A 140,239-nucleotide genomic window follows, 5' to 3' on the forward strand; every position below is an offset into this window, starting at 1 on the left:
TGAAAAGGCAGAGAGGAACTGTGCCTCAGTCTGCAGCTGTACAAGGAGTGCTTTGCCCCTCTAAGAATCAGATTATTTACTACCAAAAGTAATTTTATAGTGAATTGGTGTGAAGTTATTTTACAGCCATGTGCCTGTATATTGTATTTTGGTAAGAACAGATATTTTACTTAAAATAGAGAGAAAGATATATAAATACACTTTTTTTTGTGGAGCAAACTGACTTTTGCAAGGGATCTATAAATCGCCAAAGCAATGTACTACCACAACTCTTCTGCCATTGTTTGTGGTGTCTGTGGGAGGAAAGAAATAAGTTTGGATTACTGCTGAGTATTTTGGAGAAAAGAAAAAGCGAAGCTCAACGTGAGAACTGCTCTTACTCCATTTCAGAAGCGAACACCTTCCTTTTCCACCGTGGTTTGTACTGGTACCAAACCCGGAACGCAAGGCCTGCCTCCTGCTGCCCTTCATCACGTCCTCAGCCGTTTTCAGTGACTTTCGAGCAGATTTCTGTACGCTTGTTTCTGTCAGCGGCCACTCGCTGTCCGGGTGTTTCACGGGCTGTGCTGTGTACGAACCGTTTTGTTGTTCCTCTCTCTGTGTATGTGGGAGCGGGGTTAGGGCTTTCCACCCGCCCCGTCGCGGGAGGGCTGGGCCGGGCCGTTCGCGTTCCCTCACATGTATTCTTGGCTGTTGTCAGAACTCTCTTCGCCTCTCCGGCCGTGTCCAAGGCGTTTACTATCAATAAACTGTGCAAATGCTTGTAACTAAGCGGCTGCTGCGGGGCAGGGCTGGGGGGAAGCGCGGGGCCGGACGGGGCTCCAGGCCGGCCCACGGCGCCTGCGCGCCGGCTCGTGCCGCTTCCGGCCCGCGCGGCACTTCCGGGTCAGCGACGCCAGGGGAAGCGGCGGCGGCGGCCCCGGGCCAAGCCAGGCCATGGGCGGTGAGAGCCGGTGTGGGACTGGGGGGCTCTGAAGCCGGCGGTGAGCTGGCTGGGGAATTGAGGGGTGGTGGGGCTGGGCCGCAGTGCTCGGCTGGGGGCTCCGGGAGAGGGGCTGCCGGTCCTCGGCAGCCTCGGATCTGGGCAGCAGCTGCCGGGGACGAACCGGCCTACAGTGGATAGGTGGACTCTCGGCATCCTTCGCCTTTGGGTGGAGGCACCTCTGCGGAGAGCTGCCGGTCTGCGGGGAGCCGTCCGCCCATACACCGCTCCCTCAACAGCGACCGGCCCCGACCGTTGCGTCCCGGCGAGGCCCACCACACTGTCACGGCTTAGGTTAGGGGTTGTGTTTTAAAGGGCTCTGCTCTGATTAGCTTTTTTCCTTTGGGTATTATAGCAGATGTGATGTTTAGTTATCTTTAAATGCTTAAGATGAGCAGCAATTTTTAGCGTGGAAACCATATGTCTTCGATTTGCAGGTACTGCTAGGCTATGAAGGCTTTAATGGAACTTGAAACGCAATAAAACGGTGGATGAGGCACAACATTAAATCTTGACATCTGGAAGCTTTAAACAAAGTGTCAGTATATTAACCATATCGGAGGTAGTGGCTTTTCAAAGTACCTGGATATTTCAGTGCTGCAGAGCAGTAAAATGTTTGCAAAGCTGAAGAAGAAGATCGCAGAAGAGGCAGCGATTGCTCCCCGACCCGGAGGAGCTGCCAGGATCCCCAGGTCTGTTAGTAAGGAGTCGATTACATCCGTGGGAGCGGACTCCGGAGATGACTTTGTAAGTTACACCTGGCTTTTTCAGTTTGATTTGTCTTGGGGTATTTATCTTGTGGCTTTAGAGCCAGCTATACAAAATCAGGTGGATGAGTTGAACGTGTGTGGTGGTGCATTTGCAGGTGTATTTCTTAATGTGTAAATGACTCATTAACTTGAATAAATTTAAATACTGAAGAGAGCGTGTTTGTATGCCAGCTGTAGTAGTTACCAGGAGGCACGTATTCCCACGTCAGCCTGAGTTACAAAGCTGCCTCAATACAGAACCTTGTCAAACAGACCTTAAGTACTGAATACAGCTGTAGTAATGTGTAACATCCCTATTTATAAAGCATCCCCATTACTAAAGCTGTAGCAAAGCAAGATCAGTACTGGTTAACTGTCCTCCTTCTGTGTTTGCCTCTTGGTTCTCTTCCCACTCCAGCATATTATGTCACTGCCAGGATCCCGTGTGCAGTTCTGTGACACTCAAAACACTTTGACTTGCTCCAACACCTAATTGGGACTCTCTTTCATTATGATGTGTTAAGGAAATGATGTCATTCCAGGATCCAGTGGCTTAACTGAAACCCTGTAATGCTCTGGCACCTCTGGCTATCACATTCTTGAAAACGTGGATCAAAACTCAGGGCTTCCCTGCTGCTGGAGCCAGCAGTACTTGCTGTACCGCAGCAAGTGGCTGTGTCTTTCTGTTTTGTTGTCTGCAAAATGGAGAAGTTATTTCCATGGTGGAGTTCTAACTCCTTTTTTCTGAAGCTAAGCCGAAATTCCAGTTCTGTTAATCAGAAGGTTGGAGCTCCCAAAGTTTAAACACATTTTACAATAGAAATATATTAGCCTTGTGTTTTTCTGCCCTCTTTAATTTTGTTTTTGCACTTAAATTCTCATGTAGCATTTTCACTTCACTTTCTTGAAAGATTGAAGAGTATAAAGGAAATAGCAACAATAGCTGAAGTCAAGTGATTTTCAGAAGACCTCTAAGAATTAGTTGTTTCAGCAAATTCACTGAACTGCTAATACTGATTTTTATGAAGAAAAACAAAACAAACCCCAACCAACCAAAACAAAAGAGAATGTTAAGTTAGTTTTGCAGTGGGTTTTGCACAGTGAGACCATTGATTGGGAGGAAAACTGCATCTGTGCTTGCATGAGCTTATCCCACTTGAAGAGCACTGATGTTTCTTTTCTGCCTGCTCAGTTTTTCAAAAGATTTTTGCTATGAGCTGTTTTGAAGCCTCTGCTGTAGAGCTTCTGTTCCCTTCTTTAGTTGTTCTATTGTGCCAGCTCCTCAGTGGTCAATTTGAACAAAGAGTTTTCAGCTCTGGCTTGGTTTGAAAGCTTTGTATCTCATGAAGCAGGCTAGCATTGCAGAACTGCCTAGTTAAGCCCTTGCTGTTTTTCTTCTTCAGCATTTTTTCACATGTTCTGCTGTGCTAGGTGCAACTCCCCTCTACATGAAAAATGGGAGCATTATTCCTAGATGGGAGAGGGTTTGGTATCATACAGTTGGCATATGGCAGGATCCATTTATGTAAACTCCCTAAGTTATACAAGTGTGGTGTTTTTTTCTACCAAGGCTTCTGATGGAAGCAGCTCTAGAGAGGATCTTTCATCCCAGTTGTTCAGAAGAAATGAACAAATAAGAAAACTGGAGGTCAAGCTGTCTGGTATGTGTCTTGAATACATATAAACCCCTATTACTCCAGGAAATGTTTGCATTTGAACATAAGTGTTTTAATTAAAAATACATGGGGTTAGGTGGTTTTAAAAATGACTTTGTAACAACCCTGTTTATTGTCACCTAGGTAGCATCCAGTGTAACTTTTCTGTTGATTTCTTGGCATGTTTACGTGATTATTTTGAACAGCTGGGACAGCTTTCTGTCCCCATGCTTCAAGTAGTGTCTTTCCCACTTTTATTTTACTTTGTGTATGTATTAGTTTGTTTCTCTTAGGATCTAAGCTCTCTGATGATGACAAAGTGCTCTCCTTAGAGAAGTGAACTTGGAAATTAAGAAAAAGCAAAGGACTTAAACAGTCTTGATGCTACTTTTCTTTCTGGGATAATACCTTGTTCTGTAAAGCTGTAGTAAGGGTTCTGCTCTGACACCAGTTTCCACCCCTGTTGTTGGGAGTGGATCAGAAACTTGGCTATACTGTGTTATGCTGCTGCTTCCCAAAGGTCACAGGCAGCCTTGGAAAATAAAGGTTATAGCTACCTCAGAATTGTTTTTATTTATTGAAGAGATTACCAAGGTCCTGTTTGGGTCAAGATTCAAAAATTATTTCACATGATAATTTGAAAGGACAAAGTGTTCACTTGTTTGCACAAGGTAAACTTGAAAGTGCTGATTTGGGCTTGGTATGGGGGAGAGAGAGAGAGGCTCTGAGAGTCAGGAGACTTGTTTGAGCAGCCCAGTCAGAAGGTAAATTCTCCTTTCCATTGTACATAAAGTTCTCCAAGGTGTGTGTGTGTGTTTGCTGTCTGCCTGCCTTGTCAGTTCTTGTCAGGTAGGCGTGGCAGTGGTGAGAGATTGTTAATGGCCAAGGAGAGCACAACCAGGGCTCAGCCTCTGAGACACAGTGCCTTGAACAATGAGCAGTATGGAGCAAGGATGCAAGCATCTGAATTGCTCCATCCTTGCGTGCTCCAGTGAGAGAGACCTTTGCTAAACAGGGTTAAGTGGATCACTGTTCTTGAATGAAGTAAAGAGTGGGGGTAGTTCTTCACTCCCTGGCACTGCCCTGCTTGTGTGACTAGCCCACCTAGAACAGGTCTTCCTGTTTGTACCCAAACATTTACCCCATGGACAGTAGAGAACTATGTGTTTGTGTTCATTGTTATGGTCACCCAAGTTTTCCTCAGCAGGAATGATTTTCTGATTGAGAAAATCATTGCCATTTTCCACTCATCCTTTTTTCTTTTGTTTTTTTCTCCTTCCCTTTACTTTTTTTTTTTTTTTCCTTTTTCTGAAACTTTCCTTCCTCAATGTCTGTTCATTCCTGGTCTGTGCTTCTCCCTCCTCACACAAGATTATGCTGATCAGATCCGAAACTTGCAGAAGATAAAAGAGAAGCTTGAAAATGCATTAGAAAAGCATCAGGATTGTACGTACTTCTCTTTGTCCTTTGCCTTTTGTTTTGAATTTAATACTTTGTTTTTAAGATGATGGCTGTTCTGGTTGGAAGGAAGTGGGTTTGGTGTACCAGTGTTTTGATTGGTTTTGTCTAGAGCGGTGCCCCTCTAGGCTGCAAAAAGTTAGAACATGAGTTCTTGCCTTATTTGTGGTGTAAAAAGCAGTAGTGTGTTGACCAAAGTATTTGGTATGCTCCTTTTGCCCAATCTGGGGCTGAGATGTGGGAGAGACCTTTTTGAAACCTACATCTCTGTTATAATCCAGTGAGGAGCAGTATTTCTGCCTTCTGTTAATTCTGGCACATGTCCAACATGCAAGCAGTGTGAGGTAAGAAGTGGCACAGCATTAGTGCTAGAGACTCAAGATGGGGCTGATTACTTGGAGAAGCAGCTCTTTGAAGTTGCAAATAACTTAGAGAAAATTGAGAAGCAAGTTTAAAAGAAGAGTTTTTAATGCAGCTGGTGGTTCTCTGTTGATAGCCTCCATGAGGAAGCTTCAGGAGCAGAATGAAGCTCATCAGGCCAGTCGAGCCAAGATGGCTGAAGGAATGGCTTTGGCCTTAGAAAAAAAGGACCAGGTAACAGAGCTCAAATGAGTCAACTTCTGACTGTCTGTGGGGATCTGAGTGCTTTGGCAGGTGTCACCATGAATTGCAGGAGTCATTCAGAGTTGTGCATGCTTGGCATGCCAGTGTTAAGGAGCGAAGGGAGGTTTGCATTCAAATATCAGGGATAGTGTTGGGTTTGCCATTGTTCAGACTGTTATTAGTGTTATTAAAAAGAGCCCACACTAATTCCTAATGAAAGGTTAGGCTTGGGCTTGTGCTTGGCAAGATTCGGTTGTAGCAGACCTGTCGTCACATTTTATTTCGCTTGCATAAAGCTTTTGTATTCAGGTAGCATGAGTGATTCCTGAGCCTTGACATGTTAAACACTAGCTCTTTCTTTTGGTGATTTTTTTTTTTTTTAAATTATGTTTAATAATTTCTACAGTTTAAGAATGTCTTCTAACAATACAAATGTCTTCAAATTTGCATTGATTGTTTTGGGGTTTTTTTTCTCTGCTTTCTTCAGGAGTGGATGGAAAAGCTGGGTCAAGTTGAAAAGGTAATTAAGCTATGGATGTTTTGGGTTGTTTGTTTGTTTGTTTACTGTGTCTGTTTGTAAACAGCAGCCTGCATACTTTTACTGTTCAACTTTGTTCAGCCCTGTTTATCATTTGATCTTTGTTCAGAGGGAGAGGCCAAACATTTACTTTCGTTACCAGCCCAAACACTTTAGGAGGTAGCTCTGGAATTACTTTTCAGTGGGGAAGTAAAGAACGATGGGTGATGATGACAAAGGTGTACCACTGTTAGGTGGGACAAGTTTCCTTTATCATAGAGGAGGCAACTGAGGTGCAGAAGAAGGTAGTGACTTTGTCTGAGGTCTTGTAGTGGGTCATCTATTTCATAAAATAAATGAAGCTGTTTGGTAGGGACTTATTTTAATTGGAGATTTCAGTCTTGTTACAGCTGTTCAGCTCAGTCTGTTTTAAAGTATCTCTTACTGTGAAGACATTAAACATGCCATTTGCTGTCCATCTTTAAGTTCAGTTAGGTGGTACAGATTTTTGGGGAGATTTTTATGGTTCTCTAATTTGCTTCACATTGCCTGCTGTGACCTGAGTGTGGAGAAGTTTCTACAACCCTTATGGCTGCAAGACAAGATCCCATTCCCAGAGAGTTTAACTAACCCCCACTGACTTGAATGTGCAGATACTTGTGGATTCATTTTGGTTTTGTTGGTTTACCAGGAAAAAAGAATGCTTGAAAAGCAGTTACAAGAAATGAGGGAGCAGAGTTTGAACCTCTTTCAAAAAAGAGATGAAATTGATGAGCTGGAGGGCTTTCAACAGCAGGAAATTGCCAAAGTTAAACACATGGTAAGATTAAACATTTTTCTTCCCTAAAATTTCAGTTAGAATACCAAGTTAGTGGTAACTCTGCTTTAAGCTTTTTAGCCTTTTTTGCTTGTATACAGTCTGGGGCAGTGTCAAAATCTTAAAGTAGGCACATGACTATCACAGAGTCTATTTCAACAGTGACTTTTCTGGGAGGTGTTTATTACCTCATTTAATTCAGCTTGTAACTTAATAAAAAAAGACAACTTTTAATGAGAAGGCTCTGTCAGTATTGTTGGGTCATCTCTGTTGTCAAAGATAACATTCTAATATTCAGCTTTTGAAAAAGGAAGAATCTCTGAGCAAAGCAGAGCAGGAATTAGAGGCGTGCACTCAAGAGCTAACCCACACTAAGGAGGTGCTTCAGGATGCAAGCAACGAGTCATCAGGCCTCAGGAAAGATCTTCAGGAGTTGCAGCAGCAGTTCTTGGAGCTAGAGGCACAGAGGTATGGATGTGGTGTTCCATGAGGAGTAGTGTGTGCGTTTCCCCTGTGCTTTTACTTTGTGCTTAGCTCCGTCTTTTGGGAAGAGTTCATATACATAGTGAGTTACCCAAATAATTGCTTCTGGTATGAGGATGTAAATGCCAAGTTTCTGTTTCTTTTCAATCCAATTAAAGTAGTCCTTGTTTAGGGTTTTGTAAGCTTGTTATGATTTTTTTTTTTTTAATAGTTTGAATGCTTAACTGTCACTTTTTTGGGGGGGAAATGTATAATCAAGCAGTGGCTGGTTTTAGGACAAGAAAATCTGGTTGCTTAGTCCATTTTCATGAGCAGCAGAATTATCTGCTAAAGATTCTTTTTCTGGAATGGTATGTCACTTCTTTTTATTCTCTTTCTGTGAAGAGATGAACTAATGACAGCTGAGACAAATGCAGAAAATAAGATCACTGCTCTGGAGTTAAGAGAACAGGAGCTACAAACTGTCATTCAGCAGCTTTCTGTAGACTTGCAAAATGTAAGTTTGAGTTAAGTGAGATTTGAGCTCCTTGTCTGCAGAAGTTAGATTAGATGTCAGTTATGTGGTTTTGGGGAACCTGACTTTCAAAGCAAGTAATTTCTCAAAACTTTTAGGCTCGAGTTGCTGGTTCTGGTTGTGAGAAGAGGCTGGAATTGTTACAGGTGGAACATGAATCTCTGAAGGTGGAATATGAACAGCACAAGCAAAAGGTGAAGTGTTTTCAGATGCATCTGCTGTTGGCTGCTGTAAAGATGTACTTGTGGGTAATGCACTGTGAGTTTGAATTGGGTACAATCCTAAAACAGTTTCTAGACACTGTCTATTCAAATAGGTCTTTGCTCTTTGTAATGGCACTTTTTAAAGTCAAACCACAATGAAAAGCTTCAAGGCACAGCTGAAAGCTTCACTACAAAAATAATTCTGTGATTTCTCATTCTCACAGATGACTTTTGAATTTGCTGAGAGAAATAAACTTACTGAACAGCTGCAGGAAAAAGTGTCTTCCTTGGAAAAAAAGCTAGAAAGGAATCTTTCAGGGGATGAACATGTGCAGGAGCTACTGAAAGAGGTAATTATACATTTATAGACTGCTTAAAAGAGCAATCTTAGTGAGATTTGGTTTTTTTTTTTTTTTAGAACATACATTACTTCTCACACATGGAAAGAATATGTGATGATGTAATGCAGGCATATTTGTCCCTTCATTGTATATTGGCACACTGTCTATGCTGGGCAGAGCTGTGTGGGTGACAACACTGAGCCTGTTCATGTAGATACTGCACAGATGTCTGTACTGGTCTTTCTGCATTGTCTGTTTAGGCAGCATATCTGACTGCTGAGAAGCAAAAGAGCAGCTTTTTAACATCCACACAGGAGGTAGAACAACTTGAAAGTTTTATTGGTGAATCCTTGCAGAGAACAGCAAATGCTTTCCCTTGTTCTTTGTTTTCTGTTACCATGACTGGCAAAGCACTGGAACAGGGAGGGGAACTGGTTGTACACAGAGGTCTACAAACAGAATGTTGTCTGTTGAAAGCTCGAGCCTCAAAAGTGTTAAGAAACAGCTGAAAACAAGAACTCAGTGTTGGTTAATGCCTTTTTTCCCACTGGTTCTCAGTCTGTTTCTCATGCACTGATGCTCCTGCCCAGAATCAGCTTGGAGCAGTATTTCCCCAGATGGGGAACAAGGGAAGCGGTGCTCTGCCTTGGTCAGGCTATAAAATGCATCAGCTCCATATTGATGTGATAAAAGAACTTGGCTTAGTAATCTCTGGGGTAGAAAATTGTGACCTGGCTGCTGGCTGGAGTTCACATCTGGATCGTGACAAGATGCCAGTGAATTTTCCACTCTTACTAGTAACGATGCCATCCCCAGGGCCAACTGACTGATGGAGGCCCTGTGCAGAAGCATTAAATGCTTTGGTTCCAAGAGCGAAGCTGTGCTGCACATCAAAATAATTCTTCCAGTTTAGTTTGATCTAATTAATGAAATTAACAGAAAAATCTGAGTTAAACCCTACCTTACCTTTTTGTCCACCCTTCCTCCTGTTTTTCATCTCCTTGTAATCTTCAGAAAGCTACTCTTGAGCAGCAACTGGATGAAACCAGGCAGCAGCTACTGACAGACAGAACGCATCACGCTGGGACTGTGAACCGGTTGGAGACACAGGTAAAAATTGTTGTGTTTTGCTACAAATTCCCACTGTTTGCAGCCTCTCTATCTCCTAGAGCTCCTCTCTTAACTGCACTTGTGCTCTCAGCCAAAGATCTTGAAAGGACTGTCTAACTGATCAGTGTCTCTGGTCAACTCCCACCATCAGTGGAGAAGGGTCAAGAGGTTATGAAGTTGGAGATTTCATGTGTATCTTCCCTGTCAGATAGCTGAAATGCAAGCTTTGCTGAGGTAGTGGTCTGGTGAAGAGTCTTTAATAGCAGCATGTGTCAAGTAGGCAGTCTCTTTGAACTATGTGGTTTGTGATTTCAATGTTCTTTCTCTACATTCTGTACATTTTTTTAATAACATAGGTGCCATTGGATAAGGAATTTAATGTATGGTTGTGTTTTAGAATAAAGAACTGGAACAAAACCTACAGGCTGCAACAGAAACATTGAAAAAGAGCAAAGCAGCAGCTGCTGAGCAGGATCTGAAGATCCAGAAGTTGGTGAGTATCCTGCATGGTACTTCTCTGACCAGTAGCAGATCAGTCTTCATTACCTCCAGAGATACTTAGTTCTCTCTCTCACGTTTCTTGCTGTTTGTCTCTTAAACTTGTGTCTGCAGATGAGTGTGCGCTGCCAAAGGAATAGTGTTGCTTCAGTTTGAGCATGTGTCTCTTGGAATTGTGTCCATTTCTTGTCAGAGCTTCAAAATGCCATTTTATTAATAGAGTATTCTTTGTTCCTCATAAGCAAACTGACCTAGAGGATGAAAGAAGTAAACTACAGCAACAGATGATAAGTGAGAAACATCAGTACGATCAGAAAGTTGCCAAGCTGGAGTCTCACATTGCTGCCCTTGAAAAATCTTGGGAGTTTGATAAAACAGCTGCTCAGCACAAGATTGTAAGTACAGAAACTGTTCAGAGGGCCATGTAAGTTGTCACAAAATGAATTTAATGTGGCTTGTAGAGCTTGGGTGTTGCCTCAATCTTCCCATTCAGTGCTCCTGGCTTTATAATAGAAGATGCTGTACTTTGAGAAACTAAATATGAGCAAAGCATTTGATGTGTTTTAATTGTTTAAAACAAAGCGTTAGACTAATTGTACTCAGTATTTAAGCAATCTTTATTTTACAGAGTCAGTTGGAAAAGGAAAATGAAAATCTTAATGGAAGCAAGGAGGAGTATGAGACCTCTTTGAAAAAACAAGAGTCTGAACTGAATAGGCTAAAGGTAAGGCAAAGTTTAGGAAAGAGTTCAAAACAAAGTGTCTTCCATCCTTGGAGGCACATCATATTCAGGTTGCATGGACTTAGAGCTGTAAACCGTCTTTGGTACTCAGTAGAAATGCATTTGAGCAGCACCACAAACGGCTGATCCTTTTTTCTGAAACAGAATGCTTAGGTCTGCCTAAACCAGGCAGAAATAATACATTCCCTTATTGTCAGGCATGAAAAGCTTTTAAATCCTGTTAGCAGTAATGAATACAGAACAGTGCAACATCAAATTCCACTCATAGCATTCAAAACAAAAGTTAAAAAGCTGGAAATATGTGAGCAACATTTACTCAGTTTGTTGACTGTAAACTGAGATTATTGAAAGACCCTTCTTGTAGCTATTCTAGGATGCACAACTGGAATAAGGATCAGTTGCAGGAAGGAGCTACTCCTTTGTGGTAGAGACTTCAAGATAAAAGGTCTTTGAAGCACTGGATGTATTTGGCCTCTTAGATTAATTCTGCGTTGCTCTTTTGTGCAGATAGCAACAGTGCAGTAAAAGAAAACAGTAATACTCATCTGGTAAAGTAAATCATGTGTAAACATCTGTCAGAACACCCATGAATTCTAGCTGTTCGTAGATTTGGGTTTAAAGATGAGAGACTGATTGATTGTAGTTGTCTTAAGTAACCTGAGTTTCTTTTGGGTTGCAGAATGAATTGAGCAGCAGGGAAACTGTCAGTGTTGAAATTGCCAAAGCGTTGGAAGAAACACGGAAACAGAGAGAGGAACTGCAACAGCAGGTTGGTTAACACTGACAGTCTAAAATACATTTGGGTGCTCCCCATCTTTCCCAGGCCAGAATAGATTTCTAATTATCATAACAGGAACATTAATCAGAGAATCATAGAATTGTTAGGGTTGGAAGGGACCTCAAGATTCACCTAGTTCCAACCCCCCTGCCATGGGCAGGAACATGTCCTCATGCAAGACAGCAGTGGTTGCCTCAGTAAACTTGAAACTGGGGGAGAGGGCTGTGTAAATCCTGCACAAGAATGTAATCAGCTTAGGTGAGTTATTCCATTGGAGGCATAGCAAATGCTGTCCAGCACTTGTGAATTTCCTTGTGGGGAGGATGTTGTGTCCAGTAATCAAGTATAAGTTCTAGGTAGCATTGTTTTGCTCTTCTTTTAAGAAAAGTCACGGTGGATAGTATGAGCTTGAGTTTAAGGCAGGAACTGCCATCTGAGTAAGCTGGACTGAATTTAGTCCTCATCTTTTGGTTTATTCTTCTGGGACTGCTGTAGATGTGTGCTTGTCCAGCTGTAAGTTAAAGGGCTGCAAGTTGATCTCGGGTCCTGCTGAGTGGCTGTTTTACAGCTGCCACCTGCTGGTGATGAGGCAATCTGTCACCGTGGCACAACTGAACGAAGGGAAGTGTGGTTTAGCTCTTATGTCACATGGACTGCAGTGCTCTTTAATGAGGTCAGCGTTGTAGAGGTGATGCCTTCTGTGAGTCTCTGGATAGATCACAAACATCCACACTGCAGTATCTGCAAGACTAATGCTGCTCAAATGCTGCACTTTTTCAAGCTGTTGTATTGCCTAGCACAGCGCTCAGGCAGGCCCTGCCACTTGTAGGTACCAACCTTTGTCTCTGATACAAGAATTCTTTTCCAGTCCTTGCCACCAAAAAATAAGAATTCTGAACCTCTGAGGTATGTTGAAGTCTTTCAGGGCCCACTTCTGGTTCCGTATCTTTTAATGACTTCTGTTTGTTTGCTTTGAAGGTTTCACATCTGACCTCCTTAATAAAGGAAAAAGACCAGCTGATTGAGGAAAAATGTGATCTGCTTCTAAAAGAGAAGGAAGAACTAAACCAACTCAGGCAAGGTTAGACCAAACGAGCCTGCTGTATCCCAAACAGCTTTATCTAAGTCCAGTCTTTACATCTGGGCTTACCTGGGAGATTGTAATAGTTTCATCTGTTGAATCTTCAAAATCTTGTGTCCTTCAGTAACAATTGTGCAGTCTTTCTATTGCAGCCTTAAAACCACTTCTTAAAACCCAAGGCCTGTATCTATACACCACAAAATAAAATAAATCTTGAAACTGCCACAACTTTATAAATGACTGCTTTGCACAAAGCAGAAAACAAATGATGCAGATTTGACAGTGCTCCTTCATTGCACCACTTTAAAAGCACTTGCTTGGAAGATTATTTGCATTCTTAAAGAGCAGCTTCAAACTGATATTCCACTGGAGTGCAGTCATCTTCATTATGGTTCTAAACCACCATGTGTGTTGTCATTAGAAAGGGAGCAAAACCACAGCCTCTGTTTCATGGACTAGCCATGTGCTCACAGCTCAGCTCTGAGTGTTCCTGTCCAGTCACAAGCACAGGGCACACAGGCTCTCTTGATGGTGGTTTCTTAGAGCAGGCATAATTGGTAATTATGATGTTAAGTACTAAAATCACCTGGACATTCAAACAGTTAGGCTGCTCCTTTGCAAAAACATGCACGTGAACTTGGGTGGCCTAAATTCCATCATGTCTTTATGATAGAGCAAAGCAGAAAGGTCAGGATCATTGGAACTTGCTTTGTTTAAGAAAAATAATGAGAAGCTCCCATTTGATTCAGCAGACTAAGCAGGTCTTTCCTTTCTCAGATCATGAAGCTGCCTTGCTGCAAATGCATCAGTTGCAATCTGACATAGAAGCAAGTAATAGCCAAGCAGTGGCTAAAGAAGAAATGGCAAGAAAGGAAATTGATGAACTGAAGCTGCAGATACAGGAGTGCCTGTTGGCCAGGGAACATGAGAAAAATGTGAGTGCAGTTACAGGTCTGATCTGTTCAGACTTCTTGGGACAATAATCAGGTGTGCAGGACACCCTCGGTACCATCATACCCGATGGTCCCTGCAGGGAGCTGTTCAGTTTGACAGCTTGCTCATGACGTGAAACACCAGCAGCATAGACCACCACTATTTGCTTGGTGTTCCCTGTCTTCCTAAAGAAGGTTGTTTCTTGTCAGACTGGTTTATGAAAGACAACTCCTTATTTTATCTGACACAAACCCAGGAGTCACAAGCAGGCCTGTGAGAGACTAGGTTGTCACTGACATTTTTCTGGTTTAAAAAAGCATCTACTCCACAAAAACAAACATGAAAAAGAAGTCTGGCTTTCATCCTGGGGAATGTTCATGGGCTGTGAATCTCATGATACCTCTGCAACTCCCTCTTTATACAGGTTTCAGAACTAGAGGAATCAACAAGAGACCTGAACAACAAGCATTTCGATTCTCCAGAAAACCGTGTGGTGGAACAGAATGGAGAGGTAGCAACTGCAGATGTCATTCAGCTTCAGAAGGATAACAGAGAGCTGGAACAGCAAATTGCTGAGAAAAACAAGGTGAACTTCAAAAATAGTAATTTGTCTTTCCCCTTTTAATTAGAAAATGGAATAATTGTTGTTGCCTGTGCTGAAGCCTCTTAGAAGGATAGGTGGTACAAGGATCTAGCTACAGTGGATAAAAGCTACAGCCAGAATCGTAGAAATCCTTAACTGTTTTGGAGGAAAGATGCACCAAATGCTCCCAGCTTTTCTGCAGAGTCCTTTTGTATGAATTCAGTTCACTTTCCACTGTGCTGTCACATGAAGGCCAAATACCTTGTCATACACCTGCTAATGCATGCAGCTAGAGAGGCAAGACATTCAGGTTGCTTCTTCAGAGCTGTCTGCATTGTTTAATGATTGCTTCATGAGTTTTTCCAGATATCTGAGAGTCAAACTGTGTCCTAACAATGACTACTGTATTAACACTATCCTTTGCTGTGCTTTCAGGTGATAAAGCAGCTACAGCAAAGAATGACAGAACTGAAGAAAACACTCCAGAAAGAGCTGGTAAGTGTTAGGTTTCTTCAGTCTCCTCAGTGGGCACTTACTGACAGTTACTTGCAGTACTAACTCCAAAAGCTTGGCTGCTGGCTAAGGGGGCATTGTTTTTTCACTCAGGATGTCTGCAGTTTCCTTGTGTTTGCAGGCAGATCTGTGAACCAAGTTAAGAAAATATGGTATTCTGGATTATTTATTGAATGGATGGTGTGACAGATAGTCATCATCACTCAGCTCTTGCAGTGGAGAATTTTAGCTACAGAAGACCCGTGTTTGGTATTTTTGGACATTTAATACACTTCTGTAGAGTGAAGAGCCAAGATTTTATTGCTACTTAGTTGCCTTTCAGCCAGGTTTTACCATGGGAGTTACATCTGCCCCAGGGAAAACTCCCCTTGTGGATACAAGCCCTCTGTCTTAGAAATCTTGGACCTGGGTCCTTTCCCAGAGTCTCCAATGCACTTCTCTTCTCTTTTTTTCAGAAAATAAGGCCTGACAGTGAGGTTCCTGAAGTACGTGAAAAAGCAAATTCTGAAGTGCCTAATGCCTCTGTGACTGTCACAAACAACTCTGATTTAAATGACTCCAGGGAGATAAACTTTGAATACCTTAAACATGTTGTACTGAAATTCATGTCCTGCCGGGAATCTGAGGTAAAGCTGTACACTTCCCTTCCCTTTGCAAGTCTTGTCTTTCTCTAGAGACAGTCACCTGTCACTTCTATGCCAGTTCTGTCCTGCTGCAGCTTAAAAAGTTGGTGACTGATTCAGGACGACGAAGCAAAATAGCTGACAGTAATGTGTTTGGAAACACAGATTATAATGAACTAAAGGAAAGGAAATGTGAATTTTTAAAAGGTAATAATGCCTGGAATTAAAGTTCTGAAGCTACAAGGCATTCCCTTTGCACTACTCTAAAAAGCATGTGGAGTATGTGAAGCGGTTGCACATTTAAGAAAGACATTAAAAAAACCCCTACAAGAAGACAAACTTCTTGCTGTTGTTCTGTAAGAGGCAATTCCTTGTCCCTTTGGAGCTCCTTTATATTCTCTACATTGTGCCAAAAAAGTTAAAGGTAAGAAAGTCATGCCAGCAATATACTTTGCCCAATTGCAAGTCATTGGGTAAGAGAAGGAAATAATTGTGCAACTCCATGGTATGCTGAGTGCTCGATCCCGTTACTCACTCCACGTTGTGTGCATCAGCGCTGTAGCATTAATGCACTTAAGTGTCTGTTTAAACCAGCGTTGTTCTTTCCTTGCCTACATGGATTGGTAGCTTTTCAAAGCTTAAAATAACTAGGATGCCACAGGAGCCAAGCTGCTTCTCTGTTCTAAGCAGGCTCCCCATTTGTCTTCTTTCCCACAAATATGCAAACCAGTGTTAAAGAATAAAAAGCCAAGAAACACAAGCAGAGGAAATAAGAGACAAGCCCTCCTGGTCTATTAGAACAGGGGATAATGGAAGGCTGTTGCTCTGCTCCTCACAGCTGTGACTAAAATAAGTATGACCAAACCTACAGAAAAGCTGTGCTGCACCCTAGTCCAGAATGTAGAGCTTGAGAGCATCATAAGCAACAGACCACTGTGGTTTCTTTCAGGCATTCCATCTAATTAAAGCTGTGTCTGTGTTACTGAATTTTTCACAAGAGGAAGAAAACATGCTTAAAGAAACTTTGGAGTACAAGGTAAGGGTTCCTTTGTTCTTGTCTCTAGTGATGAGATGAAATGAGATGAAATGAAAATTCTCAGATGCTGAGAGATTCTGAGAAGTATCTTTTTCAAATGTTAGCTACCATAATAAATGTAATTTATTATTAAAATGATAGCTAATCACATACATGTCAGAAATTGTCCATTTCACTGAGGGAAATGGCAGCTTTCCAGTGCTGCAGAGAGGGACCAACAGCGTGGTTTTACACAGTGGACTCAGTCCATGGAGGAAAGCTGGAAGCCCCTTGCTAAAGTACAATCAGAAGTTTTAAACCAGGAAGCTGAATTCTTGGCTTGACATTGGGCTTAAACAACTATATCTCTTTCTCCTTTCCATTGCATAAAATCTCCTGCAAGTCCCTGGCTATGTGGCTAGCAGTGAATGTTCATAGAGGAGTGCAGCCTTGGTTTTTTCCATGTCCTGCAGACACCTCCACCCATGCAATGAGCTAGACACCTTCAGTGTACACAGGATTGCCACTGAGGCAGATGTCCTTGCCATCTTTTTCAGGGAACAGTTTAATACCAGACTGCTGGAAGGGACTGTGCTTGAATGACTGTAGGTTTGAGTTTTTCATTATTTTAAAGCAATATGTGTAAGTGTAACCTTCAGTCACCTTCCCTTGTGGAAAATGGGCGTTTCATTTCTTCAGGCTGCAGCCTCCTATTTTATAAATAGCTCTTCCAGCTGATGGAGAGATGTACATGTACCATTCCTTTTCTTTTTCAAGTGTCAACCTAGCATAAAGTGTGTTGTGCTTTCCTGTCCTAGATGTCGTGGTTTGGGTCAAAGCCATCTCCTAAAGGCAGTATCCGGCCGTCTATCTCAAGCCCAAGGACACTGTGGCCTTAAGGGAACCTGAGAACAGGCAGTCAGCATCTAGCCACTTTTTTCTGTGAAAAGAACGCTGCACACACTGCTCCAGGTGTGTCTTAATCACTGTCATTGCAGTATTTTGTACAAGAACTTTTGACACTGTTTACAAAACTAATACTGTGCAAGGAGAAATTTTCACTACGAACTGAAACACCTCTTCTGGCTTGGATTCAGAGACTGTTGTCTCGATGGTCTCTTCCTGGAAGTCAGCTCCTTGTGCTCGTCGTTCTTGTTTCCTTGGCACCAAAGGGTAGCGTTAACCTCACCAGTACTGGTGCTGGCAGTCCAGGCTTTTAAGCTGTCTATTATGGTGGTGATTCCAACTTCTGTTGTGGAGCGCTAGAGCTGAGTTAACTCGAGGCACAGGAACACTTCCTTGTCTTGCTGTGGAAAGCAAGCAGTGGGGGAAAAAAAATAACCATGTTGGTAGTACTGTATTGGGGTTTTGATGGTTTGAGAAGCCTTTTGAAGAACAGGAGCAGGAGCTTTAACCAAAAAAAAAAAACAAACTCTGCCTTGCCTTGTTTTACTGACATAACTAATAATTTGCATTTTTTCATATCACTGTGTCATGTAAGGTGCATATATCCTGGCCTGCAGTCCTGAAGGCTGCATGTTGATGATGATTATTTAATTTGAGAGCACAACTTTAGAGTTGTCTGATTTTACTTTTCTTAAAGAAAAAGAATATTTTAAAATGGTCTTAATTATAGTACCTAATACTCAGTCGCCTTTAAAACTAATCTATTAGCCTGTACCATAGGTTGTTAGCATCGGGAAGAAAGGGTAGGAAACAGATTTTAAGTTTTTAAAGCTGAATTCCAGGTATTGTAAATGCACACTGAGAATACCTTTTATTTAAAAAAAAATAGAAGAAGAAGTAATAATTACATAATCTTGTGACAGATTGAAGAATATTGGTACTAAACACTTTGATTTTTATTTTTCTTCCGAGTCTGCCAGCAGCAAGTCTTCATAACCAGTATCTGCTTCTTTGGGTTGTGGTTTTCTGTACTTCAGATAATGATGCTTAAATACTATAATGAACAGGCAGCGGGCTGTTAACTGTGCCCTAACTACCTGGTAGAAGAAATGCTGCTCATGAGATTTTTGGGTTTGAGGGCAGAATTCGGCTCGTAATGAGTAACTCTTGGTTCCAGCAGCCCTTAAGAAAAGGGGACCAAGGTGGCAGTCACCTGGCAGAGTAGAAGCAGAGTGTTGCCTCTAGTATTACCACCACTGTGAAGTCCAGATGAAAATGAGAAGCAGCAGGAAGTCTGACTTCTTAGAAATGGGGCAGATTTTCCAAAGTCCTACTTGTGTAGGGAACTTGAGCAGGCTGCAGTTTGAGTCATTGCAGAGAGGTTTGTGTTACTAGCCAACACTTTATTATTAAATACAGTCCAGAAAATTCACCCTGTCTTCCTCCAGTGGAGATGCAGTCCCTGTTCAGGTTTTTAACTCTGCTGGCAGGGGTCTGGATGACCTTGGTGGTGGCAGTTGAGACACAGTGTTGGAGTTGCAGCACATGAGCTGTGCCCTCCCTTCCACGCACACCCATGCTGTGGTGAAGATGAAAGTGTCCTTCCACACAAGGTCAGTTGTCAGAGCATTAAATGTGCTGCAAGTCTGTACCTGGGTTGGCATCCCTGGTTTTGTCCATCAGCCACATCCCAGGACCAGGTACTCACAGTAGCTGTGACCTTGGCACAAGTGTAGAGCTGGGTTGTGTTTATTTGAAGTTAGGAATGCCAACAGGATTTTTTTAGTATACTAAAGCTTGTCCAGACAGTCGACAGTCTTCAGTCACCTGATCCATGACACTTCACTACAGCACAGAGAAGCTCATGGGAAGAGTACAATTCTGCTCTAGTATGAAAACAGACAATCAAAAAGTAGATTTGTATCAATTGTTTCCCTACTGAAACAAAGCAAGGGGAAGACTGGGAAGATTTTATTCTCTAAGGTCTTTATCTGTAGACCTGTCCCTTTGCCCTGGCCTGTTTCTGTGGGACTGGGGACCAGGGGACAGAACTCCCTCCCCTCACACTGATGCCTGCTGAACGACTAATCGGTTTACATTGATCTGGGCTTGAAAGGTCGCTGCCCAACAGTAAGAAAGCAGCACAGGCAGCCTGGAATAGTGACAGCATAAAGGCTTAGATTATATATTCACTAACACCACTTCAGTAAGATTCCAAAGCTCAAACAGGATCAACTTACCATTAAATAGTTAAGTGTTGAATTTTCTTTAGCTATCAGAGCAAGAATGCTGTGTATCCATCTATTAAAAAGCTAATGCACTTTCCCTTGTCTAAGAACGGTGGCATACATAGTCCTTTCTATGGCCATTGGATTTCTTTCCTTTTATGCTGTAAATATGGATTGTATTATGAAACACTATGAAATTTGTGGTGCAATACATTTTGGATCAAAACCCTAAGCTTGCTTTCTTTCTCTTTATAGTGCTGATTATAGCCCTGGGTATGCTACAGCTATTTAAGTGAGTTTTAAAACATGAAACGAACCCTGGTGTGTCAGCCATGTAATTAAGGCCTCCATTTCTCATGGTGGGGTGACACTAGGAATAAGGCAAAGTGTTGCTTCCCAAAATCATCCTTCACCAGGGACAGCTGCAGCTGATAAAAACAAGGGCTGAATGGAGCAGGGCCTCCTCAAGCAGCTGCTTCCCTCCTGTGTGTCACAAGGCTGGCTCCTTCCTGGCCAGTGGCTCTGCCAGACTTGTGGCACACACCATTTGAGGCCCAGGGACACATACAACCCCAGTGTTCCTGGCCAGGGTGCTGTAACTGGCAGAGGGGAGAGTGATGGCTGGAGTGGTTGTATGCTGTCTGGACAAATCCAGGAGAAAATCTCTGTGCTGCCCCCAAGGAAGCAGCTCAAGTCCTTCAAAAGGTGAGGATGCACTGTTACATAAATAAAAAGTTCTGAAGTATTTTCTTGACCTTCTAGGAGGGACAGGAATATAAAAGTCAAACCACAGGCTATCAGCTCTTACATTTAGCACATCTTAGATGCCTTGCTTGGAACAGCTGAGCTTGATCTCACTTCCTGCAGCTCTCACAGTTGGGTTTGAGGACAGATTCTGTAAATAGCTGGGCTTAGGCATTCATGCAAAGGTGGACACTTAGCTTAGAACTGGCACATTGCTGACCTGCTTTTGAAAAGTGTCAGGATTTAGTGGGGGAAAAAAACATTACTTAACTCATGTGATCCAAGAACTTTATTGATGCAGCAGGCACTTCACATTGAAACCAACCCTGTAGTCCAACTAGTCCTTTGACCACACAAACCCAGCATTCTACCAGACACCTCTCCACCCAGAAGCTGTCAGGATCTTGCACCTGCCAAGGCCATTGCTCCCTCTGCAGTCAGCAGTACACACAGGGTCTCGTACCGCCATGCTTCCATACAGCAGCATCTGAATTACCTGCTCACTGCAGTGACAGGAGGCAGGAGTGTGCCTTCTCCTGCTTTGTAAAGAAGGGATCAGGAGGACAGCTTGGCTCCTGTATTTGATAGTCAGAATATGCAGGAATACCTTTACTCTTCCCCCACTGGTAAGGTTAAAAGCATTCCAGGAGGAGGTTTCCAGAGTATTTCAGTAGATTGCAATCTCTAATAAAGATGGACCAGTGTCACTTCCTTCTTCTGAGTCCAAAACTGATCATCGCCTTGTTCAGCTTAACAGTCTTTTAAACAGTCTTTCTTGCTGTAAGAACTCTTACTATGGAACCTAGTCCACCTACTGCTAACACCTGTGGGGATGGGAAAAGGAGAGAGGTTACAGAGAGTTAGTTACCGTGTCATGTGCAAAAGGCATTTTAAGTGAACAGACTGTTAAGTGATAACAGAAGGATGTGTGGCCCTTCTCCAAAACCTTAGTTTTTACAGCTTGGGATGTTCTACCTTTTTTTTTTTTCCTTCTCTCTCTCTCTCTCTCCCCCAAATCTTTAAAACCATGAACAGGGGATATCTATTTGTTTTTTCTAGCACTTGGAGGCAGGCTGGAGCTCACTTCTCTGCTTGTTCTAATCTTGGGAAGTCTGTGCCTAACTTCCCCTCTGTAAATATAGAGAAGAGTGATCTGATCTTTGACTCAAATTATTGTAGTACATTGTTAATTATTAATATTCTATTAATGTACTCTCTGATGTAAGGATTGAAGGCTACACAAAACTACACAAAATAACTTGGTAACCCCAAAGCTGAGGGGAAAATTACATTCTCCATAATTCTACCATCTTTTGGAGCTAGAGGATACCAGTGTCTCACCTCCCATATCCCTGAATGGGAAAGGAGGAAGAGTTGGTTTCAGTTTCATTTGTATCCCTCAATGTAGGTAACATCCTTCTACAGTCTAGAAGATTGGATGGGATTAGGAAAGAATCAATATTAATGCTCACTGCTTAAGAGGAGGCATTTTTACTTCCCAGATACCATTCCAGTACAACCCCGTGGGCACTACAATATATGAGAGGGGAACAACGATCACCAGCAGGAGACACCTTGCTGTCATTATGAAACAGATGAACAGAAAGCTCCCACTCAGAGCAGAACCTACACACACACACAGAGACATTGCTGAGTTACTAGACCTGACACAGCTGGGGACCACAGCCCTTTTCCAGAGGACAGACTGGTACTACTGCCTAGCAGCTGACTCCTCTCAGAGCAAGCCACACGTCCTACCGGTACTGCCACAAAAGCAGAACACAAGCAAGGGCTTAAACCTTGCCTGGCCTGCTTCAGACCCGCCTTGCTCCTTTCAAAAGAAAGAATGAGACGCTTTAGCTGTGCCTACGTGCTCTGAGCACTGTCACATCTTTCCAGCCAGGGTGCTATTGTGTAACATTACACACTGGGAGCACTCACCCATGGTTACCTACAGTCTCCACTGGAAACAATGGCAGGGTGAAAACACAAAAACAATGAAAAAAACCCAAACAAAGCAAGCAGCAGAAACATGTTCTTTGCTGTCCTCAGCAATTCCCTCCTCCTCTCCTGTCAAGGTTCTGCAAAGCTGATGACAGCTGCTAGCAGCTGGAGTCACTCTACACAAGTTCTGTCTCCACATACCACAGGAAAAATCCCATACAGCAGCACTAAGGGCAGGCTGCACTGCTCCAGTGCTGATGGGACAGGAAGCTGCAGCATTCCTGGGGATCATTTTTCCTAGGAGGAGCACTGTCAGGGAATGCTGCAGCCAAACCTCTGCAACTGGGGAAGAGTTCACTGCATTCCTGCCTGGGGGCAGTGGCACCAGCAGCTGCTCCATGTGCCTTGTCCTGTCAGAACGTTCAACATGTCCTGCCTGCCCTGCCTCAACATGGAAAAAAGACAAGAGCACCGCTCTGCATCCCAAAGGAGTCCCTGGAGGTCTCAGAATCCTCTCCTGTGCAAACCAGGTTTGCTAAACCCCATCAGTAAGCTGTGACACACACACTGCTAGCAGCACTCAGCTGATGAAAACTTGCCAGACCCAAGCCAGCACCAGCACCCCTCAGCCGAACACTCAGCTACAAAGAACGCTGTCCAGCTCCACCCTGCACCCACCCCCACCCACACCTCCACTCCCAGCCTTCTCACTGGGGCCACCGCACCCACTAAATGCAGAAGGTGGCACAATGCTTCCTCCAGCAGACACTAAGTGCCACCTCCTCCTGGCTGAGAGTGAACACCAGCAAAAGCATAATGAGACCAAGCCCAAAGAGACCAAAGGTAAAAGGAAACATCAGTTACTGTGTTTGGGGATGAGTTCCCCACCATCATCCACTTTCTTGTGAGGGCTGTTGTGGAAAACCTGACAGGGATCCTGCAGAGTGTGGCTGAGCCAGGAGAGCACCAAACACGTACCTTTTCATGCCACTGAAGTAATATTGCACTGCTATTTTCTGTCGGCTTTTCAAATCCTTTATAAATGTACTTCATTAACAAGTCAATGCCATTTCTGTCTAAGGAATTCACTGCTTGTTCTATTTCACTGCTTTTAAAAGATGTGAGGACTTTAAGCATGGTTCCCTGGGCCTGCTCCTGTGAAGACAAGGAGAATAACTTGAGAACCAGCAAAGCTGGAAACGACCCAAGACTTGTGTTTGACAAAGTGTGAGCAGAGGACCTGCGGCCGCGCTCACGGCTGGCTTCTCTCGGTAACCGAGTGGGTCGGCATTTTTCACCTCGGGTTTCAGGAGGAGGAGGAAGGGGTGAGCACAAGATGTGCGAGATGCGGCTGATGAACAGCCCCGGGGTGCTAATGGGCGCTCCGGGTAACGCCGCATCACTGCAGAGCTCCCCAGCGCCCCGCAACTCTGCCCGCGCCCCGGCCCCGGTACCTTCAGCGCCGGGTTCTTGCTGTTCACGGGATGGCTCCGGATGGCGGCGTGGAAAGCTCGCAGCGCGTCCCCTGTGCAGCGCGGGGTCAAGGACTCAAACGCTCCATCAGCGGCCCCGGCACGGCCCGCAACCGCGTAACGATCCGAGTGTCGTTACCGGCCCGAGCGCCGTGCTTGCACCCAGGGCGCAACTTTCGGGTCCGCGCACAGCTCGCCGTGGAGGAGCAGAGCGCAGCCGCCCCGGGCCACTTACGAGAGGATCTGGCTACGAAAGCCCTGTCACGGTCGCCTCCGCGAACCCCACCGGGACTGCGCGGCCCGGGACTCGGCTCGGGCTGTGCCCGGTCGAGGCGGGAGGCGGTGGGGCCTGCCCGGTCCCCGGCCCCCCACTAAAGGATATTGCCTCAGCAGCGCCTCCACCTCCGGGCAAGCGTCAGGCCCGGCCGCTGCCACCTCCTCGGGCTCCTCCACGAACCGGTTCTCGTCGTACTGATCGATGTCGAGGCGGCGGAAGCGGGAAGAGAGCGTGCTCCGCGCCATGCCGCCGGCCCGGACACCTACCGGAGCCGGAACCGGAATCTCCGCCGCACCGGAACCGGATCCCAAAACCCGCCCCGGCCCACCCCTCCTCGCCTCGCCCCGCCCGGGGGTATGGGGGTGACCGGGAACGGGAATTGGGCAGGGACATGCTTTATTCGCGGTACTGACCCTCGGGGCGGGGCTGACGTAAGGTACAAGTTTATTAAAAATACACCGGATCTGAAAAAAATCAGAACAATTATTTTAATGTACAAATTCAGTCGCTGTAGCAGGTTCGTGTGTTTGAACTGGAATCCTAAGAAATCAAAATCAAAAAAAAAGGGGGGGGGGGAGGAGGGGAGGGGAGGGGGAAGGGGAAGGCAGGGGGGGAACAGCCCTTCTGACCACTTTATTTGTATCCACTTAAAACACGCTGTGAGGGTGGCCCTGCTCGACACGCACACGACACGAGGCGGTCAGAGTCCCACCGCGGTGACTTTGCTGCTGAAATCTCTTTTTAAAACTCACCAAACAAAAAAAGCTGAACAATAACACTGGGACCGAGCTGCTTCCCGGGAGTCACGATCGGTAAAAGGAAAATGTTTCATCTAAACCCAGTGATACGTAAGAACTACATGCAGTAGTATAAATTTCAAGGACATATTACAAATACTCTTTGAGATTAATCTAGGGGAGGGGGTGGGAGGTGAGGGGAAGAAACTTGCTACAGACACCATAATACACAATAAATTTAGATAATTTAAAAATAAAAAAAGGCAAGAGGCAGCATTTCAGCAGCAAAGTGCTCAATAAAAAGTATATTGTAAAGGGACAGTACAAGGGAAGAAGGAGACAGCAGGCGAGGAAGGGCTCAGAGGAAGTACGGCGTGGTTGTCCTAGGTGGAATTACACGTTCTGAGTCTGGAACTGCGCGGAATAACTTTGGTTCTCTTGTATTTACGTCTTTAAAGACCATGATGGACGCGATATTTCCACAGCGGTAGCAGTAATTGGGAGCAGACCATACCGTCACCAATTTCTCATCAAACATGAATTTATAGCCTTCATGAACCAGCTGGTGAGCTCTGCAGATGAGTTTCAAGTTGTTGATATGAACAAACTATAAAGGAAAAGAGGAAGGTCAGCCTTCTCTGACCAGCTGCGTGCCACAGCCCTCTAACCAACCCTCTCCTGAGAACAGCCCTTGCACATGCATGCTGTGAGGGGGTTAGAGCAGCTCTTCACCCACTGCACTGAAAAAAAATATTTGGGTTTTTTTGTTTTGAGACAGAGCAGTGAGGAACAGCTTTGGAATAGAGACATGTGCTACCTGTAATGCTCAATCCTTCCTGGACATGCTGCACAACACATGGCATCAGCACAGTGTTCCCAACAGCATTTAGAGGTCTGGGACAGTCACTGTGTGTGAGAGCCGAGGGCTCTGCTCACCATTTCCCAAATTAACAACAATTAAGCCAAGAATTACTACGGTTTTCTTTTTCCTCCTAAATGCTTAGAAAAGTACGCTAGACACACCCTTGGCGATACAGGTTGCTCTCACTGTGTTATTATACTTTTTAAAACAAGACCACTATTACCACACCTGGCAGTTTGAAGCTCCAATGGCTCATTTTTCCCACTTGGCTGGAGCAAACCTTCCCCACCACCACCACGTACTGGCAGCAGCCTCACAAGCGAAGTTCAGCACCTCACAGCGCCCTGGGTGCGCTCGTTGCCAAGGTAACTATCAACCCCAGCTGAATCATTTGTGCCTGCAGTGACACAGCAGCTCATTACCTCGTTCGTCACCTTGGCGCCGAAGAGCCAGCCTGCTCCACGCGGGCTGATGGCCCAGGTGTCAACATCTTCTGGATCAGACCAAACGAGGTCACAGAAGGCGCCTTTGTGGGGGATCTCTTGATTACGTTCAATGGTTCGAATCTGATCGAGCGTCTTGATGTCCGGGGAGAGGCCACCGTGCACACAGAGAATCTGCTCATCTATTAGCTGGAGAAGAAACAGACACACGTGCAGAATGCTCACTGATTTAATCCAGCCCAGCACACTACCAGCAGGATCCTTAAGCATCACTACCTCTAGCAGTCCCATTTACACAATCTACTTGCACTTGTGGCAGGTGTGGGCTTTACACTTACAGCTGCTATTGTGAGCATGTCGAAGACTTTGGTGCAATATCTCCAAGCATTAGCATTTCCGTATTTGGTTTGGCACTCATCTGTTGAACAGAGAATTTGGGTTTTGTGGATCAAAAGGAATTAAGACAGTAAGAACAGAAGCAAATGCAGCAGAACTCTGATGTCAGATGTACAACAAAAGCCCTGTCAAGAGCAGTGGCAGGGAGCACAGACCAGCAGGTGCCTTGAGCCCCTCCTGTGGTGGGGCCTGGACAGTGACAAGCCTCACCACAGGAGGGGTTAAGGCACCTGCTGGTAAGCAACACACAGGCAGTGCAAAGACAGTGGGGCCTCACACAACACACCTGATGCTCAGAAGTGACCCCTGACTAGACCAGTTGAGTGCCAGAATTAGCAATTTTATACCAACCAGAGCTCATGGAAGATACTCTTAGCACAAACAGGAGCTACATAGTTACAACAAGGTGGCAATAAACCTGTGGCCTGTGAACATTTGTCCTTGCTCTTGTGGACACATTATCCAAAACAAAGTACATTACAGACGTGACTCTTTGTGGCAGGTGTCAGATACTTGCCAAGATTTCCTCAGGTTTTACCAAAGCCTCACACAACCACAAAGAACCTTCCAAGCAACTTAATTCCCTCTGGTTTTCAAAGAGTTGCTCTGCTGCTTATTCCTTGCCAGGGACATTTTCCTGGATGCTCACTGTTGGCAATAAATGATTCCATGGCAAACTCTGTGTGTACAGACGCTGATTTTTTTAGTTACACTGGAACTGAAGGGGAATTACAGCAACATCATGAGTTTGTACTGAACCCTTCATGACTCTGCATAATTTATGCTCTAACACTGAAAGTGGCACCAAAAAAAACAAACAGAAAAGCCAGACACTGGAGGAAAATACCAGCGAGATCTGTACTAAACCATGTTCTACTTCACAAACACAATGGTCATGTCAACAAATGGCAACATTTAAGTTCTACTGAGCCCGCTTCCCACCCACTCCAGGGAATGTCCCGGGTAGTGCTGCACCCAAGGCAGGCTTCCCAAGGGAGATGCCGTACAGGTTTATGACACGGTAGCCCCCACTCAGAAATCGTTTGGATAAAGACTTACCATAAAATCCATACACTTGTGTTATCTGCCTGCTCTCATGATTGCCTCGTAACAGTGTGATACGATCAGGCCACTTAGCTTTTAGTGCAAGAAGGTAAGTGAAAGTCTCAAGACTATAATAACCTCTATCTACAAAGTCACCCTGCAAGTCAAAAAAATATTCGTAAATGGAGAAACAGGCAAAGGGGAAAATGCAAAGAGATACATCCATGCTAAATTCTCGCAGTGCATAAAGAAACCTAATGCTGGCGGGATGCCGAGATCTGCTTGGCTCTGTAAGGATGTGTTCTAGTGGTCACTCAGAGTTGCAGGCTGAATCTGGCCACCACACTCACCCAGAGCTGCCCTTATGCACACCCAAGAGACCCCCCTGGCTAAGGCAGGGTGCTGCTGCAGCACTAACACGGTCCTGCTAGAGAGGCATCCTGCTGCTCGCCTCCTGCATCACTTTACATCACCTAACTCGATCTTTACTTGACAAAATCAAATGTGTTGGCAGTAACCCAACAGCAAAAGCAATCACAACATCCACAGGCAAGGTCTGAAACTAGATAAGGGTATCAGCATTTAAACTTTACACTCATATTTTAAACACACGAGGAGTGAGAATGGTGAGCCCAGAACGCACATACCATGAAAATGTAGTTGGTGTCAGGGACCTGACCACCGGTCCTGAACAGCTCGCACAGGTCATAGAACTGAGGAGAGAAGCAGACGCGTGAGGACAGCGCCTTCGGCTGACACTAGCACCGGGGCCTGCGCTGCAGAGCACTGGAGGCTGGGCATGGCACTCCGGCGGGCATGACAGGGCCGGGCGGCGGTGCAGGGCGGCCGTGGGGCCTGGCGGCGGAGTTGCCCACCCTTACCTGCCCGTGGATGTCTCCGCAGACGGTGACGGGCGTGGAGACAGGCTGAACGTTAGACTCCTCCAGCAGCAGATCGCACACATAGTCGCAGAGGCGCTGCGGGAGAAGAGCAGGTCAGCACCGGCCCCGGCCCCGAGCCCTCCCAGGCTCGCCCCAGCCCCATCCCCCGTCCCCGTCCCGCCCGCCGCGGCCGTACCTTGAGGTCGTTCTCAGGCAAGTACTTGCAGAGCCGTGCGATCTCCACGTACTTGTCCAGGTCCAGCGGCGCCATCTTGGGACGGCGGCTCGGAGCCGGAAGCGGGGCCCGGCACTTCCGGGGAGCGGCGCGGGCCGCCGACGCCAGCGGAAACCCGGGGCACTTCCGCCGTGCGCGGCCCGGAAGGCGGCAGCCGCTTCCGCCGGGGTGCGCTCCGGTGCGCTCGGAGCGGCCCGGTGCGGGCCGCCATGGGGCCGCGGGCGCTGCCGCTGCTGGAGCCGGGGCGCCGCCCGCAGCCGGCCAATTGGTGAGCGGGGGGGAGGATCCTGACCGGCACAGCCCAGCCCCGCGCAGCTCGGCGCGGCTGAGCGCTGCCCTTCGCTTCCCACAGGTACCGGCTGTCGCCGCGCGGTGACGGGCCCCGCGCACGCGTGGGCCATGGCTGCCTCTTCCTTCCCGGTGGCAGATCTGGCCGTGTCCTGCTCCTGGGCGGCGCAGACCCCGCCGGTGCCTTCTCGGACGCCCACTTCATGGAGCTAGGTAAGGACCCGGGCAGGAGGGCTAGAGAGGGGCCGCCGGGCCGCTGCCGACCGCGCTCTCCGTTGCCTTCCACTGCCCTCCACTGCCCGCAGGTTCTCACCGCTGGACCACTGCCGACTGGAACGGACTGCGGCCGCGCTACGAACACGCTACGTTCCTGTCCGCCGCTGTCCGCCCGCGCCTCTGGGTCTTTGGTGGCGCCCACCCGGCTGGGAACCGCAGCTGCGTCCAGATGCTGGACCTTGGTGAGTGCCCGGGGACCGGTGTACCGAGCTGTGAACTGCCAACCCACTGAAGGGCGACTCAATCACCAGGGCTCCTCTCGAAGTTCGGTCTCTGTGGGAGACAGGCCAGCTTCAGAGCTGCTGCTGGGCTCCTTCAAGCAGCTGCTACTTAAGTGGGGGAGTGGAGCATGTTTTCTGTTACTACATTGTTCATTTTGTTAATCAAATGTTTTAGAAGTAGGAACCTGGGAGAGTCCTGAAGTGAGCGGTGTGCAGCCGCTGCCTAGGACATTTCACACCTCCTCAGCAGCTATAGGAGACTGTCTGTATGTGTTTGGAGGAGGAGATAAAGGAGCAGAGCCGGTGAAAGACCAGCGGCTTCATGTGTTTGACACAGGTACCTCTGGGTGTCTAGAGAGCTGTTTTGCTAGCCTGGAATCTGACTGCTGTTGAATGGAAGATTTCTGTTTCACATTCAAAGACATAGAAATGTTGGGCTGCTGCTTTGGCTACAAGTTTAAATGAATGGGTAGATATTTTTTGCTTATCTTTATATAGTCACTGAGAATTTGGGGCCAAATGGCAGAGTAAAGCTCTGAGATGAGAAATGCAGTGGGTGGTGGGAATGGTTTGTCATATATGCCCAAGAGCTGATTCCTTTCCATGGTGGCATTGTCCTGTGCTATTGGACTTGGTTTGCTCATTCTTAACAGCCCTGTGTACACCAGAAAGGGTTTGTTTACCTGTTTGAATTAATCTTTCCTGCTGCTGGGTGACTCAGCCAGCACGGAGGTCCATCAGAGAGCTTAACTACTCTTTATGATATAGCATTAACTCTTCCCTGACCACACTGGAGATGCTCCTTCCTTAGGAAGCCTCAGCAGGGCTCTAGGGTCACTGGTTGGTAGCTTCTGGAGTTTTCTTCCTAATTCATGTCACTCCCATTTTTAGCCACCTTGACCTGGTCCCAGCCAGACACTCACGGGGAGCCCCCCTCTCCTCGGCATGGACACATTGTGGTTGCAGTCGGGACCAAACTCTTCATCCATGGAGGCTTAGCTGGAGATATTTTTTACAATGATATGTTCTGCATTGATATAAGTAAGTGTGGATATAGGCACTGCGGGCAAGAGCTGTTCTGTGATGTGTTCTGATGTTGTGGGACCTTTTTTTCCTGAGAGATCAGTTCCTATTTACACCAACAAAACCTGTGGGGGTTTCATAATGCATAATCACAGACATGTTCTTGTTCTCCAACAGATGACATGAGATGGGTTAAGATTCCAGCCACTGGTGACATCCCTGGAGGACAGGCATCCCACTCATCAGCTGTGTTTAAGGACCACTTGTACATTTTTGGTGGAATAGGTCCTGAGGGGACACTAGACACTACATACAAATACCACACAGGTAGGGAGCACAACTGAAAGAAGTCAACGGTAAATGCCAGTCAGTTAGAAAAGGCAGCACCTGCCCTAGCAGCCAGTGTTACATCAGCACAAGACTAAACACTGAGTAAAGTTGAAAACTGGCCTTGTTAATGGTGTCACTGTTCAAGTATGCTAGCTGAGCCTGTGAAGCTCCATTTAAAGAAGTGGATGTGTGTCTTTGCACTACAGGGAAGCAGCAGTGGACACTCCTGCATTTCAATTCCCCTTTGCCTGCTGGGAGGCTGGACCATGCCATGTGCATCATTCCATGGCCGGCTGGCAAGACCAAAGACAGAGGAGCTGTTGCCTGGGAGGACAAAGCTGAAACACAGATGGCTGTGTCAGCAGATGATAAAGCTGGCCCTGGCTGGAAGAGCCAGGAGGAGTGTGATGAAGATCCAGTCATGCATCTGCTGTTGGTATTTGGTGGAATGGACACACAGGGTGAGATATTCAGAGACTGCTTGGTCAGCCTGATTGACTAGCAGGGATGTGGCCTGTACAGCATGAAACTTTTCTACAGCTTTCATAATAATGTCCCCTTAAAGTGATTGATTTTTTTTAATAAAACCCAATTCTTACCCTCAAATAAATGGTCCTGTCCTGATGCACCCCTGAGATAGAGGTGCTTCCTCTGCACAGCCCTGTGTAGATTTCTAGGATGGGCACAGCCGAGAAAGCTTCAGCCACTGCCCCTCAAGTGGAGGATGCTGCAGTGCAAGAGCTGGCCATGGTTTGTCACTGGGTACAGAAAACATGTCAAAGCCACAGCATTACCTGGAAGGTTTGGGACGGCAAGTTGTGGTGTAGCTTTCCCTGAAAGTGAAGGGAAACCAGAAAAGTGGTCCCCACCAACAGGAAAAATGTGAAGTGCTGAGTGGATTTAAAGAATTAGAGCAGGCACCACAATAGCCCCTTCTGTACTCACTGTAGTTTCTTAGTTAATTGCTCTAGGTAAGTATCAGGGTTAAGTGAAGGCTAAGTGGAACTCAATCATATCAAACAAAAGAGTGCAAACCTCTTAACTAGTTGTAGACTCCTCTGTTGTTTCATGGGAGAGTAATATATACCTTAAACATAGTTCTAGTACTGCAGGACATGTGTGGTTAACCTGCCTTCCTCTCCCTCCCCTCCTGCCTGCATCATTGCTGTAGAGCAGGCAAATAGCTGTGCAGAACCTGCCCCTCCAAGGGCTGGAGAAGCTGCACAAGCAAGGCCTGACATTACTCAGTCTGATTACTCTTCCTTCTGAGGATCATTATCACACAAACCTCAATACAGTTTGAAGTACACCAGCACACATCAGGAGCCCTCCTTCAGCCAAGGGCAGGAACTGCCAAACCAGACCCCCCTCCTCAAGCATAGGACAGGGGTACAACTGCAGTACCAAACAGGCTAAGGTCACATTTCCTTCCCTCCCTTGGTAGACTTGCCTCTCTCCAGCAGCCCCAAGGCTGCTCACAAGCTGTAAGGATTTCAGTGTCAGCACTGTTCTCCCTCTTTCCTCCTGCTTACATATCACTTCCATGAGACCATAAAGGCAGGCTTTGGGAGGGGTAAATCGCACAAGGGCAGGGCTGGTAGAACATCCAGCATCCCATGGAAGGCTGCCCATGAAGGGGTAAGCAGAGCCCATGATTGATGCAAATTCCTGCACCTGAGCATAATCCAAATCCTCATCAGAAGGAGCTGCTGTAACTAGGTAATGGAAAACACAAGCTAGAATGAAGCCCAGTGTAAATAACAAATTTATTGTGGTCACTTCAGGTAGAAAAGCTCTACACCAAGTTCACACGACCAAGCTGTTAAATAGAATGCTTCCACTGCTGCTGCCTCTAAACCCATTTTGCATTTACACTCCCCCCCCACTACCCTGCCCTCCCCAGACAAGCACCTGCTAACGAAAAGCAGTATACAGCCACTTTGGGCTAGCGTTTCCAGCTCCACTCTCGAGTGAAGATCCAAAGGTACATTCCAAATTAAGAGTTCAATATTTTAAACAAGTGTTCCTGAGTCCAATATATACACACACCACATTCGGAGATGGCAGTATCTACAACTCATCCTTGTCTGCTGCTTCCTCTTCACCAGGGGGAGGGCCTGCACTTCCGTAGAGCTTGCTAACAATTGGCTGAACAACTTCCTCCAGCTCCTTCTTTTTGGCTTTGAAGTCTTCAATGTCTCCATCTTGATGGCTTTCAAGCCACTCAATCTTTTCCTCTACTGCTTTCTCTATTGTTTCTTTGTCATCAGATGACAGCTTCCCACCCAGCTTCTCCTTGTCCCCGATCTGGTTCTTCAGCGAATAGGCATAGCTTTCCAGCTCGTTCCGAGCATCGATGCGCTCCTTAAGCTTCTTGTCTTCCTCTGCGAACTTCTCAGCATCATTAACCATCCTCTCAATCTCTTCTGGTGTCAGCCTGTTCTGATCATTCGTGATGGTGATCTTGTTTTTGTTCCCAGTGCCCTTGTCTTCAGCTGTGACACGGAGGATTCCGTTCACATCTATCTCAAAGGTAACCTCAATCTGGGGGACACCACGAGGGGCAGGAGGGATTCCAGTGAGATCAAATGTTCCCAGCAGATGATTATCCTTCGTGAGGGGACGCTCACCTACAAGATACAAACAGATGTGGTTTCTTTTCTAGCTGTCGCTTGTACTTCACACTTTTTAAATGCAGAGTTTCAGTTCCAACCTGACATCTCCTACAGCATCTCCACTTGCTGAGGAGCATTTCAGAATAGAACCATGGAAGAAGATACATTAAAAAAAATCAATTGAATGCTTTTGATGCAGGTTATTAAGTCTGATCAGAGCTGTTACCCAGCTCTTCTCCATAGGGAGGGATCTACAACCATCTAGAAATACCTACTGCCTTTTTGACAGGACAGTAGCAAGTATTGAAGTCCTACAGGCAGTTGTCAGGTGGGCCTCCCCAAGTGACACTTACCTTCATAGACCTTGATTGTCACAGTTGGCTGGTTGTCAGAAGCAGTGGAGAAGATCTGGGACTTCTTTGTAGGAACAACAGTGTTTCTTGGGATCAGTTTAGTCATTACACCTCCAACAGTCTCAATACCAAGTGTCAGAGGACAGACATCCAGCAACACCAAGTCACCTGTAACAGATCAAGGGTTAAGACTGACTGGACTTCAACCCAAAGGAAACAACAACTCCTTACTGCAAACAGGCTCCTGAGTAGCACAAAATTTTAGGGACTAGAAGTCCTACAACATTTGTCAATAACTAATACCCACTGTTCAGTCACCACTCTCAATGTGACTGGGAAAGTATCATTACCTGTATCTTGGTCCCCAGAGAGAACACCAGCCTGGACAGCTGCACCATAGGCCACAGCCTCATCTGGATTAATGCCACGAGAAGGCTCTTTCCCATTGAAGAACTCCTTAACTAGCTGCTGTATTTTGGGAATGCGAGTAGAGCCACCAACAAGGACAATCTCATCAATGTCAGACTTCTTTAGGTCAGAATCTTCCAGTACTTTCTGAACAGGCTTCATAGTGGAACGGAACAGGTCCTAGAAAGACAAAAAACAGCCCCAGGACTGTAAGACTGTACTCCCACGTGCCCAGCCTCCGCCCTGTGTGGCCCTAGGGTAAAGACCAACAACAACATAGGGGGAACATCAACCAGCTTATGACTATCCTGGATGATACTTCAGCTGTTGGTAACATATGCAGCCCCAGCTACCCTAGCAGGGAGCAGCTGCCTCATTTTTAGTGCAAGCAGAAGTTATTTATACCCCAAAGTGCTGTGCCAAATTTCACAAGTCTCCAAACTACAGCTGAGGTAATGTAACTTTACCTTTCTAAACTTACCATGTTCAGCTCCTCAAACTTGGCTCGAGTGAGTGTCTCTGAGAAATCTTCACCTTCAAAGAAGGATTCAATTTCAATTCTAGCCTGGTGCTGAGATGACAAGGCTCGCTTTGCTTTCTCCACTTCCCGTCTCAACTTCTGCACAGCTCGGTTATCCTTCCTGACGTCTTTCCCCGTTTTCTTCTTGTAAAGTTTGATGAAGTGTTCCATAACACGTTGGTCAAAGTCTTCTCCACCCAGGTGAGTGTCACCGTTAGTCGCCACAACTTCAAAGACTCCGTTGTCAATTGTCAGGAGGGAGACATCGAAAGTTCCACCACCCAAGTCAAACACGAGGATGTTCTTCTCACCCTCTCTCTTGTCCAATCCATAGGCAATGGCAGCAGCCGTTCTGCACAAGGAACAGCCCATTCAGAGATCTGGAACCACCACCCACCCCCACCTCCCCAGCAGGCAGAATAAGGAAAGCTACTTACGGCTCATTAATAATTCTCATCACATTGAGTCCAGCAATAGTGCCGGCATCTTTCGTAGCCTGGCGCTGAGCATCATTGAAGTAGGCTGGTACAGTAACAACAGCATGAGTAACCTGAAAAGAGTGTAAGATATCATTTTGTTAAAGGAAACAAAAGCTGGTAAGTTACTACAGCAACCCTGAAAACAAGTATCCCATTGTTCTCTTTAAATAAGTAAAACCCCACCATCAGCTGAGCCCATTCAGCTGGGCTGCCTGAGGGGCCAGCAGTACTGAACCAAGTTCAGCACTGCAAGGCTGGTCCTCCAATTCAGCTCCCTTCGTAACTTTAATTCTGTAGAACCGCTGCGCTTTAACCTTGTCTTAGCAGCTCTCATGAACTTACTTTCTTCCCCAAGTAAGCCTCTGCTGTTTCCTTCATTTTTGTCAGGACCATAGCAGAAATTTCTTCAGGAGCAAATGTTTTTGTCTGTCCACCTCCAACATCGACTTGGATATGGGGTTTAGCTTTCCTTTCAACAACCTGAAAGAACAATACATACTGCTCTATTTATCATTCACAGGGTTTTCCCCACTTGCCTGTTTCTTTTTGTCTGAAGATTAAGCAAAGCCTCCATAACATCCACCACTTGAACACAAGGGAACAGCTGTCTACACACAATAGCTGCATCACTGCACCCATAGCCTCTGAAGAGGACAAGGGAACTATATTGGCTGCTTAAAAGAGCACCACCATTCAGTAGCCTCTTCTGATGGGCTATGTTGATTCATCTCCTACCCCCTTGCATTCAGAGCGTACCTTGAAGGGCAGGTACTTGATATCCTGTTGCACAGAAGGGTCGTTCCATGTGCGGCCGATGAGCCGCTTAGCATCGAACACGGTGTTCTCAGGGTTGGACGTAAGCTGGTTCTTGGCGGCGTCCCCGATCAAGCGCTCCCCCTCGGGCGTGAATGCCACATAGGAAGGCGTGATGCGGTTCCCCTGGTCGTTGGCGATGATTTCCACGCGGCCATTCTTGAAGACGCCGACGCTGGTGGGGGGAGGGGTAGCAGCGCCATCAGGCGACGTTGGGGCCTGCACTCCCCTTCCGCTCCCCCCTTTCCCCGGGCCCCACGGCCCGTTTCCCACCCCACCCCCACCTCCTACAGGCTCTAAGGCCCAACACCCTCCGTAGGCCCACGGGCCCAGCCGCTCCCCACCGGTCCCGCTCCCCACCGGTCCCCTTTCTCACGTACCAGGAGTAGGTGGTACCGAGATCGATGCCCACCACCGTGCCCACGTCCTCCTTCTTCTCCTCGTCGTCCGCCCGAGCGGCGCCCAGAAGCAGCAGCGCCAACAGAAGGTGCCTCATGTCGTCCGCGCCGGCCTGCGAGAAACCGCCAGTCACAAAATGGAGGCGCCACGTGAACGGCCGGCGGCAGCGCATTCCGCCCGCACACCCGCCGCCCCCCACTATCGCACTAGGCCGCGCAACCCCGGGACTCCCTAGGCCCCCATCGCCGCCCTTACCGTCACCAGAGCACAGCCGCACCCCAAACTGCTGCTGAACACCCAGGCCGCGCCGCCCGTCCTTATATACCTTCCGTTACTCCTTCGTGGAGGCTCTCCATTGGCTGCGGAGCCCTCGCTGGAGCGTCCCCATTGGCTGGCTGCTACTAAGCTGGCCTTCCTCGATTGGCGAGAATCAGGCGGTCCCTCTGACATGCCTGGCGCGCCCCCCTCCTGCTATCCCATTGGTTCATCCCGCCGGCGTCGCGGACCTATCCACAGGGAAGCGTGAGCCAAGCGGAGGGAGCCCATTGGCTGGGGGTAGCCGCCATTGCTAGGCCAGGGCAGGGGACGGGGGGACATTCTGGAAGTTTCCATGGTTACCGACCCCCACCCCGGGTGGTCAGAGCCCGCTGTGTATGGGGGGGGGGGTCTTCTCTGAGTGCCCGCGCACCCGCGACGCCTCACCCCCCAGAGTACCCGCAGCAGCCTCGACAGCACCCCCGGGCTGCTGGGACACTGTGAGTGGCGCATGGGGAGGCAGGAGCAGTGCCAAGGCCTGCTCGGGTTTTGTGAACATGTCCCTCTACACCCGAGCTGGGCCTGGTCAGTCTGGCCACGTCTAGCTCAGTCCCTTGAGCCCACAATCAAACATCTCTTAGCTCCTGGCCCTGAGTAGCTGCCAAAGCACAGTGGACTTGGTGATAATACAGCCACCAGCCCTGAGCAGACATGGGTTCCTCCCCAGGTGCTCCCCAGAGTGTGGACCCCAATTGGGCCTGTCCCTGGGCAAGTGCCCTATGCCCTGCACTGGCCTCATCTGGAAAGCCAGTAGGTCTCAAGGAAGGCACTTGGCACCTTCTGAACTCTGATACGTTACACTGAGTCACCACATCCCCACTCAGATGTAACTTACTATGCAATGTTACATCAGAGTTACATCAGTCCTTTGTTTTTTTGGGGTCTTTGACAGAGGGTCTAAGCATAGCTCTTAGGGTCTGCCCAGATCACCCCTGTGTGATGTAGGTAATGGGCCTGGCTGCATCACAGCCATCTGTTGGCTTGCAAGTCCATGGATGATGCATAACATATGTTACCTACATGATTATATTTTAAACTGCATTTTAAGGCAAAAAGTAACAAGTACAAAACTCCAAAATGGGGGGGGGGGGGGGGGGGGAAGGAAGGGAAAAAAAAAGTTTGAGTGGTTAAAGAGTGCCATAAACTGAGAAATGAGAAGTTCATTCACCTTGGGATGATATCAGATCTGAAATCTAGCAGCAATCGGTGTAATTCTAGTGTAAACAATTTTGAGTAATTGTAGTATAAAAAAGAGGATGCAAATGGAGAGAGACAACACTGTGTTCAGGCAGTATTCTGTGGTGTAAGCAAATTGCGTTTAAGAGTTACTTCTCCTGCCAGCAAGGCCTGGCCCAGATGCCTACATTTCTTACAGCTATGAAGTGAAACATTTTCAAAAGACTTTGTTGTTACTCAGCCAACATGTGGAAATGCCACTTTGATCTTGATACTGTTCTTTCTGTTTTAAAGTATATTTTGTGTCCTTTATATCTATGTGCAGTTCTCATGTTTTTGAATGGAATTATCTCTGCATTGCATTCACATTGATTTGATTTTCTCCTTTTAAAAACCCTGAGACGCCTGATGAAAATTATTAGCCTTGGTCCTTGGAAGGGACTTACCTCTTAGTATGAGCTATGTGTCCTGAGAACTGTAAATAATGTAAGCATTTTATTTCTTCTTAGGAAACCTTGTGCAGGCAAGGGGGGGCAGTTTCATACTTCTATGCCCTGGGCTTGTTTTCCTCTGGTCTGTGTGGGGAGTGATGGGGTAAATACAGCCGGTGTTCTGTGTTACTGATGGGAATACAGTGTGGCAGCTGGCTGTATGGTACCAGGAGTAAGAGTTTGCTGGTGCCTTGTGTGTTTTGGCTTAATGGACACCTTTTTTTTTTTATATTTCAGTTTGTCATAGTTGTTTCTAAGATTACATTAGGATATTAGAAGTTCAGTTACATAAGACATTCTCTTGTATCAGATAAGAGAATTCAGGGCAATAATTGTGTCAATTAAAGACACAGTATTTCTGAGAGTGAGCAATACAAAGTGTAAACATTTGGCTTTTGTTTTGAGTTCCCTTTTGGGAAGAGCTTTACAGATAACTTAGACATAAAAAGAAAGCAGCTGTGGTGGCTCAGGAGTGTCCCTTTCTCACTGAAATTGCCCTTCCTCACAGAACGCCAGGGAACCCCTTGGTCCTTGGGGGTTTGTGGTGCTGGGTGACATTTAGAGCCTTGGCCAGTTGCTGGCATTGTAACCTATGACAGGCGGCCCTCTCCATGGGAGCTATGCCATGCTAACCTAGACTGCAGATGGTACTGATGTGCCTCCAACCGTCTTTTCTCTCCCTTCTGAGAACAAAGCTTCTCAACTCCACTGTTAGGACATGTTTTCACATAACAAATATGATCTGCTATTTACTTTTGTCTAGTATTTCTACAGGATGTAATATTTGACTTTGAGTGTGTTATAGCAGCAATCATATGTGTTGGAAGTTATGGGTTTGGTCCCTGCAGATTGATCGCAGTGTGACCTCACCATGTTCTTCTGTCAGTCTGAGCCTCTTGTTTTCTTGCGCAGTTACACCAGGCCCTGCCACATGTCAGCAAGAGCTGTGCATTGTCTGAGAATCTCAAAAAGAAGGGCAAAGTGAAAATCCTTCTGTGGCTGTATTGCATTAATCAGGTCTTAGGCTGCAATTACATATGTTGCTATTTATGATGAAGCAACAGCTATCATCTGGCTGGATTGCGCCATACACTTTCCACTTGGCATACCTGCCTGTTAACAACCTTCGCTGTGCTTTTTGAACCACTGTAATGGCCAGTACTTAGAGCTCTGACCTGTTGGTAAAACACCTGGAGGTGAAATGCGCCATACAGAGATGTCCTGTAGTTAAGTGCTGGCTACCTCAACTGCCTCTGCAACAGGGGTTGAGTTTATTGCACCAGGAAGAGCTTGCAAAATACCTAATTCTCCTCTGACCCAAACAAGCCCACACCGAATGGACAGAGCAACCCCCCAAACCCCTGCACTGAGCCCCCCTTCTCCTTACCCTCCACTATATGTATTTTATTTTTAAATAGCACCTTTCTTAGCTCATCCTGCTCGGCTTGTTCTTTCAGCACATCAGCTCAGAGACGAGAGTTGGTTGTGAAGGTGAAGAGTCTGCCATAGGGTCTATGAGGGTGTAGGGTCTGTGATTGTTGTTTCCATGATTCTGCATTTCTGTGATTCTTTGATTCTGTGACACCCTCAGAATCCCTCGCCCCTCAGAGCCCAGCTGCAGCTCTCAGGGGTGAAAACCCAGCAGAATGGGCATGCACGGGGTAAAGAAAGGTGCTGTTTGAAAATAAATTACATACAGTGTGGGGGGGGAATGAAGCGGATGGGAGCTTAGCCTTGGGTTTTGGTGTGGAGGGAACTCCATCGCCGAGCCTGGGAGCGGGGGCCACAGACTGGGCTCTGCGCCGCTGTCGCTCCTCCCTGCCCCCGGCCCCGGCCAGGGGACTACATGTCCCAGGAGCGCGGTCGCCGTTCCCGCCCGCCGCCTGCGCAGTGCCGCGCCGCGCCTGGCCCGGGGCCGCAGCGGGAGCCGGGCGGCGGTGGAGCCGGGGCGCTGGCTGGGTAAGGAGCCGCGCTTGTATCCCATCTTTTCGCTGCGGCTTAGCTTCTCCCAGCACCCCTCGTTGCTCTGAGCAGGCGGAGGAAGGCCGGGGAGCGGCGGGGAAGGTGGGGGAAGGCCAGGCCAGGCCGCCCTGCCGGGCCGGGGCCTGACAAAACCCTTCGGTTTTTCAGGGAAGCGAGCGGGATGGCGGGAGGCAGCGCTCCGGGGGACCGAGCTGTAGGTCGGTAGGCTGGATGTGTGTCAGTTTAGCCCCGGGGAGTGGGGTTTGACAGGGGCCATGTGCGGTGCGGGGTCGGCGTGGGGAGCGGCGGGGGGCACCCAGCGAAGTTGGCCGTGAGGTTTCCTCGAGTGTTGACCTGCGTCTTTCCCCTGCCAGGCGCCGCCGGCCCGACCTGCCATGTTAGTGTCAGGGAAGCGGTGGTTCTGGGGGGTTGCGGAGCCATTCGAAACATGAAGCACTTGGCGTCTGGGCCCGCGCCGCTCCCGGCCACGGCGGGACCGGGCGGCGAGTCGCTGTGGAAGCGGCTCGGCGTCAATGTCGCCAAGCGCCTGTCCTCTGTGGCTTGTGTGTCGTCAGGTTTAAAACTTGTAACTTCACGCGTATCGTGACTTCCTTTTTTTGTTTGTTTGTTTGTTTGTTACTAACAGACCCTCAGTGCTGGAGAACTTGGTCTAGGGAGTGTGTTTTTTCTTGCAAAGTCATGATACAGTGCTCTGGAGGAAGGGAGCCGTTACGGTGAAGCCCTCAAAGCGCGCATGTGACACTACACTTACTGATAGGTAGAACGTTATTTTTGTGGACAATGCAGTTGACTCGCAAGTAGAAGCTGCAGTTTGAAGATGACGGAGCGAGGAATGGCACTGCCGGTACATGAAATCTGAAATACTGCACTTCTGTGGAAGCAGCAGGATGGTGGTTTTAGGGAACTGACTTCTAAACTGCTGCTGCTGCTATGGAAGGCTCCAAACTATTTAAGATACTTCACAGAAAGGTTTTGGTGTGAGACTTGCCAGGTCCTGGAGAATATACTCTGTCCTCAGCAGCAATTGCCTTTCACGGTGGACTGTGGGTGGGATGTTTCGATGAGGAAGGAAGCTATTCTGGAGAGAAGGGGCTGGGAGCAGGTTTTTGAGTTTGAGCAGCTTCAAGTTCTTCACTTCTTCTGAATAAAAGTTTATTAGCATGACTCCTTATGTAAGGAGAACTCCTCTTTCTAGCATCACAAGCTTTTGTTGATTTTATGCAATGTAGTAATACCATAATAGATAATTTAGCAGCCAGCTGATCCTGTCTATTATAGCTAGGTTCTGTTAAGGGGCATGATAAATGAGGTATTACTTGTCACATGCATTGCACTGGATAGAGGGTATGTTCAGTGGTAGCTATTGGGCAGAAACAAACCTGAGGTATAAGTTTCTTATATAATATTGATTAGGTATTTGATCTGCAGCAAATGGAAATGTGTTTTGCATGTTGTATGCAGGGTTTGAAACATCAAGTATTATAATGTGAGAGTTCAGCAGATAAGTTCTAGGTTGTGGTCAGCTGTCCTCCTGAACAATAGCCTTTTTTAGCTTAACTTTGGGAGGCAGTCTGTTAGCTTATGTTAAAGAAATAAGACTTTGTAGTTATTAACATCAATATTAATGAAGAAAGAGGTACTTCATCTGGGGTGAAGTAGCTATTCAGGCTTGCTTAGGAATTATTTTTCAGTAAGATGGAGTGATTTCATTTTTGCCTTGCCCTGCCCTGTCTATGTTAGAGCTGCCCAAACTTGCTTTGGAAGTTGAGTCTTGCGTAGTGAGACTCAGGAGGAGCAAATAACCCTAAGCAGGAAATGCTGGAGGAGGAAGAAGAATCTGGTGTACGAGCAGTATTTAGTACTTAATCTCTTTTCTGTCAGATGAATTGCAGAAATTTTCAATAGAGATGTCACTTGTTCCTGTATGTCCCAGTACAGAACCACATACTTTGTAGGGTGGAGTTCAGTACCTAAAGATTATATGTAGTGTTTCCCAGGACTTTGAAATGCATGAGGCAACCTCTGTCCTGTATTCATCAGTGGCACAGATTGTCTTGGGTTTTGAACAAACGTGTCATGCTGATGGCAGGGCAAAGCATCTTAGATGCTGTCAGGTCATGCAGTTTTTGTTGTTGATATGGTGGAGCATCATGAAGTGAAATTGTGTGAATTGTTGTGCTAAGCATCTCTTGGTGTGTCTCAGCTTTTAGTAGGTTACTAAGCAGTCTTGAAATAACTGACAAAAAATTGAAATGTTTTCATGTCAAAATTATATTGCCAGGATTGAAAAACAATTTGCACGTAGCAGGAGCTACATAACATGTGTTGTTTCTTCAGCCATAGCAGACTGTTGGATACCTAAATTGCTTAAACTGTCTCCTTTATACAACTCCATGCAGACATCCATTATTTCAGGTGTGGTGCATGGTGGTCATAAGGCAGGTAACTGGATAATTATGGACACCTTTTTGTTTATGGGAAACTGATAACAGCATTCTGGAATTAGCTCGCTCTGCTCTAGCGCTGCCTTCTATGGTGTTACCAAATATGTAACTGTGGCAAATTGCTCCTGTCCCGAGTGCTGGCATGGAGTGAATGTTGTGTAGCTTGGGAAGGTCAGAGAATGCAACTGTTGTTTCGTACTGATCATAAAGGAAAGAGGTTCTCAGAGAGGAGCAGTGTGTCAGGTAGGTGTGTTAGTCGCATGGTAGTTTCTTCTTTCAAGACAGGCGATGTTATTATCAGTCTCTGAAGAGAGTAACAGTGTGTGCACTTTGCTCAACTAGCTGCTTGGGATTTTCTTGACTCTGCTGCAAACTTTCTTTAGAGCCCATCTGAAGCCTGCTAAAGTGCCATGTACATTAAAACTACCTGCTTTATATCTCTAGGGTTCTCAAATGTCTTCCAGAAGCTTAAAGTGAAGACGGTTGTTTGCAGTGTTGCTTGCTGTATTTGTGCAACAGCAGCATAATTCCTTTTTAAGAACTGGTAAATGAGTGAATGAGGCATTCCTCTTCAGAGGTGCATTTCAGCAGCAATACTAGCAACTAAATTAGTTTAATTCTTATGGAGGATTATCAAGATGGGGAACCTGCTGATCCCTTTTTCTTGTACATGAGGTAAAAGCTGCTGTCATGCAGTTGACTTCCTGCAGACCAACAGGAAAATCCTGTGGATTTTCATAGTTCTTGACAAAGCAGTGGCACTTACTAACCTGCTGCGCTTCAGTTCCAGATCAATTCTCCTCTGGCTTCCGTTATTTCTGGTGTTCTGAATTAGAGACAGATAAGATAGACACATGGGTTGTGGCCAATTGATAGGCTATTACCAAGTAGTCATGGGACCAGTATATTTAGAAGTGCAGATGCAGGTAGTGGTAGTCTTGTGGGAGCCTTGTTTTATTTTGGGCCTGAAGTTCACTGTGGCAATTAGATTACAAACAATTAGAGCACACAGCAGTGTGCAGCTTCAAACAGTTACTCAGTGCTTCAGTGTTTTCTGTTTAATGGCCAGGATGCTTTGTCATGAGGAGATGCCCAAACTGTTTGTATGTCAGGTGGTAGCTTCACTTTCTGAGTATGTGTGAGGCCCAGGATGTTTTTGTTTGTTTGTTTTTCCCAGGTAGCATTGCTAATGGTAAAGTGGTATTTTGCAGTAGTGTCTGACATTTTGTACTGATTTGTTGTTCCTTTTGCTTGCTGAAAAGGTTGATTATACAGACCTGTATTAGGACTTCGGGCTGCGTGAGAATTTTATTTGCTTTCTGAATATTAACTGTTTTTAAAAACTACAATTTAAAAAATTGTCTGTAGCTCCAGGATAGGCTCCCATCAGTGTAACTGCTATTTCAACAGTCATAACTTACCACAAAAAGCCTGTTGTTTCCAGGACACCTTTCTCTCTTTTGCTGACTGGGCTTTTGGAGTTTGCTCCCACCTGTGGGCTCTCAGGCTGAAAGCTGTTGACCCGTCCCTGATGCTGAAAACATCTTCTCTAGAAAAAAACAAAAGACACTAAGTGAAACAGTGAGAGAAATAACTTGTAAGTATATGAGACACCTCAAATGCTGTTTAATCAGCTTGTCAACTGTTAAATGTGTTTGTAACAAGTGACACCAAAATAGAAAGCTGTTTTGAAATTTGGCAAGAGAAAGGCGTAGGAATGCAGGCGAAGTCCCCAGGCTGTTTGTAGGGGTGCCCCATGTGGGTCCCCTGCGCCTCCCCAAAACTTGCTCACAAGCAGGAGAATCCCTTGGACTGACTTTCTGTCTGGAAAAAGTGGAGTCTGGGGGTGGACACCTTAAAATGGAACATGCCAACTAAAACTGTTACAGTTGTTAAACTGAGCAACTCTTGACTACAGCCTTGCAGTGGGAAGCATCTGAAATGACAGAAGGTAGTTCTGCAGATCTCATGTATGTACATTTTTGTGGATGTAGATTTGTTTTCCTGCCAGATATCAAGAGCTCATAACCTAATAATTAGTTACTACCTGTGTTGCAGGCAGTATCAGGTTTAATGTTGGGGTTTTTTTTTGCAAGCCTGAAAAGGAGTCATTGCAAAGAGTCATTATTTGTTTTTCAAAGAACTTTGGCAGTCATGTTGGTGTTTATTTTTCCAATCATTTCTCTGAGACCATCCTAGTTAAAAATACCTAAATTACTGTGTCCTTCATGTCCTTCAGGTTCCTTGCCTAGTCTCATCTTTGGATGCATGAACTGTAACCACTGGTTAGGGTAGCTGGATATTATTTATTTGATTTTTTGGTTTTTTTTTGAGCGGGGGGGTTGGTGGCATTTTTTGGAGGGCTTTAAATACAGTGTTGTCTATATTTGCTAGGAATGGCCTTTAAACCTTCAGGTGTAATGACTCCAATTCTTAATGTGTAAAGACTTGTGACAGCATCTCTTTTTGTCTCTGCTAGGGTTTTGGTTGTGAAGTTAAAATTGTAGAAGAATGAACTTAAATCACACACAAGAAGCAGTGATGGTTGTCAGTGCTCCTGGTTTTCAAACTTTCTCCACACTGAAAAAACCCCCCAACAAATGTAAAACCTGTGTCTAATTATGGCCCTAATCTGTATTCTTCAGAGTGGATCATTTCCTGCGATGCTGAGCAGTGAACCGCAAATCTTTAAAACCCTGCAAGGGGAGAGCATTAGGCCAGTGCTTGGTACCCTATTTGTAGTTTCTCAAGCATGGAGTAAATGATGTTGTGGAGAGCAAGGCTTTTCTCAAGTCACTACAGCTTGTGGGAAGTAAGTTTTTCATTTAGCTGTAGCGTGGCTTTGAAGGGTTCATCGCCAGATCTTCTGACAGCTCTGACACATATCCATTACCAACACATCTGACAGACAGCTGTTACAGCTTATATCTGCATCAACCTCTTTTTCTTCTCAAATTAGCTAGTAGGGCTGTTAGCTCTGGTGGGGAAGACATAAAGCAGGTAATCATTAATTCCATGGAAACAATCTGATCTGCACAATTCTACCCCTTCCCTTGTCAGCATTCATGCAGTTGCTGGTTGGTTTTTTTTCTGCCATAATTTTTAGATGGATTAGCTCCTTGATCTTGTTTTGAATGGTGGTGTACTCTTCTGTTTATCTAACTGGTAGCTGAAGTGTTTCCTAATTAGTTAGAGCTGATGTTACATAAAAAGTTTGTGTAGATTTTTGTCCCTGAAGTGCAATGAAGCCTATGGTTGTTTCATTTGTTTTTTTCTCTCTTTAAAACAACATTTTAGGATCGTGGCCCAAAGAAATATTTTTCTGAATTGAAATATTTGAGGATTTTTTTCTGAATGAATACTACTGTTGAGCAAAGTCTCCAAAATTATTTCTAATTTCTGCCTTATCTCAGTATCAATGCTCTTTTTTTTTTTTTTTTTTTTAAATCTATTATTATTCAACATTTTTTATCAGAAAAGACACATAGGTGATTTGGGCATTTCTTTTGACCCAAGCCCTGTGTTATGTGGATGTGCTTTGGGACAAAGTAGTAGGTGCAAGAATAATTCTGCCTGTTCACCAAACACCGAGTTACAGTGGGACTCCTCCTCATCTCCCTGCACTTGTCACCTAAACTGTAGCAAGGGCCACATCTCCCCAAGGAATGGGCAGCTTTTTACCTGGTATATTGGAGGTGAGGTGCAGGAGTTTCGTAGTTCTGTGCTGTTACTATTTCAGTTCCTGGGTGCTAGATGAAAATATTTGCTACTACGCTGATATGCTGACATAACAAAGGGTTAGTGAAATTGGCAATTAGTAAATCTAGCATTAATAGAGTGACTTGAGCATTAAGAGGTTGGCTATGGATTTGAGATATTAGTGTGCTAAGATGGAAGGGGCACAGCAGTATTTGCTCCTAAGTCTAAGTTTGTGAGTTGCTTATTACTTCCTTGGGGCTGGCAGAACTTGTTCCCTAGCTGTGGGAATTCACCTGTTTCGTTTTCTGTCTCTCAGTGCATGCTGTGTGACCTGCTGGCTGCCCAAGATGGTGAAGCTGGACATACACACCCTGGCCCATCACCTCAAGCAGGAGCGGCTCTACGTAAACTCAGAAAAGCAACTTATCCAAAGGCTCAATGCAGATGTGTTGAAGACGGCTGAGAAGCTGTACCGCACAGCATGGATTTCCAAGCAGCAAAGGATTAACTTGGACAGACTGATCATAACAAGGTGACTTGGGAGGTGGTTCTGGGGAGAACAAGCTCCTGAACTTCTGTGAATTGCAGCAAATACATCAGATTTTTCATACTTGGTATCTGGAGCCCTTTGGTGTACTAATCATAAAAATAGTAAGGCTTTAAAGCTAGTCTCAACTAGGGAAGTTGGCTCACCTGAAACTTGTTGGCTGTTTAAGCTACCCTTTTGTAATGTATGTGCTTATTGTGATTCTGTTCATAGTTCATGGGAACAAACTCTACCTCTTACTGAATTTGCAAACCATTTGTATGAACTACATTGACAGCCTTTTCCTTGGTGGGAGTCTTGTTAATGATTGACCACCTGGCGTCTTTTTCCAAGTTTGTTTGCTTAAGAGTTACTAAACTGATTCAATGTTTTTAATTGCAGTGCTGAAGCTTCTCCTGCTGAATGTTGCCAGCATGCAAAAATCTTGGAGGACACACAGTTTGTGGATGGGTATAAGCAGTTGGGATTTCAGGAGACTGCTTATGGAGAATTCCTAAACAGACTGAGAGAAAACCCTAGGCTTATTGCATCCTGTCTGGTGGCCGGAGAGAAGCTCAACCAGGACAACACTCAGAGTGTCATTCACACAGTTTTTACCTCCATTTATGGCAACTGCATCATGCAAGAGGATGAGAGCTACCTCCTCCAGGTCCTCCGTTACTTGATTGAATTTGAACTGAAGGAAAGTGACAACCCGAGGCGGCTGCTGAGGCGAGGCACCTGTGCCTTCAGCATCTTATTCAAACTTTTCTCTGAAGGACTCTTTTCTGCAAAACTTTTTCTTACTGCAACTTTACATGAGCCAATCATGCAGCTTCTGGTTGAAGATGAAGACCACCTGGAAACAGATCCAAACAAGTTAATTGAGAGGTTCTCCCCAGTACAGCAGGAAAAGTTATTTGGAGAGAAAGGCACAGAAAAGTTCAAGCAAAGAGTCCAAGAGATGGTTGAGTCCAATGAGGCCAAGCTGGTGACCTTAGTGAACAAATTCATTGGCTATCTCAAACAAAACACATACTGTTTTCCTCACAGCTTGAGATGGATTGTGTCACAAATGTACAAAACACTCTCGTGTGTAGACAGGCTGGAGGTTGGGGAGGTCAGAGCAATGTGCACAGATCTTCTTCTAGCGTGTTTCATCTGCCCTGCAATTGTTAACCCAGAACAGTATGGGATCATTTCTGATGCTCCTATAAATGAGGTGGCAAGATTTAATCTGATGCAGGTATGATTGACTTTAAAGTAATCTTAAAAAAGGCACAAGAAATTTTCTTGCCCTTTCTTTACTACAGAGAAGATGAAGGTGCTGTCCCTCCTACCTATAAGAGGAAGGCTAACAAAATAGTTGTGTTAATCATTGCTGAAAAGGCACACTCCAAGGTTTATCTTTTTGTTTAAGGTATTGACTTAGAAGAATTTATAGCATGTATTCATTTATCTCTTTGAAGGGATTCTGTTGTAATTGATGGAAGCTAAAGTGTAAAAGGGACTATAAGACGGATTCTGGATTGTGTGTAAACAAATGTTATGCTGTTATTGCCAGTGTTAAATATTATGCCAGTTATTGCACAAAATCATGAAGTATTTTGCTGAACAAACCTTGTCTGGCAGTAATTACCAATGTTTCTAGGAGGTGACAATCTCCTGCTTCAGTAGACTTTAGAATAGTTTTCAGCCCTCAAGACAGATTTTTGTCTGTGTGCAAATACTTGAGCAATTTAATGATAGAGGTAGAAGTATAGTCTGAAGGTATGAAGCAAGACTTGTCTGGCTGAGCATATTCCCCACACAAGTAACAAAGCCTGCCTCTTAATGTTGTCTATAAACTGGACAGTGAGTGATTTTCACAGTCTAATCATTCTGATGCATTTTACTCGCTAGGCTGTTACTGACAGGGTGTTTTTCTAAAATACATCAGCAATCCTCTGCTGTGTCACTGCTTGCCTGTTGTAGCGAGTCTTGAAAATGGAGAGCTGTTTTGCAGTTGAAGATTAATAAGCAATAGATGCTCTGAAAGAAGGGTCAGCCATCTAGATGTGATTTGTTTTCCTCCAACATATGCTTAGTAAAACACATACAACCTTTAAAAATCTCTAGGTTTAAGATGACCTAGATTCAACTCCCAGTTCTGACGTGTTGTGTAAACAAAACATGCTTTGTTCCTGGGAAGGGGGGAAGTATGGATGCTCGTAGCACGCTGTGTGTGCAGATTTTCTTGGTAAATTCAATGACTGCTTTTTTTTTCTAAAGCTTCTTGCATTTTTTCTACCCTGAAAACAAGTACAAGACTGTCCATTCAGTCAGAAGTATTTCTTGGAGTATTAAATGCAAAAAAAAAAAAAAGAAAAAAGAAAAAAAAAAGAATGGAGGAGGTTGTTTAACCAATCTTTATAATCAGGTCCATCCTGATGTCTTTTTAAAATGCTTGTTCTTCATGCCACTTTCACATTCCAGGTTGGGAGGCTTCTGCAGCAATTGGCAATGACAGGTTCCGAAGAGGGAGATCCACGTATGAAGAGCAACCTTGCTAAATTTGACAAAGTAAGAATCCAGACTAAAAAAGCCTAAGGCTTATGTGCATACTTCATCCTTCTGCATGTCTCTTTTTTTCCAGACATTGCAGAGGACTTACTGAGTGTTTAAATTCCAAGTTGCATGTATTAACACGAAGATTAAATCCTGCAGAAACCTGGCAACAAAATCCTGAACGCTAGAATTAAGAGCTGGAGACTCTCTGTTCTACTCTGACATAAGACTGCCTTAACAATACAAAACAAAACAGAAAAAAAAAAAAGAAATAAAAGCAAGTTACCTTTAGAACTGAAAAGCTGAATTACTACATGTGGGTTTTCTGTTGAACTTAAGGAAAGCACTTCGATCTGAACACAACTTTTGTATGAAATCCAGTTTAACACCAATGGATTTGTTAGCACAAGTAACTTCTGCTCCTTTTGTGTTACAGTTTTGCTTTCTTGTTCAGATTTTCTTTTGTTAGCATGCATCTTGCATAGCAATACTGAAATTGGCTTCATCAGAGGAACAGTGAAATTAATGATTTTTTTAACTGTCTTATGTTTCAAACCCTTTTGCTTTGCTTCTGTACCACCCAGGTTTGTGCAAATTGTAATTGTTGCACCACCATCATACAAAGTTACACATTTATTATACCAGGAGCATTCAATCAGGTTAGAAAGTAATGTTGTGTGTTGCTTCCTTGTTTCACTTTTAGTCTGTGCTCAGCAGATCCTTCAGGAAGGGGCAGTTTAATTGCCATGAAATAGTATTTTAAAAAACGGTCAAAGACACTTAAGTAACATTTCTGAATGCAGAAAAGGACTGAAGGAAATGCTAAAACTTCTTGTTTTCCTTGCTTGCTTGTCAGGGACTTGAATAATTTGTGGTATTTTACCCTAAGATTTTAAAAGTAGGAAGCAAAACTTGTTGTGTTACGTGAACTGCTTAACTCTTGTAACTTACGTTCTTTCCAAACTCTAGAAAATGGTCTTTCATTTGAAAACTGTTTTCTCTTTGCAGAGCTGTGTTGCTGCTTTCCTGGATGTAGTTATTGATGGGCGTGCAGTTGAAACTCCTCCCATGTCTTCTGTGAACCTTTTGGAAGGCTTGAGTAGAACAGTGGTTTACATGACATACAGCCAGCTGACTTCTCTGGTAATACCTTAAGTTCTTAAAAAGGAGCAATATAAACTTGTCCCCATATGTTTACAGATAGGATAAACAAGGCTGGTAATTTATGCTGCAGTTCTTACCAGCGCTAATTGTACGTTTTTAGGTTGGCTTTATGCGGAATGTAATGTCAAGTGATCAGCTTAAGGAAGATCGAATGGCTTTGGAAAACTTGCTGGCAAACTTACCCCAGAACAAACCAGGGAAAAGCAGCAGCCTTGAAATGACTCCATATAATACCCCACAGCTTTCTCCTGCAACGACTCCAGCTAACAAAAAAAATCGACTGCCAATAGGTGAGGAGAGCAGGCAGACTTCTGGCATGATTTCTGATATCTTGATACATTTTCTGTGCCATTTTTCAGTCATCTTCTGGGGCTACTCTTCAGCTACACCTTCAGTTCCTACTTTTTCTGTGTAGATAGTGAAGGATTTTCTTTTGCATAGAAAGCCATGTAACTTACTTTGTGATGCAAGTGTGGTAAGCTTCATCACTCTGGATTGAACTTGAGAAAAACACAGCAGTGGTTGGTAGGAATGAAGTGCTCTGATAATAAAGGGAAAGTTTGAGGATGGGAAGCAGATCTAGGAGGGAAGATTGCTTAGGAAAGTGTTAAGATGGAAGTGATGGCATTTAATTAGTGGGATAGAATATGTTTAAAATTTTCATATCTCAGATGAGAGCAAATGTGGAGGAGGATGAAAAGGCAAGAGCAGAACTTTCATAGTATGTGCTGAGATAAGAAGCTTTCTTCTTTCTCCATTGTTTTCCTGGTCTAATTCCAGTTGTTAGTATATTGTAATGCAATTTTATGTTTGTTGAGGTTTTGTCCTCATTTTGAGTAGGATTTCTGAGTCTTGAACTTCTCCATTTCAACAATATTTTCTCTTAAAATAGGAAGTATGGCACTCTTCTTCAGTGTATATTTGCATACATATGACCACATGGGATATTTTTGTTTGTTTGAGAGATTTGGTGTTAGTCTATAACAGGATGAAAATATGCAAAACCTGATAAGTGGGGGAAAACAACACCCCACAAACCCAACCCTAAAACAAACCTATCCCATACTGGTTTAACTCTACTTCTGAACAATTCTGGTCTTACACCTATAAAGTAGTGGCACAACAGCATTTATTTTCTGGTATAAAGTAGTTTTTGCTCAAAGTTTTTATTTCTTTTGTTTCATTTTAATGCTTTCGAAATCCAGGACAGCAATTGGCAGCCATTACTGCCTGGGATACTTCTGCTACCAATCTTTCAGCTCATATAACTCTAGTAACCCCTTTTGGTGGGTAATGCCCTCTTTCCATTCTTCTCTGTGAAACTTTGGATATGACACATGACTGAAGCATGCCTTTGGTTTACTTTGGCAATCAGTTGCTTTTGCAGATTTCTTCATTGATTTCTATCTGAAACTCATTTCATGTCTACATGTAGTTCTTAAAAACACCTCATGTGCCTGTGTGTGATAATCAGAATTTAGCAGTGTCTTCTGCACACTCCTTGTTTTCCCTGGGTCAAATAAAGAAAGGACTGGCGTCATGCTGCCATACTTAGACACCCTGATTCTGTGTGGGTGTTTTTTCTTCCACGGTGCCAAACATGGGAATATGAGGCTGCTTGAAAAATAGTGACATAAGAGTTACAAAATAATCCAGGTAAACCACTTGATGTTGAAATAAGTGTCTGGGTTTGAGACATCTGTTAGAATAAGATTTCCCTGCTATTTAGGAGGGAAAACTTATAAATTAATTAAATAGTTACAAACTGCAGGAACCTAATGTCTAGATGTAGATTAGATGATAGGAAGAAGTTCTTCACCATAAGGGTGGTGAGACACTGGAACAGGTTGCCCAGGGAGGTGGTGGAAGCCTCATCCCTGGAAGTTTTTACAGCCAGGCTGCATGTGACTCTGGGCAGCCTGATCTAGTGGGAAGTAGATGATGCTTGAGGTGCCTTCCAATCCTGACGATTCTATGAACCTAGACCACCTTTGGTTGATGACAATCTTCATTTTCTCAATTAATTTATTAAGGGTCTTTCTGTGATTAGAATACACTGAACTTGTGTAGGAAAAAAGCACATGATGCACCTTGTTCCTCTAAACTTTTACATTGAAACTTTGCTTTTTCACCATTCAACGCTCAAATTTCAACCCTAGTTCCATCTCTCAAAGTCTTACCATGACCTATCATCTTGTATCTTTGTTTAGTATTAATTAATTCTGTATTTCCATTGTATTGTCTTTTTTTCCTCCTTAAACAAGGAAGAGCTTTCTAATGTTGGTATTTCAAAATATTTTCTTAGCAACTCGTAGCAGAAGTAGATCAAACATTCTAATGGATCAGCATGGAGATCATGAAGGATCCTCCCAGGAGACTATCCCAGAAGTTCAGCCAGAAGAAGTGCTGGTGATTTCTTTGGGGACAGGTCCACAGATTACTCCAGGAATGATGTCAGAAAATGAGGTACTTGAAAACTTTCATGTCTCAGATATTTTGAAAGGTAGAGCCTCTGTGTCTTTGAATAGCAGAACAATGAAGTTGTGACACTAAGTCCGGGTAATAAATCCAGAGTGGGAATTAAAATCTTTTCTTCATTTTACTGAACTTGGGGTTTGTAGCTTTCAAATTGCTTTTTGTTTGATTTTTTGTTTTCCTCTTCAATGTATCTGCAAGGAAAAAAAAGCAATGTATTAACACAGGAAAAAAGAACCTGCCAGAATTCGGAAGAGACTTTGTCATCCAGTATAGCATGCTTTAGAGCCATCATGGGCCTGAAGCAGCTGATTCAGTTCTCTCTCTGCATGCTCTGTCCTTTGGATCAAGTGGCACAGGTGAATGACAGAACGGGAACACTAATCCCGACGTTTTTGGCAGCTCAGACTTGAAAGGCAGAGGCCCAGCCTCTTGTGAGGGCGGAGCTGTGCTCATGTTGCCCTGAATGTCTTCAGACTGCTTGCTCAGGGTGAGGCTGGTTTTACAGCCTTCTCTTTCACCAGCTGTAGCACAGCTTCTGCTTTCATCTTTGCTGCCTTGCCTGCTAGTTTGGATTATGTCCTTCTGCAGCCTCCTAACGATCAGTTTCCAAGTTATGTTAGTCTGCTGAGGTGATGAGGAAGCTGGTGGCTTATTTATTATCAGGACTTGCCTTATGTTCACATCTTGGTTACCTTATGTCCTCTCCAGGCTCTGACTTTGGAGATAACTGTTTGGGGTTTTTGTTTTTCAAGTAGAATGTTAGAAATTTGATTGACATTAACACCTAGCAGGGAAAAAAAATGCAAAAAATGTGTGCAATGTTTTGCTTGCTCTTTAATTATATATATTTTAAAGATAGACTATTTTAAGGACATTTTGTTTCTTTCCCCCACTCTCCAGGTTTTAAATATGCAGCTTACAGATGGCGGACAAGGAGATGTCCCTGTCGATGAAAACAAACTCCATGGTAAACCTGATAAAACCTTGCGCTTTTCCCTCTGCAGTGATAATCTGGAAGGAATATCTGAAGGTGAAGGGCTACTTAAGTCTTGAAGTTTTTTCCTTCCCTCCCCCCTCCACCCCCAAAATCTGAAAGGCATTTCTGTTAAACATGGCATGTCATCTTCACCATTTTGAGGACTCTGCTATTTTACCCTGAAAGCCATTCAAAGAAAAAAGTTTGGAGCTAAGTTTTGACCTGAAAGGCATAACTGAATGTGAGAATTAGGAAGAAAAAACACCCTAAGTGTATTTAGAAAATGAAAGCAGAGTGATTTTAAAAAATTATTATTATTATTTTTTCTTCTTGAAACTTAATTGCAGTACTAATTATTAAGATAATCTAACTTAGCTCTAAACTTAGAATTCTCAGAATAACTTTTCATCATGTTTTGATGAGCTGTTACACAGATCAGAATAGTTTCTGGATTCCAGGCAACTCTTTTATAGGAGTCTTAGCCACAGCAAAGCACAGGTTTATTCGTGGTGTTGAAGAGGTTTGTACAGATCACTCAGCATGTGTTATTTTTGTATAACTTACATCATGTAGTTTTTGCTCTCCTCAGGAAAACAAATTCACGTTGAAGTAAACTGATTATTGCCAAAAACCTTAACTACAAACTGGTAGTTACAGGTAAATATGGTAATGTTGAGATTCCAGGCATTTCTGCTAACGTATTTGTAGATTAGTGGAAGATGTCCCTGGCTGTGGCAGGAGGGTTGTAGCTAGATAAGCTTTAAGGTCCCTTTCAATCCAAACCATTCTATGATTATTGTAATTAGTATGGTACTCTAAATGTGGGAAGTACAAATCAGTGTGGATCAAGTATCTGTCGAACAGGTGTCCAGGGTAGAGCAAATATACCATTAGTTCATCAGTTTATTATTTTATATTGGAACTGCTGCTTGATTTCTTCTTTCTAGTTAAGTGTGTTCTGGGTTGTTAATGCTGTATATTTAGGAACTGTTAGTGTTAGATTTATGGTAAAATCTGTTTTCACAGGTCCTTCAAATCGCTCCAACTCTGTGTCATCTTTAGACTTAGAAGGGGAGAGTGTGTCAGAGCTTGGCGCAGGCCCCTCTGGGAGCAACGGTGTTGAAGCTCTGCAGCTGTTAGAGCATGAACAAGGTAGGTGTAAAGTCTCTAGTGCAGGTGCTTGAGATGCTGTAGATGGCAAAGCTGCAGTTCTGTGGAAAACAGTTAGAAATTGAATAGTTCAGGAAATAAAAGCTTTCCTTGTGCAATCCATCTTGCATTTACTTATGGTTTGTTTTGGTTTTCTACAAGTATTTCTCATAATCCATTGTCATGGAAAAATCACATGGACTTCTGAGGGTTAAGTCCTTTATAGGAAGCTGCTTGTAAAGCTTTGCCTGATACAAGTTTTTTCCTATTAGGGAATAGGGTGATCTGGTTTGGAGTACTCCTAAAGCATCTGGAAAGCTTCCTGTTTAATATGTAGTTGTCAAACACTGGAATAGGTTGCACACAGAGGTTGTGGTGTCTCCAGCCTGGGAGGTAATTCAGAGCATGACTGTACATGAGCAGTCTGCTGTAACAACCCTGTTTTGAGCAGAGGGTTTGGACTTGAATAATCTGTGGAGTTTTGTGAGCAAGTTCGTGCAGGAGTTGTTTCAGTTTCTTCATAGTGTGCTAAATTTTACTCATGTTGTCTGTTGATTTGGTTGATAGGTCAGCATGCATAATTTCAGATTTTTTTTCTTGTTATGTCTCAAATGTGATTAAAAACTGTCCTCAGGCAGCATCTCTTGTACAGTATAATTATTAGTGTAGTTTAGTTATTGCTCTTCTAGTTTTTGAGCCTTACTTGAACACTGTCTTACCTAACAGAAACAGAGAGTTGTTTAGTTTGTTTGCTGTCATGTACTCTTAGAGATGTTCAGTCAGAAGTAATGGGAGAAGCCTTTCAAAAAATTGAGACCTTTTTATTTTGACACAGCCACAACTCAGGATAACCTTGATGACAAGCTCCGTAAGTTTGAAATCCGTGACATGATGGGGCTGACAGATGACAGAGATATATCAGAAACCGTGAGCGAAACTTGGAGTACAGATGTCTTAGGAAGTGACTTTGATCCAAATATTGATGAAGATCGTCTGCAAGAAATAGCAGGTAACTAAACAGCAGGTAACTCGGTGGTGCATCTGGTATGTTGAAGTGCTTTGTGCTTGCTCTAAAAAAGGCTGCAGAGCTCTCCCTCTCTTTCTAAATAGATGTGGTTTTATTAATTAAACTTGAGCTTTTCTGTAGGAGGATTTTGTGTGCATGACCTGGATTGTATTCAGTTGCTCACTTCTGCCTTTTCAACATGGTCTTTCGTGATTACTTTAAGGATGCTTAAAATGTGTCCTTACCTTTCTGTCTTGTTGGAGCTGTCTTCAGAAAGCCTATATCTAGCTATACGCTTCGGCTTTACTTTTGCAGGTGCAGCTGCAGAGAACATGCTAGGCAGCTTGCTGTGTTTACCAGGTTCAGGATCCATCTTGCTTGATCCCTGCACAGGTTCAACCATATCAGAGACCACAAGTGAGGCATGGAGTGTGGAAGTATTGCCCAGTGATTCAGGTCAGAATTATTGCACTTTTTGCTAATTTCTTTTGCATGAATCAAACCTCCTCCAGAAACGTAAAATGCAAGACGACAGCTTCCTCCTCTCTCTCTTTGAGAAATTACTGTCCCAGGGTTAAGTTAGTATTTGTGAATAATTCCAGTATTAAAAGGACAAACTGTTCCTAGGCAGAGAGAAATTGGAAAGCATTATGAGAGTCTTAGTGTTACTTAAGAAATTCTTAAGGGTCAGAAAGGAAGAGAAGGGATTGCAAAGCAAACTTCCATTTGCTCTCCTTCCCTGTGATGTTAACTAGGCCTGTCTAGGCCCACAGTTTGCTTTTGTTAGTGAAGATTTGATAGTATATTGTTGTCTTTAGGAAGTGGAATACTTCAGTGAAAACTTCTTGAATGCCTGTGCACATAGAGTATTTCTTTCTGTAGAGTCCTTCCTTCTGTATAGGGAGAAAACTCTGAAGAGGTTAACTTGGTACTTAGTGTCCTAAATCAACACGTAACCCCATTCCCTGTGTGTGTTACTATTAAGGGAGCATGACATTGAGTAATGATACTTTTTCTCTCTACTCTCCACTGTCTTCTTTTGTAGAGGCCCCAGACTTAAAACAGGAGGAAAGACTACAAGAACTGGAAAGCTGTTCGGGGTTGGGTAGCACATCTGATGACACGGATGTGAGGGAGGTCAGTTCTCGACCCAGCACACCTGGCCTCAGCGTTGTATCAGGTGTGTTGACGCTCACAACACTCTGCTCTGAGAGCATGATGAGCATCCACTTTATTGCACTTGCTTTGGTTGTACATCATTTCACTCTTAAAATAGCATATTTTACTCATGCTGGAATTTTCAAAGCAGTAGTTCTTTGTTCATTTTACAGGAGAAATACAGAAGGCAGCAGAGCCTCTGTGCTACAGTAGCGATAGTTAGCAATGGAGTTGCCAGTATTTGGTTTTATTATCACAAGGGTTTTTTATTGGAGTAAATCAGTATTTATCTACTTCAGTTCTTCAGTTTCTGCAAAGCATTTAACAGAATGAAGTGTCTTCTAAGGCCCATTATCAAAGTATATTCATGGCTATGTTAAAAGACGTAACGCAGAAATGAAACATTATTTTGAAAGTAGAGAAACTGATAATGTCTCTCAGTGCTACTGTGAGGACTTACTCACCAAACATTTCAGGAATTTCAGGATTTTGCTTCCTTGGAAGACTGTAACATGGCTTCTTTTGTATGTAAGGTATTAGTGCCACATCTGAAGATATTCCTAATAAGATTGAAGATCTCAGGTCTGAATGTAGCTCTGACTTTGGGGGAAAAGATTCTGTGACAAGTCCTGACATGGATGAAACGGCTCATGGTACGTACGTTACTTACCTGTAAGTGAGAGTTAGAATCTGTGATAACTCGGGTCTCACAAATGACATTACAGACTTTTTAAATTTCAGAGTTTTTCCCAATGTCAAAGTTTTCCTTCTTTTCTTCTTTGCTCAACAAAGATGCTCCAGTACTTTATAGTACTAGAGCTTGAGTACTAGACCTAAGATCACCTTTTCCTGATTTGGTTTGGTTACATTGGCTGTCCTCTTGCGTTTTTTAATTAGCCCACTCCTCAAGACTTTCCCACTTTTGGTGATGTAATTCTTTGATCACCTCAGCATACTGCAGAGACCTTTCCCCATAAGAATAACTTTAAAAAATATTTTGCAATAAAAGTTTTGTAAACTTTTGTTGCTAAGGGTTGTTTTTTAAATGTCCTTTATGTTGTAGGTAGTTCTTGGTGCAGCACTGACTTTTTTTGTTGTGTGTTTCAGGAGCCAGTCAATTGACATCTCCTCCTACTCAGACAGATTCTTTGCTTGCATTATTTGATCCTCTGTCATCAAATGAGGGTGAGCTTTAAAAAAGAAAACCCAGACATTTTCAATGCTTTTATGTTAGTCCCAGCTAATTTGGAAGGATCTTGAAAATAAATGTGTATGGCTTCTTTTATGCTTGTGACTGCAGGTGTATCAGCTGTAGTAAGGCCTAAAGTACACTATGCAAGACCCTCTCATCCACCACCAGATCCACCAATCTTGGAAGGAGCTATGGGAGGTAATGAGGCCAGATTGCCAAACTTTGGGTCTCACACTCTAATTCCAACTGATTTAGAGGCATTCAAGCAGAGGCATTCTTACCCAGAGAGGCTAGTCCGCAGTAGGAGTTCAGATATAGTATCGTCAGTTCGGAGACCCATGAGTGATCCTGGGTGGAACAGACGTCCTGGAAATGAGGAGAGGGAGCTCCCTATGCTGACCACCAATACTGGAGCAGCTGTTCTGGCTGCATCTCAATCATCTTCTTCATCTCCCAGTAAAGACTCGTCTAGGGGAGAGGTAAGGCTTCTATTTATTTTTCTGTCATTCCCATAATGCATTTAATGACATCAGGCTGCTATCATATGTGTTTAGTCAAGGAATTTCAATGTACTTATGTTAGCATTTACATGTTGGCCAATAATGTTTTACAAGCTAAAGCTACAGATGTTCAAGAGGGCCTTAAATGAATCTGGCTTCTCGTAAATTTACTGGATGAGCTTTACTTGATTTTATGGAACTGCAGAAACAGATTCACTGGAGAGTTCCAAATGTTGCAGCACCCTGAAAAGTAATTGTCTTTAAAAAAGAAATAACTGAAATCTAAGTTTCTTCATGTCTTTGCTTTTGCATTTATAGGTTGCCCTCTTCAGGAGGGATATTTCTGACTGCTGTGGCTTTCTGTGCTCTGCTGTAGTTCTGTTTTCACAATTGATGTAGCATAACCTGATGTCAAGGGGAAATTTTGTCTTTACACTTGCTGTGGTAGATGCTTAAATGTAGACTCTGCCCTTCTACAGATTGAAGAACGAAAAGACAGTGACGATGAGAAGTCCGACAGAAATAAGCCCTGGTGGAGGAAACGTTTTGTGTCTGCCATGCCCAAAGGTAGGAGCATGTCCATCTGTTTTTGGTGCTTTAGAAAGACTGCACACTACCTTTTATTATACCTTTAGTCACTTTTCTAGAAGGAGTTTACAGCTTCACTTTGCAAAGCTGACCAATGGAATAGCTCTCCTGTTTAATTGTGAGAAATGAAGGATTCTTATTTATTAAATCACAATTGTTGCAGTAAAGAAAGATTCATTGAAATACAATGTAGGCAGCACCTATAAAGAGGTGTGTAAGATGAAAGGAATTTGGTTGGGCATTTTGCTGTCTCAGTTACTCAGGCTAAATGATTTTGGAGCAGTATGGTATTAACTTCTCACTGAAGCCACAATGAACCAGTCTTCATTCTCCACAGATGGTAAAATGCTAGTTGAAGGATATTGGTAACTTGAGGTATCTCTTGTAACATGGCATGAGTGGAAATTGGACTTTGGTTATTTGCAAAGCAAAGCTTGTTCAAGATATTTGGCTTTCATGCTGTGAATAGTGACAACTGGGGATAGAACAATGTGTGCAATGTTAGATGTTCTAGCCTTCTTTTAAAACAGACTTTCAGTTAGAAAAGAAGCAGCATAATCCTTGCAGTCTCTGTGTGACTTTAGATACATTATTTTAATATCACTTTATTTGCTTTTCTGTCTCACAATGTCTGTCTTTGCATCTCCTCCATGAATTTACTAGTGGGATGGAGTTGCCAGAAAATATTCATGTCGTTGTAATCAATATTTGAGTTAGGACAGTTGGCTAAACTGAAGTATAAATAAATATGTAAATTAAGATGGGAAGCTGCTTGGCTCTCTTGGCTAGTAGTTGACTAGTAGCTGGAAGGCGAAACTGTTCTGCCTGGCTCATGGTTAAAGGTAGACCTTACTAGAGGTGACAATACAGTCCTGCTCCAACCCATAGACAGGCTTATGCTTTTACTGAAGTTTATTTGATGACACTTTCTTTAAGGTTCTTCAATCTGGTCATTATCTCAGAATAGTCTTTGCCTTGTGTTTTCAGCTCCTATTCCGTTTAGAAAGAAAGAAAAACAAGAAAAAGACAAAGATGACATGGTGCCTGACAGATATGCAACTCTTCAAGGTATGTGAATAGCATGATCATAGTGATTTTCTCTCATAACATGCCCTCTGCAGTTCCAGACTGCCCACCGTGTATCTGTCTATATGAAGGTACGTGTTACTGCAGTTAATGTTTGCCACTGCCTTTCTGAATGAGAAGGTGGATAAAGACTTCTTGATTTGAAGGCTGTTTTTAAATTGTTATCTTTCTGTCATTATGTACAGTACTGGAATCTTGACTTTTTTGTTCTCATTATAAAGCTCATGTCCTTGTCATAGCTGAGCTGTAAGGACAGCTGCAGACACGTTCCTGTAATAATTGCTTAAGTGCTAAATTAAACACGATTTCAACCTGGGTGTTTAGTTTTCTGCTTGCCTGATCACTTCTAGAATTCTTCAAATATACAAGAACCATTTGTGTATACAGTATAAATATGTTAAGGATCTGGATTTATTTGTTCACTTTCTGCTTTTGTTCCAGACTTTATAAATCTGTTTGAATTGTGGCTGTGTGGAACACAAGGAGCTATTTGTTTGATGTGGCTGAAAACAGAGGTCTAAATTTTTGTATTTGCTTTCAGTTGGCATAACACAAGGTTAACTCCTGTTGGTTTTAATCGTCCTTTCAGATGATCCCAGCCCCAGGCTCAGTGCACAGGCCCAAGCTGCAGAGGACATTCTGGACAAATACAGGAATGCAATTAAGCGAACCAGTCCTAGTGAAGGAGCCATAGTCAACTATGATGGTGCAGGTGAGAACCTGGCTTTTGTAATCGTCACCAACATAGTTTCTCCTCCTTAAAGACACTTCTAGACCAGTGTTAGTACAAACAGCTGAACAATGTGTGCTCTAAACCAGGAAATTGTGTCAATCTCTGGACAGTCTCTCAGAAACTGGGAATTAAATCAGTGTTCCCAAGGACAGCTCTTTCCTACTGCCATTGAGATAATTTGGTTTTGTTAGCACATCTCTCACCAGTTGTTTGGGTTTTTTTTTCCATGGATTCTGAAGAAGTGTATTTCCTTCCAAACTTCTTAGTGACTTGTAGATTGTCTATTTTTAACACGCTTTTTTCACTTATTCAGAACAAGTTGTTTGATTTACTGTCTCCATTCCCCACCCTGACCTTAGAATAACAAGAAGAAAATAGATAGTATTAGTCTGGTTTCTCATTCTGCCTCCTCTCTTCAAGTGTAATGTTTCTTTCATTTCCATAGAAGCTCTGGGGGATGGTGAGAGTATGCATGACTCTCCACGTGAGGAGGCTTTGCAAAACATGTCTGCAGATGATCTCCCAGACTCTGCAAGTCAAGTAGCACAGCCACAAAGTTCTGCTTTCTCCTATAGGTAAATATATTTGAAGGTTTAATCTTAGCCACAAAGTAGAATTAAAAGCTGAAATGGTGTGATTGGTTCTCACAACAATCTTAGTGTGCATCAGTTGTAAACTTAGAAGTACTTTTAGTTTTAAGCATTTCAGGCTGTCATATTTCCAGTGATAAGGGGGAGAGGGTGTTGTAACCTGGGAGAGCAGAGCAGTTCAGTGTTTGGGAAAATTCCTTTGCAACTGGTCTAGGTCCTGTATCAAAAGAGCTGATGTTCTGAAGTCTTGACAACATTGGCATATTAAAATCATGTTAAGTTACTTTTAGGAAGTATTTAAACAAACAAACAACCCTGCCTCACAGTGACGTTTGCTTATTAAAGAAGCAAACCTTGCAGCAACTTTAAGAAAGTATTTTCACTCTTTTAGGGATGCAAAGAAGAAATTGAGATTGGCTCTTTGTTCAGCAGATTCTGTTGCCTTCCCCATGTTGACACATTCAACAAGGAATGGTCTACCAGACCACACAGACCCTGAAGGTAAATGTTCTTTATACAGCTATTTTGTATTGTACATGTCTCTTCTTTTCCCCCATCTAATGGTATGTGTTCTGCACTATTTATGGTAACCTCTGTTTGGCATAGAAACAGAAGGCATAGGCCACTTTTTGCCCCCCAGATTGTTTTATTTCTTACTCCACAAACAAGTCTGCCAACTAAATCTGGTCTAATTGTTGTTTTTTTTTTTTGTAGTGAAGTATCTCAGATACAATGCAGGTAGAGCCTGAAGTTGTAGACTAGACTTTCAAAATACATGTCCTGTTGGGAATTGTTCTACAGCACTGGGAGAGTAACTTGAATGATACGCTGAGTCTTTATGTTGACTTAGTATATATGTCTTGCATTTGCATCCCTCCATTCATTATAGGTTTATTTGTAGACAGGTGAATTTCTCATTTTATCTGGTCCTCTTCATGTTTCAGAATAGTTCTAAATACTAAATAAAACAGTAATTTGAAAACTTAGTCTTTGATGCCTAGAAAATTCAGAAAGAAAAGCAAATTTTCTCAAAAGCACATTTCTTGTTATTTATCTTCTTGCTGTAAGCTCTGTTTCCCATATTCAAAAAGCTTTGTTTTCACCATGTCTGCATTTCCTTACCTTAATAATTTTCCTTTGTTCTTTATTAGATAATGAAATTGTGTGCTTCTTGAAAGTTCAGCTAGCTGAAGCTATTAACCTCCAAGACAAGAACTTGATGGCCCAGCTTCAAGAGACAATGCGCTGTGTAAGCCGCTTTGATAACAGGACCTGTCGAAAGCTGCTGGCATCTATTGCAGAGGACTATAGGTAGTTTGTTCAAGACCTGTTAATGAGTTTCCAAATGTGTATATTTATTCACTGGCAGATCTGGGTAGATCCCTTTTAGTTTAAATTGTGCTTTACCAAATCAGGTTACTACACCTCTGGTTTCCCACAAAGTGATGGAATTGTCTCACCTGTCTGCAAATGGCCTAAAAAAGCTTGGACCTTAAGTCAGTCCAGATAGCCACAAATTGATTTAATCCATGTTTATGACTAATGTTCAGCTCTAACACAAGAGCTGCTGTTTGGAATTTGCTTTAGTTGAGCATTCTGGAGTGCTGCAAGGGCAGTGAATCCAGCCACAGGAATCTGTGTAAGGCAGAGCTTCCGAATTCAGGCCTTATCGTTGTTTTAAAAATAACTAGTTGAAGATTCTTCTTGCATTACAACTTAACAGTTTGTAAAGCTGTTAGCTTCTATCTTTATTAAGAATCTAATGTAGAGCACTCTTTTTTTCAGGAAAAGAGCTCCATATATTGCTTATTTAACTCGATGTCGCCAAGGCCTGCAAACAACACAGGCTCACTTGGAAAGGCTGTTGCAAAGAGTTCTGCGAGATAAAGAAGTGGCCAACAGATACTTCACTACAGTGTGTGTGAGGTTACTGCTAGAGAGCAAAGAAAAGAAAATAAGGGAGTTTATTCAAGGTAAGATTAATGCAGACTGGAATGTTTGTATTTTATATTTAGGTTCTGGCTCAGGTTAATGTTTTAAAATACAGTGTCTGATCTGAGGAGAAGATTCCTAAAGCAGTTTAAATTTCAGGTGGTGAATTAATGACTCAAATAGACAGATTACTGTGATTTGACAGTGTGTTGTGTCAGCTGGGCCATGGTAATTGTCTGCAGTTTTCATGGGCTAAGAGAACAAAGGTAATTTGGCACCACCTGGTCTAAAAAGTTATTCTTGGCCATATTATATAGCATCTGCCCCAGGAAGGAAGCATGAATACTATTAATTATTTTAGATCTACTTATAAATTAAATTGCAGCATTCAATCCTCAGTCCAGAATCTGTGGCTGCACCGTGAAGGACATGGAAAATAATAGTAGTATGAATGAAATGAATCAAAGATTCAAAACCATCATAGTGTAAGGGATAGCAGCACCAGAAGACAACTCTCTCAAAAGAGAGTCACTTAAACCCAAACTGTTTATGCATGTAGCTGCCTTAACAAAGTATGTAAGAAATTTGGAGTCAGTTCTTGCTCCTGGAGCATATACTGTGGCACATTATGTGTGCCTGGATAGGCTGGAATGAATGTGAGAATTTATATATAGTGAGATTAAAGATCTGATAATAAGATTCAGTGACCCAGGAAGGAGTTAAAGCCCTTTTATTGAACAGAAAGGCAGCAGCTATTTCTGGATGATCTAAAAGAGAAATTGGCAACTGTGGCATTGAGGCTGCTGACAGATGTGAGTGGCAGTTGTCTTCTGGTGTGGAGTGCTATAAATATGAAGCAAGTGAATGGCCAATGATTTGGTCATGCTGCATTAACTTGGCTGCATCACTCATTCTGTGTTTTGTAGATAAATACGAATGTTGCAACTATGCATACTCAATAAAGGTAGGGGTAGGAAATGGCACACGTGTTTTCTTGATACCTTCCCCTGCTCCCTCCTTTTTGCCATCTGACAACTTTGCATGTGCTGGTTCCTGCCAGCAACTTCTGGTGATTGTTCTGAGTGTTATCTCTGTGGGTGGCTGAAGGAAGGCATGAGAACTGGTGCTGCAGAGGGAGTGATTAACGCAGTATCAAGTAGTATTTTGTCCATATGCTTTGCTAATTGTGTTCTATATGCTTTTCCTTTAAGTCTTCCATTTATTTCATGTGTTCCTGCTTGTGTTTCCCTTACAGGGGTGTGGGTAAACCAGAGCCTCAGTGGTGCCTGGCAGGAAGTCTGAAGTAGATTCTGGGCTCTTCTTTCCAGAAAAGCCTACTGGAAAGAATGTTTTTCACTTAACCAAATATTCTTGTTCTTTTTACTTTCTATCAGACTTCCAGAAACTCACAGCAGCAGATGATAAAACAGCGCAAGTTGAGGATTTTCTTCAGTTCTTATATGGGGCTATGGCTCAGGATGCCATATGGCAGAACGCCAGTGAAGAACAGCTCCAGGACGCACAGTTAGCGATAGAGCGCAGTGTGATGAATCGGATCTTCAAACTTGCGTTCTACCCTAACCAGGATGGGGACATTCTGCGTGACCAGTAAGTTAATGGCATTGCAAGTACCTGGTTTCGCTTTTGCAGTGGGTGCAGATGGAAGCTTTGCAGCCTTCATGTGACAGACTTGATTAAGTCAGCCATGCCAGACTCTTGTTTCCTTTGAGAATGTTTTGTGAGAGAACAAGAAAATGCTTTAGCTTCGTGTGCAGAAGTTTATATTTACAACCAACAGATAGAACAGAAACAAATTTTAAACGTAACAACTTGAGACGCAGACTTTCAGATCTGAAGTGTGTATGCTGACAGAATGACCTAATCTGCTTCAGGACTACTTCCATTTCCTGTTTTGGGTACAGTATGTTCCATGCATTTCAAGTTTTTTGCTTTGGAACATGATGCTATGCATTCCTATAGATCTGTCTCGTAGTATCAAACTTCAAACTAGTGGGAAGCCCTGAGGGACTACTGCCTGGCTGCTGCTTGCTTTTCACTCTTGATTTTTCTGTTTTCAGGGTCCTTCATGAGCACATACATAGGTTATCTAAAGTAGTGACTGCAAACCACAAAGCACTTCAGATACCTGAGGTAACAACTTCTCCTTTCCTTGACTCATTGTTGGGGTGCTTGGTTTTGATTGTGTTTGGGATGGGGAGAGGGTTGCTTTGTTTGACGTTGGGAAGTGTTGCTTTTCTATCTGTGACAGCTGATATACCGTGCAGGAAAAACGTGCTGTACCCATGCCTTGGTGTCATCCACTGACTGATCCTTCCAAATCAATTTCTTTCTGATTTTGCTACCTCTGTGCTGACACTAAGACTTAAGAACTAATATTATTCTGTGCTAAGATGCAGTAACTTTCTGATAATTTGCTTCAAAAGGCAAGATTTGAATCCTTTATACTTCTAATGTGATATATATGACATAGCTGTGGTTACAGCTGTCAAGTTAGCTTCCTGAGCTAGGCAGAATTAATGGAACCTTGTACATTTGTGAACTTGCCCAGTGCTTTCACTTTTCTCATGGTTAATAGGATAACTTTAAAGCAGGTTGGTAGATTTAAGGAGCCTGTCAGAGGCTGGATGTTTTGCAGCTTTTCTAGTCCTCAGTTCTGTACTTGAAGTGTCTGACTCAAAATGGTGAGTTCCTAAAGCTGCTGCTGAGGAAGACAGACCTGCAGCTCTGCCTTAATTTGAAACAGTGTACTAGAGAATTCAGGAGGCAGCTCAGGCTAATCGTGTTAGCTGCATGCAGAGTGCTGGCTCCTTGTGGTTTTTGTTTTTATGACACAGTGGGGAAGCCACCTTCATTGTGAGTGTAACATAACCGTCTTGAGTTAAAGCTTTCCATCTCTCCAAAGCCTTACTCCTGCCTGCAAGTCTCTGGTATTTCAGTAGCTTGGACAAACAGGAACTGGCAGCATGTTGGTTTTTTTAACTAGGTATATCTCCGGGAGGCACCGTGGCCATCTGCGCAGTCTGAAATCCGCACAATAAGCGCTTACAAAACCCCCCGAGACAAAGTTCAGTGTATCCTGCGAATGTGTTCAACCATCATGAACCTGCTTAGTCTGGCAAATGAAGATTCGGTACCTGGGGCAGATGATTTTGTTCCTGTTCTGGTCTTTGTCCTCATAAAGGTGAGTTCTCTTTCAAAGATCACAAACCCCAGCTGATTCTTGCAACAAACATGTAAGTTTTAGGAAGGAAAATAATGTGTTAGGGTAACTGGGAGCATGTAGACTCAAAACCAGATCTAATTCAGCAGGTTTAAATAGAAACATCTGAAATGTGGTTATGGGGTTTGTATCCAAGCAAACTTTGCATTTGGAACCATGGAAACTGGTGTGCAAACACTGTGTGGAGTGGGGGTTTTTGAGGTATGTGCACCAGCATCTACCATCTCTGTCTGCTTAATGCTGTCCTCTGTCAGGGCCAAGATCCACACTTAGCACTGACTTGTCATGTGTTGCTGAATTTTTTTGATGTGTGGAGAATGGGCTATCGTGTCTCGGGTGCAAAAGGCCAGACTTTTCCACCAGTAGAAAACCATGATGGCTTTTGTAGATTCTGCCAGTGTTAGCCTGCTAGTCATCTTTCCTTTCCAAAAATTGTTCCTTTCATGAAGTCTGATGCCTTCTGAGTGTGTGAAATGGGAGTGGTCTGGCTAAACAGTCCCTACCCTACAGACCCATCACATTTTATGAGTGTGTGAGGATCGGTGCACAAACAGAACTGTATTTCTATTCTGTACCTGTAATGTTTTGTGTCCAGCTTTGCAAACAAGCCATGAGTATCTCTTTCTTTAACCCTCAGGCAAATCCACCTTGCTTGCTGTCCACTGTTCAGTACATCAGTAGTTTCTATGCCAACTGTTTGTCTGGAGAAGAGTCGTACTGGTGGATGCAGTTCACAGCAGCAGTCGAGTTCATCAAAACTATCGACGACCGCAAGTAACACACAGCACGTGTATGGGCAGAGGAAGAGTGTCTAAGAATGTACAACAGCTGCAAAAGCTGAAGAAGAGACTTTCCATGTATAATACTGTACAGAATTGAGGCATTTTAAAACACACCTTTACTAATCAAATTAATTTAACAGATTTTTTTTTTTCCTCTTCTCTTTTGGTTGCATTTTTCTCCCCTGTAGATACTGGCACTGCGAAAGGGACCACAGTTTTCAGGTATTTTGGAATCTCAAAACACGCAGAAAATTCTTCATACTTTCCCCCCCACTCCTCTTCCTAAACTCTTACTCACTTGAATAGCTCACTTTGTTTAATTTCTAACAGAAAACTGAGACAAGAAGAATCAGGGCAACCACTTAGTACACTTTCTAGCTTAATACACCTTTTATTAATAAAACACCAGCCACACTGAAAGTTTATAGTAGCTGACATTAGTTCTCAGTTGTATTTCACCTAAATTTAAAATCCAAGAGGACAGTGTAAATATTCTATAACTATATTTAATGCATTGCAATTATCTTTGGACTCATTATCCTTTGAATAAACAAGCAAAAGCCTCTCTGACCTCTAACAGGTTGTGACATACTGTGTTTTGGTAATGAAAGGACTTCCTTGAAAGGCTAAGATTTAAAAAGGGCAAACTGAACTATTTATTAAAATGTAATTAAGATGACTGAAGTTTCTAAAACTGGAATTTATAATAGCAGGGCTTGTTAGATAGCTAAACACTTTTTGGCTGGGGCATTAGGGTGTTTGGGGGATTTGGATATATAGAGGAGAGGGACTGTAAGTTACAATAGATAAGTCTAATATAAAAAAAAAAAGGAGAAATAAAATACCTTACTGTAATATTTTTTCTGATATATTGTGTATACTGTACAAACCCCAAACAGAGATCCTTAACAGAACCTTGGACTGTAATATATATTTTGATTAGTGACATTAAATACATATGCCAGGGGTTTCAGTGAATGTTTTTACTAAATGTTCTCTGTGTTGTCTGCTATGCAGCAGTGCAAGTTTTACTGTTCATATAAAATATTTTAAACTATAACACTGTTCTTTATGAAACATATCATAACATCAGTTCAGGGTGTTTTATAGATTTCTCACCCCACCTTCCCCTTAAACCGGTAATTACCAATTTAAAAGGAGTTTTTATGCACAACCCCCACATGGATTTTTCGTGAATGAGATGGTCTGAGCGATGGCCAGTGGTTGCTACCTGTACACAAGGACTCACTGTTCTTTTTTTAGCTACAGTTACAGTGAAAAAGGACAGTGAGCATTGAACTTTTTCATGTCAGTATTATTTCTTGCTCTTCCCAGAGAGTTCATTGCACTTCTGACAGAGGGATGTGTTAAGACTTGGTGTCTGTGAGTGGTGAAGGAAAGAAAATATTTCTATTGTTCTTTTTAAAGTAAGATTATTTTTTTTGGGTGGGTTTGTTTGGGTTTTTTTCTGGTTTAGTTTGCTTTGTTTTGTTTCCTTTTATTTTCTTTTTTATGATGAAAACCCATAAGTAACTAATACTTGGGAAAACTGGAATTGAAATTAGAGCAATTTCTGTCAAGTATCAAGTGCTTGATTTGGCTGTGCTACTTGTCAAGGCATAATTAAAAGAAGCTCACTTTCTGGGACTCTAAAACATAATTCAGTATAGTATTTTGCCAAACTAATCACAGGTGAGAGGGTGAGGTGGTAACTTTTTTCTTTTGTCTTTAGTCTTTCTCCTCTATTAGAGACTTTATTGTGTGGAGGAGCAATACTCAGTCAAAACAAAACTCTTCTGATCTGCCTTACTGTGGTAACTCGGTCTGTGTAACATTGCAATATTCCAGTTATTTAGCCTTGATGGGTATTTGGTGCTGAACACCTAACTTTGTATTGGAAGCACAGCCCTGACCAATAACACTCAGCAGTGAAGCACAAATATGCCCTTGAGGAGATGGCCAGATCATATCTAAAAGCAATATAAAATTATATATATTGAAGTGTCCTGTAACACTAAATTATTACTTGAATGTCTGAGATGTTAAGGCTGATGTATGAAAGTTCTTTCAGTCCTCAGTCTGGGTTTTGGTCGAGGAGAGCATTGTGCAACAATCTTAGTGAAGGCACAAAGACACTCGAGCTGCACCCCCATCTCTGTTTGCAGACTTGGCAGGCAGGATTTGATCAGCACCATCAGGTCCTTCAGCTTTGCTCTCCTTTACAGAAGCAGCAAGAACCATTTCCTTCACAGGTTTTATCACTTTTTTTTTTTTTTGCTACATAGAAGAATACTTAAAAGACCTGGAGTCTTTTTTTTTTTTTTAATTACTATTTAGTTATTTTAAAAGCAGTAAGCGTTGCAATGAGCCCCAGATGAGCTGAGAGTCTTCAAAGCAAGATGGTCCTTTTTTTTTTCCTTCAACCTACTCTGAAAGTCCTTCATATAGTCTTGGTAGGTGTAGTTAGTAAATTAGATTTCCAAAGAATTAAAAAGCTTCCTGTATTGTCCTCTTACTAGTTTCTCCTGGTGTCCAGTAACGTTTTGTTTTAAAATGATGAATTTCATGTGTAGGAAGTGATGTTGTTAGGTTTCGGTGTGCAACAGTAAAGGTGAAAAGACAGTGCATAAAGGACCAAAAGTAACAGAACTGCTGCCAAAAGGTGCCAGCCACCATGTACCTGTTGCTGTGAACTTGGTGCTTTCTGTTAATTAAATTACTTCAGCCACTGAAGGATGAATGGAACATTTTGAGGAAAGGGGAGGGGGAGAGGTCATGGGTAGCAGATTGCAGTCGTGGACTTCAGGCTCAGTTGTTGACTTCAGCGCTGGCTGTTGGCATGTCTGGAGGAGCTGCCACATTAAACGATGGTGTGGCTGTGCCTGTTGATATTACAGAGGTGGTGTTTGCCTTTTTTGGAAAGAGGAGTGAAAGGAAAGGACTGGGGGTTTTTACCCCTAGCAAGATTCCTTTTTTGCTTCTAACCCTAAATGAGAGTTCTCTTTGAAGCTTTTTCAAATCTCCTTTAAAGAGAGTTGGAATGTGTATGGCCTATCAAGTATTTGAGTTTAAAAGTTTTTGTTTTGAAAACCTTCTACTACCAAATGCTGAATGTAACTGCCATAAATTTCAGGAAAAAAAGCCACGAATATGATCCTGTTGCTGTAGGTGAGTTTCTGGTGAGAGCAGTGTTGGTTCCTACCACTTGGAAACATTAGTGTTGTGTTAAGCCACATTCTCACAGAAGCTGGAGAACTTGCTGCTGTTAGCACTGAGTGGTGTGAGGGGAAGGGGCAGGGCAGGAGCGGCAGGAGCCCAGCCTGTTGGGCAGCAGTGCTCCAGGAGAGTGGGACGTGTGAGTGTGGCTAGAGTGTAACTTGTGTGGCCGAGCTGCCATGCAGACTGTGCAGCCCTCGACCAGCAGCATGATGGGAGAGCTGGAGCAGCAGGAAAGCAGTGAATAAGGAGGGGAAAGAGTGCTCCTGTTTGGGTAACAGCTGGTGACTTGGTTGAGCCTGTACTACTTGAGAATTAATCTCTGCTGAGTTAGTAGTGTGTGTTCTGTACCTTTTAATTGTGCTTTACCTCTATTTAAAAGCTTTGTACTGCCTCTCCTCTTTGAAACTGGTAAAGCCTTTATAAACCTAAATTAATGAGCTTGCACAATCTTGTATACAGGAACCCCATCTTGTCTCTAACGTGATTATTAATGTATTATTCTGTAAAAACTGATTAAAAGGAGAGCAGTTTAACCGCCTGGGTTTCATGTTTCTGCCTTGTGCTGGAGATGCCATTGCCCCTGTGAGCAACTCACCACTAACTTCACCCAGTTCCCCCATTCGACATCGCCGCTGTGTTGCATCCTCAGTCCTCCTTTCGCACGTGCAGACAGTGACAAAAGAGAAACAAAGTCCAGCTAATGGGAGAGGCTACTCCACTGAGTTAGCTGCTTAACACAGAGCTGCTTAGTTACTCTCCTAGTAGCTCGACAGTAGAATCTCAGCAGCCATGGTGCATCCACCCTGCTCCTGCTGCTTCGCCCAACTGCCCTGAACAGGAAGCGGCGGGAGCAGGGCGGATGCACAACGGCAGTGGTATGGTCCCTGCAGTGTTATTGACCTTGATTCTCTCTCATTTGCATCCAGCATTTTTCATCCTCTGGAATATGGTGTTTGGGGACCTTTCCATCATTAAGTGGATTTACAGCAATTTCCTTATGTGTTTTCTCCAAGGGATTCTGTTATGAGAGGCACATTAAATCTCCATTAATACCTCATTATCCGACTGATAAGATTACCATGATAATGAGGCAGAAATTCTAATTGTTTCACTTCTTATTGTGCCTTTCATTAAATCATATACCTGGAAGTTGCCGTTGGATAGGGGAGCTCCAGTCTGCAGACCTCGGGGAGGTGAACTCATCTATGTGCACCATGGTTCCCATCCCCTGGTGCTAGAGGGATGCAGGGACACACTGGCCTTTCCTCCTGGGTTTCTGCATCTCCTGTTGTGGCATCTCCTCCATGGCCATGATACTGAGAGGACTTCCATGCTCCCAAGGTCTGTGGTAATGTGTTGGGGAGCATGTTTTTTGGGGAGAGCATGTTTCAGGAGGTCCCGTGCTGTGGCTTTATGCAGCCAGTTGCTCCTGAGGGCATTTAAGCACAGGGGTGTGCAGCCTCCTTGCGAGCTGTTACAGCCCATCAGGTCAATGATCCATGAACTGAAAAGTCTCTAAGCAGGAGCAATTATTGTCTATCATGTGTCAAAGGCACCCGTATTGACCCCGATAGATGGAGCCATTATGGCCTGTTGAGTCAACGATCCATGAATAGGGAGTCCCTGGGAGCAGAGGTCTCGACACACCACACCACCACCCTCGCATCAGTCGCTGCAGGGCCAAGGGATGTGCGAAGTGCTGGGACAGAAACATAGTTGGAAAGCAGGAGCAGTGTGGATGCTTCCAGCTGCTATGTCCTGCCCTCATCACCTTGTTGAGCAATGTGGGCAGCCTGGAGCCGGGCCTTTGGGGCACAACAGCCCCATTGGGGCGTGAGGTTCTCCAGGGGTTGATCTACATCCACACCAATCCCCTGACTCCTGTACTTTTGGTCACTTGTTACCAGCACAACCTGAACTCTGGCTCCAGGAGAGATCACACCTTTGTAGTGCCATGGTGATCGCACACTACCAGTTTGCACCCCTGTCTTGTCCTGACTGGGAGCCCATGGCCAGCCACAGGGGCCTTGCTGTGTACCAGGGGTACCAGATCAGATCCACCAACTCCTTATAGGGGGGCTTGAGCTGTCCCTGTGAACAGCTCCATTCCCTGGACATGGCTTATGTCTAGGTAGCAGATCTGGCCCATGGTGGATGGCATCTCTTGCCCCGTGGGTCAGGACATCACCAGGACAACCATGAAAGCCCCTGCTTTTGGCACAGCAGTGACACTGGGCACAAAGCCTAGAGTGCTGTGCTGTCCTGATGGGAGATGGAGCAGGAGGCCTGGCACCTTTCCCCCTGCCTGGGCTCCTCCTATCCATATCTGCAGCAGAAAATACCATTTTCCTGCACAAGTGGACTTCATTAGGCTCCTCCTGTGCTAAAGAGGCAACGTCTCCATAGAAACTGGCACATTTGGAGGGCAGGAGGCGCTGGAGGATGGGAGATAAAGCCTGTGCTGGATCAGGGGCAGACCCCATGCGCCCCCTGGCCCATGGTGCTCCTTGGCTTGGAGCAAAGGTGATGCCACATCAGATCCCATTGGCATCTATGCTGGCACCTCCAGCCCCACTGCCTCTGCTGCTCCACGAGGAGCTTAATACAGCCCTGCCATGGCATTGGCTGTGGTGCTCCTGGGAACAGCCCCTGTTCATGTGATGGCAGGGACATTGCTACGGCGGAGGTGGGTGGCTTTTGGCACCAGCCTGCAGAGCAGGAGCCATCCAGGCAGCCATGGACGTGGGTGCAGGTCAGTTCAGCCACACTGCAGCACCTGGGCTGGGCAGGTGTGTGTCCGACACTGAGTGCCCTGCCCGCTGCTGCCCACCACTACCAGCCCCACTGGCAGTGCAGCCACTTAACCACCTCGCCAGCAGAGTCGTTGGGCTGGGGTTAATCAACATTCATTCATGTTTCCAAGTGTAAATTGAGCATTTGTTTAATTATGTGTAAGTAGCAATACATTCTGGCCATTATCTAAATCACTATTTTATTTCCTGGATGTGGTTTCATAATGCTGGGTTTGTGCTCCAGCCTCTGCATCATTAACAGAGAAGAGTTAATGAATATAAAAGCGTAAAGGCTAATTACACTTTAATTTACAATCATGGTCTCATTTTGGGACCACATGAAGTCTGTTTTGAAAACAATTAAAAAAAAAAAGGCAGCCCAGTGAAGGCCTGGTGAGTAGAAGGTTTTGGCACAAAGTGAATGGTGCCAGTGGCCACCAGGCCCACTGCAATGTGGCTGCTTGGCGCTGGCAGGGTCAGGGCTGCCTGGGGCTCCTGGGAGGCTGGCAGGTCCTTCCCTGTCCCTGCAGCTGCAGTGACCCAGACTGGCAGCGAGACCCTGCTGGGGTGGTGGTGCTGAGGGATGTAAATTGGAGCTCAAGCAGGGAGCACAGTTCACCTGAAGGAGACAGAGATTTATTGGGCTGCAGATGTTGAAAGCAAAATTCAGCAGGACTGCTGAGGTGAGCACTCTGCAATATTTACAATTACTGGGGATCTAATGATGCTTTTCAGGGAGTGGGGCTCAGTGGGAGCAGGTACCAGTGCCTGGTCATTACAGGGGGCCTGTATCTGAAACTGAAGCTTGCAGCAGGACAGCTGATGGGGAGTGGTTTCAGACTCCATTTCTGCTATGCTGTCATAGGAGGATCATTTGATAATCTCTAGTGTTGTGTTTGGTGTCATGGAAATTCCCGGCAGGCTGTGGCATGGCAAAACCCCTGAGATCTGTCCCACATCACCAGCAGCTGCCCATGGCAGAGACCATGGCTTCATCTGAGGACCTCCCTGAGGCTCTGAGGGTTCGTCCTTGCCCAGTGTGCAGCCTCTGTGAGTGTTTGGCACCAGAAGTGTGAGCGATGGCACCTACTGCAGGGCAATGAGCTCGCTGGTGGGGGGGAGGAGATACCAGCCATGCCATCCTCTGCCTGGCAGCCACTGGTGGCTCATCCAGAGCAAAGCAAAGCACCTGCTGAGCTGCTGCTTGGCTTCGACTCCCAGGGCCAGCAGATATGATAACAGCTGGTTCTGCTTTAACTCAAACAGCTCTGGCTGTGAGTTCATCCAGCACAGTCACTTCTGCTGCCCTCTGTAACCACTGCCTGTGCCCTCCTTCACCAGGTTTTGGGGCAAAAAGTCCCCAGCTGGTGCCCTGCTGTGTCACTGGCATAGGCAGATGGTGGGATGGGTGCCAGCACTTTCCTGGCTGCACAGCTGATGGGTCCAGGCCACAGCAGGAGGCATTCTCACTAGCGTGGCATTGCCCTTCTGGCTCTGGCTGTGGGTGACAGGTGGGGTTTTGGGGCTGGTGTGGTGAGAGAACAGGGCCTGGAGCATGTAGTTTGTGTGCTGGTGAGCATGTGTGTGCACAGACATGTGCTTCTTGTGCTTGGTGATAGCTGAATCTCTGGTTTTATTTCCTTTATTGTTCTGATTTCCTCAAAAATGAAATAAAAGCTGAGTGCTGACTGCAGGAGGGAGCAGTGGCCTCGGAGCGAGAGGCTCATTCTCTCCGCTGGGCTGGCTGGCTGCAGCCAGCAGAGGAAATAAATCTCCCCAAGAAAACCACTTTGCTCACACAATTTCAATCCAACAGGGCATAGTGGCATCACTCACTTCTTGTTTTATTTAGCTGATAATCTTTTATTGGGCCAGGCAAGCCCTGGGGAAGTGCAAAGCCTTTACCGGGCTGCCACGGACACTCGGAGCTGGGAGCTCACTGAGCCACACCAGGCAGGCAGTGATGCCCAGCAGTAAATCCTCTGCTGGGGGCTGAGTTCCAGCAGTGCCATGGCTGTGCTGAAACGAGTCTTCTGGGCAGGTGGGTTCCCTGAGCTCCTGCCCTGCAGAAGTACTGAAAGACCCATGGTTTTTCTCCCCTTGCCCCCAGCTGGGGTCAGGATGTGTCCTTCTCTTGCCAGGTGTCTCTAAAGGGGGCTTGTGGCCATCTGCTCAGCAGGGTTTAGAGGACTCAGCACTCATGGTGGCTCCAGGGCTCTGCAAATGCCTCTCCTGGTGATGGATGTGCTGAGCTGAGGACAGGGGTGGCTCCTCTACCAGTGTGCACCATCTGGTACTCACTGGTTAAGTGGTATTGAAACTCTACTGTCCCCCTGAGTCCCTGTGTATGCACCTAGTGGTGTGAGCATGTCCCTGTTCTGCTGCAGGCACCAGGGCCACCTCACCTTCTGGTCCTCTTACCCCTGCTAATGCAGCACTGTGCCACAGCCAAACCCTGTGTGTCCCTCAGACAAGTTTGTCATCAGCTTGTCACTGAGCGACAAGGCCATGTCACTAATGAACACATCCAGCAGGCTGAGAGCCTGCATCCACTAATTGAAAGCATTCACAATTGGGAATTAATGTGGGTTTGGAGCCCTCCCTGCACTGACAAAGATTTACCTTTCAAAAATTCACAGCTGCTATAGGCAGCAGATGAAGAGCAGCCTCAGCACCCTGGCCCATGCTGGCACTGGCACCAGGATCTCACAGGTTCTTATGGCATTACTGCTCCCCAGCCATTGCTCTGGCCTCAGAGCTGCCTCCTGAGCTGGTTAGGGTGTCTGTGTCTCTACAGCTTCTTTCACAGTGGCAGCCTTGACAGCTTAGGACATGTTGTTGTGACAGATACCTCCCCAAAAGCTCAGCTAAATCCTGTCTGCTCATAATTAGATGATGTGCAGAAATGGCGTGCAAGAGGGGTCCTGAGTGATTCCTGGGTGTGCCATGCCCATCCCATGGGTGCAGGAGTCACTCTCACTGGCGAGGAAGCTGCTGCTGCCCACAGAGGCCACCCTCAGGCCAGGGTGCAATGAGCCTTCCAGCTTGCAGTTCCAGCAGAGGTGGCTGCTGCTCTTCCCAGCACAGGGCTGATGCGAAGTGGAGCTGCTGGTTAGCTGCCGATTTTCCTTCTCATACATCACCCTAAGAAACACAGCACCTGAACCTGCAGCTGAGGCAGTAGCTGGGGATGCTGAGGGCTAGGGGCTGGTGGTGGCTTCAGCTGTTTTGGGAGGTGTTAGGCGTGATATTCTGTGCCTCATAAGCTCATGTTTCACGCATGAATCTTTGCATCAATGATCTCTTGTGGAGGATGCATGGCAGCCATGGGCTGTGGAGTGAGCAACTGAAACCTGGCCTCTTGTTGTAGCTATTGCATCCCTGTGGGACCACAAGGACCTGCTGCTCACTGTGGAACAAGCAGCTGGGATTTGATCAAGGGTGATCCATGTGTGTATGAAACACTCCAGGGTAGCCAGTCAGGCTCCCACTTCCAGGCAGCCATGGGCTAGGTGCCCATTGCCTCCACCATGGTGCTCAGGGCAGAGTGATGCCCCTGGCTGGGCAGAAATACTCTGATCCTTCAGTTTTTTATCACTTTCCCAGTTCTAAACCTTTGCTGGTCCCTCCCTGGAATGTCCTCATTACCCTCTCCACATTAGGAACTCCTGCCCTGGCTGTCCATGCATCTACACTCTGGCAAAACTCTGTTGTGCAGAGGGATGGGGTGGGGCTCCCCCTGGCTCCCTCCTGCCTTGCTCTGCACCCACGTCCACCTGAAGGAGCAGGACTCCTGTGCTGCTCAGGTCAAGACTATGGTGACTCCCAGAACTCCACATTCTCATCTCTCATGGGGCTCTGCTGTCCTCAGCTCCCCATTGCTCCAAGGTTGGGAGCCTCTTTGTGCAGGGCACGGTCTCAGCTTCCTGTAGCCCCCGCAGCCCTCCCTCATCAGCGTTCCCACCTCCCCACTAATCCTTGTCATCCCAAATCTTATCAGCACTGATTTCATATTTACATCTAGATCATGGATGAAAATGTTGAACATCATCATTTGATGATGATTCCCCATTGACATCTACTTTCTGAGACCTGTCAGTCAGCCAGTTCTTAATCCTTTTAATGTGTGCTCTATTGATATTATATAGAGCTAATTTTTTAATCAAAACGTCATGTACTATTAAATCAAGTGCCTAACAGGAGCTTAACTATACCACAGCTTCTCCCTTACTTTTATTAGTTACACTTTCAAATTGCAAGAATGAAACCAAATTTTTTGACAATCCCTACTCCAAAACCCCAGCACAGAGTAAGCCCCCTTGGTACTGCCTGCAGCCCTTCCAGCCCCTCCATTGCCACCTCGGGATGGACACTGTCTGGAGGGGTGAGCCGTGGCCAGCTGGTGCTGGCTCAAAGCTTGGGGAACGGGGGAGTGCCAGGGTGGCCACAGCGTGGAGCTGCTGCCAGGGGCCAGGAGCCAAATCTGGGCCACTTCATGGTTAAAGTCTTGGTGGGAAAATGGGAATTTTCCTCCTGTGCTGGATGCAGCCTCTGACCTGAAAACCACCGCCCCAGCCTCCCCGGATGCGGAGCAAGAGCAGGCGTGCAAATGCGATATGACAGCCCAAGACACACCAATATGGTTACCAGCTGTCCGGCCGCCACTGGGCCCTACTGGTTGGGAAGGCAATGCCCCAGTCACAGATGCATTTCAGGGGAGGAGGGAGGGCTCAGGCAGGGCCAAGCGCAGGCACTACGTGCATGCAGGCACTACGTGCAGGCAGGCACACACTGCCCAGCACCATGGCACTGGGACCAGCACCACTGCTCGCCAGACCCATTGGTGTCCCACTAGCGTCACCTTGGATGGATCCCAGAGTTCACTCTGCCTGGCACCAGCGTTACCCCTTGTCACCATAGCCTGCCTGTGGCTGGGCTCTGAGGAGCCCTGCCCAGAGCCACCAGGTGAGCTGAGGCTACAGTAACACCAGAATCACTCCCTGCCCAGAGAACCCCTGTGGCTGCTGCCCTCATGGGGTCCACGTCCTGCATGAGGTACCTTTGCTAGCTCTCTGCCCTCCAGATCAAGCAACTTTGTAAATCTAAATTAATAAGGTTGCCCAGCTATAGACACAGGAACATGCACTGTATCTTGTCTCTGTCGATCAATGCATTATATCATCCCATAAAGCTGATTAAAAAGCAGAGCAGTTCATCTCACCAGGTTCCACATCTCAACATTATAAATTTCATATTATGGTTAATGATTGTCAGTGCAGATGGAGAACACGCAAGCTGATCAGTATTGTAGTTTATAATTAATTATTGGAGCATTGCTGCAGAGGACACCAAGGAGGGGGTGGCTGCTGATTAGCAATTTATTATCTCTAAAATGCCAAAGAGCAACGTGGAAGGGGAGGTTGTGTGTCTGCCCATGCCCAAGTATCTCTGCTGGCAGTGGGGGCCTGGCTTGGAGGTGGAGCACCAGTGGGACCTGTCACCACCACTGGCTCCACATACGTGTCCCTAGCACACCTGTGTGGGCAGAGGGAGGGTCATCCAGGTGCCTGCTCATGGTCCTTGGGACACCAGAGCAAAGGCTTGGGGCCATCAGGCACGGAGGAGCATCTCATAGAATCATGTCGGTTGGAAAAGATCAATGCAACACCACCACTGCCACTAAACCATGTCCCAAAGTGCCATGTCCACACATTTCTTGGACACCTCCAGGGATGCTGACAACAGCATCTCCCTGGGCAGCCTGTTCCAATGCTTGATCACTCTTTCAGTAAAGAAATTTTTCCTAATATCCAATCTAAAAATCTCCCAGCACAGCAAGTAGTAATCATGTGACACAGGCACCAACAGGGAGGTGGGAGCCAGCACATTCCCACCTCAGGGAGTTTGCTGCCCTCACCTCCTGTCAAGCCTTGCCCATGACACAGAAAACAGCTGCCCACTCTTCCTTCACACCCTGCTCCTCCTGACCCCACTGCAAGGGGATCCATCAAACTGGGCAGGATGGCGCACACCATCACACCAACAGTGAGCAGAGTGGGAATCTGTGTTAGGAGAGCATGAGCAAAGAATAATAATAGTAATAACCAGCACTTCACCTCAACCCTGACAGCAACAGCAGATTCCTGGCTGGGTGGGTGATGCCATAATTGTGACGGTGGCAGCTGCCTGTGCCAACACAACTCCCCGAGACCTGAGGGCTCCCACTCCCCCTATTTCGTCTGCATCCCCCCAGGCACCCCATTGTCCACAGGGAAGCTGCAATGAACAGATGTCTCTGCCCCAGCTCTGGACATGGGCATGTTCGTCCCTCAGGCTAAACAGTGACCTGGTTGTTGATGCCAGCTGCTTGGAGAGTCCATGGTTGGATGATGCTCTGCTGCAAGACCCTTGCCTGGCAGTCCTGCCCACCACTGCCAAGGGGCTGAGACCCCCCAGCTGGGGTGATTTGCCCCAGCCAGCGGGGGTCTCAGCTCCTCAATGACTATGGGCAGGGCTGCAATGAAGAGTGTTTTGCTCAGCCTTGGCCACCATGCCTGCTCCTCCCACAGCTTGCATTATTTTATCACCCGGAGCAGAGAAAATGCAGAAAATTCTTCAAGAGAATTACAAACCCCAACCTCAAAGTCCCATTAAAAAAGAACAAACATTGTCAAGTAATTGGATTAGGGCTTTATCAGATCTTCCCAGTCGATCAGTCTGTTCCTCAGTGGGGGGGATGTCTTATCGCAGGGATTTAACTTTTATTGACTAATAATGATGCTTTAGAAAGAAAGAAGCAGGGCCCTGTGCCAAGGGGAAGTGTCGTAGCCTTGGGAAGCCACCAGCTCAGCCTTTGTTTGTCTATTTTCTGTTGCAGGATTTAGCACAGGGATGAGTTTGATACCCCCCCCCAGCAACAAAATGATGAGAAGCACCAAACTGGGATGCAAATGGCCCCAATCCCCATTTCCCAAATGATATGGCAGGTGCATGGGGCTGGGGAAGAGATGCCTTTGAGAAGGGACATCATCTTCAAAGGGACCTGCAGAGGTTTTTTTAAACCTAATTCACCAGAAATCTTGGCATTGATACTGGGGGAGGGATTATTATTAAACCCCAGCATTCAGAACCATCGTGCCATGAGCATTCAGGTCTGTGAGAGTGAGGGCACAGCGAGGAGAGAAGGCAGGACAGGCCACATGCTCAGTTGGTCCCCTTGTCCCTGGACTACAGGCCACTGGGGGCTATTTGCCACTGGTTGCCTTCCGATGCGGCCCCTCTCCTGCTCCCCAGGGAGGAATTTTTATCCCATGCATCCAGAGTAATCTCCTAAAACAGCCAAGACCTTGTGAACCCTGAAATGTGACTCTGTGTTAAACAGACATGAAATTCCCAAATGGAATTAATATGGAAAAAGGAACCTCCCAAGAACCCAGTGGTTCATATTTTATACCATACATACTTTTCAACATTTGGAAAAAGAATTACCATGGAAATATTTCATATATGCTCCCATGGTGTTCATGCCTGCCCTATGCCACAGCAAAGACATCCATGGGCATCCAAACATGGTGGTGGTCAAACCTTTTGGCAGAAAATGCCACTGCTGGGTCCTGCTTGGAGCTGGAAACTTGCTGCCTGGGCAAACATGGAGGATTTGGGAACTTTTTTCCCTCCAGAATTAAGAAACTTCACCCTAAAGGAGTAATCTGTGTGAAGGGATGGGGACCTGCTCTATGCGCAGGGGCAAGGACGGCCAGAGTGTTGCAGCGCACCAGCACAGCAGCCCAAATGTCTCGAGCTGCTAGGACAGAGCACGGCAAGCCCCCTGTTCTGGCAGCAGGGTGCTGGGGCTGCCTGCAGGGTGACCTGGTCTGGGAGCTCAGCAGGTCCCCAGCTGGGGGACAGGGACAGGGGCTGCGGTGGTGGAGCGCGCAGGCTGCGAGAGCCGGACGGCTGCTGTCAGCCGCCTCAAGATGGCACGCTAAGAGTGGGAACCGCGCCGCAGAACAAAGGCTCCTCAGCCCGCACCCTAGCCTGTGCTCCATCCTGCAGCCCCATCCTGGGTTCCATCTCTCAGCCTCATCCCGCAGCCCCATCCTGCAGCTCCGTCCCACAGCCCTATCCCACGGTCACCTGAACCAGGTCCTCGGAACACTCTGTGTTTCCATGGGAATAGCCTGGCAGGAGGTTGCCCACTCCCCACCGTGCCCTGCTGCTCATCCCCAGCACTTGGCCATAGCTCCCTCCAGACACCTAAGCATCTCCTGCCCAAACTGCCACCCTTTCTTCTCCTCCTTTGCCCAGGAGAAGACCTCCTCCTCCCCTTAGATAGGAGGTTCATGATGCCTCTGACATCCCAAAAGTAATCATAAGAAACAGGGCAGTGAGGGTGGCAGAATGGGGTCCTGTGACACCCACCCAAGGGCGGTGTGGGACAGAGGGACTCCCTGTGAACACTCCCTGGTGCTGTGCTGTGTGTCACAGGGGACTGTGTCACAGTGGCACACATCAGTCACAGCTTGGGAGGTGACAGTGCTGATGTTACATGTCACAACACCATGTGTCTGTGGGGACGCTGGGGTTTTTTTTGGCTTTTTTAATGTTTCAGTACATCTCTCCTTGTGACACTCTGGGTGTGGGAAGGCAGAATGCTGCAGCACTGTGAAGCTGATGCCCATAGAAGGAGGTGGCACAGACCCACTGAGCCCTTCAGTGCCAGGTATGATGCCTGGGGGTCCTGGGTCCCCTTTGCTTGAGGGATACCATGACTGAAACACAGCCCAAATTCATTAATGAGGTGCAGGGCTCCCTGTTCTCGCTACTACAACACATCCTTCTGCCAGACTCAGATCCACCATGTGCCTTCCACCACTGTGCTGGAGACTGTGCCTGCATTCCTGTGGGAGCAGGACTGGGGCCACAGGAGGTGCCTGTCCTGCTAATTAGAGTGTGCTGAGGAGGAACTCGCTCAGCTCTGTCTGGCTTGACATTAAGACCTAAATTTGCTGTAAAACCAAATGGATATGCACACCCACATCTATAAGGTTTTTAGTTCAGCAACAAGTGAATCCATCAAAGCTCAGCACCTAATTTAATAGCAATAATGAAAGGTGTGCGTCACTATTAATTTAAGCACTCCAACATTAGCCTTGCACTTAGAAACCAGCAAGGCAAAGCTATTTACAAATGAATGTACCAGGGCAATAAATTGAAAGTACTGGTTTGACCTGTGGTGGCTGCTTTCTTCATTTATACATAGATATATTTCTATAGATGCATTTATTCCCATCTCTTTAGCAAGGCCTCTCTAATTAAGTTGAAGTGGCAGTGAAAGTGTGGCAGTAAGTGTGGCAAGAAGCTGCTAAAAACATACTTAATTCATTATAAATTATCTTTGATACAATAAGGTTGGATAAAGGTTTGCAGTATCGGAGCAGGCTGCCAAGGAAGGCCAAGGAGATCGCCTACACACAGCGAGAGCATCTGCATCAGGCGGTTTAACCTCCTTGCACCGGGGCAAGGCAGAGCGCGGCTGGCACGGGAGCTCCAGTTTGAATGGGGGGTTGTGGGGCAGCAGCACCAGCAGCAGCTCCAGTGCTGGCTCCAGGAGCACTGAGGAGCAAGGCTGGGTGAAGGTCCATGGGCACTGGGGTTCCTGCTCTGTGTCGCTGCGTGCCGCACGTGCCCCCAGGACAGTAATGCACGTTAAGAGGAAGGTGTATGTCACCCACATTAAAGGAGTTTAATGTGCTTGGAGTCACATTATTGTACCCTTGTAGAATACATTATCTGTCATGCTGCCTTTACAGGCTGTCACCTCGCAGAAAGGCTACAGTGTTCCTGGAAACCATTATCAGCCTCTAATGATATTATCAAAATTGGAGTGCGCAGTGTGGTGGGGGCCGGGAGGAGGCACCGCTGCGGCTGCTGCTTTCCCGGCCACAAGATGCATCTCCTGTACACCCTGTCAGCACCACTGGAGCTGTGGGATGAGGCTGTGGCCCTACAGACCCTCCTTTGGGGCTGAAGTCGAGTGTGTGCATGTATGGAAGGGTGCAGAGATCCTAGGCATATCTTCATGGCCCAGGAAGCTGGTTTTGGGGTGGGTATTTGCAGCTTGGGCAGTAGCACCTGCAGTCTCTCCCTGCCTTCAGAAGACCCCTGCTGAGCCATTGGAGGGGCCCAACCTGTAGACACTGTCCCCATTGTGTCTTGGTCCAGAACTGTTCTTGCCACAGTGACATCCCATGAGTGCGGCTGTGTGGCTGGCAAAAGGTGAGGGGCATCTGACTGAGCTTAGCTGGGGACCCAGCAGTCATAGGAAGTGCTGCTGGAAGCTGTGCTGCCAGGAACTGCTCCCACATGGCCAGACTAATGGTTTGGCAGTTGATTGGCATGGAGCCAGCTGTGACTGCCCCAGGACATGCAGATCTGCTGAGTTCAGAGTGGCTCTGCTGCAGCCCCTACTGTGCCAGCTCCTGCATGGCATCACTGCTATGGAGCAGACATCAAACTGACTGGGGACCCAGAGGTGAGGCTGGCATATGGAGCTTCTATGCAACCGGGATGGGGACAGAGGGAGGTGAGGGTGCTGGGGCAAGAACAGGGGTGCTGGTAGGGTGATCAGGAAGGAGCTGCTCAGCCTTTGTGCCATCACCCTGAATGGGCTGGCCGTGATGCTCAGGGGCTGTGGCATGGTGTCACTACAGTGATCCTTGCTGTGAGGCAGGACAACATCTGGCCAACCTTCTAGGGTGAAACTCAGCTGCTGAAGCCAGGGATGAGGCCCTTGAAGCTGCCTGCCCTGCAGCCATACCCCTGTGCCAGAGCTGTCAGAGATGCTCTTGCTGCCATGCTGGCACCCGTGAGGAGGCTGTGGTCATCTCAGCCCAGCATGGCATGGGCTGGCAACCTGGTGGGAGCCAGTGAATGTGTCAGCCTCTCAATGTTGCTCTTCCCTCTCCCTGTCAGGTGAAATTAAAAAAAAAAGGAGCCTTCTTTTTGGAGTGTAATCTTCCGCCTGCGACAAGAAGCCACGTAAACTGATAAATTGCAGATTAAACGAGTGCCACACTCCACTTCAGTCCCTGGCTGTTAATTCCCCTGTTGTGCAATTCCCCTCTCTCAGGGCCTGTCAATTCCAGCTAATCGCAGGAGGCACTAAAACACTCTGCCCTGACAGCCCCAGATCAAGAAACCCCTGACTCCTAGCTCAGGTGGATTGCATGCATCACTTATGCACAAATCAGCAATATGCCAGCAGGGAGGAATTATGTCCGATGACAGCCCAGACATGAGGTACATATTGCAGAGCCGGCGAGCCCCAGCCGCCGTGACAGATTGCAGTGTGGGGCTGCACGCTGGTGCGGGAGCGGCTCCCGGCTGCACCGTCCCCTAGCGCACCCGGTGCTTGTGCTGCGGAGTCGCCGGCACCTGGACTGTGCTGCTGCAGGATGGGATGGCACCCCAATCCTGTCCCCATCCTCACTGTTGTCCCCATCCCTGTGCCCATCCCCACCGCCATCCCTGTCCCAATCCCCTACACAGCCGTGGCTGAGAAGGGCACCTTAGACACATAGGGTGTCACATGGGGGGACGGGGTGGCAAGGCGGTCCCACTCTGCCCATCCCATAGCTCAGCCCTGCTCAGCCCAGCCCCAGCTCTGCTTTAACATTTAACCTGCCTTAGTCTGTGATCCTGAAAAGCTTAAATTAATGACAGCCTTGCAGTTGCTCATTAATAATTGCTTCATTACTGTATGCAATCACATTCTCCTGACAATAATGGTGTTTGCTGGTGTATTTCTAATTATCTGGCATTTCAGCTCCCTAATAGAGCCCCAGTGCTCCCTGATGTGAAAACCTCCTCTTCAGTGGGGAGTGGAGCCCCGCCTGTCAGCAGCCCCAATACCTCCCTGCAGTATGGAGGCTTCTTCATTTGTAGCTCCTGGGAACTCCACTGGCAAAGTCCCATGGGACTTGGGGACACCACACCAGCTAGCTGCCAAGACTTGCTGAGCCTGAGTTGAGCTCAGCCCCTTCCCCTCATTGCACACCTGATGCTCATGCAGAAGTCAGTCTGAGAGCGATGATGTGTTGCAGCATCATGGAATGGTTTGTCTGGGAAGGGATTTTAAAAGGTCACTTAGTCCAACTTCGCTGCATTCAGGAGGCCCATCTCCAACTAGACCAGTTTGCTTGGAGTCCCATCTAACCTGACCTGGAATGGTTCTGGGATGGAGCATCTACCACCTCTCTGGGCAACCTGAGCCAGTGTCTCACAAATATCATTGTAAAAAAATTCTCCCTTCTTTCTAGTCTGAATTTGCCTCTTTTAGTTCAAACTATCATCCCTTGTCCTGTCACAATAGGTCCTGCTAAAGAAGCTGTCCCCATCTTTCTGATAGACTCTCTTTAGTTACTGAATGGCTGCAGTGATAGAGAGCAGGATGCACAGGAGCCCTAATGCATGGAGCAGGTTCCACGCCTGTGACCGGCAGCGCTCAGCATGGCTACGCCATGGCAGCCTCCATGGCCATGGCAGCTCCGGCACTGCCTTGTGAGTGCGTTCCAGCCTTGGCGAGCAGAGCTGAATGCAAAGTGCCAGAAACCTTGGTAGATGCCCGTGGTTGGGGCTCTTCATGCAAGCTGCCCTGGCCAGGGCCATGCTGCTGCTGGCGGTGGCTGAGCTGGCAGCAGGAATGCAAGCGCTGTTCAGCAGCTCCTCGGAGAAATCCGTCAGGCAGTGGCGGGGGAATTGTGGCACGGTCCCCGCGCTCGTGGCACGGAAACGACCACTTGTGGCCCAGTTTAGCCCCAGCCACCGGCTCAGAGCCCATTACAGCATGGCGCGTGCTGTCCCAGCGCTCCCCACCTGGGGAGGGGGCTCATTTGTAGTTAAAAATCTATTGTGACTTGTCAGAAAAATGAATAAATGAGCACATTATTTTTTCATTTTGGAGCTCAGCATCTGTTTGTCTAATCAAGAAAGAGAACTGGGAAAGTCAACCAGGGCTGACGCACACATTTTATTTAACTTTTCCTCTGTCAAAGGAGTTTAAATGTGTAATGAACAGGCCATGGTGATTTGAAATATAATCCCATTACTCTGATGAGATTACCAAGGCTGTGAGAGTTCACAAATCATGCTTAGGGTTTTTAGAGTGAACAACACCCTGTTGAGGGTTCCCCCCCTCCCCCCCCCTTTTTTTTTTTTTCATTTAGGCAGAGGTGTGTGGGGAGAATAAAACATGACAGTGCTTAACCCTTCGTGCAGTGGAGGCAGCAGCATGGGGCTGTGTGCTGGGCCAGTGCTCCTCATGCCTCAGCTGCTCACAGTGCCAGGATGCTGCACGCAGTCAGGACACAGGAACGCTCCTGCAGCCCCTGCCCCGCCTTTGTGCCCGCTATGCCCGTGCATCTCTGTCCTCATTGCTGTCCTTGTCCCAGTGCTGCACCAGGGAGGCTGTACTGGGATGTGATTTAAGGGGCATTAATTTTAGCAGCTGCAGCAGCACCCAATACCACAGGCCGCCACAGCAGCGCATTTCCATGAAATTCATGGGCCCATTACAAACATGTCTCCATAAATAACTCCCCCCATTAATCTCAAGGCTGCACCCTGGGCTGTATGATATTTTTTTGCCTGTTTGCCCCAGTGCAGAGTGGGTGCTCCCAGTCAGGTCCCAGCCCTGTCACAGTTGCCTGACAGGCAGCTGCAAAAGCCCCCGGGTTGCATCAGGTTCCCACCAGCCTGAACCCAAAGGACTGAATTCCTTCTGCTGAAGTTTACAGCAAACCTCTGCAGAGCCCTGGGGAAGCTCAGGACAGGACAGGTGCCCTGGTGCTCTCATCTTGGGTGCTAGCACATGCCCGGGTGCCCTCTGCTAAAAGGTTGCTTTTGTGTCCCAATACCCTGATAAAACCAAGGTGGTGGCAAGGAATCAGCTCTACAGGGAGCATACCCTGTGGCCATCCCCACCTGACCAACTGCTCCCGAGCAGGCAAAGTCCTTCATTGGCACAAACTTCCCAGATAAATCCTGTCACCCTTGGAGCACAATAGATGACCTCAAGGTCTCACCACAAAGGCTACCCTCCTTGTCTCTTCTGGTGGACTCTGAGCAGCACTTTTTTTGCACAAATCCAGGCAAGGTGAGTGGTTGGCTGCGACAGGCAGGGGTCTCCAGGGGTCTGGTGCTGTGAGAGGAACATCTCTGGTGGTTTGCACTCACTGCATGTGCTCCTTGACTCTGTGTCTGTGCCCACGATTTTTTTTTAAGCAAATGCCCTGCTCCATGATGTGCAGTCAACTGCAAATTCAGGTGCACAGGCAATCCAGGTCCCCTTCCAACAGCAGAAGCAGGAGAAAATTCAGAAACCCTCTGATGCCTCCAACAGCTCTCAGCCAGTGAAAAGTCATCCTTGTTACGTGAGCCAGCAGCCACCTTCTTCTGCTGAAGCCCAGTAACAAGGCATGGAAGGAACAGCTTGCTTTCCTGACCCAGTTGAATGCCCATCTGAATCAATTAAATCTACAACTACCGGGGAAAGACCAGCCCGTGATGGATTTGTGTTCAGCTGTGCACAGATTGCAACCATGAGCTCCAATTTAACTCTTTCAGCAAACACTAGATGTCTGTTCTGTGGGAGAGGCTGCTCATCTCTTGGGAAGCTGGACATTTCCAGAATTCAGAGACGATTTCCTCCACACCACATAGTCAACTGGATCTGACCTTTGAAAGTAAACTTGCTTAACTGCAAATGGCTTGATCAGAGCAAATAAGCTCACTTTGGGCTCCACACCTTGCCCGCTCTCCACCAAGCCCTGGGAGCATCCTCCAGCAGCAGTGTCCTGTCGCTGCTGCCCTGCCCAGGCTCCCAGGGAATGAACAACATGGGCCAGCTCTGAGGGAGGACAGTACAAAAAATAAAACAAGTGGATGGTTACTAATGAGATGGTATAAAAATGCATGTGGTTCAGGGCAGTGACTTCTGTGCCCACAAATGTTTCCACAGTTCAGATAGGAGACCTTCTTTTATTACAGGACCTTTTAGGCTTCACTAAGAGCAAAATTGCACATATTGAACACCTACTTAAAATAAATAAATGTAAGAGGGTGGCAAGAGCATTACAGCCATGGAAACAAGCAGGGAATTTCTGTAGTTTCTGGTACCAGTGTCAGGAAGGTTTCAGTTCAGTTAAAAAGAATTGAAACTAGGTGGCAAAAGAACATTCACATAACAACTTTAATGTTAAATAGTTCACAAACGTGGTTAAAGGAGTCATTTACATTGCATTATTTGAAGGGTCTTTCAGCATTGCATCTGTGCTGCATTTGCACATATAAAATATTAAAAAAATTAATATCATACTATAAAATATTGTTTCTCTTGTTTTGCAGATATCATGGAAGACTGTACAGTGACGCCTGGCCTCCGCGGTGCAGGAAGGGATCCCCTCTGAGGCAGCACCGACACCAGCTCCGGGAGGGCTAAACCTTTAGAACGGAGAACTTAAAACGCAACAGTTAAATGACAAGTAGACCTCTCTGCCTTAGTGTTTATTCCTAAACTATGTGTTAAGGCTCAGAAAGTTTTCTCTATACAAAAGCAAGGTAGGAGACCGTCAGAGCTCACGCTGTGGCAGGTGGGGCTGAGCAGCAGGAGAGGGACCTGCAGCCCCGTGACTCAGGCTCTGGTTAAATGTCTCTTTGAACCAAGGGCATTTTCTTGATACAAACCCCACCACAGCAGTGGAGAGAGCTCCAGCTTCAATGACTTGGAGCAATTTCTGAAAGACACCTCTGGTGAACTGAACCAAAAATGCAGCTCTGGTTCCCAGGAATCCCATTCACGTGTTCCCTGATGTATTAAGGATGGACAAGGCCAAAATAGTTACAAATCCCAGTAGAAAGGAGGTCTTAATGTTTATTTGTAAAGAATACTATTAAGAAAAGGTGAAGGCATTTCTCAGTCCTCAGGTGCAAGTGGTCTCAGAGAGGAAGAGCAGAGCCCAGGGCAGCAGCAGCCGTGGTCCACGGGCGGACATGGGCAAGAGGATGCTCTCCTTTCAACCATGGAGGTGCTGCCTTGGCTTTCTAAACACCGTGCTGACTACAGCAAGTAACTCCCAATAAAATGTATGCAAAGCTGAAAAGCACAGTTAAATAAAAATGTTTTTGAACAAAACAAACCACAACAGACTTGACTGTCTCAACGGTTCTTCACAAATCAGCTCCCCTGCAATGGCTGCTGTTCCCTGGCTCACGGTTGCCTCCTGCACTTCAGCAACAGAAGTGAAACCATCTGGGACTACAGCCTCCCCCCAAAAGAACTGTGCATCATATGGACCTTGAAAAAGATTACATCTGTTTATTAATAGTAAAAATGGATACATTTGTCCTACATTTGGTTTTTTTTAGAAATTTGATCATGTCACAAGCAATACCTGTGTGTAGGTGGGTGTATTACAGATGTATATAATTTATTTTAACCAGGCTGTGAAATAATATGTAATCACATCTCTTCTTGTGATTGTACATAATACAGTAATTAAATGATGCCAGTCTACGTCATTCTCTTATTTCTAATCAAAGGAACCTGAAGCGTAACAGTCTTCTTTCCGGCTGATATGGCTCTTTATTTTTGTCACAGGGGAGACTTCCCATCACCAACGAGGGATAATCTTCCAACCATGAGAGACGGGGGAATTCAGATTTCTTCCCCGGCTGCTCCTGCCTGTTGGCAGCAGGAGCACCGCAGTCCTGGCTCCCACCTGTCTCGGGCGGTGGGGAGCTCTCTTCCTCCGAATTCGGCAGACAGGCTCTCCTCGAGGCTGGGTGTTACTGCTGTCCCGATTTCTTCTCTTTCTGGAAGCTAAAGCTTGTTCTCCTGCTCAGTTTTCTTTGTTTCTGAGCAAAATAATCTGCTCTGGCTGTGCTTGCTCGTGACTCTAGAATATAGTTAACCTGCAGGACATGAGAGGGTATTTAACGCTGGTGGTGCTTCAGTGGGACAGAGTGGCGAAGGCAACACCCTCACACCACCCAGCAGGATGAAGCTTTAGTGAAACTGGGCTAAGAGAGAACCCAGAGCTGCAGGAGAGTCCTGCTCTGTACAGGGCTGATCCCCTCCCTCCATCCTGCAGCCCTCAGCTTAGCACAGGGTGGCTGCAGGCTCTCAGCATCCCTCTCCCCTCATCCCATCTGTCATCCAAACTTCTGGGGGAAGGCAGCAAGTCGTGAGGAGCCACAGTGCTGGTCTAACACAGTAATGAGCCTCAATAAAAGACTTTATCAGCTTCAATAAAAATAATTCTTTTGTTACGCTGTTTGCATACTCAGCTAATCTCAGAGTTTCCCTGTGTTTTGGCACATTTTACTTGATGAAAGCATTTTTAAATGATATTTAACAAGCCTGCTATTCCCTAAATTTATTATCTCCAGTGCTTTGTGATAATCACATAGATAATTTTAATGGAAGGTTAATGCAAGAATCAAAAAGATAAAAATGCCCTTTGGTCTGCCATTAGCTGGTTAATACGCTGTGGCTTAAAACTTGCACAATTTTATGCACTGTAGAGTGTTTCACTTTCATTGCATATTACAGCTTAAGGCATAAAAATATAGGGAATTTTCATGGTCAATAAAGCCTCAGCCTTTCTCACTTGATCATGTAAAAAGCCTAATTTGAGAAGTCTGATTTCTCTGTGCCTCCTAATGCTGACAGAATTCAAAACAAACCAGGAACTTCTGCAGGAATCCAGAAAATCTTCTACATAAACAAGCTGCAACTTTGGGAAAGAAACGTTGTTCAATAGCAGTTTTCTCTTGAATGTTTGTATTATTCATGGCAAAGCATTTTTTTTTTGGGTAGCCTTCTTCTATGACCAGCCTGAGATGTGTCAAGCAGTCTGGATCACAATGGCTTATTTAAGCTAAAGCAGGAACAAAAGAATTGGCCCAACGGTTCACATTAAGCAGGAATCCCCCCCTCAAAAATGGGGGTTCTTCTATGTATTAATTAAAATTATTTTATTGTCTACCAGCTATTTAGCAATCCTCTAAACCCCACACAGAAAATCAAAGCAAACATAACAGATGGCTTGCCAAAAATCACTGCTTTTTAACATTCCAAATCGCTGGAAAATGTGAGCTTGCGGAAAATTAAGTTTAATCTTCCAAGAATGTTACAAAAAACTTGTTTCAGAAAGCAAACCAATCTGTGCAGGTATCCAACCACAGGAAAGGGAAACAATTATGATTAAAAAAACAAAGCACCAAACCGAACACACAACCTTTGTGCTTCGTACAAGCACCTGCACTCGGAAAAGACAGCACCTGCACCCTCACAGCTCTGCAGCTCTGTCACGACACAGGGCTTGCAGACCATCTCCCATGTCAGGAGTGGAAAAAACATCAGGACACAAAATGTTTTGTAGTTTCCTGAAAAAAAAAATCCACAAGACACTGCTGTTTCTATTAGCTAGAAACAAGTGTAAAAGGCAATATTATGCACAAATAGGAGTCTGCTGTACGGCTGTTTGAAAAATGGCTAAAATGATAGGTGCCAAACAAGCAGCTTGATCAATTCAATGCACCTCAGTGGTCCTCAGGCACTGCACTGTTCCTGTATTTCCAGAGCCTCCTGAATACTTCTGTGTCTAACAAGTGGTAAAACACCCAGGATTTTGGGTCACGTTAAAATTTAATACTCACCTTCAGTACAATTTCATTGACAGTAGCAGCATCTGATTCAAAGTAAAGGTGTTTGTAGTCATGATTGCTTAGATATGTAAGTTTAAATATTGCATGACCTGCAAAGATAAGAAAAAAAAAAACCCAAAAAACTGTTCAGAATATTCCTGTAAAGTTTCAGCAGAGCTTGTGTGCCTGACAGAAGAGAAACACAGATGGTGATCTTAGCATACCATCAGCACAACAGAAGGAAGTAATGAAACGCTGACAGGCTTCTCATGTCATTTCAATTTAAGGCAAGTGGTGGCTTACAGGAGCAGCTGAATTCTATTCAATAAAGTTCCTCTTCCCATCACATCCCCACTGCAGGAAATGCAAAAATCTATCAAATGGCTAGTTAGCTCCTGTTCAGCCCCAGACTGTATTTCAGCTCAACTACCACTTTAGGACTACTTTATGCAACTATTCACTGTATAATCATCACATGCAGAAGACAAGTGTTATATTTAAAATGAAAGGCCAATTAACCCCAGACTCATCACTCCAATCACCTTTCCCAAAAACAGCACCTAAACTTATCCAGTTGCTTACAGCAAAAGGAAAAGATCACCTCTGGATGAGAAGAAATGGCCTGAAGTTGTACCAGGAGGGGTTTAAACTGGATATTTCTTTACTGAAAGAGGCACTGAAACAGAGGGAGATGGTGGAGTCACCATCCCCAGAGATGTTCAAAACCTGTGTAGACACAGTCCTTTGGCATGTGGTTGAGGGGGCATGGTGATGTTGGGTTGGAAGTTGGACTTGATGCAATTAGAAGTCTTTTCTAACTGAAACAATTGTATGATTCCATGATACTGTAAAATGCAAAAGGATGCAGCAATGATGCTAAGATAAGTCAAACCTAGGAATCTCACTTCCTATAGCAGGACAATCAAAACTGTCTAACTGTCTACAGTCTAACTGTAATTTTTACCTCAGTAGCACTTCACTGGCAAATTCACTGCTGCACAGTCCCTAATGGAGGTTTGAAGTGATTGAATGGACACAAGGTGCCAACAACCTGGCCAGCTCCATGGCTGCCTTAGGAGAACACCTGGGAACTGCTGACCTTTAAAAGTACTGCAGGTGGGATGTGGGGATGGCTCTGACAGAACGGTCCATATGCAGAACATGCAGGAAGGCAAAATATCCTTCACTTGTATGGATGGTCATGGCTTCAAAATTCAAATTCAGCATATTCTGCACATTATACTTTTCCATTGGCTGTCTCATCATTCATTCAGTTCAAAGGTCAAAGTTAGTAATCCCTAAAGTGATGGCCATATTACTGTAAATTCAGGACTTTCCTGGAGGAAAGCTAATTTGAAATCTTATTTACATTATCTAATTCACCAGATTCCCAAAAAGTGACTGATATATGCTCAGATCGCTGGCCTGAAAATTTGAGATGAGAGTATTTTATTGTGGCATGTTAATTAAACACCATTATGATGCACTAATCTGGAATATAAATTCTATATTGAAAAATTGGCTAATAATAATAAAAAAACCCTCCCCTTTAAATCATTTGACAAATGAAGCCTCAGTGGTACTAAAAATGCGGGAATTCCAAGCGGCAAGCTCATCAGTATGTTAATGCATGCATGCCTGGGCCTGCTTGGGATGAATTCAGCAACTTTATGGTTCCAAATGTACCTCTACCCTGCTCCTGGGGACACGACACAGCACCATGCCCCACCAGCTGCCACAGTTTTCCTTGGACATTTAACATTACACACGGTTACAGAAACTGATCATTAAAAATGAAAATGAAGAAGGCACAAAGCGCAGTCTGGAGGATTATGGTGAGGCCCTTTGTTTGCACGGAATGGTTTGAGTTGGAAGGGACCTTAAATATCATCATCCATGGGCAGGGACAACTCCCACTAGACCAGGTTGCTCAAAGCCTCATCCAGCCTGATCTTATAAACCCTTCCAGGGATGAAGTGTCCACACCTTCCCAGGGCAACCCATTCCTGTGTCTCACCACCCTCATAGTAAAGACCTTCCTCCTAGTGTCTAATCTAAATCTACCCTGCTCTAGTTTAAAACCATTGTCCCTGCTCTTATCACCACAGGCCCTTTGAGTCTTGGAAACTCCTTTTCTGCCTTTCTCCAAAGCAAACACTGACCTGCTCACCAAGCCAACAGTGTGGACACAAACCCTCCTGACGTGTCCATCACTGCCACGGCTCTGGCATGTGGCACTGTGGCTGCTCTGGCAGGAACAGCTCCACCTGCATCAGCTGCAGGGAGCTGAAAGCACCAGTATGCCACTGTGCCCTGCCATGCATCACCCCATGGAGGCAGGGCACAGAACTACAGAATGAAAAATGAATAGGAAAATTAAGCAAGATCGTAGCCTCCATCATGCCTGACAAAGAAACCCTCCCCAGCATCCCTATCTTTCTCTTAAACTAGTGATTTACTCCTTTCCAGCACAACTATTCATGCAGCTGACAGGAGCAGAATGCAGAACTTTATTCCGAGCACTTGTTTTAGGATTGTGAGGAGTCAGCTCTTTCGATGACAATTAAAGCAACAGATGTCCCAACGTGCCCTGTAGCAGGAGGCAGAGCTTGCTCTGATCCCCGGGAGCCCGATACCCTTGTGCCATGCCAGCACCATGCACCACTCCAGCAGCACACCCCAGGCAGCCTAGCTGCCACAGCACAGCCCAGGGTAGCACTCATCCTCCCACCCCTGCCACTACAGAGCCTGCTCTGGTTCTAGCCTTTCCAGCAAGGCACTGGGCAAGCCATGGACCCATGGTCCAGTGCAGACCCTCAGGAGTCGCAAGGGGATGCAATGCTGCTGCTGAATCCAATACAAAGCCTGAGCATGTGGCACAGTTGTGCATAATGTGCTGTGGTGTGATGTAACCCAGCCCTGCACCCTGACAGGTGATGTAGTGGAAGGAGGCTCTGAAGAGTTTTCTTCAGAAAGCTCCATTACAGCATTATGTTTATGTGTTCCGTGTCCACATTACACTATTTACAGCATGAAATATTACTTCATTGAAATCATAACTGGCACTTTGCTCTGCTACTATTCTAGCCAGATGGAATTTATGAATTGTGAGATTGATTTCCATTTCCAAGAGTGCTTAAATATGTGATGTACCTCTTTCCAATAGAGCACCACCCCTGACAATTCCAAGATCAATAGGAACTTCAGTGGTTTTGTATTTCCATATAAGAATATCTGGTTACAGATGGCAGCAGCTCAAGTAGCTTCTACCGCACACGACAGTAGAATTAAACAAATGCACGAGTGGCTTCATTACCACCACTCCTACATGAACAATGCTTTGGTGTCCTTTAGCTTGCAGGTCTGAAACACAAGTGTTCAGCTCCAGGAAATGTCAGTGCTGCCTGTCACTTCCTGCACCGAGGTCATGCTGGAGGGTATTTAATATCAGCCACTGCAGGGGAAGGCAAGGGTGCACTGAGCAGGGGAAACTTCAGCATTTTGCAATTGGAATTAACCAGAATTAGAAACATGTTATTCTCAACTGTGTTTACTTGCTAAAACATTTATGGAAGGCAGATGATATGACAGGAATTCATCTGTTACGATATGCTTTTGTTGTGATGTAGTTACAATCCACAAGGCAAACTGGAGCAGGTTTTGCTCGGATGCCCCACACCAGCCCTGCTCCTGTTGTGCCTTCTCAGCCCACACTGGGGCTGACCTCACTGCGACAGCAGGAGAACGACATCCTACCGTGGGTGCCCTTTGGCCTCAGCTCTGAATGCTGATAAATCTTCTCTAACCCTGGAACACTAATAGGTTCCTGTGTGGTTACACCTGGAGAAAAGCCTGCAGCAGGCTCAGGCGGAAGGGCAAGATGCTAATTCACTGGAAATCCACTGCGGAGAGCTCATTTACTCCTTCAGCACGGTGTCTTACATTCAATTGTTTGGCACATCTCCTAATTTTTAACACAGTGCCAAACAGTGAAGGAAAAGGCTGCTTACAGCATAACCAATAACCCCTCCCAACCCAGCAGCACAGCCAGACATGAATCTGCTGCTCCTGTTTCTTCTCTCTACCCATCGCAGGTTTGATGAAGCTCTACTTGTGTAACCTCCATGCTGTGCTTCACCCTTAGCCTCACAGTGTTTCTGCCTTTAGATACAGCTGGTGAGAAATAGTGCTGGATAACAGCTCCCAGAATTACTGACTGAAAAGTACCATCACTGGTAAATCTTGTGATAATTTCTGCAAGTTACAATCTCAGGAAACTACACAAAAACTTTGCATATTTCACTTGATAGAGGTGAAAAAAACCTTCACTGTTAATCTAAGTAATAAACTCTCTTTATTAGAGTTTAAAAATATTTTGTGTGTGTGTGGAAAACACTGGAAGGATGTGAATTTGCACAAGAAAAGACAATGTTTAAACTAAATCTGCCAAGACTAGAAACAGTTTTCCTTCCTCCTCTCCCATCCCCCAGCTGAGACTCTCTTTTGCCACTGCCACTCTTTATGCACTGAATTAAACCACTAATTAGATGGAGGATGAAAAGAATATTCATGAATTGGACAAAACAGAAAACAAACACTGGGAAATGCAAATTTATGTTAATTTTTCAATATACCTTGATGATTGCTTTGTCATTATAGGGCCATAAGGCAGAAGTCAACAATTAAGAGTTATTAGTGGAATAAATAGCTTGAGAAAGACCTCTCTGAAGAACAAAACACTTATGGGCATCATTTGACATCATCACAGATTTTCACCATTTCAGAACTTGTGACTACAACAGGATCAGACCTTGAAATCTTTCCTCACAAGCTCAGAAAGGATTACAAAGAATTAGAAATATACTAAAAAAAAAAAAGACCAGGAATGATGAAAATAAAATATAGAGAAGCAGTATTTCTGTACAGAGGGACATTTGCTTAGAACAGCAGATGAAATGGGGTGACCTCTGTGCACCAACCAGTGTCCTATTTAATCTAAAAGCTTTGGGGAAGGACTCTTATTTGAAATCCACATGTGCTGCCTTGAAAATCATGCCCTTAGCCTGGAGCAGGGCCTGAAGGTCCTGCAGAAGTGCAGGTGTTGCACTGCCATCAAAACATCCATCCTGACAACCTCTAACAAGTAGCAAACTTGGAAGTGTTCTTCTAGGGGGATATCATGAGTTGTACCACGGCCACATTGGGGGCATGGCACCAAGCCTGGGTAGGGGTACAGACCAACCAGGAATGGGGTTCTGAATGTAAAAGAGGGCTTAAGCCCACTTTATGCAGGTGGTACTTATCTGAGAAGTGCATATTTTAGAGGTGATGTTCCCTTCAGCGGCAGTGACAGCAGTCAAAGGCAGCCTGACCCCAGTGGTGCCAGTGGAACCACCAATGACTTCAGACTGCACACTGTGTACCTGTGATGGATCTCTCTCAAACTAAGGCATTACTTAAGGGAGAGCAAATGTAGTCCTGCTGGCTGGCCCCACCCTCTCAGGGAACAACATATCTCATGATCATCCTTCCTACAACTCAGGTCTTTATATTCTAATGTAGGCTTATTATAAAACATTGCTGGTAGTGGATGTCTTGGTTCCAGATGTCCTGAGAGCAGAGCTACAATTAAATTGCTGCACTTCTATGTCAAATTATGGTAACTATTCACACATCTGGATTTTTGTTCCCCCCCAAAGTCTCTTGTTTTTTTCTTCAAATTATTATCAAAGGCAGAATGCTAACAAAGATTTTTGCAAGAGTGGTGAAAACTGAGGTACAGCTCAGGGTTTCCCAGAACCTCTTCACCAGCAACCTTGTTTGGGGGGGGAGGAAAGATGATAAATAAATCAAAATGCACTAAGCAGTGTTTCCACATGGCAATCGCCTCCTTCATTGCGTCTGCACCTCATCAATCACACCATTGTCTGCTTGAAAGGCGAGCCTTGTAAATGTCATATCCACTCAAGCCCAAGGAGAAGCGAATCAAAATGCAGCGAGGAGTTTTAATTGGATAGTGTAATTAAACTAAAAAACCCCAGTAGAATAGCTTTGACAGGATAGATGAAGACCCCTTTTAATAGGGCTACAAAACATATTTGTTAAAAGGATGAGGCAATGCACACTCCTGATTGCGCTCCAGAGTACTTTTATGCAAAGGCTGCTCAGTTGGGATGGATTTAAACATGCTGAACCTGCGTCGGTGGAGCAGGAGAGCCTCTGGAGTGGAGCTGCTACTGACCCACCACCAGACCCATGCTCTGGCGGACCACATCCCACCAATGACTGCTAAAACCACATGGCTGCTTGCAGGGTCACCAACAAACCTGGCCTGTTGCTGGTGTCAGGCTGGGTCCCCAACCTGGGCACAATCCTGAGTCTGCCACAGAAAATGGGAAACGCTGCAGCCCCACGTGCCATCTGTGCATCCACTGCCTCCCCTGCCAGGCATTTAACTGCTCTGCAGACACATGTCCACATGCATTTGGACTCATTTCTTCCTGCTACACACCCTGAGATTTCTTTCATTCCAACCCTTAAGTCTGGGAACATTTTCTCTGCTCAAGTGGTTTTCTACCTTTTGATCAGAATCTGTGATGGGTCTCCTCTGCTGTACAGATTTGCTTCTGTTATTCCACATGTGGCCTTACTCACAGTGGGAGCGTGCTTAGTAGGAGCTACCGCAGGAGATTTGTGCACCATTTGCAAGAGCACATGGATAATTGTTGCCTCTGCTCTGGCTTCACTGCAGGGATCTGAGCAAACATACAACATCTCTGTTGAAGCTCCCCAAGCAGCAGGAATCCATCCATGCCTTCCCAATGCTTTCTATCCATGCCTGCCCAATGATTTCTATTCCTACCTTCCCAACGCCTTCTATCCACACCTTCCCAACACTTCCTGTACATGCTTTCCCAGCGCTTTCCATCCATATCCTCCATCCAATGCTTTCTATCTGTGCCTTTCTGCACACTTTCAGTCCTTCTGCAACCCAATAATGAGTTCATTAAATTAGTATTACCCAATGTGCATCATCTGGATGAACTGGATACTGAATTAAAACATCAAATACCTTTAGCTTTAAATGAAAACTACATGAAAGCATTTCAGGCATCACTTTGGCTATCACTTACAGCCAGTGTGAATACTGCTAGAAAAGCTATTTTCGTGCAGATGTGGAATTCAATGGGAAAGACTGACTCGTGTAGCAACATCAATCAAAACGTCGGCTCCGCTGGCAGCTCTCGACAGTAAGGCAGGTTCAAAGGTCACAGGATAAAGAAAAAGCCAAGCTCTGGTTCAGCTCTAATATCTCCTCGCTAGAAGTCTTGCAGAGGTACCTACCCCCCTTCTGGACTAGGCGGCTTTCATTAATCTTCTTGCCATCTTTTTTAACTAGTCATGCAGAACCGCTCGATAGCGAGACATATAATGGGGAGGCCCTGTGCCTATTACCAGGTTAACACTCTGTTAAGCCCCAGTGCAACAATGGAATAAGAATTTAAAGGAAATCTTAAGCTGCAGGGTGCAAAGCAGGCAATTAAATTACAAACTGAAGTTACCAATGTACTCCATGACCTACAGAACACCTTTGTTTGGACTGCCTTAATATTAAGGATATTTTGACCTAGCAGCTGAGGTGTATCTGCTTTATTAAAACAGCAAAAAGCAGAGAAAGGATCACAGGGAACATTTCTTCAGTGTTTCAAGCAAATGATCAAATAAATCCCATTTCTGCAGCTATTGTAAACTGCACACGAATGGAAGGACCCCATGTATTTCCAAAGCTGTAGGTCTGCCCAGCTGATTAGCCTCAGTGCCACTGAAGGGCCTGCCCTGAGGTCTGCTCCTGTTCCCTGAGCCAGCACCGGCCCCGCAGTGGGGATGCCAAGGCAGCTGGCAGCCCTCGGAAGAGACAGTCGCGACACATCCACCCCCGCCGTGCTGGGTCCACAGGGCACTCTGTCTGAAGGCAGTGGTCGGTGACACTGAAGTTTCTCCCTTGTCCAAGTAATGTCAGAGACATTAACAGAATCAGATTTCCTTTAAATTACACTATTGCAAAGGGATATAATTGCATTAAATGTATTATGTTGCTTCCTTAAGACTTTATATTATGTACACTTAATTGAGATACAAAGCTCTTTTCAGCTATAAAAATGACAACTACTTTATTAAGGCTTAAATCTTATTTCTCAATGATAGGATGCTTCCTTTCAAGACTCAAAACATTCAGAATCTCTCGTGATAATCAGACTGAACCTGATTTAAGCAAGCAGCTTATCCACCGTGTTTTCAGGTTCTAATGGCATTTGATCGAGCCAGCAGGGCCATTACCTCTTCCCTCTGTCTAAATTCAGGGAGTCTGATTTAATTTACAAATAAAAATTCAAATGCTGACCCAGGCTCACTGCAAGGGCAAACAAAAATCATCAGACATTCCCTACCTACAGTACCCACACTAATGGCAAATTAAGAGGACAAAGCTTTCAATTTTCATTTTCTGTTTCCCTTGAATGCAGCTCTAAGTTCTGTGAACTCACAGCACAGGAAAGCTTCAGCCTTGTCCAGACGACTCTGAGTCCATCTGTAAGTATTCACAACACATCTCTGGGGCTGTTGGGTCCTTTAACACTCACACAAGCGACGCTGCCTGAATCTGGTCTTTTCAGAGAAAACTAACAGAAAATAAGCACGAGGCTCTGCTATACTGATAAACCATTTCTGGTTTTACATTTCTGCAGAGAAGTCCCAGTAAAAGCTCTGAAATCTCCTTGATCTGCAGGAGTAAGAGCTAACTGAACATAAACTGTGTTAATTACCACCTTCAGAGGAACAATTGTTGCAGAAACCTCGAGCTACACTGATCACAGCAACCAAACTCCCCTCCCAACGCCCCTTACTAAAAAGTAAGGTCACAGCTAGATGCTGGTGCAAACCTTTTCACCTCTCTGCAGAATTACATGAAGTCAGTGTAGCAAAGCAGGACCTGACTTCATCGTAACCCCAACTGCCTTGGCCCAGGGAAGGCAGCTCAGTGACACATACGCTGCAGTTGCACCCAGTGTAACTGGATGGGCACTGTTACATGTGCAGAACACTTCTGAAAGATGAGATGGAGCATGTTTGTGTTACAAGAGATAAAAACATGAAAACAAAATATATTGCAGAACTCAAAGACCTTATCTTTCCTCAGCCTCTCTTTCTTTGCAATAATTCATTCAAGGAAGATCTGGGAATAATTTTTGATGTAAACTCAGCTACAAACATACATCACTATGCTGATAAAAATCACAGACAAAACTTGTGAAATACAGTGAGTTTCATTCCTTTATGCTACTAAAATAACTTTTTTTTTCCACTTAAAATTCAAGAGATACTGATCTGCAGTTAAGAGTTGCCCAAGATGTATCATTCTGAGATGTCACACTGGAAGTCTCTTCTACTGGCCTGAAATGATGACTTGTAGAAGATCCTTAGTGAACAGGGAAGAGGTCAGCCAATTCAGGAGGAATTATTTTCTCCTTCTGGAACTATGCTGAACACTTATTTAATAAGAAAAGTTTATGATGGCCACATGAAAATGAGTAAATAAAAACCCCTTTGTGTCACAAAGGTTGCCTTTATCATAATTTGTCATAATCCTCTCCAAAGTGACCAGACCTTTCATTCAAGGGTCTCCATGTGAAGGTACTGTCTTTCCTCACTGGACTCTATTTGGAGGTTGACATTTTGTCCCTTATTTCCCCCTGGGTTTGCAGGATTTGGGCACAGGTATAATTTCCTCCTGCAGCAGGGTGATGCCTCTGGGGCCAAACAGCCTCAGCTGTAGGTTTCAGGAACAGCATGAATGCCCCAGACCATTGTGAGATGGAAATCTTGGATTTCAAAAGGCTGGCTTTCCAAATTGAGATCCATTTTGTGAGCACAATTTTACCACCACAAGTATTTGAATTTGAAACGAAATGTGGCTACAAACCCAGAGGTGTTAACTTATTTACTACTGCAAAACTGCACCCTGAACTCTAAAGACAACCACTGCATGTTTTCAACTGCCTAGTCATCAGGGAAGTCTTTCCTTGGGACTGTGCCTTCCAAAGGACCATGAAAACTCGCTGGAGACAGAACAGGAATACAATGACCGGGCTGAGAACATACAAGTAGGAAGAGGTAATGAAGGGGAGAAGGATATAGTTCAATAATTGCTGATAAAATCCGTGGCAGCCATAAATTTACTCTTCCAAGAGAATTCAACAGATCATTACCTCTGTAAATATGTATCACATAATTCTCCCTCTCTGTCACCTTGCTGATAAGTACTTAATACTTAGCATCCCTACCCTGCTAAAGCACAAGTGTAATAAAACCCATCTGAGCTTTTGAACCGCAGTTACTTTTGATAGTAGATAGTTACATTTTGGCACCAGCGGGAGACATTGCCCAGCTCCCCCAGGACCTATCTTGTGCTTTTCAGAACAAATTTTACAGATACAGACTCTCATTACTCCACTGCTAAAACAAGCACAAGCACTTGGCTTTTGAAGTTGCACTTTGAATGTACCAGACTCTGATCTCTTGGTGGTGACTGGTTGAGTGGGGATGTCCAACCCATCCTCCAGCCATCTTAGCTAGCACTGCATGGTCACTGCTCTCCTGAAACTGAACTCTCAGAGCAGCACATTGTGAACCTGGTGACCGTACAGACATAGCTGAAGCAAATTTAGACCGTGCTGACACTTACTCTATGTCTGAGATCCCCAAATGCACCTAAGAAATTGTTTAAAACCAATCTGGACATTAAGAAGTTTTTAAAAAATAAATTTACAATTATGTTGACATACATTTGACTCCTGTGCTATGGGGCTAGAGACCAGCTAGACAAAGCCAGTGTTCCCTTGGTACCACACTGTTAGCAGCTATTGATAGTGGGCAAGAAACACTCTTTAATGATGCCATTAGCTGTGAGCAGCATTAAAAGGACACATATGAAATGTGTATCTGTTTATGTTGTGTTCTCGGTAACAGAATAGACTCAGATTAAAAACATCCTATAACAAATAAAATACACCTATAGAAAGAAAAGGACACGGTAGCAATAATTCTTTGGACATCCAGCACATACAGGGAGGGAGAGAGGAGAGAACATAAATAAAAAGCACTACTCACTTGGGCTTTTTTCTTCCGCAAGGTCACAGGCACAGAGGAGTTCAGAATCGATTGAAATGGGTTTCTGCTTAATCCAAAACTTAGTGCTGGCCTTCTGATTAGTAACAGGGTCTATCTCTACCTTGTCTCCAGAAATACCTGAGATGAGAAAGAATAGAGAGTCACAATAGTGATCTGTTTAAGTGATTTCATATCAGCCGTTTGACACACTTTATAAATCTTAAATGGGATGAAAGTATATTGCCCTTTGGGGCTTTCTGAAAGCACAGGAGCTGTTGAAACCAAAAGCAAATGGTTCTCAAACTGCACTGATAATCTGCATTTTATTCTCCTGCATAAGCATACCAACAGGCAAGAAATATCACAGAAAAAATGTCTTCTCAACACATACAGAGCTCTTCTGGAAGCAGGAGCTACATGACCTGCAAGATTTATAAACAGATACTGCTAGTTTTTCAGTCACTACTATTGTATGTAACAGACACTATCACACCCTGTGCTGTTCTAGCTCCTCCACAGCACATACACCACGTCCTCTACAGGGGAGGACAACACCCATCACAGCATCGCACACACGCTCTTTGTGTTACCCAGATACTCATGTACAAAGACACCCAGTCCTAGGTCCTGCGTGTTTTTACACTGCTGGCATTTTAAAGCCAGCTCTAACGAGGCTGCTTTGATGCAAGCTGAGGATTTGTGTAGCTCCTGGCATGGGCACCAGGTCCTGCTTCCCAAAGTGGGCTTCCCCAGCTGGTTGGCACTTCGCTGCCTCTGTGTCAGCCGACCTGGATGAGGCAATGCCACACACAGATCCCACAGCAGACCATTGGGAGCCAGAGCAGAATGTTCCTCTATCATCCCTTCACAAGTTACTCCTCAATTTGTTCAAGAACAGCCTTTCCAGCAGAACACTCTGGTGTAGGCTGAGGGCCACCAGTGTGCTGGGACCTGCCCAGGACCCTCGCTGTAATTTATAGTGGTCTTTATCGCTACATTGTAAAGCAAAAGTGCTGCTACGCTGTGCTGAGGAACAGAAGCTCATTGTTCAGGAGCTGTTGACACGACTGAGCAAACTTCCCAGTGTGCTTTTTACATCAAGATGTGTGGAGCCTTAAAATTAATTACATTTCTCCCATCATGAGTTATAGATGAAGCTCATGAGAAAGCAACAAAAGGAAGTATTTAGCCATCATTTAACTCTTGCATCTCTGGAAAGCCATCAGAGAGAACCTTTTCTCTCTTGAGGGCTTTGGCTACAATGCTTTCAAACAGACTACACTCGGTTCATCTGAAGCACATGAAAAGCTAAAGGAGCTGATGACAAATTTCTAAGGGATGTGACAAAATAGAAGTCAGGTGCCACACACATAAGAGACTACCCCAAGTCTTCCACAATTAACTCAGTATTTCTTAAGGTCTGCTAATAGCTGCAGAATTTGCAAACTATGTTTGTTTGTTATTTTATGCAGCTCTTAAACTGAAGCATATGGACAAGCAAGGAGCAGACACCTCCAGCCCTGTCCACTCATCTAAGGTTGCCTTCATCTCAGCTCTGGATGTGACAACGGCTTACACCAATGCCACCAGCCCCCCCTGCCCCCATTAATGCAGGAATGTGCTTTGTCATTAAACATACATCGCATCAGAGAGATCACATTTCAATTAAGCATCGTATCAAGAGTCCAATTAACACAAGGACTGCTAGAACTAGCTAATTTGAGCAGGCTGATGCTGTATCTGGAGCCCATTTTGTTTGTAATTTAATTTTGGACAGATTATTTAAAATGAGCGCTGTTATTTCACTGCAATGGCTAATTATTCGAAGTGGAATTTTCTGTGGTTTAAGGGAAATATGCAAAGTTGATGGCACAAGTTCTTATTTTCTCACTGAAAAAAAGTCAAAGCAAGTTCTAAAAATAAAGGTGTGAATTCTTTGCGTGCGAGGGTGGTTCCCTAGCCCTTCCTCTAAAAACATCACCCCTGCAAATACCCTGAAACGTTATTTTTTTTTTACTGCATGGTCCTGCAACTTCAGAATTCACAGCCAGTCAATATTGTTAATGCACCTTGTTAATTTGATAGGATTTGTCAGGTAACTCCACTGGAAAATTATATAAAACTGTTCCAGATGAACAGATGATAGTGACATGAATTAAAGTGATAGAACAATAGTGGAATATAAACCAGAAATGACACCCAAAGTGGCTGTTGATTTATTGCCATCCTGAGTTTGGTTCTGGGCTTCCATGTATATTAGTGCTACAAATCTGGGTCCATTTAGCAGAGAGATGCTCATACATACATCACCAGCTCCTGCTCCAAGCCAAGGTCACTCCCCATTGCATCAATCTTTTCAGCAGAGGCTACTTCACCAGGCATGGATTTTGTAACCATCTCAGATGTAACAGACTTCCTCCTCTTTCATCTTTTTTTTATCATGTAAAATACACTTTAACTTCTATTATTTTTATCTGCAAATTGTTGCTGTACACTTCATCCATTATTTCTGTATCTCGACATCACTGGTTTAAGCTTACACACATCCAAAGAGCACATTGACAAAGAATGTTGTCTTTTTCCTGTTATTGTTCTCACAATCTGTATGTGTTGAAACCTAAAATCAAAACAGTGTTATGTATGTGGCTTCTGCAGGCTCTGTATTGCAGCACAAATTAGTCATTCTCAAAAACCAAGCAAAAAAAACCCCAACCTTCTTCTACTCTTTTTTTATAGAATTCATTCATTTTATCAGAAGAAATGTAATCGATGCACTAGTCCAGCAACACTGCTCTGTTCATGCTTCCTTTGTTGGGGTATGCAGCTGCCCCCCCTTTTCTGAAGCACTTGCCAGCAGTCTGTTTCCAGGACAATATGCTTCTCTAGTTTTGCTAATGTGATACACAAGCAAATGTCTCTCATTCCTTTACAACATGACAGAACCTGTGTAAAACTGTTGAGAGTATGTGCATTACACTGTGATATGAGCTACAACACAACCCTCCAGACCTTAACCAGCTATGGATAAAGCTTTCCAGTGTAAGAAAACCACCAGTCAAAAGCTGGTCCTTCCTCCCAGGTCACTCAGGTATCATTTTTTACTAAAGAAGAACCACGCACAAAGCACAGACTGTTGAGTTTACTCCAGTGTTTTTGGTAACCCTTGCCTCTAATTCAATGATCAGGCCTCAAAACAGCTAAAACATTTCCCAAAGTACCAGTGTGCAAAAAGTAATTCACAAACACAGCTCATGCTATTGCTAACCGTTGTGGGCAGCTGAAATAAAACCCAGCACAGAACCTGTCCACATTCAGTGGTGTGTGTGCGTGCTGGAGCTAGCTGGAGAGCGTGAGGATGAGCTTGCTCCACCACTTCTGGTTTCTGGCACATCCTTCTGCATAAAGCATAGGAAACTGGGACTTATCCCCAAAATCAAATATCTCTTTTCAGCACCACCACTGCAGGACATAGCAGCTAGCCCAACAGTTCCCACAGCTACCAACACCACCGACAGTGTCAATAAGGAGCAATGAAATGATTTTGGCTTCTCAGTGTCCCCTGGAAAGACCATTGCTTTGTTCTGGCTGCTACATCAAACTGATGACAGAAAAAAGGGGAAAAAAAATCCACAGAGAGAAGTCTTTGCAATTGACCACCATTAAACTAACCACATTTAGTGGAGAGCTTTGAAAAAAAATTAAGTGGTTTTGTTTGTTTGTTTTGCCTTTTTTTTAACATTTCAGATTGTAGGGAGCAGTCTGCCACTCACAGAAGATGAATACATTAACAGGCAACAGCCCTAAACCAAACAGCACCTCAATGCTTATTTTACCAGCATTGCTCTTACAGCATCTTAAAAAGAAATCCAGGTGAAGCCCCAGCAGCACAGGCTTATTTTGACTTTATTTACAGGTTTTGATGCTTTATGTTTGCCCAAAGTTTGAACACCCCCCATGGCTTTTCTTTGATTTTTAAAAAGTAATTAGGTTACAAGCCTCACATTGTCAGTGTACTGCCATCAAACCCACACAATTCCACAGATTATTATAAAAGGGGAATTTTACACTACTGGACAGGGTCAGCTCCTTCACTGCTGCACAAGTTAAGTCATTTGTTTCATTTAACAGCTATTCTCCCTTAACCATTTATCTTTAGTGATCTGTCATGACCTTTTCAAGCTCTCATTTCTGACACTTTCCAGATACAGTGAGTCAAACTTCACTGGAAGCAAACTATCACACCCAGATAGTTTGCTCAAAAGCAGAAAACATGCCCAGTGCTGCCCTGCTTCAGCACCAGCATATAAATCCTTCCTTAACAAGACAGGTCAAAATAAACTAAGCCAAGTCTCTTCTGTGAAAATGTGAGGCATATACTTTTATATGTGCTTGAGGATGGAAGAGTGAAGAGACTGTAGCGACAATAACAGAGGAACTCGTACAGTTTAAGTGTAACAATTCTACTGAATTCTACGGTGCAAATGTGTTTTGTAAACATTTCAGCACTTAGCATTTTACTGCTGGATCATTTCTTTATGGAAGGTATTTGCAGGAATGTCACAGGTCATCTACCAACGCATCATTAATCAAATTTTCACAATTTAAACACAAAGATAAAAAGCCATTCAATCATTCTAAAACAGTAATGGGGCTTTTATAATTCAAGATTCTGTCATCCCTTGGCCTTTGGATTTTCCAAACCATTCAGAAAGCTAATAAGGACACTGTAAAAACTTCTAGAGAATGCTAGTTTTATGTTGTTCCACCTCGAATTTCCACTTGGTCATTAAAAACCTTTCACTCTCCGAAAAGGAAAAACCCAATCATTCCTAATTTTGCATAGCCTCATTTAAAAATACAGTTGGCATGAAGCTTTCCATTAGGAAGTCTAGATTAAAAAAAAAACAGAGATGAGGTCATTAAATAATGGCCTTCTTTCAGAAGAAACATGTGCTTGCTGATTGTAGATAATAAAAATACTAAAGTATTTTCAACTGAAAGCAGGTTTTTTTAAACTGCTTAAATGCCAGCAACACTCTCAAGTGACTGTGCTCCACAATAAAATGGACCAACATTATAACAACTGCTTTAAAAAGGCCTGAGACGGACAGTCAGCTATTAGAGATGGCCAAAGGTTTGAACCATTCCATTTTCCTAAGCGTTATAGCATGGATTGATTTACCTAACTGAACATCAGTGGTGAATCGAAGCCTATGGATCATGCTGACTTTGAAGGACTTGTAATGGTGGCTACTGAGCATGTCCTGAACGGTAGCTATATCGATCTGAGGGTCCTCCTCTGAGACCTCTTCTCCTCTTGAACCTGCAAAACAAGCCAACAATAATGAATGAGAGGTTTAAACTATGGCACTCGATTCAGCTAGGGCAGAAGTACAGCTGGGACAGCTGTAGAAAGCTTTTTAAGAACAGAACACTCAAGTTCATGGCTCTGGGAGAAAGGAATTCTCATCCTCCATCCAAAGACAAAATCACTAACTTATTAAGGACATTCCAGTACACATTCATGTCCCACAAAGAACACTGCAACATGGCAGCAGCAGGTTCTTATGTTGCATGAGACACACCTGGACTACAGACATCCCTGGGCTGACCTGGTGGATCCCAGCCAGGACACCCACAGCCTATCACTCCAGAAGGGAGCCTGGTGAGGGGGTGCTGCCCCTGGTCAGAGCAGCATTTTCAGGTGCATTAGCACAGTTCTCCTGCATTTCAGCACCCCTGAAGTGGGATGTGACCTTGGCACCTTGCCGCAGCACTGGCAACACCTTGGGCACTCTGATCTCAACCAGAGTGAGGTAACGAAGCTGTGCTTTATTTACTGATTAGTATTCTCATTACTACTGCAGGTACTGGCTTTATAAAAGGTAACATCTCATTAAGCCAAAATGCCAATTACTGAAAAAATATAATGCACTTTAAAGATTTTTTTCCATTTTATGATGTTGGATTAACACCAATTTAAACATTACTATAATGCGATATATAATTCTGTGCAGACTAATTTCTGTGCCAGCTGCTAATAAAGCATCTCAACTCTAAATGATCATTCAGATGCTGTTAGATAAAGTGGTATAAATATGTTTGAAAACTGATTTAGCTTCTTACAGGAGATACTGAAGAATGACACGTTTTGTTTAATACCCCAGCTAATGTAGTCCTAAAAGCTGAATCAACTGCCAGGTTCAGAGTGCTAAATTTGCTGCAGGAGATTGATGAAAACTTTATATTTTGCTGAAATTTTAATAATGGGAAGATGAGATGATGGAATTTTAGCACAGGTCTTAAAGATCCAGCAAAGCAGCCCAAGAACTTGTCAGATTCTTTTGTGTGAGCTTTGCTCAAGGTTTGCACAGTTGGAGCAGCCACAACCCTCGTGGTTCCTGCACTGATTTTTGCCTCTGGGGATGTTCCCTCCCATCCCATTCGGGGCTGCCAGCTCACAGGGAAACTGCAATGAGTTTCCATGTTTGGGCCCCGATGACAAGGGGATGGTTTGCCAGGAAAGGCCCTGGCTCATAGGGAGGAAACCCCTGCCACTTGTCTTGAACACATACTGCTGATGCAGAAGCACTCTCCCTTTCAATGGGGCGATTTAGAAGCACACACCACCTGCTTCAGCATGGGAAAGTGTTGGGGTCGTGGCCATAAGCAAGACAAAGATAAGTGAGAGGGAAGAAAAACCCCACCTGAACACAGAGTGCTTTCCTTGCTGGCTGACAGCATTCCCTTTTCTATCTGTTAATCCAGTAACAAATATCTTACAATAAATATCTTTCATGTCTGCATCAAAGTAGGCTTAGCATTTGCTGTTAAATGAGTCCAAACACGTTGAGAGCATAAAACAGGAGATCCACATTTCACAGGCGCTACCCACACCAGATTCCCACCCTGCCCACTCCTCACCACATGCCCACTCCTCACCACCACCCAGCCTTCCAATACCCCACGAGGCATTACTCTCTGGGGAAAGCCAGCAGAGGGTTAACCCACAAATTGGGTGTGCCATTCGACTTGAAAGAATTCAAAAAGCTCAAATGAAACAGTCTCGATGTGAATTTATGCAGAGCCATCTTAACGTTGCAACCACTCCATGCTCCAGAATGACAAGATAAATTGTAATGGCTCCTTCAGAGACATTACAATGTATTTTGTCAAAGACCCCTGTGTTAATGTCTCTATACTATGGATTATCATAATGTATCATGTCAAACCCTCATGCTGCACTACTTCAAAGATACACCGAGATACGTCAAACTTTTTGGTGCACTTAAAAGCATCTTGAAACGCTGTGGCATGGCGGAGTCTGAAAGGCAAGCAGGAGGAGGGCAGCAGCACCACCCTGCTGTCGAGAGCCAACTGGGACTCTCTTCTACCAATGGAAACCAGTGAGGAGCCTGCTCAGCCCTAGTGGGGGTCCCAGTCACAGGGCCAGTCCCATCCTAACAGCACAGAGTGACAATGTTATGACATGCAGCACCACACACCACGGTACGGTGGGACATGGCTGCACCTGGGGCGCGAGGGGCTGGGGATAGATGGGGATGCAGCCTGCAGGTCATGGAATGATCCCAAGGGATGTGACTGGTGGGGCAGGGAATGACTCCAGGCGTGGCTCCATGATGTGAACCCAAGCAAAGGGGTGCAAAGGGGTGACTACTCACAGTGGTGGTGGTGGTGGGGAGAGGAATCCCAAGCCCTGTGGTGGTCATTAGTGCTGCCCCTAATGAAGTCCTGCTCTAGGATTCAAAGAAGCCACCCCACTGAGGCATTTCTGACACGGGCTGTATGGTGTGTCGTGAGCTGCCTCATCCCAATGTGTGGCCGTGTTTTAGCGATGGTGACAAGATTCTCACCTCTGTGCAGTGGGCAGCACCCTATAGAGGGGGTATGCACTGAGTTATGTGTAAGGAAGTGTCAGCACCAACAGACAAACTGAACTGGTAGCGATAACAAATCCAGAATTTACACAAAGAATGGCAACATTGGACCTTGTCCCTGCACCCCTGCAAAATGTTGACTTCACAGGATCAAGACTCACCTAACAGGCTGCAGGTTTGGCTCCTGTTGTGTTTCCAGCCTCCCCACCTGGCCTCCAACCTCCCCATCCACAGTGCCGCTGGCTACATACCAACTTTACACAGCTATTACAATGCCAAGTCTGCTCGGGTTGCACACTCCAAAATTAAAAGTATTATAAAGAAAATCAGCAGCCTGCCAGATCATATCCAGGGGTAAAATTCGTCACTGTAACTAAAATTATGAGCATCTTGTCATTGTCTGAGCTGCGGAGCATTAACTGCCGCAGCCGGAGCAGCCAAGCCGTGGGATTCTGCTCTGGAAGCCTTTCAGATCCTCTGCGTACCCATAACCTCTGCCGACTTTGTTTTATGAAGCTTTGTGAATGGATTCAGGTTTACAGAATTTCTACAGTTGCTGCTCTTGGGAGAGCAGCCAGGAACTCCACCATCAAAACAGATCATCTGTCTAAAGATGGCAAGACACGCGGACCCCTGAGGGTGCATCAGATAATAGCAGTAATATCAGTAACAACAGAGAGAAATGCCCTGCAGGGAAAAACCTGACTGCAGAACTTGGCATATTGCTCTCACCCTGCAGCTCTGTGAGGATGTCTGTGAGACTGCCGGCGTGCAGCAGCCGAGGGAAGAGCCATCTCCACCAGCTGATTGGGGGAAAAAGCATAAAAATATTTTCCACATGCAAGCAGCTGTGAATAAACCTGTCAAATATTTACAGGCCTGTCAGGGTATTTGTAATGGAGATCACAGTGTGGCTTTTGAATGTAAAAGCTTCTGCTTGGGAAGACAATCAAGTAAAGTGGATGCTCCAGGTCTATTATTTAGCCCAAGAGCCAACCCAGCAATATGGCTCTGCTGGCACAGAGACCTCAGTCCTGGGAGGAACAGATTCCTGTTCCAGAAACAAACTCCTTCACATAATGGCATGGAGACTCAGTTTGCAATGACCTCTGTGTTTTACCTTAGAGTCTGCCTAATTAAGATTTACTTTGTGAAAGAACATGTGAGAAAAGCCAGAGTCAGGTGTGGGATAAACAGGGCACAGAATAAGAAGCTGCACAAAGTGCAAAGCGCAGCTATGAGGGTGGCATTTCCCTCAGCCCAGGAAGGGGGTTTAATTATTGGAGAAGTAGGGTAGGAAAATACATGAATGGAGCAGGGAAATGGCTGAGAGGAGCCCATGCCTCTGCCCCACCATCCCCAAGGTAAGGACTGACCAATACATGGCACAGCTAAAAAGGGTCCCTCCTGATTTTCCAGCATCCTAGTACTGCATCTGGTGCCAGTCCTTTCACCCTACCTTGGAGGACAGATGCAGGGGCAGACCATGGCTGGTTCTCACAGGCACACAGGGCTCAGGCTGGCAGCAAGTGAGCTGCCCGCAAGGCAGAGCAGCCACTGCTGCTGCCCCCACAGCCAGTCCACCCTGCACTGGCAGCCATGGCTTTGGTGCTACACTGAGCACTACTGGGAGGACTTGAGACCAACCTCCCACCACCTTTTACAAGCTCTACTCACTACTGTCACTTGTGCCCAACAGCAACAAGGGGCAAGCTGGCAGAGCATGGCCCTGCTGCTGTGTTCGGGGCTGTGCATATGCCAGGCAGGCTGCCCCATGCTGCTGAACCTTAGGTGCAATACAGGTGACAATGAGGTTGGCTCCAGTTCAGTGCAAAGCACAGGCAGTCTGTATTTGCAGACTCCATCTCCTGGACAGACCCACAGACACTGCATGGCTGACCATGTTCTCACAGAAATGTTTTCAATCCCTAAAGCTGGAGTCACCATGTGGGAACACATAGTGCTAGACAGAGGGAGATCCCATTCCATGCAGCTCTGCATCTTTTTCCTTTATCCATCTGACTCATCAACTCTCTTGTCTTGATCCTCATCAGAGAAAGGACTTCCTAGCCAGACTACTCTCCACCTCTGCTCACACTGCTTATGCAGCAAAACCAAGCAAAACATTGAACCACAGCCTCCTACTTTTCAAAACAAACAGAACAGCCAAACCAAACCAAACCCCCAAACCCAGAGTGGTGTTTTCTGCCCTCAGAAGCTGAATAGAAAGCAAAAATGGTATCAAGGGCTACATATTTCTACACTTTGAGACAGCCACTGTGGTGAAGCACTACAGAGAATACTTTTAGGAGTCACAGTTGTGGCACTAGTTTGCAGCCTTTAGATTTGAAGGTCACCCAGAAAATAGACATATTTCCCAGTCTGGAAACAACACTTAAAGATCTTTGCTCTGTTGCTGGGTTGTTTGGGGTTTTTTTGGCTTTGTTTTGTTCACTTTTTTTCCAAACTAGGTTGAGTATAGAGATAGTATTTTTGTTCAAGTCCAGAAGCACTGTGAAATACAGAGTTATATTTGCAACCCACTCCAATCTCCTCACATAAAATCCTGATTTTCAAATGAGACAAATGGTAATGAAACAAGAAGCACCACAAGCACGAATCTGGAATAAGTCAGAAGTTAAAACCATGGAGCTTTATCCAAAGGGACTCCTGTAAGCACTGGAGGACAGATGAAAATGACACATCAGTGATATCAGAGCATAGAAATGCTGTGGTTAGCCTATTGGAGAGCATGTGGACCTGTATTTCCTCGATAAAACAACAAAATATAAAGTTAACTGCATTGCAAAAATGTCCCTTATTACTTTAATGTACTAGTATATTGCTTAATGAAAGTTCTTAATTGTAATACAATTAATTACATACACAGAGTCCCCAATTACATTTTCCAATAAGATGTTGGCTTTGGTACAGGTCTAAAGGCACTAAACCAATTTTAATATATTAAGACCAATTTCCCTTGAATACTAATTACTATCTAATGATAAAATGAGAAAGAGGAACTTTCCAGAAGTAAGATGGTAAGAATAAAACTAAATTAGCCATGAACAGTTTGCTACTACACATAAAAGCATTTCACATTACAAAGTGCAGGCTTTTAGTTTAAAGATAAATCTTGGTGTGAGTTAAAAAGTTCTGCATACTGGAAACAGTTTATTAGTTTGAATGCTATTAGTAAATGTTGGATAGACAGGGGTTTTTCTCTGGACCTATTTCTTAATAATGGAAACTTTTCTGTTTCATTTAATACCCTGAAATATAAACTTTCTATTTGCCCAAAGGAAACTGGCAGCTATTTTACTAGCAGATGTCTGGCATCATACATATACATATATTTATAAATGAATATGAGACTTTGAAGAGCACATTTACAAATAATAGCTGTTATAACAGAGGTTGTTGGGTTTTTTTCCTGCCTGGCATATCTAAGCTAAAAGTACTTCAGATGCAAACAGAATGCACAAAAGGAATATTTCATTTTGATGTTAGGGTTTTCAAGCTATTATTTTATTAATAGCGTAAAACTGTCAATATTTCTACTCTAATGCCTTGCCAAAAGAGAGCTCCTTAAGCACCACAAAATCCAATTTCTTGTTGTTCATTGGGGAACCAGGCTATGTACAGCACATGAATTATAACTGATCTTATATACTGTATTGTCCTTGAACATCTATGCATGCAGAGAGTTAACTGTGTGGGTGTTGCACTGGCCCTGCTTGGGGGAATATGTGAAAGAACACTTTAAATTCACCCACATTTTAGTGGAGAAACTATAAGCAGAAGATTTCTCCTGCAGTCCTTACTCAAGTTTGGTATGCATTCAGAAAACACCCAGGAACAGCACAGCAGCACAGAGACAGAATCCATGCAAGCATTTATTACTTTGCCTGGGTTGCTGTCAGCCTTGAACAAACTAAAGCAGTGATGTGTTCTTGAACTCTGCAAAGCGCCTTCTCTACCTTCGCTTTTTCAGGGGCTGGCTGACAGATACACGAGCCACAAACTGGACAGAAAGCCACCACTACCAACGTGATGCGATCACAGCAGGAGAGGTGGTGACTGCAGCAGCACTGGGAGCATGGGAGCTCTGGCAGCTCTGAGGTCCAGCCCAGGGCGTTCCCCAGTACCGGGAAATCGCTGACCTAGTGATGTTCCAGGTCATGCTCTTAGACTGGCATCGGCTGATTTGCTTAACAAGGGCCAGGAGAGCTTAGGAATTAAGAGGACTTTTGATTCGACAGCCTGAGTGATCTATCCTACACCTTTCTACGTCCTGTTCTACTAAGGCTCTTGTTTTTGTGCCCCTTTGCCTAGGAAGGAAAACGAGCAGTCACTGCAGAAGGACTTCGGGGAGAGGAAAAAAGTGTTCCCTCAACACTACAACTGACATCTATTTTGAGAAAAGCCTTTGAGGCTGTCCTGGAGCAGTTGCCTCTGATGCAGAGCAGACTGAATGCCTCCTGCTAAACTACTTGAAAACTTAGACAGATTTACTGTTAAGGTAGTGGTGCAGTCTGAACCTAATCACTCATGAGGGCTAAGAGCATCAGCAGATAAAGCTACAAGCCACAGCATGGATCCCTCTGCAGCTGATGACGAATGCAGTACATACAATATACTTTTAATTACAGGGCCTGGGTAAAGGAAATGTTATTTTTAATCAAAACTATGAAACTATGACTAGTATGCATCTTCATAGATTAAAAAAATCGATACAAAAATAATAGCCAGGATGCAGACGTCAGGGAATTCTGGCCTGTGGAAGAGTACAACTTGATTAGCCAGGCTAAAATTGCTCCATTTCCTCATGCACAGCACCCCCGCTACCTTCTGCCACATTCTCTCCTACAGTTCCTTAGAACCATCTTCTGAAGAAATGAACCATCAAGAATATTTTGGCAGCATGTCCCACTCTATGGAGAATGGCAGTCCAAACTGGGAGTGCTTAGCCTCAGCCCCAGCACTGAGGTACCACCAGACAGCTCATGCCAACTGCGTCCCACCTCTGCTATGCCTGAAACGGGAGCACAGTTTACTACTTGCCACTGCAATTTGGAGCTACTTCAGGGATGCTCTGCTGTCATTCTAGGACAAAATATAAAATGCTATAGCCCAAAGGCATAAATTGAAAGGTCTAAGTCTTTGTAAAGAAAGGGAAAACTCCTCTACTACTTCAAAGAGGAGGCTGAGGGGAGACCTTATTGTTCTCTACAACTACCTGAAGGGAGGTTGTAGACAGGCGGGGGCTGGTCTCTTCTCCCAGGCAACCAGCACCAGAACAAGAGGACACAGTCTCAAGCTGTGCCAGGGGAGGTTCAGACTGGATGTTAGGAAGAAATTCTTCACAGAGAGAATGATTGCCCATTGGAATGTGCTGCCAGGGGAGGTGGTGGAGTCACCATCATTGAAGGTGTTTAGGAGGAGACTTGATGGGGTGCTTGGTTGCATGGTTTAGTTGATTAGGTGGTGTTGGATGATGGGTTGGACGCGATGATCTTGAAGGTCTCTTCCAACCTGTTCTGTTCTATTCTATTCCATTCCAAATGGGTTCTAACTATGATTGTTAGCAGCAAACACTCTGCATATGGTCTCGGGTGAGAGCACAAACGTTACTGGTTTCCTCTTTAGTATAATCAACAGTTTTACAGTTTAATTAAAATTGGAAAAAAATAAATCCCCAAACTGAGAGCATGGCTGTCAGAAAGAATGAAGGACAGACTGAAATGCTACAGAGGCCAAACACAAATCAATACTAAATGTTGGGTGTTTGGTTTGTGGTTTTTTTTTTTTTTAAGTTTCATATAATTCCTTGTAAAGGAGTAAATCAGGAGATAATATTAGGACCATTAAAACAGTTACAGAATAAAAATATTTGAGCATAGCTGGAGAGAAGATTATTTGTGTAGCACTTTAAAAATCACCAGACTGCTCCAGTTACGTTTGCATGGCTAATTTCTTTAAATTCTATTAGGAGAAAATCAGTGCCTCTAGCAGCCATATTGACATGGCAAAATAACACTGCAGAGCAGTCACTGCATCCACTAAACAATGCCTACAACAGAAAAAGTTTCATATTTCCAGTGTTTTCCAGGGTTGGTTGTAACTTTACAGAGCAGAGTTTAACAGAGAAAGATTAATCATGAAGTGATAAACAGGATGCAGACTATTTACTAGAAGGTATGAAATCCATCATTTCCCTCTGGAATATTGTTTTGGCACAACTGAGAAGTGCCTCAGGAAAGAGAGTCTCGTCAAAACTTACTTGCCCAGACAGCACAGCTTGTATTCCAAAATACATAACTTATGTGAGTTAAAGCAATTTACAAGAGCAAAAGTGAAAAGGGGAAACATACTGTTCTCCCGGACAAGGCAGAATTCCAAAGTGCTCTGGCTCTCCAAGGTACAGTCTAAATCTACTGGGACATTAGGTTCACTCTGCTTCTCCAGCCGATACTGAGGACCTGAAACATAAAGTAACTTGTAAAATCATCTGTTTTCTAACAAAGTGATGGCTTATCACGTTCAACTAACATGAGATTACTTGTAGCCGAGCAGTAAGGCAGGTAGAAGTTTCTTTTTCAAAGTTCTTTGCCAAAGGGAAGGGGCCTGCCATAAAAAGGTGGAGGATGGTGTGCAAGGAAGCAACACATTTCAGTCATCTTCAGCTGTCTAACAATGCTACCTTGATGTCTGTCCAACAGTTCTGTATCATTGCTACACCAGATGAGCCTGTGTTACCTTCCCCACCCTGCAAGACAGGGGTATTGCCTGCTGTAAGAAATACCTGCTCAGACCTTGCTGTATATTGATGTTGTATTACCTGGGTACCTTTCCTGATGTGAAAAAGCAGTGTGTTTGCTCTGCCCTCCCTGTGGCTCTCTTTAGACTGAATACTGACTGCTGCAACCATGACCCTGGGCGCTATTTGCTGGGGGACAAAGCCCTGTCCTGCACATCCCAGTCTAGCTCCACCAGCCACAGGTGGCCCAGGGAAATGCCACCCTGCCTTCCTGAGCACATCACTCTTCCACTCTGAGGTTAAAACCTGCTTCTGGAGAACAGGCTCAACCAGACTCTCACTCACAGCCTCCACAGACTTGGAAAGCTGAGAACAGCCTGGGTGTGTAGGTCAGGCTGTTGCAGCCTGGGAAGGACAGCAGCCCTTCTTTTATGGATTGCATTTTGCCATGAAAACAATCTCCATGACACCCTGTTTGGCAATTTCTATCTCTGCCAAAGGTGCATTTCTCCAAAAGCTGTACTTCTGGAGTGCAGGGGGAGGATTTCCTCACACAGCAGCAGGTCCTGCTTCCCAGCCTGACTCCAGACAATGTGCCGGGTGGATTTCTGCATCACTGCACAGCTCAACGGCTGCAAGGAGCAGAAAGGGTCAGAGAGATGGATTTTACCATTTTCCAGAGATCAGTTCACAGTTACCACTGAACTGCATCAAACATAAGCACATACAGGCGCTGCTCAATAAATTCTTTTCATATACATTGCATTTAACTGTAGATCTTCGAGATTCAGCTGCCAACTTCCTTCTTCTCAAACCAAATAACCAAAGGAAAGATAGTATTTAAAACTCTGTTTCTCAACTACAGAACAGGTATAGAAAACCCAAAGTTTTAACAAAAATTAGGCAACTATTAAAAAACCCCAAACCAACCAACTTTCAGTTGAATGGGTTCTTAAACTCTGCACCTTAACTGGAATTAAAAAAGGACAGCCTAACACAATTCCAGTCAGTCCCAGGCCTGCTGTCCCCACGGCAGGTGTGAGGGAACCCAGTAGGCTGAGTGGGGTAACTGGAATCAGCCAGACTCCACATGGAACCCCAAGCAATAGAAAAACCACCTCCAAAGGCAGGAGATGGTAGAGGCAGATGAGCTCCTGTCCTTGCTGCAGTGCGGAGCAGACCTCTACTCCTGCTCACAGCTGAGAAATGAAGTGGACACAGATTTCTCAGCTGTGTAATTTCTCTATAATTTGGTAAAATAACACTAAACAGACACCTGAAAAATGCAAGTGAAGCAGAGCACCTTTAAACAGGTCTTAATGTAACAGAAAAAAAAAAGAAGTAGTGAAATAACGAAATCTATTCCCTCTTTAGCAGTACTTAAAATATTTCTGAATGTTTCCTGACTTTGAATTATGATAGTATATGATGAAATATTTAAAGCATATAAAAAAATTAAGTATTTTAGCCTCAGATGGCATGCCTAAGAAATGGAATTTGTTAGCCAATTAATTTTAAATTTACTACAGCAGAATTTCAATTACAGCTTCTCATCTTGTCTCCCCAGAAGCCCTGGGAAGTGCTCGCTGCATGGCCCAGGCGCACTCTGCTCCCGAAGTGGAACATTATTGCTCGGGAAAATGGAGCCCCCTTATTCCCGGTGCCGCTCGGAGCAGCTGTGGAGCCGGGCTGCCGGCAGGCCACAGGAGGAAAGCACAACTGCTCCCTGCCCAGCGCAGTCAGCAACTGCATGTGTGGCTGGTGGAAGCATTTAGAGACCCAACCGCACGTGAGGAACAGCAGAGATGGCTCAGCCCGGCGCAAACAGAAAGGCAAATGTCTACAGCACCAGTGCTCCTCCTCTCCCAGCTACTGGAAATGTGATTAAAAATCTGAAATAAATTAAATAAAGAGAGGCCTGGCTTGTTAGGCAGAAGCAAAATACACTGAATTGAAACAAATACCAAAGCGGTAAATCGATTTGTATTTACAAAGCGGTGCAGGTTTAAAAACAGACTCAGTGACAGTAAAACCTGCTTGCTTTGTCTGGTCCTACATTCCAGAGGTGCCCAAACTGCACTTGAATGCTGAACGACACCCAGCACTGACAGAGCCAGCAGAGGCACTGGTTCCCACATGAATGTGTGTGTTCTTGGTACCTGCTACCTTATCCCTCACTCTGTGCTCCTACCAATCCTGGAGCCTCAGCCCACAATTACCAGGACCAGGATCTGCTGACACCAGCATCTACCACTGTGTCCCAGGGGAGCAGCACTGAGCCCCACGCTGAACTCTCCAGTGTGGAGAGACAGATTCATCTCTGTGCTACTGAGACAGTGGGATGGAGCGAAAAACCAGACATCAACACTAGCCAAGCCTTAAAATTATCAGAATCATATGCACATGACAACAAGGGGACAAGGTTAAAATCTGGAGCTTGGCAGTGGTTTACCAATCCACCAGCTGGACTCACTCAAAAGAACATCATCACTCATCTCAGAAATAATCCTCATGCTGCTAAACAGGCTTCCAACCATCCTGTGGAGAGCCACATCCCTCACCACCACCACACCAATGGCAAGGGATGGTTTGTGTCTGGAGCAATCTAAGAACTCTGCGAGCAGGTAAATCGTTTTACCCAGTTTGTGTCAAGACTGTGGTAAGTCTCTGTTAATAAAGTGATGAAATGGAGCTAAAGATCAGAAACTAAGGCATCCTTCCACACAAATAACTCCTCTAAAACAGAAAATACTAAGAAATTAATTTTTTAAATGTAGATGGATTTGTAGTTATTATCAGCTCTGAAATAATGTATTTTAAACATCTGCACACATTTACATGACCTCTGCTTCACAACAGATGAAAAATGTCAGGCTGATTCTGTAGAGGAGTTTTACTATCAGGCTTCTCTCACCAGTTCAAATGATGTCACTGCAGCAGAAGTGTTAAGTAATTTAATGGTCTCCTCACAGAATAATGTTCTGGGAAATTCAACAAAATTTCAAGTGGCAGTGCCAAAGCTGGGGTTTATGGATTTCTGTAATCTGATGCAAAAGCTCCACGCGCTTGTAAAATAAACCTTTAAAATCCTGGCATGGATGTGCCTGGCCCATGACCCAAGCAGAGCTCTCTGGCTGGCTGCAGGGAAGGCAGCTCCCGCACATCCTGCACCCAGAAGCATCAAGCTGGGGCTGCAGCCCAGGGTTCTCACCCAGTGCTGTGCACTGGAGCAAGGTGGGGGAGTAAACCGTGTGCAGTGTGTTCCACCAGCAGCATGTTAAAATGGAAGTTACCAGGGCAAAGTACCCAGACACCACAAATCCTTATTCTAGCTCTGTAATTCTGTCACAAATATTTGGAGAGAGAGAAACAGTTGCTGGGTGAAAGCAAGTATGGCTGGAGAAACAAGTGTTCATGTGTCTGGAGATGAAGGAGGGAACCATGGCAGCAGTCTGAAATAAGTCTGAAATGGTGGAAGAGAAGTGGCTACACCTTCAAGGAAACTCTTTTTATTCAAAAACCAACAGAGATGTGTTTGAGGACCTAGAGGGCACCCAGGTCCCCAGGAGGAATGACAGCTAGCTTCATTCCCCACCAGCTCCGCTTGCCTGAGGCATTAGATTGTGGTAGTAGAAGAGAGGTGGTAGAAGCACCATTTCTGGAAACATCAAGACCATGTTGGACAGGGCTCTAAGCAACCTCATCTAGTTCAGGATGTCCTTACTTGAGGGGAGATGGAGTAGATGACATTTCAAAGCCTCTTCCAACCCAAATCATTCTATGATTCGGTCTTCTCCATTCTTGGGCCGCGCTACTGGTAGAGCATCCTGCATGCAGCAGTGAGTGCCCAAACTACATCCTGCAAGTACTACCAGCAACAGCAATTTTTCTCTCCTAGGCTTGTTTTGGTGTGCTGACAGACCAGCAGCTGTGGAGGAACCAGGTAACCTTGACACAGATGGAGCTGCTCTGCATCCCTGGAGTGGGGCTCACAAACCTCACTTGTGGAGCTGACCCTCCAGTAACACACAGCCCTCGGGTGAAAATCCCCATTCAGCCATCCACACCATGGCTTCTGCCCACAGATACCCACTGTGCCATATTTCAAGATACTCCTTTAGCCAGTGGAAAGTTTACCGGGAATTAAAAGCAAAAAGGGAAACAAGCCCCCCAACACCACACTCACAGCTCTCCTGTGGTACAACACCAAGGTGCCCGGGAAGAATCCCACCAGGTAATCAAATTAAGCAGCTCTCCTACAAAAGGTGAATGGCCATCCGCATAACAACAAACCAATTCTGTTGCCATTTAAACTGCAAAGCCTTCAGAGTGGGCTTTTGAAAGCATGACCCATCAGTTCTAATTTTTAAAACTTATCCTTTCAGTCAAGACTAGAAAAAGGCCCATTCCAACTTTTATCTTCACTACAAAGTGCTGTTATCTTGGGCTGATGTCAGGAGCTCTATCTCTCTTTCTGCTGACAAGCAGAGACGAGAGAGATAAGATTGGGAACGAATCTCACTTCTCTGAGTAAATAAATAATCAATACTCATCTAAATGTAAATGAGAAAGTATCCCCCTCTGATAACAGGGCTCTTATCAAACAGCCAATTTTCTACAGACATTTGGCCTCAACCAAATCACCATCATTCAGCTCCAGCCTAATGGCTAAAAATCGTAACTAAATTGAACCGATCACCAGAGATCAACTAAGTTCAGCCATGGCTACTACAGGTTCAAATGTTTGGAATGCAATTTTTCCCCCATTAACTTTCAATAGCAATGAAGAATACCACGGTCAGGGGTTGAATCTGCACAATAAACAAACACTAACCCTTAAAAAGAGAATGAGGCTTTAAACAAAACCTCAAGCAAACCCCATCTCCATCTCCAGATTAGTTAACAGGGTATAAGAAGGATTACAGACAGACTAACCTCAATGTTTTATGTTTGTGGAATTGTCAAACCTAAACTAGAAAGACCAGTACAAACAAACCACCCTAAACAGTTTAAAACTGAACCTGGACTTTACAGTGTTAGTCTTTGCAACAAAACACCTCACTAGGTCCTATTTATTCCTTGTCTTTACCTCCCTCTTAAGAGCTCCACTAATTCTTACTAAAGCTCTGGTTCCAGCTGTGCTCTTTGTCAGCTGTTCCTACTCCTTTTCTGATCCATGCATCTATTCAAAACACCTCTGAATTTCTGATTTCCATAACATTGACCTCCAGAATTTATTGCACCGTGTGGGAGAAAGAATTCCCTTTTGTTTTGATGAGTCACTGCCAACACACCGCTTTTGGGGCATGCAGTTCTTGTCCTATGAACAATGGTGATAAAACCCTCCTGTAATTTACCATCTCCACCACACACGCTTCACAGACTTCCCCTGCACCCAGTCATGTCTCTTCCAGACTGGAAAAGATCCTCTCTCTTTAGCATCTACTCCTCACTTCTCATGCCAGATCCATCTTTGCACTCGTCCATTTCTGTACCTCTTTTACTTCTCTATTATCCTTTTTGAGATAAAATATAACAATTCAGATGTGGGCACACCATGATTTATGGACTGGCACAGTAATGCTTTCTGGTTTGTTCTCTTCTCCTTTCCTAATTTCTGATGTTCAATTTGTCTTTTTGACTGCTCCTAAGCACTGAGCTGAAATGGTCAGAGAACTGCCCATGATGCATCCAGGATGCTTTTCTTTACCAGTGGAAGGTAATTAGAGCCCATCACTGTATACATAGTTACCTTGCTTTTCACCAACTATTTTATGTTGCACTCATTGACACCACATTCCCTCTCTCATTTTATTGTCCTGTCACTCAGCACTGTGAGATACCTCTGCAGTGCTTCACAGACAGCTTTTATTTGCACTATTCTTACCTCTTTTGTATCAACAGCACATTTTGTCACATCAGCATTCACCTCCTTTTCCATGCCCCACATTAACGGAACAATGCAGGTTCTACCAGTTCCAGTGGAACTCCACCAGTAACCTAGTTACTAATAACGGAGGGCCATTATTCCTATTCTTTGTTTCCTGCCTTTTAATCAATTATTAATCCATGTGAGGATCCTCCTTCTCATCCAGTGACAGCTTAATTGCTTTATGAGCCTTTGTCAAATCTTTTTGGGAAATCTCAGCATGCTACATAAAACCCATCCTCCCTATTCAGATGGTCTCCCACTTCCTCAAAGACTGCTCATCGCCTTCTGAGGCACAACCTGCTCCACAAAAGCTCATTTTTTTCCTTACCCCCTCAGTGCATTGCATTTGTTGGCATGTCATCTTTTAATTCTGCTCTTTGCTACAATTTCATTTTACAGTTTTGCAGCTTGCCTGGCGAGGAAGCCATGGGATACTGGTCTCTCCCTGAACTCCTCCAACTAACACTTGCTACCATCCACACCTGAGAGAGCAGCAGATATAGGCAACATATTCTGCCTTGTATTTAACAGTACAGCATCTTCATATCTGACCTCCACCAAATCTCTCAGTGAATCCTGTCTGCTCATGGTGGTTTGTTACTGTTTGAGGATTAGTTTTAAAAGTCAAACTCCTGGCATAGTTCCTCAGACAACTCTCCACAGAACATCTTCAGCCTCCAAATGCAAAACCTGCTGCAGAAAAAAGCACATACTCTGCCAAATTTCAGCAGAATAGTGAAAAAACACCACCTAGAACCCCACCAATGAACCACCAAAAGAATCCCCAGCAGATGAAGACCTGTCCTTGGTGAGCCAGCAAACACTATGCCAGTAACTATGAGGCTAAGAGAACATGCATGGTGGTGAAGGACTGTCCCCCAAAACAACCACAGAACTTTCTATGGTGCTTTTGGAGAATCTCCAAGCCTCTGTACAGTCAGCCCCAGCCCCTGTCCCTGCCTGGGCTGCACTCACACAAGAGCAGTGTGGGGACCAGCAGTGTGGGTGCAGAGCATGGCCCAATGTGTCACACACATCACACACAACACTGATGGGCACGTGGAGGACCTTGAGTGCTTCACAGTAACACAGGAATTCCATAGTAACACATGTAAAATCAGAACTTTAAGATGGTTAGGCAGCCATTGCCTAACTGCCATGGCAGCAGACGCCCAGCAGATAGCAAATAAGGAGAAGTGAATGGAAGCTGTGTTTCAGGCTCTGTCCATACACAGAAGTAAGACAGGAAAGTAGTCAAAAGAGAACAGCTGATAAACATTTAATGTTGATGTCTGTGGTGCTTCCCTATTTCAAGTTCCTCCTTCCACAAGGATGCATGATTTATTGCTTCGCTGCTCCAACCCTAGGTTCTGAAAGTGTGATTTCTTTTGAGTTTAAACTATATTTATATTTATTTTTTTTGTTATCACTTTTTTTATTATTGCTATAGAAAATATTTGCTGGAAATATGTTGCAGCTATTACAAGGTCATAAAAAAGAGGAGGTTTATGTATTTCTATCATTTCAAATAGTCTGTCAGAAAGTATCAGTCGCGCTAAGTGTAAGACTACTGGATTCCAGCTTTCCCTCTGCCAGCACATGGGCAGCATATGGAGGAACTAAAATAGCTCAGTGTGGAAGCTCCTTGGGTGCCGGCTGGGAGCAGGCAAGCTGCAGCATCGCCTCCTCCTCCGGGAGAGCCTCCCTGGGAGCAGGCTGCCTCTAGAGAGGCACTGCTGAAAACCAGCTTCCCAACACTGCCGGACACTGACCCTGGGCTAGAAGATGAATACTGGGCAGGGATTATAAACAAAGGAGGACTGGAGAAGGAGAGGGATCGATACACTGCAGAGAGCACAAAAACGGGGAACGGAGAGGTCTCAGGCCTCCTGCTGTAGGATTTTTTTAGAAGACAACAGAAGGGGCAAGGATTCCATTGTGTGCTTGGCAATGACAATAAAACAAGAGAAAATATGTAAACAGTTTTGAGAGGAAATAGCTGTAAAGCCAGAATGTTTACATCTCAAATCCTACTGCTACGAGAACATCTTAAATCTGTTTATCCGTTAAAAATCCCCAAAGCCCCTCGACACCTCTGAAGTGGAATAAAGATTCTATCATTACAAATGCAAATACTGGTTAATAAATAAAGATATTTAAATAGTGAAAACAAACTTTTAACGTTACACACAGGCAGGAGACTTTTTTTTTACCTCCCCTAGTCCAATCTGTTTTTTCTTAACTTGCACTGTTGTGACATTACTGAATTTTACATACAGTTATCTGCCGCTCTCTGCAGAAATACAGATGGTTTTTGTAGAAATAAACAGTCATTTATATGAAACAATTGTAAAATAGTTTATGGAAACCAGTGGTGTAATGCATTCAAATAAATGCCAGGCCAGGCTGATGGAGAGCCAAGGTGTTAAATCACACTGCTTAAGAATTCAGCTGTGGGAAACAGATAGTAAATCCAGAGTGACAGAATTTCCAGTGATGGCAAAGGTTTCTGACATCTAGTCCAGTACACAAAAACTACAGCAGTTCAAACCCATTTTACTTAACACTACCTTGACAGCCAGTGAAATTAAAGAATTTAGTCAAAAGCCCCTTAAAAAGAAACAAACACTTCATTTCTGTAATGCTTTTTTTTTTGGGTAGCATAGAAACCATGCAGTGGAACTAGCAGCAAACCAGCCCTTGCAGAATATTCACAGAGTGTGTTGTTTAATTGCTACTAGAAACTTGTATTCTTTTGGCAGTAGCAACATAGATCTCTAAATAAAGCTGAAAGGAAGAGAATTCATCGTGTTTATCTACAATGTAATGTACCTGTAGCTGAAAGACAACACACAGATTAATTCTTGTAATCACAAATTCGAGAGGTAATGTCAGGCAGCAGCTCTAGGGTTGCTGGTAGGACAGGGCACATTGCAGCCAGCACACCCCAAGTGCCTTCTGCAGGCTTCTGCCTGTAAGAAGGCATCAGTGTGAACATCTTGCAGTCCAGGCTCAGATGGTTGGTTGTGATGCAGATCAACAGGAGGTCTCTACCTTCCTGACTTGGATTATAAAGCGAGAAAGGTGCTTTCCCCTGGTTAGAGACAGTTAAGTGACAGTACTGCAGCAAGGGGCAATACAACTAGGGAGTGTTTCAGGCTTAAAAAAAAGAAAACAACAGGAAGAAGATGGTCCCATGGATGTACCTGGTGTATCTTCTTCCATCAGTGTGGATCAAATCAACAAAGAAACCTTTATCATCCGAATACTGAACTGCCAAATTTAAAATGTCATGTAAATTACAGCTTTATGACCAATCCAGAACCACCAGTAAAGGTATGATTTCAATACCAATAGCACTAAAATAAACTCAGTTCAGTATTTCACTTTCATTTCAGAGGCCAGGAATGAAAAACTTTACTCAGTCATCCCAGCTGATGTCCAGAATCCCACCAGCCCAATCACACAGGACTAACAAGCTATTTCTATTCTGACCAGTCACAAACTCTAATTCTGAGGAGCTGTTCCATGCACACCAACATCCCTGTTCCCCTCATCATGTCAGTGTCTGCTCAGCATCAGCAGGCTGCTGAGAAAGGGCTTGTTGAAATAAATTATTACTGCTGCAAAACAGAGATGGATTTTGTAGGCAGAAGGAAATAATTTCAAGCAGCCTCCATCCCACCCTTGCCAGCACAGAGGGGCTCACCCTGCACACACCAATACTGCTGAGGAAAACCTGCTCCAAAACCAGCAATCAAGTGATTCTTCCTCTGATTAACACAACATGGCTGAGAGTGAGTGAGACCCAAACACAGCTCCAGGAACGTGGGGTAGAGGGTGCTGAGCAGGAGGAACAAGGAAAGCTGTAACCTGGCAGCAGCAAGTTGCACAGAATCACAATGGCTGGAAAAGACCTTCAAGACAATCCAAGTCCAACCTTTACCTAACTCTGTGAGGGACACTACTGCACCAGGTCCCTCAAGGGGAGGCTGCAGGACCTGACATCTCCTCCACAGGACTGATAAACAGGGAGAAAGTGGGGACAGCTGGGGCTATACCTTTCACTTAGGTCTTTTTCACTGCATTCCCTCTAGACACAGGGGAAGAACAAGCAGGAAAGTATTTATCAAAGATCTACAAATATTGGTGATCCTTTTAATCTAAATCCTGCCAATATAAACAACTTAATGCAAGGAAAAATCAGCATTTCTGAAGTATTTCCAGGTAAAGCCATTCGTAACTGGGGGCACAAGACTCTGCAGGGATGCTATAATTATCCAAAACAAAGTACTGGAAGCCAAGGAAGCTCAAAACTACCATTAAGCAGAAAAGCATGCATGTAAACACAAGGAAATATAAATTAATTGGCTTTTCACTGTCACAGATGCTGGGGCCTCCATCTCCTTAAGAGTCAGAGCAAACATATGCATCGCCTACTCTAACATATTTACTTTTAAATTTAAACTCCTGTTACCATCATGCAGTGACAGTATCAAGTTTTAATGACAGTTTATTCTAATTGTGATTCATCTCTTTAAAATGCTTTAATCACAGGGCTGTGGTTTTACATAGCTTCTTTTATCTTCCAAGTTCTCCTTTTTTATATATATAAATAAATGCAATAAAAATACAGCCACTCCCTTCTGCCCTATTCCAGCCATTTCTTTTTGTCCCATTCCCCTGCCTACATGGTAGGGATGAGGAAGCAAATCCCACTGAAATCTGCAGCGCTTTCAGCAGCACAAGAAGCCAAGGAGTGGGACTCTCATTTCCAGTCACCCCAGCCCCAAGACTGATGCCAGCATACTGGCCTGCATCTGAGTGGAATGTCAACAGCTCCTTCCTGGCTTTGACACATCAGATCCTCCTATCCTGTGCTTCCCAACACCCCAATAAACCCCAGGTTGAACTGGAACAGCAGGCACCATCCAAAAGATTCTCCAAATTAGCATTCTTCCTCATACTTTGTTTTCTCCTGCCCCAAGCAATGCCTCATAAAGTAAAGCCACCAAAACACCCCAACAACCCCCATGTTGAACTGGAACAGCAGGCACAATCCAAAAGATGTTCCAAATTAGCACTCTTCCTCGTACTTTGTTTTCCCCTGCCTCCCAAGCAATGCCCTCATAAAGGGAAGTCACCATCAGAAAGGCAGCTGCAGCTCTAGGTGCCCTAGGGGGTACAGGGACACCCCTGCTCTGAGCCAGGCAGGGGACTGGAGATGGGCTCAGGAGGAGCATCCTGCTGAGATGACAGGGTCCCAGCAAGGTCTCTTAGGAATTCCAGCAGCCTGGCATCAGGGTCTAAATCTTCTGGCAGAAGAAAAATACTTACTGATGGAGAGTAACAAGGGAATATCATTAATGCCAATACCACATCAGGGACCAAGGACTTCAATCTATTTAGGAACTTCAAAAAGTTATACTCTGTTTTGGGGGTTGTTAGAGATTTTTTTTTTAAGTCATAGTGTTAGTTTCTTTAAAGACCTAATTTCCAATCATTCAAAAATAATTTTCCAATCATTAAAATGGAGAAGTGTACATGATGAGGAGCAGAGTCCATGTTTGAAGGCTCAGGCATAGTTTCAGCAAAGGCCTTCTGCACATGTAACAAAGACCCCAGGCCCTTGCTCTAGACACCCCTTTTGCTGAGGACTCCACAGAAATGATCTGCCTTCACAACTGAAGGCAATCTGATCCATGGAAGGCGCACATCTGCAGCTTACAAATGGCTCCTATCCTCCCTCTCCATTGCCTGCAGCCACCACCACGTTCCCATCCTGCCACCCCCGCCCACGCTCCGACCATGGGGACACGAAGCCTTTGTGCCCCTTCCCAGCTCTTTAGGAACGTCAGCTCTCCTTAGCATCTATGAGAAGCAGGAGCAAGACAAATCAAACACAGCAGCACACCATCAAGGCTGAGTATTTACAAACAGCACCGCTGAGATACTCCAGGAATAGAAAAACTGTGGGACAGGTTTAAACGAAAACCTTCAGTGTTCCAGCAGCCGTGCGATTTCCCTTGGGCCTGGCGGGGTGCTTGACAATAAGTGGTTTTTCACACAAATACTATCTTTGTATTGCAGTTTTTGCTTATCTCCCATGTAAGTTTTGAATAAAACGTGTTTATAAACAGTTTCAGGAGCACGTTTGAGGCATGAAATTTGACATTAAAAGTGGTGCTGAGACTGATATGTTAGAATGGAAATTTTCAAACAAACCCCCAGATCTCTTTTCCCTAGTGGCTTCCTGAATGGAAGATGAACTTCATGTCTGCAGCCAGACTCTTTCTTTCGAGCTTCTGTTCCCAAAGTTCTCAAGGATAACTTTGTGAGAACAAATCTGAAATACAGGAATAATAAACCGTTACAAAACACCGTCTGTAATAGGCTGTGCTGTGTGCCACAGCTCCCAGTTACCTGCTGATGGAACAGATTATTTTAACTGGCCTTTGCAGCTATAATTCTTTTGATTCTCTTGTAGAGACTAAAATACGACACAGAGGCTTTTATTTTTATGTCCCATGCCTGGTTTTTGAATCTTTCTCTTTCCTTATTATTCATCTTCCCGTGGCAGTGAGATAATACATTTAGCCAGACTAGTAAGATTATTTCAGACTATTTTCGGTCACTTTGCACCTTTTAAAGAATGCAAAAAGCACTGTTTGACAGCTGTGGGGGACTTGAATGTTATTGTAAAGCAGCTGTTTTCATTTATAGAAAAAGTATTAGTCTTTCTCCAAACTGAACAGAATACTAAGTTAATAACTCTCCCTCTAACCTACGGAAAATACAGGTCATGTCTGCGAAATGTTGGCAGAAGGTATTGTTTATAACAATTAAACTTGTGCAGCATTTTGTTCTTAAAAGGACTGAGCATTTCTGGTTCGGGGATGTTTGCAGTTTGAAGCAGCTATTAAATAATAATCAGTTCACCCTGCAAAGAATTTCTCCTTAAAATGAGAAGAGATTAATCAGACAAAGCTTCTCTGTTCAGGAGAAATTTCAAATGAAGAGAGGCTGACACACACCAGAAACAGGCAGGAGTATTCTAACACTTCAGTATTTCACACTGCTTAGTTTTGTCTCTCATTTCCTAAGGACACTCAGGTTTTATTTACTGACAACAATGCTTAATTTGTTTGAAAACAAAGCCTTGGCACACATTCTCTCTGCATTCTTTCTTACTTTACTTTAGTATTATAGTCCATTCAGTCAAGCTCTGGAGGAAAAGGCATCCCAGAGAATGTATTTGTTGAAGAGCAAAAGGGATGAGACAGCTCAATGCAAGGAAGACAACTCTCAAGTGTACATATAGTTCCTGCACGTATTTAATTGAGAATCAAGATACAAAAAGTATCAAGAATGCAGTCATCATCTTTCTTATGTTCTTAGAATTGTAAGCCATGCAAACATATTTTATAGAAAATACTGAATGTGGCCTCCATGGAGTGCAGATATAAAAAGCCTGATAAGATCTTCTTGCCTACTGCACATTGTAGGACGCTGTCAGACCTGAACGGAGCTGTGCTGCGGTATCTGAACATAAGGGTCCCTGCATTTCACCCTGGAAGCACTGTGCTTTCTTTGGTCCAACTGAGAGCCTTCCTATAAAGTAGGATTTAAAACATGCATCTACCATAACTTCAGCTGCTCAGCTCGCTGGGTAACACGTACAAGACCAGCAGCAACACCCATCAGATTGATTGCGTAGGAAAACCATTTAGCAGTAAAGCAAACCAAGTTCTGCTGATAATGGCATTTCACAGTTATGCAACACAATCTGTACGACCTGCAAAACCTTTCTCAGCAAAGCAGGAGGATGGGATTTTAAAAGTAAGCCTAATATCCATCTTTCTTGGAAGTTAATATTAAGACTCTAAAAGATTTCTAGGGAGCAGAACTATATCCAGTACCAAAACATCCAAATATCACTTTCTAAAAAGGCTTTTCAAGACCCCGTTACTACATCTGTCTGAAACCCAGACTCTACCATATCTGACATTCTCAGGAAGAATGAGAAGTTCTTACAGTCCTGATTTCAAGCATGTGATTCCTTTTCTGTAGAGCTGCCAAACTACAGACCAATTTTATATTTAAACCATCAGCTGCTGGAGTGCTCACGATGTTCAGAAACATTCTCTAACTGATCTAGACTTGGTGGGTTTATACCAAGTAATCCTTAACTACTGATGGATGTTGGAGCTTTCCACAGGACCTTCATTCTCAACATTCCAGCACTGCCAGGCCAATGGATATGCACAGCAAGATCCCTGCAGCACTGAAGAGAGCTTTTGGCCTTTTCCCCCTCCCTGCTGCACCCACTGTGGTCAGGGTATCACCCACTCTTGGTCTCTTTCTCTTTCATTCTGGCTATTTTGAGAATATTCTCTTGCATGAGATGTCCCTGAGCTTCCCTCAAGGTGGTCCATCACTGGATTAGACCAGTCTCCTCTGGGAGCTCACTCCACAACCCAGAGTGTTTTATTTCCAGCTCTCATGTAAAATATGCATGTGCAATACACACTGCTGAGCACGCAATAGGTTAAACAAATGGATGATAAAGTATTCTACTTAGTTATTTTTCATTACCATAAGAAAACATCCATTACATTTTCTATTTTATGAGTGTACACAAGGGAATCCATTACAGTAACAGCGAGGTTATATGACTGGTTTTGCTGCTTCTTTCCTAAGCAAGAAGAACAGTTAGTTTTAAAAGACAATGAAAGCAGCCCGGAGAAGAGGATTGCACACCAGTGTATCTGCATAGACACTTCCTATCCTGATTTATCCAGCCTGACTCCAACTAATTAAACATCTGCCTCAACGATTTCCGTTGCAGATTTATCTTTCCCAGTATGTAGCACTGACTGGTTGTTGCAAGCTTTCCCTAACCTGCAGCCATTCCCATGCACTTCTTTGAGTTGGTTATTTGGGCATGTGGCAAGAGATGATACAGTATTCCCATTAACCCCCCACTGCTGCCTGTGCTAGGACAGGTCACCAGGCTCCCAAAGCACTGCTTCAGTACAGCCACGTCCTCTACAAAATGACTTCAGGGCTGCAGTTCTCTCAGCTATAACACATATAGGTTATTTTACCACCTGTGTTTCCTGTTGATTGTCTCAAACACTATTATTTAAAAATGGTCACAGTTCATATGTCTAAAGAAAACCCTTGTGACACCAAGAAGGGAAAGAGAACCTTTGTGACATCAAGAAAGGAAAGAAAAGCCTTGTGACACCAAGAAAGGAAAGCTACAAGGAACACGAAAGAGCTTGAATAGTTTGCAATAATTTAATCCAACATAATATCAAAATAGAGCTAGACACAACCAGAACATTGCTGGGTTTGGGGTTTTTATTCTCTGTGTGCTGCTTTCTATGAAATACATGTTGTGCCCCACTTCCATCTCCTTCTGCTGACCTATATCTTCCTGCAACAAATAATCTATGGCTTGAACTTAAATTGCAGGCAGTATTTATTCAGCTTTAGTCTTTTCAACAAAAGGGACCTTGAAATAAACACGTTGGTTTGGGGTTTTTTGGCTTGTTTGTTTTTTTACAGGCAGGCTTCACATTATGGCTATGTAAACGTTGGTGAAACAGAACGTCTGGAAATCTGGGCTCTGTGCAACCCTTCATCAAGAGAACCCCTTGGTGCCATCACCAGCCTGGAGCTCCACGAGGTTGGTAAGGGTTGGCAGCTGCAAGGGTGGTAACAGCGCTCTCAAACAGAAGTCAAAACCAGAGAAGCTCAGCAGGTCAGCAACTCACAAAGGTGACCATGGGGAATAGATTTCCAGGACCTTGCCACTCAATTCCTTGTTGAAAAACCTACCTGTAAGCTTCAGACTATTGGCTAAACAAAATTATTAGAGAAAGCTAGTTGAGTATTTTAGCCTTGGTCACGCTGGAACATCCCCTTCCTGACCATACAGCAGAAATCCTTCAATTTCCTCTTTCCCCAAAACAGCCAACCAAGGTTTGCATTTTCCCCACAAACAATTTGAAAAATGTCATGTAAGTCAGTGGTGAAAATAGGTCAGAAAGCAATTTCTTATACAGGTACTTGAAAACAGCATAAGCTGTAAACATAAATTCAGTTGTTCTGTGAAGCCTGGTCTGGAGGCGCACTGAAAAGGTGCAGGAGAGTTCATCAGAGCGTCAGTTTAATTTATTAAACTATTCCCAAAGCTTTATATAAACATGTTACATCTATTTTTGGTTTTAGTACCTCTCAAAAATCAGAACAATCAACTTAAAAGGAAGTGTTGCTGAAAGAGAAGAAAAGCTTTCCCTAAGTTATATCTTTATCTTTTATTCAGAACTTGGGCTTCCTAATCCACTGCTTAATAACAACTTGAACTACAATCACACAGGCCCACACTGTGCTAGTAGTCTGATCTTAAATTCCATTTATCTGGGCATCTCTCAGTGACAGTAAGAGGCATATCCACTCCAAACAATCCAGAATCCGGAGGCAGATGAAGAATAATGACAAAATCTTGTTCTATTCCTGCTCCAGCCTACCCCTGCCCATGTGGTGCCATCCCCAGCATTAGCCATCCTTCAGCCTGGGCAGCATTTCCACCCACTCAGCAACTGCAGCACTGAGGGCTGTACAGGGCTTGTGTCAATCCAGAGGGCAAAGCATCCCTCTGTGCAGACAGCTGCACTTTCTGCTGTTCTAAAGATGACAGGGAAGACCCTCCAAAGCCCCCCCCCAGCTCCCAAAGTCTGCTGACCAACGAATCATGGTTTCAAATAAAGGAAGTAATTGAGAAGGGAAGTTTTGGACTCAGGAAGGTAATTTTAACAAAAAGTTTAATTGGTGATTTACCAATTTAATACATAAATAATCTGAGAAGTCCCTTCACCCATGGGATGGTATTACCTGGCAGTGTCAATGATACATTATGAGTGCTCACCAACATTTACAAAATAAACTAAAAATTGAATATGAAGCAAATATTTCACTTGTGAAATTCAGTAATATGGGAATTAAAGCACTGATCCCCAGAGTGATCAGTGTCCTCACAGAGGGACTCCAACTCATGAAGCTTACAACTACAGGTCTTAGTTCTGGATGCATCCACACACAAGGTTAAATGGAAATCTGGAAGCAACACTGTCTATTTCAAGAGACCCAAGTACATCTCCAAAAGTAAATGTAACTATCCAAAAGGTTTTAATTCTGTTACTTCACCTGTGGTTATATGCACAGCAGGGATGATGGTCAGATCTCAAAGAGCTGTCACATGGATAATTTGTATGAAGTAAATGTAAATGTTTCCTTCTACAATTAACCCCCCCCAAAATGATACATACATGCTTATATACCCTCTTACTGCAAAGGTTTCTGAGCAGGCGTGCCAAGACAGAAGAAATTAATGTGGTAACTGAAGGAATAAATGACAGGTCCAACTACTGAGCAAAAGTAACAAAATAAAAAGGACAAACAAATTTCAATCGGTCAGGGAGCAAAACATCTGTTACACGAAGGAGGAAAGTAGCTTAAGGACTGAGCTAAGTGAACCCTTTAGCCACCTCCCTTCAGAGAAGAGAAATCTGACCCCAGGAAATAAATAAAAGTCACCCAAAAAAGTGAACAAAAGAGGGGTTTGAAAAAAAGGGAACACCATTCATCGCAGCTAACGACTTGTTCATTATGAGTGATGATGGATAAAGACTTCTCACGCTGAGATGAAATCAAGATTTATATGCATTGTTTCCTCTCCCAACTTGTGGGAAGATCATCATCATTTAATTCTATCTCTGCGGCCAGTGATGGGCATCCAGAGAGCTGGTTATCAAACGGCGCAGTCAGCTGGCAAAAGCCGAAACGTGCAGTTGGCACATCTGGACCGAGCCGCCACAGCCGAGGGTGAACAATGACTCCTGGCCAGTGGCCAAATTGCTGCAGACGCTGGCGGGTCTCATCTACAACCACCCCTACCAGCATCTCGCTCTCTTCTCCCCCCCCTTCCCTTTTCTCTCTCTCTCTCTTTTTTTTTTTTTTTTACGAGAATCAGATTTTCATTGCTTCATTCAATTGCTCTCCTCTGCCATTTTTTACAGCTCTTATCGTTCCCTTGGAATATGGCCTTGAGACAGCTCATCCGTGTCCTTCACTGTGTTATCTCTTCTAACTTTTATTAAAACTTCAGCTCTCATCTGAAGATAGCTAATTAAATCCATGACAGATTATACACTCGTTTAAAAACTGCACTGAACTACTTTTTCTAAAGAGAACAGGGTTTATTTTCTTTTCCCATAGTTAAAACTAAGGGTATATAAGGAGGTTTCATTCATTTACAAAGACAAGATCCTTATCTGCACCCAGTATATAGATAGGTTTATATTAAAGTTCCTTTGTTGCGTGACAAGACTCGGTGCGATTTCTCACAGTAATTATTTCTTGTTGCTGGAAAGATCTCTCAGCCTTATGTTTTTGAAACATATACACTAACACGTATGTAGATGCACATTTACACCCTTCAGAAGCATTGCTCTAAACCAGAAATGCAAGTACTGCAAATGTTCCTTTTCTTTTTCAGTGTTGCCATCTCTTAACTCTAACAGCAGCTATTTTGACAAGATTGCAGGAAGCAACATTTTCTTTTCCTCTTCAGAGCACCAATGAATTCTTTTAACTCATTTAAAAATCAGATTAAGCATAATTTTCTCACAATAAATTAAAAGTATACAAATTCCACCAAGGACTGGTCTTGCTGCACCTCCACCCATCATTTCAAATAACCACTAGCTGGACTTGAATGCAAATGGCTTTGTTATCATAAATAAATACTTGCAGTAATGGATATACTGCTCTGCAGCAAACATAATGCAGCTCCTCCGCTGCTTTTTGCCAGCATCCAGAACACAAACCTGTGTGCAAAACTGCTTCTGAGTGATGCTGAAAATTACAATACCCACTGAAAAGAAAAAAAAAGCAAAAAAAAGAGCATCTTTCACAACAGTTAAAAAGAGATATAAAATATGCTCGTGGAAAAACACCCTACCCTCTAGAAAATACGATAAATAACCCACCTGAGCCTCTCTGTGATCCCTTCCTTCTCTTTAAGGCCTTTTGTAAGATATCCTTCATGGTGACCTTCATACTGTCCACCTGAATAAGTGAGAATCCATGAGCAGCATTTCTGCAAGACAGATGCACATGCATTTTTACAAAATCATCATCATCAGGCAGCTCGGTGCAATTTCTGTTAGTTCAAGCAAAGGACTTGTTAGGCACAACAATGAACAAAGTTGTGCTATAGAAGTTAAGATAAAAGGAGAAACTCCCTTAGAAAGGCAGAGACAAAAATGGAGAAAATGGATTGAGATTCAAGGTGTCTTAAGGATTTTCCTAATTTATCTTTATTTTTGATCAATTTGCATTCATCATTAGAAAAGAAAAATGAGCAAATGTATCTGTGGCGCTCCTCAACTGCTCATTAATAAGCCTCTGCAAGGCGTTTCACAGTGCATACAAGAGAAACAGTTTGCAATGCCATTTCCATACACGTCCCGATGGCAGACTGAACAAACCGGCGAGGGGAAGTGGAAGAACAACACCCAGAGAAAGAGCAGCAGCTTTCCAGCATTATTTCAAATGCAACATGCTTTCTTTGGAGATGTTTTTGTGAACCCCGTGGCACAAAATCTGCCAGGAAGGACTCTGACAGTGGGGCCTGTGTCCTGGCCACTGCCTGCGGGGTCCACATGCAGGGACAAGCTGTGCACGCACAGGGGTGGCTCCCATTCTGCTGGGCAAATACTGAAAGTGGCACCGCTGGGGAAGCAGAGAAGATGACAATATAATAGAGGAGATACTGGATTAATATCTCAGTAAATTTTGCCCCTTAGCCCTTGCAGTCAATCTCTGCTCGTGTCAGTAGATGTCACTGCAGACAGTTAGCACAGGAATTCCAGAGCTGCTCTGCACCCACGGGGAGAGATTTGCACTGCAGGGAAAAAAAACTGTTTTGCAAAGCTATTTAGACAGGAGGAGGAGCTTTGTATCTGGCAAGCAGGAATTTTAATCAGGGAGTAGAGCTCTATATGAATATCACAGCTGGAATATTTTTTAAAGCAACTGGCAGTCAAAAGCAATCCAAGCAACACAATTGCATCATTAAAAACAAGCCCGTATTACATGTCACTAAACCACAAATGCTGAGAATATGAGTCGGAGTTCTGATCACTTCAGATGTGGCATCCCTGGCCCATGCTGTGACATAGCCTACATGAATAAATGACATTAACACTCACTGCTGGTTACTGGCTGGAGCATAAGCATGGACACAGTGGTCAGCAAATCCCCTGCCTGGGCACAGGGTGGCCACCAGCCCACTGTCCTGAAGCCACCAGAAAAGCAAACACACGTTGACTCCTTTCACCCCATTCACAGCACACAGCTACCTTATTTACCCCAATTAAGCTTCTCAGCTCAACATCATCTGCTGAGAATAGCTGGAACAGTCTGAAGAGATGGTAAGAAAACCAGAACAGGAGGTCACTTATGCGTTACAAGAAATAAAAATGCCTGTCACGTTGTAACAGATTGGATTGGTCTGTTCAGAGCATCCCCTGGTTCCTTGGGCAGCTCTCCCCAGGCTCCTCACCCCATGGCAGTGAATTCCACAAGTCACCAGTACAAAACAGGGTTTCCTTCTCATCAGTTGTGAGTTAGTCTCATCTGAATTTCATTCTCAATTCCTTTTGTTCCTGGCAAAATGAAACTGCCTAAAAGCCCCAAATTTATGTTCTCTAGACCATTTATTATTTATAACTCTATCTTACTCATCTTCAGACCAAATATTCCCAACCTATTCATGCATATACTTTTCTCCCCTCTCGATTTCTGCCCTGCCTTTCACACAGAAGGAGCAGAACTGAGCCTTCTGCTCCACATGAGGGAGTTCAAGCCATGTCTGCAGTGGGGAAATGCTGATCTTGCACAGCCTGGGGTTTCAGGGGGCTCAGCTAACACCATATTGTGAGAAGAAACCTTCCTACACTCTTTATTTATGAGCAAATCTTACACACAGCTGCTATGGAGCCCTGTAACCTTCATGAGAACCACACAACACCTTGCCTTTCCCAGCAGCTCTTGGTCATTCACTTCACTTCCAAAGTCACTACAGCTCTAGTACAAATGGATCTGTTGAGCTACATTTGGGTGGATTTTTTTAAAGTGTAAAGCCTCTTACACAATGATACTCTAACTACAACAAAGAAAGTACCTTTGTGCTTTCATTTAAATGACACAATCTTTGTCACTGAAGTGCTACAAAATACCTTTGGACACTGGACTCAACCATAAGGACATTGACTCAAAAGACATCTGATGCCTTCAGGCAATTCCTAGAATGCTCTGCAATACAGAAAGAAGGTTTGCAGAGAACTGCAACCAAAACACAGGAAAATAAACTCAAATACTGCAGGAAAAACCAAAGGTGAGCAAAATCTTTCAAAACCTTCTCTGGCCAAAATGTCTGGAGTCACAACCTTTTCTTTTTTTTCCCCTTTAGAACACAATGTTTTGCAGACATGTTTTCCCACAAACAAGGCAGGACCTGCAGCCTATACCATGGATCATCCCTGCTTCCCACTGGGCACAGAGCAAACCACAGCAACTGGCCATGGCTGGCCCAGCTTGGGGCTCACACCAACATGTATCCAGAACCTCCTGAGAATGGAAGGCTGTCCCTTACACTCCTGACACTTGAGCTGCTGAAGAGCACATGCTGTTGCTGATCCCGCTCGTGGTTCAGGCCATCCCCACTCAACTGATTCTTTCTCCTGAGCAGCTGGCCTGAGAACTGTCAGACTAATTTTCCTGACACTCTATTACTAACTCATGCCTGAGCCACGGCCATTCTTTGCCTCAAAAGCTGGATCCC

General features: G+C 44.6%; 7 protein-coding genes across 17 annotated transcripts in view; 3 read left to right on the plus strand and 4 right to left on the minus strand.

The window, feature by feature from the left end:
• Positions 1 to 1,424: 1,424 nt before the first annotated feature.
• GOLGA1 (golgin A1) lies at positions 1,425 to 18,002 on the plus strand. 4 transcript variants are annotated; one of them, XM_009907479.2, is made up of 22 exons: positions 1,425 to 1,729; positions 3,302 to 3,392; positions 4,758 to 4,832; positions 5,341 to 5,438; positions 5,935 to 5,967; positions 6,656 to 6,784; positions 7,080 to 7,249; positions 7,649 to 7,760; positions 7,877 to 7,972; positions 8,206 to 8,331; positions 9,337 to 9,432; positions 9,830 to 9,925; positions 10,173 to 10,325; positions 10,559 to 10,654; positions 11,352 to 11,441; positions 12,429 to 12,531; positions 13,309 to 13,466; positions 13,889 to 14,050; positions 14,483 to 14,542; positions 15,016 to 15,186; positions 16,133 to 16,219; positions 17,017 to 18,002. In XM_009907479.2, the coding sequence occupies exons 1-22, from the start codon at positions 1,595 to 1,597 to the stop codon at positions 17,095 to 17,097; spliced, it is 2,418 nt and encodes an 805-aa protein (XP_009905781.2). In that variant the 5' UTR covers positions 1,425 to 1,594; the 3' UTR covers positions 17,098 to 18,002. The 4 variants fall into 4 exon arrangements, with proteins under 4 accessions (XP_009905781.2, XP_054030288.1, XP_054030290.1 ...); XM_054174313.1 differs by having other exon boundaries at positions 7,092 to 7,249; XM_054174315.1 differs by lacking the exon at positions 15,016 to 15,186.
• A 1,967-nt stretch (positions 18,003 to 19,969) lies between these two features.
• Positions 19,970 to 24,071, minus strand: ARPC5L (actin related protein 2/3 complex subunit 5 like). The gene is made up of 4 exons (XM_054174459.1): positions 23,874 to 24,071; positions 23,475 to 23,546; positions 22,999 to 23,175; positions 19,970 to 20,900 (listed from the first exon to the last, which is right to left on the minus strand). The coding sequence occupies exons 1-4, from the start codon at positions 24,012 to 24,014 to the stop codon at positions 20,838 to 20,840; spliced, it is 453 nt and encodes a 150-aa protein (XP_054030434.1). The 5' UTR covers positions 24,015 to 24,071; the 3' UTR covers positions 19,970 to 20,837.
• Positions 24,072 to 24,382: 311 nt separating this feature from the next.
• On the minus strand, positions 24,383 to 28,441 carry PPP6C (protein phosphatase 6 catalytic subunit). Its single transcript, XM_009907536.2, has 7 exons — positions 28,329 to 28,441; positions 28,133 to 28,228; positions 27,899 to 27,964; positions 27,267 to 27,408; positions 26,150 to 26,229; positions 25,791 to 26,000; positions 24,383 to 25,113 (listed from the first exon to the last, which is right to left on the minus strand). The coding sequence occupies exons 1-7, from the start codon at positions 28,401 to 28,403 to the stop codon at positions 24,865 to 24,867; spliced, it is 918 nt and encodes a 305-aa protein (XP_009905838.2). The 5' UTR covers positions 28,404 to 28,441; the 3' UTR covers positions 24,383 to 24,864.
• A 117-nt stretch (positions 28,442 to 28,558) lies between these two features.
• Positions 28,559 to 31,057, plus strand: RABEPK (Rab9 effector protein with kelch motifs). The gene is made up of 7 exons (XM_054174339.1): positions 28,559 to 28,635; positions 28,720 to 28,868; positions 28,961 to 29,113; positions 29,328 to 29,489; positions 30,044 to 30,193; positions 30,353 to 30,502; positions 30,712 to 31,057. The coding sequence occupies exons 1-7, from the start codon at positions 28,577 to 28,579 to the stop codon at positions 31,005 to 31,007; spliced, it is 1,119 nt and encodes a 372-aa protein (XP_054030314.1). The 5' UTR covers positions 28,559 to 28,576; the 3' UTR covers positions 31,008 to 31,057.
• Positions 31,058 to 32,252: 1,195 nt separating this feature from the next.
• HSPA5 (heat shock protein family A (Hsp70) member 5) lies at positions 32,253 to 36,446 on the minus strand. The gene is made up of 9 exons (XM_054174458.1): positions 36,348 to 36,446; positions 36,074 to 36,204; positions 35,637 to 35,868; positions 35,223 to 35,360; positions 34,839 to 34,951; positions 34,363 to 34,753; positions 33,824 to 34,061; positions 33,474 to 33,641; positions 32,253 to 33,135 (listed from the first exon to the last, which is right to left on the minus strand). The coding sequence occupies exons 2-9, from the start codon at positions 36,187 to 36,189 to the stop codon at positions 32,576 to 32,578; spliced, it is 1,956 nt and encodes a 651-aa protein (XP_054030433.1). The 5' UTR covers positions 36,190 to 36,204; positions 36,348 to 36,446; the 3' UTR covers positions 32,253 to 32,575.
• A 3,530-nt stretch (positions 36,447 to 39,976) lies between these two features.
• On the plus strand, positions 39,977 to 71,597 carry GAPVD1 (GTPase activating protein and VPS9 domains 1). 6 transcript variants are annotated; one of them, XM_054174452.1, is made up of 27 exons: positions 39,977 to 40,033; positions 46,517 to 46,732; positions 47,129 to 47,972; positions 49,202 to 49,288; positions 50,282 to 50,416; positions 50,538 to 50,727; positions 51,643 to 51,723; positions 52,743 to 52,903; positions 53,816 to 53,945; positions 54,918 to 55,043; positions 55,876 to 56,049; positions 56,362 to 56,502; positions 57,092 to 57,226; positions 57,738 to 57,857; positions 58,312 to 58,389; positions 58,505 to 58,875; positions 59,376 to 59,463; positions 60,472 to 60,552; positions 61,160 to 61,282; positions 61,749 to 61,878; positions 62,285 to 62,394; positions 63,045 to 63,204; positions 63,679 to 63,866; positions 65,220 to 65,433; positions 65,904 to 65,976; positions 66,830 to 67,027; positions 67,704 to 71,597. In XM_054174452.1, the coding sequence occupies exons 2-27, from the start codon at positions 46,548 to 46,550 to the stop codon at positions 67,842 to 67,844; spliced, it is 4,464 nt and encodes a 1,487-aa protein (XP_054030427.1). In that variant the 5' UTR covers positions 39,977 to 40,033; positions 46,517 to 46,547; the 3' UTR covers positions 67,845 to 71,597. The 6 variants fall into 6 exon arrangements, with proteins under 6 accessions (XP_054030427.1, XP_054030430.1, XP_054030429.1 ...); XM_054174455.1 differs by having other exon boundaries at positions 56,440 to 56,502; XM_054174454.1 differs by having other exon boundaries at positions 53,816 to 53,882.
• Positions 71,598 to 89,110: 17,513 nt separating this feature from the next.
• Positions 89,111 to 140,239, minus strand: part of MAPKAP1 (MAPK associated protein 1) — a 107,057-nt gene continuing 55,928 nt past the window's right edge. For 2 of the 3 annotated variants that reach the window (XM_054174322.1, XM_054174321.1), the window contains exons 7-12: positions 137,382 to 137,491; positions 118,006 to 118,113; positions 108,916 to 109,056; positions 103,734 to 103,871; positions 92,580 to 92,677; positions 89,112 to 90,830 (exon numbers count right to left, since the gene is read on the minus strand). In XM_054174322.1, coding sequence (XP_054030297.1) covers positions 90,705 to 90,830; positions 92,580 to 92,677; positions 103,734 to 103,871; positions 108,916 to 109,056; positions 118,006 to 118,113; positions 137,382 to 137,491 — 721 coding nt within the window. In that variant the 3' untranslated portion in view covers positions 89,112 to 90,704. Of the gene's footprint in view, positions 90,831 to 92,579; positions 92,678 to 103,733; positions 103,872 to 108,915; positions 109,057 to 118,005; positions 118,114 to 137,381; positions 137,492 to 140,239 lie in introns of all 3 variants that reach the window. The other variant, XM_054174324.1, reaches the window with a different exon arrangement.

This window comes from Dryobates pubescens, chromosome 29 (genome assembly GCF_014839835.1).
Source record: "Dryobates pubescens isolate bDryPub1 chromosome 29, bDryPub1.pri, whole genome shotgun sequence".
Lineage (NCBI taxonomy): Eukaryota > Metazoa > Chordata > Aves > Piciformes > Picidae > Dryobates > Dryobates pubescens.

What these genes read in the sequence shown, in the direction of transcription:
- GAPVD1 (XM_054174452.1), top strand. Translation starts at nt 46,548, where the DNA reads ATGGTGAAGCTGGACATACACACCCTGGCCCATCACCTCAAGCAGGAG. An exon ending in ACAGCCAGCTGACTTCTCTG is followed by an intron (nt 50,417 to 50,537) that starts GTAATACCTTAA and finishes GTACGTTTTTAG; the next exon opens with GTTGGCTTTATGCGGAATGT. An exon ending in AACTCTAGTAACCCCTTTTG is followed by an intron (nt 51,724 to 52,742) that starts GTGGGTAATGCC and finishes ATATTTTCTTAG; the next exon opens with CAACTCGTAGCAGAAGTAGA.
- GOLGA1 (XM_009907479.2), top strand. Translation starts at nt 1,595, where the DNA reads ATGTTTGCAAAGCTGAAGAAGAAGATCGCAGAAGAGGCAGCGATTGCT. An exon ending in ATTAGAAAAGCATCAGGATT is followed by an intron (nt 4,833 to 5,340) that starts GTACGTACTTCT and finishes CTCTGTTGATAG; the next exon opens with CCTCCATGAGGAAGCTTCAG. An exon ending in ATGAACAGCACAAGCAAAAG is followed by an intron (nt 7,973 to 8,205) that starts GTGAAGTGTTTT and finishes TCATTCTCACAG; the next exon opens with ATGACTTTTGAATTTGCTGA.
- RABEPK (XM_054174339.1), top strand. Translation starts at nt 28,577, where the DNA reads ATGGGGCCGCGGGCGCTGCCGCTGCTGGAGCCGGGGCGCCGCCCGCAG. An exon ending in CGCCCACTTCATGGAGCTAG is followed by an intron (nt 28,869 to 28,960) that starts GTAAGGACCCGG and finishes CACTGCCCGCAG; the next exon opens with GTTCTCACCGCTGGACCACT. An exon ending in CGTCCAGATGCTGGACCTTG is followed by an intron (nt 29,114 to 29,327) that starts GTGAGTGCCCGG and finishes CAAATGTTTTAG; the next exon opens with AAGTAGGAACCTGGGAGAGT.
- HSPA5 (XM_054174458.1), bottom strand. Translation starts at nt 36,189, where the DNA reads ATGAGGCACCTTCTGTTGGCGCTGCTGCTTCTGGGCGCCGCTCGGGCG. An exon ending in CTCGGTACCACCTACTCCTG is followed by an intron (nt 35,869 to 36,073) that starts GTACGTGAGAAA and finishes TCCCCCCACCAG; the next exon opens with CGTCGGCGTCTTCAAGAATG. An exon ending in GACAATCAAGGTCTATGAAG is followed by an intron (nt 33,136 to 33,473) that starts GTAAGTGTCACT and finishes TGTATCTTGTAG; the next exon opens with GTGAGCGTCCCCTCACGAAG.
- PPP6C (XM_009907536.2), bottom strand. Translation starts at nt 28,403, where the DNA reads ATGGCGCCGCTGGACCTGGACAAGTACGTGGAGATCGCACGGCTCTGC. An exon ending in TGCCTGAGAACGACCTCAAG is followed by an intron (nt 28,229 to 28,328) that starts GTACGGCCGCGG and finishes CTTCTCCCGCAG; the next exon opens with CGCCTCTGCGACTATGTGTG. An exon ending in GCGGAGACATCCACGGGCAG is followed by an intron (nt 27,965 to 28,132) that starts GTAAGGGTGGGC and finishes TTCTCTCCTCAG; the next exon opens with TTCTATGACCTGTGCGAGCT.
- ARPC5L (XM_054174459.1), bottom strand. Translation starts at nt 24,014, where the DNA reads ATGGCGCGGAGCACGCTCTCTTCCCGCTTCCGCCGCCTCGACATCGAT. An exon ending in TGGAGGCGCTGCTGAGGCAA is followed by an intron (nt 23,547 to 23,873) that starts TATCCTTTAGTG and finishes CCGCGCTGCACA; the next exon opens with GGGGACGCGCTGCGAGCTTT. An exon ending in TACTTCAGTGGCATGAAAAG is followed by an intron (nt 20,901 to 22,998) that starts GTACGTGTTTGG and finishes CCATCCCCACAG; the next exon opens with GTGTTAGCAGTAGGTGGACT.